Genomic DNA, 144179 nt, shown 5'->3' on the forward strand with positions numbered 1-144179 from the left:
GTTGTTTCAGCTACACTTACTATTTTATAATAAGATATTTTTGTGCATTGGCATGTATTTTAATGTGGTTACTGATGGTTGTGTACATTCTATTGCCTAATAGTTCTATTGTATCAGTTACTGTAGCTGCTGCCTAGTCCATCTACTTGTTGATACTATACTTAGCATCATATCAGAGTTTTGCTAATTGACCTGCTCAGTTGTTGCGGCTGCCTGGTTTGTTTACTTGTTGGTACTGTCCTTAGTGTTGGGCTATAATGACATGGAGGTGCACTGTTTTACCACACAGTTTTCCTTATTGCCCCTTTTTGTTGTTGCAGCTGTTTGGTTTGCTTACTTGTTGATACTATACTTATTGCGGTATTAGAACACACTTTTGTTTATTGACCTGTTTTGCTGTTGCAACTGTTTGATTTGTTTACTTGTTGGTACTATATTTATCGCTGTATTACAGCACAATTTTGTTTATTGACCTGTTTTGTTGCTGCAGCTGCTGCTGCTTGGTCTGTCTACATTGTTGTTGCTACTTGCTGTTGGGATGCATCTGCTTTTACCAGCTTATCCTTCCTAATATTATCAGTGTAGTGCTGCTTAGCCAATGGAGTGTAGCTTTATGCCCCAATACCTCTGCCCCAGTGTATGTCTGTTGTCAGTGGTATTTGTGGCCTCATTGCCATATTAGCTCTCTGTTCATGGCATCTTAGCCCTGTTTCATACTGTAGCCAATTCATTGTGTTGCTCTGGTTCAGTTGTCAAGTGTCTGTCATATCAGCATGCTAAGCATCTACCCTTTACTGCACTGCTATCTATGGCATCCTAGCCTAGTTGTTACAGAGTCCACTAGACCATTCTGCTGATTCTCTGTTTTTGCTGTTGTGTTGGCACATCTACTGTGCTTTTATAATACAGTGCGGCAATATGTATCCACTTTACTATGCTATCATTGCTCTGATCAGTCTTTAATGTTTTATTGCATCCATTAGTTCTGATGAATTGTTTTTGCATTGATACATCCCGTAAAGAACTATCTCATACTATCTATCCCATGCTTTAACACCTCTTGTCCTTGTCACTGTGGATTCTCAGTTCACTCACACCTCATATGTTACCAAGCCTGCTTACACTATGAATTCTAAGGCAGTACAATAACTGCTTCAGTTTTACTGACAACCCCTCCAATATAGAATCCACTCATGAAATATGTAAATATTTTCCTGGGCTAGAGGGTAATCTCTCACCTTCCACAGCTATCAGTAAACAGTGCACCTTGATGGCATTACAGCCCTACACTAAGCCTTCTAAATACATCTCTCCCAAGCATCCTCGGACAGTATAGCAGTAGCCCTAAGCCTCAGCCACAGAGGCAGACTTCCACACCTGTAACTAATGTAATTCAAATGAGTATGAGCTACATGGGATCATATATTTTGGGATAGGTCCTGAAGTTCATCGGTTTTGGGGTAAGGTAACCCGGGTGTATCTAATACCAGAAACATAAAGGAAACTCCTGACAATAAATTGTATTATGTCTGAGCGTCTGTACCATACCCAGTACTAGGTATAATGGTGGTATTAGCCAAAAAATCTATTACTCAACACTGTAAATCAACTCAGTCTCTACAGATTTTAAACTGTTGGAATACTGCATGTCAGATATACTAGCTGTAATTGTTAATTGCAAAGTGAGAAGGCAAAGAAGCACCCTTTTTAAATAAAAGGGTATTGTGCCTAATCTAGCTTGTGATCAATGTTCCTTTAACCTAACAAATGAAGGACAAATTTGGCTAGCCTATGGTTCTCCAGGGTATCTTATGTTTACCATATAAATTCAAATGTAGATGGTATCTCACAGTTACCTCACACACTGCCTTTCTGTTGTGTAATTGTTTATCAATTTCTCTCACAGCTGAACTCCACCCTTTATGTCAAGTTAAGTTTATGTTAAACTTTAGGCTTAAGTTACGTTTAACTTTTAGTTTAACTATAAGCTTATGTTTATGGTTAAAATTAAGCTTGAGTTTTTGTATGTAATTGGATTATTGACATTAGGAAGTCAGTAAATGCTGTCAGGTTTAGAAGGTTACTTCTCTTCCCCTATACATCTTCTATAATTCGATATTAGTGCATTGGTAAGAACTATCTGTTTTGTACCCAATATGCTTTTTGGTAGGATTGTATGGATTCCATAGTTATGACACATGAATGGCAAAAAAACTCAGTAAAAAACTTTAAGCAAAACAAAAGAAAACTTGTCGACAGTGGTATCCTGCAGGGGTCCATACTATGCCCCCTACATGTCAGTATTTACTTTTCAGATGTCAAGGATGATGTCTAAGGGCTATGGCTAACTAAGTTTGGTGGTGAAGCATGCTCAATGCTGTTATAAACTCTTCTGCAGTAGGGGCTAAACCATGCTGGCACTGTTACTTATCCTTTGTTGACCAGGTTAGTCCCACAAGGTTAATACCCTATTTTCAGGGAGACTAGTGGTGGAATTTGTACTACTAGGAGAAATTTGTTCATGTCATTGAGAAACATCCCCTATTATTTTCAATAGATGCCATGGAATCTTTTACATCCACCTGAACTACAAACAACTCATGCAGATGGGGTTCAGTTTAATGTCTCATCTGAAGGATGACATATTTAAGAGTGCAGCACATCTTTTATGTTGCACTGCAATGTCAGCAATCCATCTACCTAATATGAGAAAAGAGCCCACAGCCTATTGTACCACAGGCAGGTGTGATACCTGCTGTTCCACTGACACTACTGGTATACTGACCATCAGCTGAAGCTTAACATGAAAAAATGTAGCACTGCTGCTTTTCAGAAGCAAACCTGTCCCATTGGTTACCTTATAAATGACATCCATCTCAAGCATGATACTAATATTCAGGTCTTGGTGGAGGGGCGTGTGGCCAACAAGCTATTCTTTGACCATCGAGAATCAACCATAGTCTTGAAATCATTCTACCTTGCCTAGTTTGTTGCCAAAGGAATATTTCCCAGATCCACCTCTATTCTGCTATTAACAGGCCTATAGTAGAATATAACAGCCCTTTTGGCATGTAGCTCACATAGCTGTACCAGACATGTCACAAAGGAACCTCACTAAAACATCTTGGGTATGAACTTCTTGAGCTTTACAGATAAGTAAAAGGCCCTGTCACTCTAATGTGTCTGTTAAAATTACCTCTGCTTAGCTATCAAGGCCATGAAATGCTTTAACTTATTTGACCTCTTACATCCCTGGAACACTGTCAGTATCACTAATACTTGCTCTAAGGGTCTAAATCACCATCGCACCTAAAGAACCTGTTGGTGAGACTCATACCTGCCTTAACATATGCCTAACTATGGGAACAAACTTCTGCTACATATCAAACAATATACCTGTTATACTCTGTTTTTTTTAAACTGCCTAATGAGTAGATAGAAAGCTGTAAATTTACCCCAGGGCTATGTAGCCAGGCTCTTATTGACAGGGGATGATATACGTTAGGCTTGACTGACTAGGATCTTAATGCTTGAACAGAAAAACTGTACAGCATTTACTGATAAACACTTCAATAGGTTTTGTTTCTGTACTTAGCTTTATTGTTTTTATTCATTGTTGTGTTTTCTACTTTGATTTATGGCACTATCAAGTTAGTATGTTGTAGATGTTTTGTGACTGGGATTCATTTTTTAAGACTATTCATTTAAAAAGGGTATTTTAATCACTGTGACTATTAAAAGAAAAACTGGTGATGTTGGAACCCTATTAGTATAAAACAGTCTATGTATAAATATAATGAAACAGAATTGCTGACATATATATATATATATATATATATATATATATATATATATATATATATATATATATTGCCTCTTAAACCTGGTTGATTTCTTTGAAACAGTCACCAAGGCCATTGACAAGGGGAAGGTGGTCCACACAGCCTACCTGGACCTCGCAAAAGCCTTTGATACAATACCCCACTCGGGCATTATAGATAAGCTCACCAGCTTAAATATAAACCCCTATGTTACTAGATGGATTGCAAATTGGCTCAAGGACAGAACCCACATGGTTAGAATTGCTGGAGCCATGTCAGACTCCAAACCAGTTACAAGTGGTGTCCCACAAGGCTCAGTCCTGGGACCTCTCTTGTTCGGTATATATTTCTCGGAGGTACAGGCCAACACGGAAGGACTGTGGCTGACCAAGTTCGCAGATGACTGCAAACTGGGTGCCATAATCGACTCTCCAGCCGACACAAGCATCCTCCAAAAGGGCCTCATAGAAACAGACAACTGGTGCCAGAGCCATGGCCTCAAGCTAAATGCCAAAAGTGTATAGTCATCCCTTTGGCAAAAACAAAGTGCCCACAAATTACCACATAGGTGGTAATCCATTAAGTACAGAAGAAGTAATTAGGGACCTGGGGACCCAAGTTGATAGCAATCTCTCATTTGACAACCACGTGGCCAAAGTGGTTAGAAAAACATTTTATATAGCCCACCTAATTATGAAGGGATTCACATCTAGATCAGGGGACGTCATCGTGCCTCTTTACTCATCCCTCATCAGGCCCATAATTGAGTACAATGCCCCTTTTGGGATGTACCTTACCAGACACCTGCAGCAACTGGAAAGATCCCAAAAGTACCTCACCAAGAGGATCAAAGGGCTCCAACAGATGCCATATGCTGCCCGGTTAAAGAAACTCCAGCTCTACTCAGTGGCATACCGCCTGTTCAGAGGCGATCTGTGCCTGACGTATAAAGCCATGTCCAACCTGGAATTAATGGACATGCTGCACCTCAGAAAATCCAAATCCCATCGAGCTACGTGCTCGAGAGACTTGAACCTCAGCACTGAAATAAATAGGACATGCTGGAGGGACAGATTCATAACCCAGAGGCTCCCTTCACTCTGGAATAAAATCCCAGTCCAGGTTAGGCAGAGTCCCTCATTCAGTCTCTTCAAGAGGAATCTTGATGAGTGGATGGGAGATCGTAGGTTTACCCCGGGTATCACTTCTGTGTCACTGTTAGACAGAGGTACAGTATACTAACCTCGAAAAGGGGCATAGCAAAATTAATTTAAAATGGGTGGCGAAAGCCAAACACATTCTGGCTAGGCTTATAAATGCCCTAGGGCAGATAGCCTAGTATGGACCTATGAACCTATGATGAGGGAAGGACTCAATCATCTCTATTATGAAAGAGCAGATGCTTCTGGAACATATGTTAATATTGTTATTTAGAGCTACAGTAGGTGCACAATGATGGGTAGCATTTCTGCCTCACAGTAAGTAGTTCTGATTCAGTTCTTGGCCACGGTGCCTTCTCTGCAAAGTCTGCATGTCCTTCACATGTTTGTGTGGGTTGTCTACAAATGTTTTCAGTTTTCTCCCACATACCAAAGACATGCAGTAAGGTGAATTGGAGACCCTAAATTTCCCATAGGTGTGAGTGCGTGAATATCTGATATGGAAGAAAGGCCTGGCAACCGATTTCCATTTCCTCTCCTTTACCTTGAAAGCTCTACAGGTAACTGTGTCTGCCCACTGGGTCAGAGTGGCTGTCTGTGGGGTCACACTAAGAGTTGGATGTGACTTGTAAGAGAGTGAGTGAGATGATAACAAATAGTGGACTTCCAGAAAGTAAATGTATGGAATTAGTGACGCAGTAGCACAGCAGTTAATGTTGCTGTTGACCGCACTTAGCTATCCAGTGTATTTTCTGATTGGGTGCCCTGTCTGTGCATTCTGGATGTCTTTCCTGCACCTGTGTTGATTCTTTTTGGTTGCTTTGTCTCCCCCCACATTCCAAAATTATGTTGTATGGACATTGGCAATCCTCCAAATCATAAGTATGTGAGTGCGTATTGTGTGTGCATCCTGCAATGAGCTTGCATCTTGTCCTCAATATGTACTCAGCTTTTTCTGCTCAGTGTCAAGACTGGCTTCATCTCCCCTGAAATCTGGAATGGGATACAGTGATTATTGTAAAATGAATACGTGAATAAAATGTAATAAAATGTGTGAAACTAATAAGCAAAAAAAAAGGATTTTTAGTTGGATCTGATGCAAAACATATTAAGGGGAATCTTTCACTGAAATCTCTGTGATGAATTTTAAATAGGGTATAATTCCCAAAGTATTCTTTCTTGTAGAAATCAGGGGTTATATAGACTTAACAAATTGATTTATCCCAATCACCCCTTCTTTGTTTTGTGGCAAGTAAACGCACCGACATATGTTCTTCCTCTTTCACTATAAAAACAAAAGGACTATAAAAAAAGAGCAGGGAGTATGCACAAGTCACTGGGATGGCCTTCTGCCATCCAATATGATTTGATATTGGCTTGAGTATCTTGAGGGATATATGAAGAAAGGTATTTCCTATCAGAGAAATACTGTTAGTTCATAAAATAAAAAGGGTTTTCATTGATGGTTTAATATGGATATAGAAAGTTTAAAACACAATAGAGGAAGTGAGAAAAAAAGTTTTGTTCAAATATAAATACAATCTATACAATGGAAATTGAGAATAACAAAACATAGTAAGGATGCACTTGTTGTATATATGTCACTTAAAAAATAAAATAAGAAGATGAAGAAAAAAAATGTAAAACTCTCCTTTCCATGCTATGCAGTTTGCATCCAGTCAAGGAACAGACAGTCTTCTGGTTGGAATTCCCAAAAAACACACACTCTTAAAACACTGGATCCTTACTACATTTTGTTTTTTTCCTTTTTTCATTGAATAGTTTGTTTATATTATCATGCATATGCTAGACTGCATGTATATGATGCATGTGCCTATAGCCTATATGTATCAGTAATGGGCCCCCAGATAATGAAGGAATATTCAGGAACTACTCTAAGGCTGAATTCCTGCTATTAAGTGATAACCTGGCAATTTTTCAAGCCCCCATAAACCCTGAGAACACTGTGGTCTATGCAGAACTGTTCACAGAAACCCCATACAAGCATATTAACAGCTGCATAGAGGCAGCTGTACCTACCAGGAGAAAGTACAGAACTAACTCAAAAACAAGCCACCCTGGTGGAATCACAAAATCAATAGGCTGTATAACAGACGGAAGAAAATGATGGCAAAAATTAGGAGGTGCAGCACCCAGCAGGATAAAGGCACTCTCATTAAACTAAACAAACAACTCAGAGGACAAATAAAGTCTATCAAAGCCAAATTTGAGGTAAATTTGGCCTCCTAGGCCAAGGTCAACCACAAGGCATTCTTTAGCTATGTCCACAGCCTCAAGTGCAATACATAATTTTGTGCAGAGCTCATTGTAAAGAGAACCACCTATACTGAGATAGAAGATATAGCAAACCTGCCCGGCAAATTCAATTCCAACTTTACCCCTCTCTTCCCCTCATCCTTCCCTCAGGAAATACCATCAGATATAACTCCCCTTGCTATCACTAGGAAACGGGTCCTTAACGCTGTCTCTAAAGCCAAGAACACTGCATGAATGGACCCAGGCAATATCCTAGGATGCCTTCTAAATAGCAGAAAACATGACCCATCAGACCTTCTGGAATTGCTATTCAGCTGTAATCTCCAAACAGGCTTCATGCCTCATGAACGGAGAATAGCAACAGTCATCCCTCTGCACAAAGGAGGGCCATCTACAGACCCCAGAAACTACAGACCCATATGTTTTACTAGTCTTATATCCAAAGCAATGAAAAGAATTATCGTGGAAATGATCAATAATGATATAGTAAACCACCAGACACTGAACCCAACACAATTTGTTTCATCAAGGGCAGGTTATACCAACTCAACTTGGTGGACTTCTTTGAGAAGGTCACCAAAGCAATGAATGAGGGCAAAATGGTTCACACTGCCTATCTTCACCTAGCCAAGGCATTTGACAAAATACCCCACTCGGGCATTGTTCGCAAACTCAAGAGATTAGGTACAAACCCAGTGGATAGCCAACTGGCTCCTAGTCAGGACCCAGGAAATTACAATTGGGGAGTCCACCTCTAAAAAGAGGCCAGTCACAAGTGGAGTCCTTCAGGTATCAGCCCTTAGACCACTCCTCTTTGGCATTTACTACTCTGAAGTCAAGGTCAATGACAATAGCCTCTGGCTGACTAAATTTGCAGGAAGGGCTGATACAGAGAAACAACTAGTGTCAGAGACATGGACTAAAATTAATGCCAAGAAATGCATAATAGTATCCTTTGGGAAGTCATACACCCATGGTAACTCTCATATTGGCAACACAACCCTTAGAGCTGACCTAGAAGTCAGGGACTTAGGGACACACATAGACAGTAATCTAGCCTTTAACCATCATGCGTTTACACTAGTGAGGAAATCATTCTATGTTGCACAACTTATAAACAAAGGTATGGCATCTAGGTCCAAGGGAGTCATTGCTCCACTGTAATCGGCATTCATCAGACCTATCATTGAGTACTATGCCCCCTTTGGTATGTACCTAACCAGGCATATCCAACAATTGGAACATCAGCACAGGTTCCTCACTAAAAGAATACAGGGCATAAGTAACATGTCCTATTCAGACCTTCTCAAGGCCCTATCCCTGTATTCTGTCTTCTACAGGCTGTTAAGGGGAGATCTATGCCTGGCATACAGGGCATTGTCAGACCCCACTCTGATGGACCCTCCTGCATATCCACAAAACAGGCAGTACCAGAATTACCCATTCTAAAGACTTAAACCTTGTCTGTGATATAAATAGGACCTGCCGGAGAGACAGGCATGTATCCCAAAGACTACCCCGTCTCTGGAACAGGCTCATCATCCATGTGAAGCAAAGTTCCTCCTTAACCAAATTCAAGTATAACTTGGGCAACTGGATGAGAAACAGGAAATACATCCCTGGCTTGGCACCTATGTCTCTAATGGACATAGGCAACATGTAAATGTTTCATCTCCCAAGACCTGCTTACACTTATGAAGGGTACCTGAACTTGTCAGAGATTTAGGATGCATGGGTAGGCTTAAGAAGGCCCTTGTGGTCATTAGTCTAGTAAACACCTATGAACCTATGAACCTATGTCTCTGCACTGACACTGATGAAGTGTGTCATCCTGCTTGTAACATACACTGCAAGAGCAATACACTGACATACATAGATAGCCATCCACTACAGTATGTTCATCTGTGGGGCAAAGCATTCTTTTCTCTGTTTGGTATAACATATCTAAAAGAAATGACATTAACTACCAGTATGACATACACCACTGCCCCACCATGTCACATTTATACACACCTGTACAGGGCTTGTTGGCACCATCGTGGTGGTTTATGGGTACATGTAGTATTACACCTCATTGCGTGTGTAGGGCCAATCACATAATGAAACACATGCCTATTTTATATACAGTATTAAGTCAAGTAAGACCAGAATGCAGAATGTATAAACATTGCAGTTTTTGTCATGATTTATTCTCCTTAGAATTACATATTTGTTCACTTTTACTTTAAGAATTATAGGTCTGGGGGATAATTTGCTTTTGTGATGGTTAATTGCATAATAACATGACTGTCATATGTGTGTGGGAAGATTTTTGGTTACCTTCATTTAGACAATAGGTATTTTGCAATGATAAATAGGTACTTAATCTAGCTGTTTGGTTATGTGGCAATGCAAACCATGTGAAATGGATTATTGTGGAGTTTTATTTCCTGATTCCTTTATTTAAAAAGAAACAAGCTTAATAGGAACAGCTCAGTCAACAAAATATAACAGAGAAATGATTAAGCAATATATGACTGTTACCACCCTCAGCACACCTTCAGAGCCTGATGCCAAAGTCAGGTGAATGACTGAGTGAACATGATTTGGATACGAGCTTATTAACTGTGTCACTTGGCACAGTTCCGAAAACTGTACCCAGTGGCTATAAAAGAGCTGCATAATTTCCACATAAAACATATTAAAATAATCTCCCTTTCACCAAATGTGTTTGTTGAGTGTTGATTCACAAAATCATGACATAACAACCAGTCTGACAAACATTATGTCATCACATGCTAGTACATCTCCCATGGACAATGTGTTGAGGTTTCCTTCCTCAATAACAGCAGCAAAAACAACAGGGCTCTTATATGAATTAAAATGCACAATGTAAATAAATTAATCTTATTCAGTATAACCCTTATTTCTCCATAGCAATTTGATTGCTTTGTTGCTTAGCAGGCAGACAACATTGCTGTAATAAAAAGCTGACTGAGAAACAAGACAGCATAGTGTTGAGGGATTTTCAGTGGGGAAATAACATGGCCACATGCAGGTAACACTTTCACTGGTACTAGTCTGCACAATGAAGGTGACATCTTTTGTAGCTACCAACTGGCAAACACTTTGATATGTGGAACAGTTAGACACGTGTTGGTCTTTAGTTATACTTAATTGTCTAGAAAAGACGCAAAGAACTTTTAAAAGATGTACAATGTACAAGCACCATTTTTCAGCCTACATTCCTATAAATTTATTTTATTTTATAAGATGCACTTCAAGAGGGGTCTTTTACTCAAAAAATGTTTTGAAGTACTTTTTATGCAATAGTTCAAAGCATATTACTTCTGTTCTCTAAACCCATAGCAGATGTAAGATACTATACTGTTAATTCAAGGTTTTTAGAAAGGTATTTCAATAATATCTTATAGACATTTTAGAGAAGTTGTAAAGAGTTTAATACCCCCAGCATTCTACATCATGCAGCAAATAACCTGGTTTTCATGCGATTCTGTACAGTTAGTTCATTCATTTATTCATTCTCCAATAACCTATCTAATCAAATTCAGGGCAGGGGAACCATAGCATATATTGGGATTCAATGAGCACAACACTGACACACATCCTGGATGGGGCACCACCACATCACAGAATGTCTCAGTACAGGAGTTTTTAAATACTCTGTCAATTCACTAACATACTGTTGCAGTAAGTGTGTAGCAGCTACAAAAGCAGTGTCTATGACCACATCTTCTACGCCCCAAAATGGAATCTGCAACATTCCAACTATAATAACTTTCTTCAGTAAGGCGTCTAACAGAGAGAAAACAATATGTATGTATGAAAACTAGAGCAATACTTATATTAAAAGGATTTCCTAACTTCTATTCACTACCACTGAATGCTAACTTTGTGAACTTTAGAAAAGTATCAGACATTTAAATCTCCAGTTACTGCAGTAGGAAGGTATAGCTACTCACGCTGAATTTCCTGCTTGTAAAATACACAACACACACATATATATATATATATATATATATATATATATATATATATATATATATATATATATATACACACACACACACACACACACAATGTAGAAGTGTTATTAATAAAAATGTAATTGTAATGCTATAAATATGCATGATGTATATAAACATAGAATGTAGAAGTGCATATAATATTATACTATAACATTAGCCACTTGATATTAAAAACATTACACACAATTTATTTATTTATTTATTTGTTTGTTTGTTTGTTTGTTTATTTATTTTACATTTGTTAACTGGGATAGTCCAACTGGATATATGTCCATTTTCAGTGGAGGCCCAGGGAGAAAAGCTCCAAATAGCACAGATTTCAAATTGACTGATACTGGACAGTGGTATTTTATATAGCAAAATGTGATAGTAGCATGTATCCCTCCAGGTAAACTGAGACCATTCCTGAACTGTGGTTGCCAGTGGCACAAATAGACACCTTGTCTCTGCTGCATTAAGCAAGCTAAAACCTGTCAGTTTTGCACAGCTTATTAGATTTATTAAACTGACATAAAAGTGACAATTGCATCAGTCTCTTTTTTCACTATGTCACCTTACTTTCACCTGACTTTCTCAGTCCCTCACATCTCTTACTAGCAGAGACATCCCTTGTTTTAGTCCACTACTTCCTTTATAAGTCACTAAATGAAAAAGTGCTACCCATACGAAAAAAAAAATATACACACACACATATATATATATATATATATATATATATATATATATATATATATAGATATATATATATATATATATATAGATAGATAGATATATATATATATAGATAGATATACACACACACACACACACACACACACACACACATTTTTAGCCCTGTGATGGTCAGAATACCATATAAAAACTAAAATATATAAGAATAATTATTTTTCTGCTGCTCTCGGATTATAATATTTGAAGATGCATCCCTCGGTTTGATTTTCCATTAGTTTCTGCCTCTTCATGACACAAGATGAATGCTCCTAGTCATGACTGTAAGAGGAATGAAGTACTTGAACATGTCTTCATATACATAATCATATTGGGTGTTATATTTAGACATCTGGCATATATTAAATGTCCTGGTAATGTATTAACCCTAGAATGAAAGTATAAGGACAGGCTACCTACTCTGTGATGGCATCACAGACTGTCTCTGTAGATTTGCAACACATACAAGAACTGCATCTAATGCAAGCATCATGTATATTAGGTTTATGTACATCACCTTAGTCCTACAGCACTTTCTCAGTACCTGAAATGACTACTACAGAGGCCAAAAGGATGTAGGCTTCTCTAGGGAAGGGAGATTCAAGCTTCACCTCAGAGATTCATGCCTCCTTACATGTAGAGTACACACCTGAGCTCGTGTTTCTAAGGTCTTAATTCCCTAAGTGTTAAGAAAGGGGACTTTACTCTTGTTCATGCCTGCTGTCCATGATGGAGGAGGACTGATTCGTTATGCTGAAGATAATTTCAGCCCACTGTTCTCCATCCTGTCTAGACAGATACTTCTACAGCATGGAAAATTTGGAGGCCCATCATACCTCTCATTTCTAATCCTAACAATCTGTAAGAGCTATCTGTAAGTTAACAGCAAATAAAGTGCAAACAGCCAGAACAAACAAAGCAATATCAATATTTTAATGACTTTACCCCCTTTCTACAACTTTGGATAGATTGTTTTCTCACAGTATGTTGTTAAATAATGCTAAATAAATGTTCCAATTTCCTTGTACCAGAAAGCATGCAGTTAGACTCTGAAGTAAATTGGTTCAGTATGATACTAACTAGTTTTGGCAAACTCCATTTTTGCTGCTTTAGTTTATTGAGCACCCACAATTAAAAGTAACTTATGGAGCTGTTTCATTGTGACGACGCTTTTCACCTCAGGGTTGCTGTGAATACCAGGTACATTCATGTAGACTAGTTTTCTGAGAAACACATTATGTAGTTGGTTATTCTAACTTAAGATGGAGGGCAGAGGAGAGAGCCAAAACATAATCTGATGACTCTTTCCCTTAGTGGAGTCTCTTCTTAGATGGGACTAGTCTTGGCAGCAAACTATGATTTGTTTAATTATAGTAACTTGAGGCAGAACAAGTAAAAACGGTAGCCTAAAGGGATGTATGTTAAGTCTTAGCAACAGTAATTATAATTTACTGCAGAGCTCCAGACAGCCAGTTATCAGAATAACAAAAGATTCTGGTGAATGGTTTAGCTGTGCCTTTTCACCTGAGGAAAGAAACACCTTTTTACTTTTTTTATTCCAATAACTGCAAACACATATTAGATTTCCTGAACTTTTTGTATCTTCAAGTACCCTCATAGAAGACAGTTGCTTATTTAACATTATTTGTGTTTCTGCAGTGATAATAAATTACTGGATAGTAACTATGGAATGAACAATGGTGACTGTGTGGAATGTGATTTTTAGACACACCTTTGGTTTTATCTGGCATTCTGCCTAACTCCTGCATACGGGCAGAATATCTGTAAGAAATGCAATTGCATGCTTTCTCCTCTGTACAGTGTTAGTGAGATACCCCGGATGAATGAACAATAATACCTTGAGAATAAAAGCCAAGAGGTGCCCATATCTATTTGGCCTCCATATGACATCCAACCATATTATTGTCTTTATGTGTAATATTTTTCACCCACTCCAACCAACAGCTAGCATGATCAGCATGCTTTCTCCAATATCTTCCTGCCTTTGTCATGTCAAACCTCCCTGGACTAGAGGTCTGCCAGATTGCCCCAAGTCTGGTGAATTGGTTCAATTTTAACAGCAGGTTTGAGGAGGCAAACAGGCGATTGGGATACATCCAGGCCCAGCATCATCTTGCACTGGCAGTGGCATTTACCATTAAGCCCTATTTCCCACTGATGTACTGAGTTAAATCATGAGAAGAGACATGAAATGGCATCACACAGGAAACATCGCCCACCATCATGGTGACATCCTCCCCTATCCTTTTCTGCAGCACTGGGTTGCTGGCATGTCGACAGTATCATTACCACTGCCTGTGCTTTTACATATGTGCCACCAGCATGCCCCCACACCATCCCCACCAGAGAGGTAAGCAGGCTCTGCCCCCATCATTCCTCTTCCATCCATGCAGCTCCAGCAGGAGCTCGATACAGTAACTGAGCACGGGTCACCCATAATATAGTCATGGCTTTATTTCCCCCATGCCAATGGAGCTGGCATCTCTTTCTGGAAAATAAACATGTTAGTAGTTTGGAAGGTCTAGTAGGGCTGTAGTAAAGTGCTGCATAAGTGAAAACTTTGGAGCACTACTATAGAGTTAGCACACTATGATACTTTATCCTGTACATCAAAACTACCCCCCCCCCCCCCCATGACATTATCTATAAGTAAACATTTTTGGTAAGAGAAGTCCAACTCTTTCATTGAAAAAATGTCAGGAAAAGAGGTACATTACTAGCAGACCACATTTTGTATTTGTATAGCATATCAAGTTTTTTGGGGGGAATTGTACTGAAAAGCTGTTGACTCTTATTGCCCTTTTCATTTTATACGAAAGTTAGTATCATTTGTATGCAGTCATTTGTTATGCCTCTGTTTTTTCATCTTCTAAGGAAATAATATTGTTCAAAGACAATAGGACTGAATTACAAAAGTGAATAGTATTGCAGAGAGTCTGTTATTGTCAAGTTTCATCTGTAAAATTATATTGATTTTTTTTCTGGTTAATATTTTAGCAGTTTCACTTTTGAAAGAATCATGAATACCTTAACGAAGACATTAGGTTAAAGAACATATGATCTGATCAAGAGAGTATCTGGTCATGGTAGAAACTTAAATTGTTACATGTTATTGATGTTTATATTTTACTGGCTGTTTCCTTTATACTTGCAACAATGTTCATACTCTAACATATATTAAAGAAGCTGATATTCTTCTCTTTGTTATATACATGTGTTTATAACACTATCTAAATTTTCATGTTTGTTTCACTCACTGGATTAGCCTAACTTGCATGGGTTGTGGATGAAAAGGGTCTTTGGACAGTTCATCGTCTAGTTAATATAAGTAATTAAATAAAACTTCTCTGTTACATTAGATGGAAACCTAAAGCAATCTAGGTTAAGTACTGACAAAGGGAAGATTAGTAAAGTACAGTTGTTCAAACGATCACTGATGCAGTAGCCCAAGCTATACGAGTTGTACCCCGGTAAGGATATAACAACTGGCCAGCTTTTATAGCTTCAGGGCATCTTCTACTTGCTCAAATTGTTAGCTTGAGCTCAGCTAACTAAAAGATTTGGGCGTCAAGCCCTTTAGTGTTTTCATATCAACAGAGAGAGGGAGACTAAAGCCCTAAGAAGGACAATGCTAGGACTATGATACTAAATGTCCACACCCTTCTATAAAAACACACTGAAATAAGGGAGATGGAAGGAGGGAGGGAGTGGTTACTGCAGCAGTGATCATTCGAACATCTACTGTTATGATACGCTTACTTACACAACTGTACTATGTCCATCATTTTGATCATTACTGCAGTAGCCTTTGCTATATGGGTAGATTGCCATAGCTTGCACTGACTTGAAGGAGGAAGGATGAGGGTCCAGAAACCTGTGGAGAATGGTCCTAGCAAAGCATATCCTAGACTTGGAGAAGGAATCTAGTTTATAGTGCTTTGTAAAAGTTTGTGCAGGGGACCAAGTAGCTGTTTCTAGAATACTTCTAAAATCCAAACCTTTCCAAAAAGGCACACATGAAGCCAAGGCCCTGGTAGAATAAGCCTTGACTCTGCCTGGAATAGTTACTATGGTGGGTATAACAAAAGATATTAGCATAAAAGAACCATTTCAAACTAGTCTGCTTTAACACAGGTTGTTCTTGTTTTCTTAACTTCACAAGAAACAATTATTGATTGGAAGTTCTAAAAGATTTCATTATGTCAAGACAGTACCTGAGTTGTCTGCAGACACCCAAGATAAGGAGTATCCTTTCTCCCATATTTTTAGGTTCTGGAAGGAAAACAGGGAGATGCAAAGCTTGGCTTAAGGTAAACCCAGATACCACTTTAGGCATAAATTAAGAAATGTTTCTTAAAGAAACCCTATCTTTGTGGAAAATGAGATACAGCTGACCACCATAAGAGCTTGCAACTCACACTCTCTTCTTGCAAAGTTCAGAGCAATTCCATGTCAAAAACCTCGTCACCCTAATGAGTTAGTTCAAGTGGAGGAAGTATTAGTTATTTTAACACCAAAATAAGATCCTAAGCAGGACCCACCTGTATTCTAGAAGTATTTATGTGCAACACCCTTTTCAAAAGTATTTTCACATGAAATCGCATTAAAAGAGGGGGATACATGAACAGACATGGTGACATGACCTTAACTGACAAGCCTTATTTAGTTATTTATTTATTTATTTATTTATTTATTTATTGACATTTGTTAACCAGGTTGGCTCAGCTGGGCTTGTGGCCCATTTTCAGTGGAGACCCAAGGAGAAAAGCTCCAAAAAAAAACATATGATAGTAACTCACACAACTAAAGTAGAACGAGATAGACATTAGCCCTGAATGGGTGCCATTTCTTTTTGACACCAACTAGAAAACCTTTTTTCCAGCTATTAATAAATGATTTTCTAGAAGCAGAATTTTTTACATGCTTTAATACCTGCTTAACATCCTCATACAAAGGTGCATAAAGGTTATTAAGATTCTATCATCTATGCAGTCAGCTGAAGTTGCTTGGGGTCAGGATGTATCAGGCATCTCTGGTCTTGTGTGAGTAGATCCAGCCTATGAGGAGCTTGAGGTAACTGCCCCTGTCCACACCAAAAGAAGAGGGAACCACTGCTGCCTGGGCCAGAAGGAAGTTCCCACAAAGATCTTTGGAGAGTCCTTCTAAATCTTCAAAATAACCCTTGATAATATTAAAAAAGATAGAAAAGCATACAGGAAAATTCCTGTCCAAAGAAAAGAGAACTCCTCTGCCATCTGGACCTACAAATTGGAGCATAATTTTACCAACAGGCAGTTGAGAGTGGAGGCAAAAAGATGTATTTGAGGCTCTCCTCACAACAGGATCAATCATTAAACACATCATTAAACAAATTCCATTAGTGAGAGTCTGTCCTGGTCCAGTTCAACTTGTCTGGTGCATAATTTTGCTCTGCCTGTATGCAAGATGCTTGCTGAGTGAGATTGTGCTGAAAAGCTTTATCTCAGGCTACCATAGCTAGTCTGTATGGAAGGCAAGAACTGTTTCTCCTTGCTTGTTTATGTACTGCATCACTGTGGTGTAGTCTGTAAACACTTGTAAAGGCCCACAAATAAAAAAACACAGAGAGTTGAGAACATTTATAAGTGCCAAGATCTCTTTTATTTTATGTGACTTAGTCTGTTCTGTCTGTTCTGTCTGTGTCAAAGACCTTGCACTTTTATCCCCATATGCACTGCTCCTCATCCAAAATCTGGGGTGTCTGTAGTGGCTGACTCTACTGGAGCTGGGGCGGAGAATACAAGATCTGGATTTTGAAAAAAAAATTATGATGTCTCCAGCAAAACATCTTCCTATTCACAAACCCCAAATACTGGAAACTGAAACACCAGGGGATGTAGATGGTGGGACCATACAAATTATAGGTGCCAATGGATTATCATGTGGAGTGCAGAAAAATGTATCATGAGACTCAAATGACATCCAGAGGAATACCCTGGCTAAGACAGTTCTCTAAGTAGAAAAACCCAGGAATAGAAGTGGAAAACAATCCTGTCAGAATTAGCAACACAAAGACATCTGTATAGTCTCCTGGAATCACATCCGTCTGTGTAGGAGACCCCATACCCAAGTATAGAGTCCTGACAACTTGAAAATATTCTACAGAGATAGGCAAACCACCTAAATAAGGAAAATATGAACACCTTACAGTCTGCAGTAGGCTATTACAGGAGCCTGACACTTTAGAAATAGCTGTATAAAAGTAAAAAGATCAAATGTTAATGCTGAGAAGTTATTAATGGGATCCAGACACAGAAAATATGTTTAAACTTCTGAAATATAGATCTAGGAATGTGATTATATCCATCTTTTAAGTATAAGGTCACCACAAAACTCAAATAGAAAATATGGAATAACAAAATAAGGGATAACATTAAGAACTTGGAATGTGAAGCATTTTTTTAAATCAAACAAACAAAAATAAACAGACACAGGAAATGGAAAGGAAATTCCCTGTAGCTAACTCATGTTAGTTTTAGAAAAGTATTTGATTTAAGCACTGTTCAGAGCTGAAAACAGTCTCATTGCAGTACCTTTAAAAGATGGCAAAGAGCACAAATCAGAGATGCTCAATGGAAAAAGATAATTGGCAGTCTCCCCAAAGCTTCTAAAAAGGGGATAAATCTGAGTACTGCCATTCTAAATGAAAGGACAGAATATTCTGAGAAGAGTGATGTTCAAATAAGTCATATTCTTAAGGAAAAAAGTGCATTGTGGGAAAAATAAAACTTAAGTAAAATGCAAAATCATGTCAGTAAGGCCACCTTATGAGGAAGTGTGGAGTAAATAAAAAAGTAACAGTAATTACTAAAACCGCTCCATACAGATTATTACCATGTAGACCATCACAATTTTTTTTTTTCAGTTTTGGTCCATAGTGACCCTTTAAGTGCAAAAATATCAGATTTTGCTTCTAAAACTCCATTAAGTGTAAACATATTAGATTTTATTTGTAATCCAACCATGTTTATATGATATAAACTATTTGCTTTACATCTAGAATGATAGTATTCTTAGTCCCTAGATCTTTATTTTGTTGTAGTTCTTCTTCCTTCAGCTTTTCCCGGTTAGGGGTCACCACAGCAGATCTCCTTTCCGCTCATGATTGGCAGTGGAGTTTTACAGTGTCGAGTTGCCAGCCTGACGCCCAACCTTCCACAGAAGGCACACACATGCACACACTCACACCTAGGGCCAATTTAGAGTGCCCGATCCACCTACAGCATGACTTTGGGATGTGGGAGGAAACTGGAGCATCCGGAGGAAACCCACGTGACCACAGGGTGGACATGCAGACTCCGCACAGAAGGCACCCCAGCTGAGGATTGAACAAAAGAACCTCTTGCTGTGAGGCGGCAATGCTAACCACTGCACCACTGCGGCCACCCAGATCTTTATTTTTCAGCCCAAATAACGGACTTCTGTTAGAGAAAAATAAGTATTTACTATATTATATATTATTCCATTATCATTCTTTAAAGTAATTCAGTAACAGGTTTTCTTATTTAGTCACTATAAACTTTTTTTCATGCAAATTTCACTTGTAATTAAGAGTTACATTTCTGCATCTGCATTATTTTTAACTACAAATATCAATATGAAAAAAAGGTCACATATAGTGTATAAAACACCTACACGAAGTCCAAATATTATATAAATATATACTTAGCATAATATACAGTATTAACTCCCTAATCATGCAAACTTAGAGAAAAGACCAATACTCAATTTGGCAAATAAGCCAAATCTCGTTTCTTTTTTATTAAATGACAAAGATCACCAATGGCTCTGGTAAATACTCTTCATATCCAGGAACCCTGTGTATCACAAAAACTGAGTCACAGGGCGAGCCGGTACAAAAACCACAACACAGATGCAAGGAGATAGCTGTTCCCAGCATTAAGATGGAAGGCTGACTTCCCTTCCTTGTTATGAAAATGAAAAATAAACAGTTAAACATTACAATACTAAGCAACAGTAATAAACAGTCCAAAACTTCAGATGTTATTTCCTCTTCTATGAAGGTACTGAAGAAAAAAACTCAAACAAGCTTAGTCACTGGAATAACTCAACTTTAATTCATTATATTTAGATATTTATTATGAATTAAAGCTGAGTTATTCTGGTGACTAAGACTGTTTGGATTTGTTTCTTCAGTACCTTCATAGAACAAGAATTAACATCTGAAGTTTTGGATGTTTATTAGTTTCTTAATATTATATCCACGCATTCTTTAAAGTATTCAATTGTATTTATTACTGCTTGGTAGTAACTTGATTAATGTGTAGCTATCATTCTAAGTCTTTTGGATTAAGCACTTGGGCTTCAGACCAGTTGTTCTACATTAGGAAGGTTTGTGGCATGCACTGTGGTGGCAGGACAGGTAGCTTTCATCCTTCTAAGTTGGGAACTGCTGATTGAGAGCCCAGTGTCTTTTATTCTTAAAGTGTATTAGTTCTGGTTTAGGCACTTGGGCTTCAGGCCAGTTATTTTACATTAAGAAGGTTCGTGGTCTGCACTCTTGTGGGAGGAGAGACTGGACTCTGCCCTTCTGAGCTGGGAATTTCTGGTTAAAGGCTTATAGTGCCTGCATATTTGAACTGTTTCTTACTGAAATTGGTACACCTTGTTTGCTGTAGCATAGACTAGATCCAGGCCTGCTGAATCTAGCTTTATTTGTATGCTGCTTGTTTGTTTGCTTGTTATTTCCCTGAAACGCTAATTCCACCTAAAACGCGGCTTTTCGGCGCTTCTGTGGATCCCTAGTGATATCTGCATTGCTTACTGTACTTATTTCCTTGTTTCACTTGAAATAAAGTTACTGTTTGTCATTTCTGCATTTAAGTTACCTGAAACACATTGCATTTAAGTTACCTGGCACTTGCTCACTAAAGCAATTATATAAGTCAGCACTAAAATATTAAAAGCACTACACCCTCACAAACTCCCCTTGAGTACCTCGTTCCCCACTGGCCCTTTTTTTTCAATTATAAAGGAATTCCCAATACTATTCTAGCATGTCCAAAGGTCAATTGCCAATCGCCTCTCTGGTCCAGCTGGTGAATCTGGGAATCTTGAGGCAATGTTACAACTGCCTCATGTACACAGACAACCCTCTCCTCCTCCCAACAAATTCCAACACATGTGAGAGATGCAACCATATAGCCATACTGGAGGCTAAGCTCTCTCAACTCAGTACTGGCGAAACCAGTCAGGAGGAGAAGGAAACCACACTCACTACAATTCCAGTCTCACATAGACCTACCACGACAGCAAACCAAACACATAACAACACAAAAACATACTCAGAGGCTCTAAATAAAAATCTGCCTAAGCAGCAGAGACCTCCAAAGCAGACACCCAAGCAACCGCTACCCCAAAACAAAACACGTGCAACACATAGCTCACAAAGCCAGTGTGCCGAACAGTCACAGCCCTTAAGGCTAAACAACACACCTGATACACTTGTAATAGGTGACTCTATCATCAGGCACACTGATGTCCCGCTCACCAGGCTGAACAAAGATAAGGTCACGGTGAGCTGCCTGTCGGGCGCTAGGATCCGTCACATAACACAAGCACTCAGGTCACTCCAAGGCAAGTACAAATATGACTCAGTCATTCTCCATGCTGGTGTGAATGACCTGAGACATACCTCCCTGGACTACATGAAAAGAGACATAGAGGAGCTCTCTGAGCATGTAGCCCAGACCGGTATGACCCTGACCTTGAGTAGCATCTTACACTCACCAAGAATGATGCCACAATATGAAGACAAGATGATCAATTTCAACAATTGGCTTAAGTATTGGTGTCATTTAAAGGGGATCCAATGCCTGTCAGCCTGAGATGACATGCTCGACAAGCCACGATGCTTTGCAAGGGACGGCTTGCACCTGTCACCCTGGGCTTTCAGATATTGGCAAAGGCTCTTGCTACCCCCATAGTGCCTTTTTTAGGCAAGGCTCGAAAGACAAACCCACCTCCATAGGTATCACAAGGGATAAGAAACTAAGAGTAATGCTACTCAATGCCAGAAGTCTAAACCTCAAGATGCATACACTCGAAACTCTCCTTAGCATGGAGAAAATCGATATCTGTGCAGTAACAGAAACCTGGTTCAAGGCTCCAGAGAGCACCCCAGCACTACCAGGTTATACCTCATACCATGATTTTCGGCCCCAAAACTTGGACTGTACCACAAAAGGAGGGGGAGTATCAATATTCATCAAAGATACCCACACCTCCAGGTTGGTGGCACAGCCACGAAGTATCAGAGACTATCCATGTGCAACTAACAGTGGGTAAAACTGCCTTCCAGATTATAGCCTGCTACAGACCACCCTCCCAAACCCAGGAACCCCACTCGGCCTTCCTGAGAACACTGGAAAATATGAAGGTCTCTCCAAACACCATTATATTGGGTGACTTCAACTACCCAAACATAGACTGGGAGCATTACTCTAGCTCCAACACTCTAGCCCAAAGGTTCCTAGAATTTATAAACTCAAATGCTATGGAACAACTTGTTACCACTCCCACAAGAGGGGAAAACATACTGGACCTGATCATCACCAACATGGGGACTCTATGCTCCAGACCAGAAGTGTATCCCTCACTGGTAAGATCAGACCATAAACTAATCTCACTGGATATTCACATCCCGACTCCACCCCCTGCCCTGAAAACCACAGTGAAAAACTTCTCTAAAGCAAATTTCACACTCCTCAAAACTGAGGTGGAATCCTTCAAAGCCCCCGGGCCTGTGGAAAATACGGCCCAGACCACAGAATCCTTTATAAACGCATTCTATGAACACCTTCAGGAATGCATGAATCATGCAATCCCAAATAAAACCAAGACCCAATCCTCCAAAGGCAGACGTCCTGTCTGGTGGACGCCAGCCATAAACAAACTATACAATAGAAGGAGGAAGCTACTACATGATAGAGCAAAATCCCAAAAAGGGAAGGCATCTCTGATCAGTATTAGCAAAAAACTACGGGCACTCATAAAATCGTCTAAGGCCAGCTTCAAGAGAAAAATTGCACAGGACACTAAGGATAATCACAAGGCTTTCTTTAGTTATGTTAGGAACCTGGGTGGGAATTCCCAGATATGCTCAAAATTAGTCCAAAATGACAAAAAATACACCGAACCCACAGACATTGCCAACATCCTAGCTGACAGGTTCAACGCAAACTTCTCCCCAGCCCTCCCCACCAAAAGGGCAAATATTTATCCCAGCAGAGTGCTGCCCCCCCTGACATCTCGGATGCTCAGGTAAGAGCAGCCCTCTCCAAAGCAAAAAAACACAGCATCAATGGGACCAGACGGTGTCCCGGGCTGCGTCCTACATGAACTCCAAGAAGAGCTAAACCCAAACATAAAACTACTGTTCAATCTTAACCTTACTACAGGATATGTACCCAAAGAGTGGCGTACAGCAACAGTGGTCCCTCTCCACAAAGGTGGTGCCTCAACGGATCCTGGAAACTATCGCCCCATAAGCCTGACTAGCTTGGCCTGCAAAGCTATGGAAAGGATCATCATGGACCTCATAAATAAAGATATTGGAGACGTACAGACACTGGATCCTACCCAGTTCAGCTTTGTTAAGGGCAGATCCTGCCTCTTAAACCTGGTTGATTTCTTTGAAACAGTCACCAAGGCCATTGATGAGGGGAAGGTGGTCCACACAGCCTACCTGGACCTCGCAAAAGCCTTCGATACAATACCCCACTCGGGCATTATAGATAAGCTCACCAGCTTAAATATAAACCCCTATGTCACTAGATGGGTTGCAAACTGGCTCAAGGACAGAACCCACATGGTTAGAATTGCTGGAGCCATGTCAGACTCCAAACCAGTTACAAGTGGCATCCCACAATGCTCAGTCCTGGGACCTCTCTTGTTCGGTACATATTTCTCGGAGGTACAGGCCAACACAGAAGGACTGTGGCTGACTAAGTTCACAGATGACTGCAAACTGGGCACCATAATCGACTCTCCAGCCGACACAAGCATCCTCCAAAAGGGCCTCATAGAAACAGACAACTGGTGCCAGAGCCATGGCCTCAAGCTAAACGCCAAAAAGTGTATAGTCATCCCCTTTGGCAAAAACAAAGTGCCCACAAATTACCACATAGGTGGTAATCCATTAAGTACAGAAGAAGTAATTAGGGACCTGGGGACCCAAGTTGATAGCAATCTCTCATTTGACAACCACGCGGCCAAAGTGGTTAGAAAAACATTTTATACAGCCTAATCATGAAGGGATTCACATCTAGATCAGGGGACGTCATCATGCCTCCTTACTCATCCCTCACCAGGCCCATAATTGAGTACAATGCTCCTTTCGGGATGTACCTTACCAGACACCTGCAGCAACTGGAAAGACCCCAAAAGTACCTCTCCAAGAGGATCATAGGGCTCAAACAGATGCCATATGCTGCCCGGTTAAAGAAACTCCAGCTCTACTCAGTGGCATACCACCTGCTCAGAGGTGATCTGTGCCTGACGTATAAAGCCATGTCCAACCCGGAATTAATGGACATGCTGCACCTCAGAAAATCCAAATCACATCGAGCTACGCACTCGAGAGACGTGAACCTCAGCACTGAAATAAATAGGACATGCTGGAGGGACAGATTCATAACCCAGAGGCTCCCTTCACTCTGGAATAAAATCCCAGTCCAGGTTAGGCAGAGTCCCTCATTGACTCTCTTCAAGAGGAATCTTGATGAGTGGATGGGAGATCGTAGGTTTACCCTGGGTATCACTTCTGTGTCACTGTTAGACAGAGGCACAGTATACTAACCTCGAAAAAGGGCATAGCAAAATTAATTTAAAATGGGTGGCGAAAGCCAAACAAACTCTGGCTAGGCTTATAAATGCCCTAGGGCAGATAGCCTAGTATGAACCTATGAACCTATAATGTTTATATTTTTCATTTTTCACAAATAACAAGGAAGTGAAGTCAGTCCTCCATGTTAACACTGAGGATGGCCATCTCCTCAAATTTCTGTTGTGGTTTCTCTATTATTGTGCACACTTAGCAATGAACATTTGCTCATAGAGATGCTATCAAAAATCTGCAGTTTTGGAAATCAGTACTTCAGTGAATAAATTTTGTGTCTTTCAGCTTTTCCCGGTTAGGAGTCGCCACAGCGGAACTCCGGTCCGATAATGATTGGCAGTTGATTTTTACATACCGGCTTGCCAGGCCTGATGCACAACCTTCAACGAAGGTATGCCCAATCACACATGTCTCCACGCAGAAGACACTCTAGCTGAGAATCGAATCGGACAGCGTCTTACTGTGAGGTGACAATACCGAAGCACCACCACTGTGGGTTACTTTCTCAGAAAGCATTATAATAGCCAACTTTAGACTATATACTGTTGTGTCCCTGCCTGTCTGCACGTGTGCGTGTGTGTGTGTGTGTGTGTGTGTGTGTGTGTGTGTGTATATATGTGTGTGAATGTATGCCTATGAGTTTACATGATATCTGTTGGTATTTACTGTCAGAAGTATGAAGGAGATGCAGCTTATGATGAATGTTATTGGCAAACTCATTATTCTACTTGGAATGATGTTACAGTTGCTAAATTTCTGCTTCTGACGCTAGTGATGTGTTCAGAAATTAACCTGGATAATGGTGCCTGGCAGGAGATGAGAGCATCCCCACTACTGCTTTTTTGAGTCAATTAAAGCTCAGTGATATCTGTAGTGTAACACTGAAATGCCACTTTCTGTTCCTCAGTATAGTAATGTTCCTGTCCTCAGCTATAAGAGTGAGAATTGAGTGGTGCACCTACTTTTTATTAATAAATTCCATCTTCCATAATGGATGAAAATGTCAAGCAGTTACTCACATTTTTCTTATCTGGATAAGAGAACTGGTCTAGATTCCTCAAAGCTGTGAGTGTAAGCGTACATATTACACATAGTCTTCTTAAATAATGCTTCATTCACTACTCCCAGTCTGAAGTTAGCAGCAGTGAAATGACTATATAAAGACAAATGCAAGTTATTTTCTCAACAGAGAAATTAGATGTTCATGCTATTAGAAAATGGTAAATTGTCTCTATCAATCACCTGTCAAAATGAAGGCTTCAAACACATGACGTCCTCACAGGTAAAACAGCATATGTATTGCATTAACAAATAAGATTTTCTTTGCTGCTTATTATGTTGCCTCAGGAATAATAAAACACTGTCATTCCATGCATGTTTTCTTATGATCTGTAAAATTAAAGCTAGTAGCTTATTTAGTTATCTGCCTTTGTTAACCATGTAGGTGGGCTGGATGTGGGACAATTTTCAGCCATGACTGTCACCGTGAACAGTCACGTATTGAGGCAGATTGTAACCACAAGAATATGCACAATTGCTATTATACAGGCATAAGTTCAGCATATTTACATTACTGCTACCACCTGATACAATTATAATCAAAAATAATACAAACAGAAACAGTAGAATATTATATTTTCATATAATACAATCCACAGCTAATAAATAAAACTAAGAAAAAATCTGCAATCCATTAGGTCATTTGGGTGTTTGTCCATTCTGTTTTTTTTAAATATCTATTATATAACAGAAGATGCTGAAAAAAGTGGAGAATAATTACACACCACCAAGCACATGCAAGTATACATATATACATAACACACACACACACACACACACACACACACACACACACACACACACACACACACACACACACGCACAAACACACACACACACACACACACACACACAAACACACACACACACACACACACACACACACACACACGAAGACACACAACATAAATATTCTTACTCATTTATGTTGTTTTTTCTTGCTGAGCTTACAGGTTTATGGTGGTGACACACCTTCTTCTAGGTTTGCTTAGCTTCCGAAATATTGCTGAAGGTATTTTAAGATAATTTTGAAAGCACTGTCTTAAGTCTTACTGGGTTTACTTTGATTTTTACTAATATGGTGAAGCTATTACAAGATATTTGATTTAGCATTTTTACAACCCTTGTTACCAACTGCATGCTTGGCTTTGTGTTATTATAGCTAGCATTGCTGCAATCAACGTAAAATGTGGTCGGTTAGTGTATCTAGTATGAACTCTGCAATGTCATATTGTACCTTGGATATGCTTAAAAATGACTGAAAAGGACCAGTCTACCAGTTTTGTTAACATACTGTAAGAAATATAAATTGAAAGGACTTCAGAAACACAAAAATATAAAAGTACATTTGTCTGGATTTGAGACAGTTTATGTTTTAGTGCCCATATGTGTATAAAATACTTTGCAATATCTACACATTGTGCATTCAGTTCCACTGGCATTGCACACATTACATATGGCAACCATCTCCTATGTCTAGAATATAAAAGCGGATCAGAAGCAGTCCCATAATCAAGCCTTGTAGACATTACTTAAAGTTTTTAGGAAATACTAATGGACCTAGAAATATTAATTTTAGATAAAAAAATCAAATTTTGCAGCTTACAATATAACATATAAACACATAGGAAAAGGGTTATATGGTAAAGAGGCAGTTAATAAATACAAAGTATACCTGCAGTCTAACTATATAGATGAACAAGTAGCCAGATGTAAATCAACAGAGACAGTTGACAGTATGAGTAGAAAGAATATTGTTAAAAAAACTCAAAAGCTTACTTAACAGAATAAAAAGAGCCAAAGACACCCATATCCCATGGATATCCTTAGCAACTAAACAACTTATGGAACAAAGACACAAAGCTTGGCAGGTCTGGACAAAAAATAAAAAAGCTCTTATTTTGCTAGCATGTAGACAACTAAGAAAACTAACAAAACAATTATCACCAAAGATAAAGCCTATTACTCACCCAATCAAAACATATACTAATAATCCAAAACTGTCCTGGGCTTCCATCAATAAACTCTCAAATCTAGGACAAGATAAACAGTCAATTCCAAACACACCGAAACAAAATGAGACCACAGCCAACCAATCAATAACCACTTTATACAGACTACGCAGTCATAAACTGACTAGGTAACTAATCAGGCTACTGATGCTCCTACTCAAATAACCTCCTTCAAAAATTCTCCTTTCAACTACTTTCCCACAAATGCCAACAAAACTACCTCAAAAAATTAAACCCTACTACAGCTACCTCTGACAATCTACCCAGTGAATATCTTAAAACAGCAGCTGAGGCTATTCAGTATCTAGTTTCAGTTCTGATGATATATCTGAAAACAAAGTTCCCTTGTTATGGAAAAATATCCTTGATTATTCCCCAGCAAAACTGTGGAATCAATACAGATCTTTCCAACTATAGGCTAATAGCCATCTTATTGCCTCTATTAAAATTACCAGAAAAATGTATTCTTACACAACTTCTCAACAATCTAACAGATAACCAACTTTTGTCTTCAGCCCAGCATGACTTCTACCCTTATCAAAACACAACTACTGTTCTGCTGAATTCTGTTAATACTGTGTCAACATCGCAGAAATGCTGGAATTCTAGTCTCCACCATCTTCCTAGACTTATCAAAATCTTTTACTATTGTCTCTCACCAGAAACTCTTGCATAAACTGTCAACTGTAGAGCTCAGCAGCTTTTCACTGCAATGGTTCTAAAGCTACCTCTCAAACAGAGCACAGGTAGTGAAAAGAAAAATGATTTCTTCACCTGCTTGCCTGTAACTGTTGGTGTCCCACAAGGATCTATACAAGGCCACATATTTTCAATAAACTCATCAATGTCCTCTGTGCTGCTACAGAAATGCTACCCTAGTTCAATATATTCTTGGCCTTGGACAGTGCTGTTTTAACTTGTGCAGAAATAATACTGTGTGCCTGGCAATCCATTGGTATTGTGATTGGTCCTTTGGTGGGGGAGAGAAGGCTAAGGTTTGCAATGAATCTGTCAGTCAGTATATTGGCAATATCTGTTGGCTCAGTATAGGAGGTACTATTGTGCAGTAGCTCACAGCAAGTCTGGGTATTGCCTTGGAGATAGTATACAATAGTATAAGATTGTATTGCAAAGAGTGAGATATGGTAAAAGAAAGTAATATATGCAGTGTCTGACCTATATATCAAAAAGTAAGAGTACTTGTATTGATTATCTTGTGTTAAATATCATGTTATGGCATAGCTCTCAACCTCCCATTTCCAAAATGAGGAACACTAGCCATCATAATGTGGAACAAATGGGCAAAATGTGGGACACTTACTAATGGCTTAATGTCAACTAGGAAGGTCATATGATGGTTAAAATATGCTGGCTTTACTTACAGAAAAGATCTTAAAGATCTTTTAATTAATTAATATAATTAATTTCTATTTACTATGGCTATCAGTTAAAAATAATTCCTATCACTAAATGTATGACAGACTCTTTCAATGTGGAACTTTGAGGAACATGAACTTTTTAAGACCCCAAATGAGGTACATTCCTCATCCTAATAAACACGAGGAAAAAAAGACGAGATCCACACTGTCCTTGTATTTAGTGCTTTCGTTTTTTAATAAAAAACTTCTTCAGAATACGATTATTAAAAAACTAAAGCGCTAAATACAAGGACAGTGTGGCTCTCGTCTTTCTTTCCTCATGTTTATTAAGTTTTATTGTTGGACTTGGTTACATTCCTCATCCTCATAATGAGGTACACTTGAGAGGTATGTGTTATGGTTAGGTCACTTGTTTTACACAATTTGTAGCAATGAGGCAGGTTGTGGTCATACAACTTCCAATGCAGGGAAAACTGAAAACTGCTATAAAGAAGGAGGAGGAGGATCATCTAAATGCCATGAATACAAAAATAATTCAGTGGCAAAGCATAGACAAATGAATGCATATAACAGGGTTAGGTTTTGTAGGTTCTTTGTCTTAAAAATAGTACATTTATTTAATATTTGTTAACCAAGAATGTCCGACTTGGAACCAAGCCAATTTTCAGCAGAGGCTAAGGGAGAAACACTCCAGACATATGTCTTTGTAATGTGAGGGGAAACCGGAGCACCCCGAGGAAATCCACATGAACACAGGGAGGACATGCAGACTCCACACAGAAGGCACCCCAGCCGAGAATCGAACTGGAAAACCTTTTGCTGTGAGGTGACAACACTACTACTGCACCACTGCCCCATCCATCCACATAAACATCAAATGAGGGAAGAAATCGAATATGCATTCTAGCTTAGACATGGAGATGAAATACCACATCCCAAAAAAGTCTATATTTTAGACAGGATTGGACAAGATTAATTAAAAACATTAATGAAATGTGTAGAGGATGTTCCTTATGATTGCTCCCTAGTAGAATAATAAGACACAAAAAAACAAAATATACAGTATTAAGTATGTTTAATCGAACTCCCACATTTGTGAAATCTTCAAATGCATAAATAGAAAATGAATACTACCTCACTTCCCCTAATAAAAAATTGAATTCCACAAACCTCTAACACAACTTCAAATGCATCAGAAAAACCTTCTGTGCATATAATACATGAACAGTAAACATACAACTCAGCATATTTTCTCCTAAAAACTAACGATTTGTTACATACTACATCTACAAGATATTTAAATAAGAAATAATTGTTTTCTAAACATATGATCAAAAATACATTGATCGCCCGATATGAGGGCTCAGGGTAAAGGCGATACTTCATTACCACAAAACTACGTTTATACTGTATTTCAAAATGGTGTTACCCTGAACTATTTATATCAAATCACTCTTCACTAGTCCTTAGTAGAAACTGTGCTTCTTCACTAAAAATAAATGTTGTGTTCTTCAATTTATGCTTCTAAGATTCATAATTTAGGTCTAACTCAAAATAACAGGCACCACTTCAGAGCAAATCTTATTTATCTTCTTGGCTGCATGATGCAATATCTATGCAGACGATTTTTTTTTCATCCATAGACATATGCCATAATTAAATATATGTTTGAGTATTTAACAGATGTGTAACTGAAGTAGATTACAAAATAATTACTTCCTCCTAGAACAGTTAGTCATGCTGGTTTACCTATTGTCACTCATCTCTCTATAGCGTAGACATTGAACAGGTGAAGTAGTTTGTTTATATGCTTTATTACATAGAAACACATCAGGATGGGTAGCAGCATTACAAAATATAAACAAACTGATTAACTGATAGACTACACAGACATACATGCTTACATCTCAACAGCTTACTACAAAATGGCAGTCAGGCTTGCACGTGGTCAGTATTTATCCACTTGTGCAAGCCCCTAGAAAGCTTCTTAAAGGCATATATACATATTGACCTACATCCCCCCTCTTAATGAATTGCCCTCAATGAAATGACATTAGAATAAGACATGCAATAATATAGACATTAGAAACAAGCACAATGTTCATGTCCAAGCAGCCATGTATCTGTAACATGGTCTGGAAATGCGACCTGATCTAGTAATATAGTAATCAGAACTGGATTTAGCAACAGGAACAGTCTTCAGTGAACAACTCGTATCAGGAATTTTGAGATTCATCTCAGGAACAGGGATATTTACTGGAACATCCTCTGGAACTGGAGCGCTGGACAACTCACTCTGAGATAAAGAGTCATTCTTACAAGATAGGTGCTGTGGTACAGACTCAGACACTGGCAGAAAAAGTTTCTGATTCCACCTGAACTCTACTCCTTGTGATTCCACAATGTACAATCTCAGCTCTGGGCAAACACTTTTCAGGACTCCAGTCCGATCATAACATTTGCACGTTTGCATTCTCACTCTCTCTCCTTCACGTAATGGATTGAGCGGTTGGCTGGACTTATCGTAATACGAATTCTGGAATAAGCATTTCTTTAACAGATGGACTTTCACTAATCTGTTATTCTTAGCACTTGGAACCATTAAACTACTGCTGACTGATAATGTAGTTCTGGTTTGTCTCAACAGACGCCTGGGCATGTGAACCAAGATGTTTATCACGAGGAACATTTCTGAGATTCAAGAGATTCAAGAAAACATCGCTATTATTTAATTTCGACTTCTCTAGTGACTGTTTCACACTTTGAACTGCACATTCTGCCAAACCATTTGACTGTGGGTACTCAGGACTACTCGTAACATGGATAAAGTCCCACTCTTCGGCAAATCTTTTGAATTGCTGACTAGTAAACTGTGTGTCATTGTCAGAAATAATTTTTCTGCGGAACACCATGGACTGCAAAATGACGCTTCATCTTAATAATGACAGTATTGGATGCTAGATTAGGAAGTAGGTCAATCTTGAACCAATTGGAACAGGAGTCTACTAACGCTAAGTAATGTTGACCATTCCATTCGAAAATGTCAGTGGCTATTGTCGACCAGGGTATTTCAGGAATCTGGCTTAGCTGAAGCGGTTCCTTCTATTGATGTGGCTTTGTACTATTTCATACAGAACAAAATGAAAGTATTCTCTCAATGTCTTGTGACATAGAAGGCCAAAATACTAGTCCTCTCACCCTTCTTTTGGCAGAATCATTTCCTGGGTGGCCACAATGCAAGATAGCAATATACTCTGGTTGCAAGGACTTTGGAACAATGACTTTTGGACCTTTCATAATGATACAATTGTCGAAATCTTATCTCTGTAAGGAAAATAATGTTGCACTTCCTGAGGTAAACTAGATTGCTTTGATGGCCATCCTTGACTGATAAGGTGGTTGAGCTTCTGTAGAACACTATCTGAGGCTGTACGATTTCTAAGTTCATCAAGATGTTTGAAAGAAAAATTTCTCACTTCCATGACTTCAAAATTAAGTTGCTCATTCTCATGCTGTTCAGTGGTATTTCCAGGTGATCTGGATAAAGTATCAGCAAGATAAACAGGTTTTCCTTTTATGTAGACAAGAGTGAAATTATACTTCTGCAATCTCAACTTCATACATTTGTAATCTGGCTGTACGCATAGGCTTTTCAAAATAGTGACTAGAGGTTGGCGATCTGTTTTGATCTGTATAGGTCTACCATAGATATAATCCCAGAACTTCAAACATGCAAACATAATTGGCAAGAGCTCTTTCTCTACCTGAGCATACTGCTTTTCAGTTTGGGTTAGAGTTCTGGACGTATAGGCAACAGGTTGACTCTCCTGAAGAATGGCTACACCAAGACCAAATTTTAAAACATCATAGGAAAGAGTAACTGGTTTGTGAACATCATAGTATCTAAGAGTTGGTGGACTGGCAATTCTCTGTTTCAGGTCATCAAATGCTCTCTGGTGTTGTTCCAACCATGACCAGGATACATCTTTACGTGTCAGCTCTCTGAACGGTGCTGCCACTTGGCTCAAGTCTGGAATGAACTTGCCTAGATAGTTAACCATGCCAAGAAAGCACTGAAGAGTTTGAACATTGTCTGGAGCTGGCAATGTGTTCTTTCCAGAACTTTTTTGAGGTTTCTGTCACACTCAGCTTTACCATTACCTCCTACTAAAAGATTGTCTACTGTAATAGCACAAGGATACCCAGAAAAAAATTGCTCCATTGTATGCTGAAAGACTTCATTGGCAGAATTTGTCCCAAATGGCATTCTCAAAAATCTGTACCTGCCAAAAGGAGTACTGAACGTAGTTAGCAACGAGGATTTCTTGTCAAGCAAAATTTGCCTTAATGAACTCTTTGCATCTAAGACAGAAAAAACTGTGGCAGTTGGCATCAGTGCTGCAACTTCTTTGACTGTACACAATGGATGATGAGGTCTTTTCAGTGCTTTGTTCAAATCTCATGGATCAAGTCATATTCTGACATCATCTGAGCTTTTCTTATGAGCTACCACCATGGAGGATTTAAGCTTTAACAATTGGCTTAAATACTGGTGTCATTCAAAGGGGATCCAGTGTCTGTCTGCCTGGGATGACATGCTGGACAAGCCACGCTGCTTCGCAAGGGACGGCTTGCACCTGTCACCCCTGGGATTCCGGATATTGGCAAAGGCTCTTGCCACCCCCATAGTGCCTTTTTTAGGCAAGGCTCAAATTCTAAACCTACCACCCTAGAACACAAAAAAGGAAAAAAACTAAGGGTAATGCTGCTCAATGCCAGAAGTCTAAATCTCAAAATGCACGCACTCGTGGCCCTTCTCAGTATGGAGAACATCGATGTCTGTGCTGTGACAGAAACCTGGTTCAAGGCTCCTGAGAGCACCCCAGCGCTATCAGGTTTTACCTCATATCATGCGTTCCGGCCCCAAAATCTGGACAATACCAAGAAAGGAGGGGGGGTATCCATATTCATCAAGGACACCCCCACCTCAAGACTGGTGGGAACGCTGCATGCATCGGAGACCCACCAGGTGCCATTAACCATAGGCAAGACTGCTCTGCAAATTGTAGCATGTTTCAGGCCACCCTCACAAACTCAGGAACCTCACATGGCCTTCCTGAAAACACTAGAGGGGATAAATGTATCACCAAACACCATCATACTAGGTGACTTCAATTACCCTAATATAGACTGGGAACACTACTCAAGCCCAAACACCCTAGCCCAAAAGTTCCTGGAATTCATAAACTCAAATGCCATGGAACAACTAGTCACCATCCCCACAAGAGGAGATAACATACTTGATCTCATCATCACGAACATGGGAGCACAATGTTCAACACCGGAGGTGTACCCCTCACTGGTGAGATCAGACCACAAACTAATCTCGCTGGAGGTCCTCATCCCACCCCCACCTGAAATAAAAAAAACCACAGTAAAGAACTTCTCAAAAGCCGACTTCACACTTCTAAAGACTAGTGTGGTCTCCTTTAAGGCCCCCGAGCCGGCGGAAAACAGTACTCAAGCCGCTGAATCACTTACAAATGCCTTCTACCAGCACCTGCAGGACTGCATGGATAAGGCAATCCCAAGCAAAACAAAGACTCTTTGTACCAAAGGCAAGCGTCCAGTCTGGTGGACCCCAGCCATAAACAAACTCTACAACAAAAGGAGGAAGCTACTACAAGATAGAGCAAAATCCTTAAAAGGTAAGACACCCTTGATCACTATAAGTAAAAACTAAGAGCTCTCATAAAATCATCCAAAGCAAATTTCGAGAGAAAAATAGCTAAAGACTCAAAAGACAATCATAAGGCCTTCTTTAGCTATGTTAGAAACCTGGGAGGAAACTCCCAGATATGCTCAGAGCTAGTTCAAAATGATGTGAAGATTACTGATCCTACAGACATTGCCAACATACTGGCTGACAGGTTCAGTGCAAACTTCTCCCCTCCCCAAAAGGAGAGATATCTATACCAAACGATTGCAGCCCCCAAACATCTCCAGCGCCCAAGTGAGAACTGCTCTCTCCAAAGCAAAAACAAAGCATCCATGGGACCTGATGGTGTCCCGGCTGTGTGCTCCATGAACTCAATGAGGAATTAAACCCACAGCTAGGACAGCTGTTTAATCAAAGTCTTACCTCTGGATACGCACCCAGGAGTGGCGCACTGCAACTGTGGTACCACTTCACAAAGGCGGTGCCTCCACCGACCCTGGAAATTACCGCCATTAGCTTGACAAGCCTTATCTGCAAAGCCATGGAGAGGATCATAATGGACCTCATAAATAAAGACATAGGGAATTTGCAGACTTTGGATCCAACCCAGTTTGGCTTTGTCAAAGGCAGATCATGCCTTTTAAACTTGGTTGACTTTTTCGAAACAGTCACCAAAGCCATTGATGAGGGAAAGGCAGTCCATACAGCCTACCTCGATCTGGCTAAGGCCTTCGATACAATACCCCATTCGCGTATCATTGAAAAACTCATCAGCTTAAATGTCAACCCATACATCACAAGATGGGTTGCAAACTGGCTGAGTGACAGAACCCACAAGGTCAGAGCTGCTGGCGCCATGTCAGACTCAAAGCCTGTCACAAGTGGTGTCCCACAGGGCTCAGTCCTGGGCCCACTCTTGTTTGGCATCTACTTTTCCGAAGTACAAGCAAACACAGGAGGGTTATGGCTGACAAAGTTTGCAGATGACTGCAAACTGGGCGCCATAGTAGAAAACACATCTGACACAGATATCCTTCAGAAGGGTCTCACAGAAACGGATAACTGGTGCCAGAGCCACGGCTTAAAGTTAAATGCCAAAAAATGCATAGTCATACCCTTCGGGAAAAACAAGGTTACCCCTAGCTACCAAATAGGTGGCAATCCACTGAGCACAGAAGAAGTTATCAGGGACCTGGGGACCCAGGTTGATAGTAGTCTGTCATTCGACACCCATGTAGCTAAAGTAGTTAGGAAGACCTTCTACATTGCCCACCTTATCATGAAGGGATTCTCATCTAGATCAAGGGAGGTCATAGTCTCCCTTTACTCATCACTCATCAGACCAATGATTGAGTACAATGCCCCATTCGAATGTATCTGACCCGACACTTGCAGCAGCTGGAGAGGCCACAAAAGTTCCTCACCAAAAGGATAAAGGGTCTCAAAATCTGTCCTATGCTGCCCGACTGAAAGAACTCCAGCTCTATTCAGTCGCCACGCTTGCTCAGAGGTGACCTTTGCCTAACATACAAGGCCATGTCAAACCCAGATTTGATGAATATGCTTCACCTCAAAAATCTAGATCCATCAGAGCCACAAGGGCGGAGACTTAAACCTTGACACGGCTATTAATAGGACGTGCTGGAGGGATAGATTCATCACCCAAAGACTCCCTATGCTGTGGAACAAAATCCCGGTACATGTGAGGCAGAGCACCTCGCTGGCCTTGTTCAAGAGAAATCTTGACCAATGGATGGGAGATCGCAGATATACCCCAGGGATTACCTCAGTGTCACTGCTCGACAGAGGCACAGAAAAATAATGGGTATAGTTCCCCATACTAAAGGGGTGGCGTAAGCCACAAAACGATGGGCTAGGCTTGTAAATGCCCTCGGGCAGATAGCCTAGTATGAACCTATGAACTTATGAACCTATTCAGTAGGTTCATCAAATGGACAAATTACACCTTGCTGCTAGCTCAGCTTTGACTCTGCTCTGCATAGCTACTGGAACTTTCCAGGCTGGCCTGACAACTGGGCTAACATCTGGGTCTAACTTCATGGATTACACAACTAAAAGCTTGCCTAGTTTGTCTTTGAAAAGATCAGCATAGGTAGAAAAATTATACTGGGTGAAATAAGAGCAGTGGTCTTTCAAACTAACATGATGGACTTCCTTATTAAATGAAAACAGTCCCATTTTCAAACTGTCTCTGAGCCCTAATAATAACTGGATGTGCCTTTAGCCACATAAAATAACAAGTCATAGCTTCTCTCAGCACAGCAACATGAAAGTACTACTGAGCCTTCACTTTGAATCTCTTCACCACCATAAACAACAAGCTTCACACACTTTGCCAAATCAAGCTTCTCACTAGCACATATTCTAGCAAATGTTTCTGCAGACGTAACATTGTACTTTGAACCTGTGCCAACTTTGAGCTCTATAGGTCTTCCATTTATCTGAACAGATAAAAACATTTCATTCTTTTCCCATAAATCTACTGCATTGACTATTTCATGAAGCACAGACACACCATCAACATAGAAAGTAGGGTCACAGCTTTGTAATTGATCGACTTGCTTCTTAAATTTTCTCGTTTAATAAAAGAATGTGTCCCTTTTGATTTACAAAATCTTTTGAAATGATTCCACTTATTGCATCTGTGACATTGCTGACGAAAAGCTAAACATTTTTCCTCTTTAGACTCATGACTTCCACCACAATTAATACAGTTGGCAATGAAACTGGGCGGGGGCCCACTCTTTGAGTTTGCTGACTCACTCATGCTTCACTGAGACTATGCATCCTCTGGAATTTGCTAGAAAGCTATGGGGTTTCCCAGTGACTGTTACAGGGCCTGCAACAGTCACCATGTGCTTGGGCCTGTTTCTTTTAACCATGTGCTGCATACTATTAATATTGGCTTTACTGCAGGATCTTCCAAGGCCATACTCATTTGTAAGCATGCATTTCTCATCTGTAAGCATATTTGTGTGTTTTTCTGTAAGTTCATATATAGGACAAATCATAATAGCCTTATTTAAAGTTAAATTACTGTAACAAAGCAAAATCTTTCTCACAGCATCATCTTTAATACCACGCACAAGCCTATCTTTTATCAACTCTTCCCTTAAATCACCAAATATGCATATTTTAGCCTTGTTTCTCAAGTCAGTTATATATGCTACAAAAATGTCCCCAGGCTTTTGATCCCTTGTGTAAAATAAGTGCCTTTTCATTGTAATAGTCATTTGGGGGGTAACACATTTCTCTAAATTTATGTTTTAAGCAAATGGGGTCTTCCTTGGACACAGCCGGTACAACTATATGGCGGTGTTCCCCCTCTCCTGCAAAGACAGCAGGTGCATGCACCAATGAATGCTCCCTTTCTTTGGCTTCTGAACCAGCTAAATTAAGTAGAATAAATGCCTTTGTATGGTCATCTTTATCACAAAATGCAGCCTGTATGAAAATATCATACTCTTGATCAAACACTCTCCAGTTCTCTGCAATATTAGTGTCAAACCTAAGTGGACCTGGCTTTTGAAATCCATCTGCCATGCCTACAAATTATGCCCAAACACATTGTAATAATATGGCCCTTGTAAGTATATATGAACAAGCTGCTATATTTGTGTATAATAACATTCAACTGCACAATAAACTCTTTGAAATACTGTACTTTGCGAAATATGCTTTGAAATAGCTGTATTTTGTGAAATAACTGTACTGTAATACTGCACAAACATGCAAACACTTCATAGGTTCATAGGTTCATACTAGGCTATCTGCCCTAGGGCATTTATAAGCCTAGCCAGAATGTGTTTGGCTTTCGCCACCCATTTTAAATTTATTTTGCTATGCCCTTTTTCGAGATTAGTATACTGTGCCTCTGTCTAACAGTGACACAGAAGTGATACCCAGGGTAAACCTACGATCTCCCATCCACTCATCAAGATTCCTCTTGAAGAGAGTCAATGAGGGACTCTGCCTAACCTGGACTGGGATTTTATTCCAGAGTGAAGGGAGCCTCTGGGTTATGAATCTGTCCCTCCAGCATGTCCTATTTATTTCAGTACTGAGGTTCAAGTCTCTCGAGTGTGTAGCTCGATGGGATTTGGATTTTCTGAGGTGCAGCATGTCCATTAATGCTGGGTTGGACATGGCTTTATACGTCAGACACAGATCGCCTCTGAACAGGCGGTATGCCACTGAGTAGAGCTGGAGGTTCTTTAACCGGGCAGCATATGGCATCTGTTTGAGCCCTTTGATCCTCTTGGTGAGGTACTTTTGGGGTCTTTCCAGTTGCTGCAGGTGTCTGATAAGGTACATCCCAAAAGGGGCATTGTACTCAATTATGGGCCTGATGAGGGATGAGTAAAGAGGCACGATGACCTCCCCTGATCTAGATGTGAATCCCTTCATGATTAGGTGGGCTATATAAAATGTTTTTCTAACCACTTTGGCCATGTGGTTGTCAAATGAGAGATTGCTATCAACTTGGGTCCCCAGGTCCCTAATTACTTCTTCTGTACTTAATGGATTACCACCTATGTGGTAATTTGTGGACACTTTGTTTTTGCCAAAGGGGATGACTATACACTTTTAAAAATTTAGCTTGACGCCATGGCTCTGGCACCAGTTGTCTGTTTCTATGAGGCCCTTTTGGAGGATGCTTGTGTCGGCTGGAGAGTCGATTATGGCGCCCAGTTTGCAGTCATCTGTGAACTTGGTCAGCCACAGTCCTTCCGTGTTGGCCTGTACCTCCGAGAAATATATACCGAACAAGAGAGGTCCCAGGACTGAGCCTTGTGGGACAACACTTGTAACTGGTTTGGAGTCTGACATGGCTCCAGCAATTCTAACCATGTGGGTTCTGTCCTTGAGCCAGTTTGCAATCCATCTAGTGACATAGGGGTTTATATTTAAGCTGGTGAGCTTATCTATAATGCCCGAGTGGGGTACTGTATCGAAGGCTTTTGCGAGGTCCAGGTAGGCTGTGTGGACCACCTTCCCCTCGTCAATGTCCTTGGTGACTGTTTCAAAGAAATCAACCAGGTTTAAAAGGCAGGATCTGCCCTTAACAAAGCCGAACTGGGTAGGATCCAGTGTCTGTAGGTCCCCAATATCTTTATTTATGAGGTCCATGATGATCCTTTCCATAGCTTTGCAGACCAAGCTAGTCAGGCTTATCGGGCGATAGTTTCCAGGATCCGTTGAGGCACCACCTTTATGGAGAGGGACCACTGTTGCTGTACGCCACTCTTTGGGCACATATCCTGTAGTAAGGCTGAGATTGAACAGTAGTTTTATGTTTGGGTTTAGCTCTTCTTGGAGTTCATGTAGGATGCAGCTCGGGACACCGTCTGGTCCCATTGATGCTGTGTTTTTTGCTTTGGAGAGGGCGGCTCTTACCTGAGCATCTGAGATGTCAGGGGGGCAGCACTCTGCTGGGATAGATATTTGCCCTTTTGGTGGGGGGGGGGGGAGTTTGCGCTAAACCTGTCAGCTAGGATGTTGGCAATGTCTGTGGGTTCAGTGTATTTTTTGTCATTTTGGACTAATTCTAAGCATATCTGGTAATTACCACCCAGGTTCCTAACATAACTAAGGAAAGCCTTGTGATTATCCTTAGTGTCCTGTGCAATTTTTCTCTCGAAGCTGGCCTTAGACAATTTTATGAGTGCCCGTAGTTTTTTGCTAATACTGATCAGTGATGCCTTCCCTTTTTGGGATTTTGCTATATCATTTAGTAGCTTCCTCCTTCTATTGTATAGTTTGTTTATGGTTGGGGTCCACCAGACAGGACGTCTGCCTTTGGAGGATTGGGTCTTGGTTTTATTTGGGATCGCATGATCCATGCATTCCTGAAGGTGTTCATAGAATACGTTTATAAAGGATTCTGCGGTCTGGGCCATATTTTCCACAGGCCCGGGGGCTTTGAAGGATTCCACCTCGGTTTTGAGGAGTGTGAAATTTGCTTTAGAGAAGCTTTTCACTGTGGTTTTCTGGGCAGGGGGTGGGGTCGGGATGTGAATATCCAGTGAGATTAGTTTATGGTCTGATCTTACCAGTGAGGGATACACTTCTGGTCTGGAGCATAGAGTCCCCATGTTGGTGATGATCAGGTCCAGTATGTTTTCCCCTCTTGTGGGAGTGGTAACAAGTTGTTCCATAGCATTTGAGTTTATAAATTCTAGGAACCTTTGGGCTAGGGTGTTGGAGCTAGAGTAATGCTCCCAGTCTATGTTTGGGTAGTTGAAGTCGCCCAATATAATGGTGTTTGGAGAGACCTTCATATTTTCCAGTGTTCTCAGAAAGGCCGAGTGGGGTTCCTGGGTTTGGGAGGGTGGTCTGTAGCAGGCTATAAACTGGAAGGCAGTTTTACCCACTGTTAGTTGCACATGGATAGTCTCTGATGCTTCGTGCTTTGCCACCAACCTGGAGGTGTGGGTATCTTTGATGAATATCGATAATCCCCCTCCTTTTGTGGTTCGTTCCAAGTTTTGGGGCCAAAAAGCATGGTATGAGGTATAACCTGGTAGTGCTGGGGTGCTCTCAGGAGCCCTGAACCAGGTTTCTGTTACTGCACAGATATCGATTTTCTCCATGCTAAGGAGAGTTTCAAGTGCGTGCATCTTGAGGTTTAGACTTCTGGCGTTGAGTAGCATTACTCTTAGTTTCTTATCCCTTGTGATACCTATGGAGGTGGGTTTGTCTTTTGAGCCTTGCCTAAAAAAGGCACTATGGGGGTAGCAAGAGCCTTTGCCAATATCCGAAAGCCCAGGGGTGACAGGTGCAAGCCCTCCCTAGCGAAGCATCGTGGCTTGTCGAGCATATCATCCCAAGCTGACAGGCATTGGATCCCCTTTGAATGACACCAGTACTTAAGCCAATTGTTGAAATTGATCATCTTGTCTTCATATTGTGGCATCATTCTTGGTGAGGGTAAGATGCTACTCAAGGTCAGGGTCATACCGGCCTGGGCTACATGCTCAGAGAGCTCCTTTATGTCTCTTTCATGTAGTCCAGGGAGGTACGTCTCAGGTCATTCACACCAGCATGGACAATGACTGAGTCATATTTGTACTTGACTTGGAGTGACCTGAGTGCTTGTGTTATGTGGCGGATCCTAGCGCCCAACAGGCTGCTCACCGTGACCCTCTCCTTGTTCAGCCTGGTGAGCGAGACGTCAGTGTGCCTGATGATAGAGTCACCTATTACAAGTGTATCAGGTGTGTTGTTTAGTCTTAAGGGCTGTGACTGTTCGGCACACTGGTTTTGTGAGATATGTGTTGCACGTGTTTTGTTTTGGGGTAGCGGTTGCTTGGGTGTCTGCTTTGGAGGTCTCTGCTGCTTAGGCAGATCTTTATTTAGAGCCTCCGAGTATGTTTTTGTGTGATTATGTGTTTGGTTTGCTGTCGTGGTAGGTCTATGTGAAACTGGAATTGTAGTGAGTGTGGTTTCCTTCTCCTCCTGACTGGTTATGCCAGTACTGAGTTGAGAGAGCTTAGCCTCTAGTTTGGCTATATGGTTGCATCTCTGACATTTGTTGGAATTTGTTGGGAGGAGGAGAGGGTTTTCTGTGTACATGAGGCAGTTGTAACATTGCCTCAAGATTCCCAGATTCACCAGCTGGACCGGAGAGGAGATTGACAACTGACCTTTGGACATGCTAGAATAATATTGGGAATTCCTTAATAATTGAAAACAAGGGCCAGTGGGGAGTGAGGGTGTAGTGCTTTTAATTTTTAGTGCTGACTTATATAATTGCTTTAGCGAGCAAGTGCCAGGTAACTTAAGTGCAATGTGTTACAGGTAACTTAAATGCAAAAACGACAAACAGTAACTTCCTTTCAGACAACTCAAATAGCTTTGATTAATGTGAAAAAGTAATGCTTAGTGAAAAAATGTGGTTGTTTCCCTTATTTTATTAATTGTATGCGATTTGGACTCTATTTCAAACATTTTCCGTAGTTATTTTGAATATTTCTTTTAATATGTCACAGTTTTAGATATTTCTGTTGCTTAGAAATTCATTTAGAGTGCTCTGAATCGACATTTATGCTGTAACAGAGACCTGGTTCAAGGCAGCAGAAAGCACCCCTGCACTGCCAAGCTATAACTCATTCCACACCTTTCAGCCCCAGAACTTGGACTGAAGCTCCAAAGCCAGTGGTGTTTCCATAGTCATAAAGGATGCACATACTCCAGACTGGTAGCACAACATAATGCATCTGAGATACTTCAGGTGCAGCTAACATTGGGTAAGACAGTGATTCAAGTCATAGTCTGCTATAGGTCCCCAACCATGTCCCAAGACTCACACTCCACGTTCCTAAGCATCCTGGAGAATATTAAAGTCCAACCTAACACTCTCAACTACCCCTCCACTAACTGGGAAAACTCATGTACCAATACACTTGTCCAACGTTTCCTGGAATTCATTAATTCCAATGCCCTGGACTAGCCCATTCTTACCCCCACTAGAGGTGGCAACATCCTTGACCTAGTCATTTCTAACATGGGCGACCGTTGCTCTACACCAATAGTCAACTTCTCCCTGGTTAGATCCGGCCACAAACTAATCACCTTGGAAATCCACATCCCTTCCACCCCCCCCCCCCAAAGGTAACCACCAAGATAAACTTCTCCAAAGCTAACTTTGGGCTCCTAAACACAGAGGTGGCTAACTTCACGGTACCCATGAAAATGGGGAATAGTTGCATGACCGCTGAATCATACACCAATGCACTGTACGAACAAGTACACAAATGCGTGGATCTCGCCATACCCAACAGAACCAAGATGCTCTCCTCCAAAAAAAGGAAGCCAATCTGGTGGTTCCCTGCCATAAACAAATTCTACAACAAAAGAAGGAAACTGATGCGGAATAAGGTAAAGTCCCAAGAATGGAAAAACTCCCGTATCAGCCTCAAAAAAAGTTGAGATCCCTCATCAAATCCTCTAAAGCTAGCTATGAAAACAGAAATACAGCAGATAGTAAAGACAACCACAAGGCCTTCTATAGTTGTGTAAAGAATCTCCACTGCAATACCCAGATTTGCTCTGAGCTACTGCACAATGGTACCTCCTATACCGAGCCAACAGGTATTGCCAATATAATGGCTGAAAGATTCAGTGTCAACTTTACCCCTCTTTCCCCCCCAAAGGACCAATCACAATACCAGTAGATTGCCAGGTACCCAGTATTACTGCTACACAGGTTAAAATAGCACTGCCCAAGGCCAAGAATACAGCTTCTATGGGACCTGACAATATCCTTGGCTGTGTTCTACATGAACTACAGAGTGAACTGGCACCTCACTTTTGTGCCCTGTTCAATCACAGCCTCACCTCAGGCTTTGTCCCTACCAAATGGCGCACTGCTATAGTCAAAGGAGGAGCGACTACAAACCCTGAGAAACATCACCCTATTAGCCTGACAAATCTGATATGCAAAGCTATGGAACACATCATAATGGACCTAGTAAACAAGGATATAGAGAATCTCCAAACTCTGGCTCCCACACAGTTTGGTTTTGTGAAGGGTAGATCATGTCTGCTCAACTTAGCCGACTTCTTTGAGTCAGTCACCAGAGCTGTGGATGAAGGCAAGGTGGTTCTAACAGCCTACCTTGATCTGGCCAAGACCTTTGATACCATTCCCCACTCAGGAATCATAGAAAAACTCACTAAGCCAGGCATCAACCCGTATATCACTAGGTGGGTTGCAAACTGGCTCAGAGGTAGAACCCACAGTGTGAAAGTAGCTGACTCCAAGTCAGACTGCCGACCAGTTACGAGTGGAGTCCCACAGGGATCGGTCCTGGGTCCTGCAATTTGGGAGCCTTTATTAACTCCCCATGTGATGTTGACATCCTACAGAAATGCCTCACTGAGACCAACAACTGGTGTCAGAACCATGGCCTTAAGCTCAATGCCAAAAAAATGTGTCGTCATCCCCTTTGGGAAAAATCCATTTCCCATGAAACCACATCGATGGTAGTACATTGAACACAGAAGGCATTATAAGAGATCAGGGAACACAGGTCGATAGCAACCTCTTTTTTGACCACCACATTGCCACTGTGGTCAGAAAGTCCTTCTATGTGGCATATCTCATTACTAAGAGTTTTGTCTCCCTCTACTCTTCCTTCATTAGGCCAGTCATCAAGTACAATGCCCCATTTGCATGTACCTCACTAGACACCTGCAACAACTGGAGAGGCTGCAAAAGTACTTCACAAAAAGGATCCTAGGCCTTAAATACTTGTCCTATATGGACAGATTAAAAAACCCCAACTATTCTTTGTCTCATATCGCCTATTTAGAGGCGATCTCTGCTTGACTTGCAAAGCCATGTCTGACCCAGCTATGTTAGAAATGTTACATCTAAAGAACTCCCAATCATTCCTCACCACATGCTCCAAAGAACTCAACCTTATTACCACAATCAACAGAACGTGCTGGAGGGACAGGTTCGTAACCCAGAGATTGCCCATGCTATGGAACAGACTTCCCATGCATGTCAAATAGAGCACCTCACTGGCCCTCTTCAAGAGAAATCTTGATGAGTGGATGGGAAATACAAAATTCACCCCGGGGATCACTCCACTGGCTCAACTCAACAGAGGTACTAGGAACTAAGGTCGGGTGGCACGATGCCGGGGTAATCCTATGGGGTAGGCTTCTAAAGGCTCTAGGGCCATTAGCCTAGTACACAGCTATGAACCTATGAACCTATTAAAGGCATGCATACATATCAATCTACACCTATCATGGAGAAGTTTGCCTATGAAGGTGAAATGGAGATAAAGAAGTAGGCGTGTTTTGTATAGTAACTACTTTCTATGTTTATAAGAACAATATTTAAAATCTGTCCCTATTTTTGGGCCTTTGTCTCTCTATTATGTAAGGCTTTGTCCAGATTTCTTGAGCTAAGAGGCTGAGAGGTATGACTTTGAGTACTTTTATTTGAAAAAAAATTATTTAAAAATATAAAATGCAGGCGTATGAGTCCCAAAATCAAGGTACTACTACCTTAAGAAACAGAATGTTACAGCAGCAGCTGTCAAGGTATGTACTTATATAACTTTCTGAGGGCTATGCAAAAAACAGCGGTGCCATCCAGTACTCACCATTATCACCACCATCAGCTTTATTGTAAAGAGAGATTTAAATGCATATCTGATAATGTGACCCATTTTATTCATTGCAAGAAGTTCCCAGGATAGGAATGGTGGACTAAAATGGGATGCTCTGGTGGCCTGCTACACATACATCGTGACCACTAATACATTGAATAACCCCTTTTCTTGGACTACTCTATTACTGATATATCGGTTATATTTTAAAAAGTGGATGAGTGTATGTATATAGAGTATGTATTTTTAATGTAAACTTAGAGGTATCAACATTGTAAAAATGAAACACAGTTCTTTACACAAGTTATAAACTTTATAAAAGTTTTCACTATTTAAAATGTCATCAGCCACTAAAACTATGAGTTACTTTAGAGAATTTTATAAATGTTGATTTTCTTAGTTATGTTGTACTTTGATTAAAATGCCATTGCTCTTTAGAACTATCAAAAACGTTTTATGGCACATAGGATTTCCTTAGAGTGGTAGATTATAATGAATGTTGATTTGTTCTAGTTATCGCTAGCCTGCGCTTCTTCTCCTAATAGTACAACTGAATAGATACCAGAAACAGGAAGGACACTCCCTCTAGAAACAGCTACCCCATAATGTTTTTTACATCATGATAAATACCAGCAAAAGCAATGAAAGTGGATCTCAACACTAACCAGTCTAATTTATGTAATAGATTTATGCCTGATTATAATTGTCTGTAATTTGAATGTGTAACCAAATGTGCAGATTTCATACCTTTTCCTCACACTAAGCTTTGAAGACACTCAGCTCTTATCTTACTTTTGTGGTGTGGAGAGGTAGAGAGAGAGAAAAAGAGGCAGACAGAAATACAGATATTTTAGTACAATGTAATAGTTTAATTTTGTAGGCAAACATTTCATACGTTAAATCAGTTTTCACCATTCAAAAGTTGTTTGGCAGGACTGTGTGATGTCTGCCAGTTCCTTAGACCTCAGTACTTCATGTACTTTTGTGTATGATTCACTGATGACACATAGTACACTGGAAAAACTGAGGTGGGAAAGTCTTAGCTGTATAGCCTGTAAGTATTATCTTAGATAAACAAAGAATTATCTTTGCAGACAATAATTTATTATGCCTTATCTGTTAGGATTAACTTTAGAGCACACACAATATTCAACATTTATGGCATTCTGCTTTGATAATGTATGTTTGTTTCACTACAGCTAACTAAATAGAATTAACTAGGCTGCATTTTGTCTGTATTATGAATAATAACAGGCACTTAAACGGAGTTCTATGTCATAACACATTGTAAGATCCAGATGAGTGTCTCAGATAGTCTAATAAATGTTTCCTCTCATAGCCCCTGCCTCTTTTTATTTATTTATTTATTTATTTATTTATTTATTTATATTGGTCTAAGCAGCAGAACATCTTTTTACACATCACAAAACATCCTTTAATGTGCCTTAATACATTAATTCTACTCACTTTCAGCTTTACTGCTTACCCCTCTCCCAAGAACAGAAGGGCATCATACTAACAGTACTCTTGCATCACACTAATAGTACCTTCCCTCTCTCGTGGTGATTGCTTCCATTCTGTGGCTTCAAGCCATCTGTTAACTTAACCCCTGTGTAATAACATCCTATGAACCATCCATTAACTTACCCCGGTGTAATAACTCCCATCCATTAACTTAGCCCTCTGTAATAACTTCCAGTGATGCAGCTGTTGACTTACCTCTTTGTAAGAACTTCCTGTGAGCCAAGAGGCATCTGTTAACTTACCCCAGTGGAATAATTTCCTATGAGCCATCTGTTAACTTACCCCTGTGTAATACCTTCCTGTGAGCCATCTGTTAACTTACCCCTCTTTAATAACTTCCTAATTTTTCACTGCTTCCATACGACTTCCTTCTTGCCTGTCCCAAAGAGACCATCTCTCTAATATCTCTCACTCCTTTTCTCCTACAGTTCAGCAACATGGTCTCACCATGAGTCTCTTGTGAGTGCTCTATGTTGACATATACTTTTGCTTTGATTTCTGTCTGTACCTATTGGCGTATTACATCAGTATGTTTATTCATTCACGTCCTCATTTTCTGATTGCTTACTTAATCTAGTTCAGGCTCATGGGGAGCAAGAGCCTATATTAATGCAAGTTAGAGAAATAAGACCAGAATAGGATCATGCGCACACACACACACACACACACACACACACACACACACACACACACACACACACACACACACACACAAAACATGCAAATATACAACCAATTTGTCAGATCACAATTTCACTTATGGCATGTTTTTGGAGTATGACAGAATCCAAAGTACCTGATAAAAGTTCATACAACACAGGAAGGACATGCACAGAGAAGGCACAAAAGCCAAGAACTAAATTTGATAACCAAGAAATGTAAGTCAGCAGTGCTACCCTCTGCACCCCTGTGCCTCCTTGACTTATTAGAGTACATTAAAATGTCCCCTGTGCACCATAATATATATTTGCCTAGTTGAGGCAATGCACTTGGAATGACAATGCCCTTATTAATCCTTTACGTACTAACACACTTCTCTGAGGGGTTTCATGATGACATGGATCTTGCTGAATGTGGTCTATCCTATGGTCCAGCCAATATCGTTACATTAGTAATATTCACTGTTCTGCACGGTCCAACCATTATCGTTACATTAGTGATATCCACTCTTCTGCACGGTCCAACCATTATCGTTACATTAGTGATATCCACTCTTCTGCACGGTCCAACCATTATCGTTACATTAGTGATATCCACTGTTCTGCACGGTCCAAACATTATCGTTACATTAGTGATATCCACTCTTCTGCACGGTCCAACCATTATTGTTACATTAGTGATATCCATTGTTCTGCACGGTCCAAACATTATCGTTACATTAGTGATATCCACTCTTCTGCACGGTCCAACCATTATCGTTACATTAGTGATATCCACTGTTCTGCACGGTCCAAACATTATCGTTACATTAGTGATATCCACTCTTCTGCACGGTCCAACCATTATCGTTACATTAGTGATATCCACTGTTCTGCACGGTCCAACCATTATCGTCACATTAGTGATATCCGCTGTTCTGCACGGTCCAATCATTATCATCACATTAGTGACATCCGCTGTTCTGCCTGCACTCTTCTGCAATACTCCTGTCTACTTCTAGATCCTGTATAACTGCATATGTCTACTGCACAAACCTTGCAGTCTCTTCCCCTTTCTAACTCAGTAGTGATTCCTTGCTCTTTTTTTATGTCATCTTTCTTGATTTCTCCATCCTATAGTAACAAAGGTATGCCTTTGCTGTTTTCAGTGTTTGATCTCCTGCACCATCTCTGCCTTTCCTTACTGTACATGGGTACAGTTAGCCCTTAAACAGTCCGTGTGACTTTTGAGGTTGCATACTGCTGACAGCTGTTTTCTCAGCCTCAGCCATTTAATTTTGCTGGTATTTAAATAACTCTTGTGAAAGAAAGGCAGTACATTTCCTCTTTTTTACACCCTGGAGTGTCCCAACCCAGTGACTGGTACCAAATATACTGGGACTTTATTATGTACAGACACACTACCTGTTGTCATTAATTACCAAAATCACTCACATTCATTAGCAGTTTATTTGAATATTCTGAAAAAATGTATGGTTACAACACTGTTGCAGTAAATTTAGTTTGAATGAGAATCTAGTTTCTTGACCAGGACCCCTAATTCAGATCTACAATCTCTTATCTGATTTATTTGTATAGCTACTCGTTCATTTTATTATACTAATGACGAAAAAAGGCAAAACTGAAGTAAAAATGATGCAAGCAGGCTACAGGAACACTCCAACACACACTTTATTCCAATAAAGTAAGCACTTTTGTTAGAGAAAATACTCCAAATTCTTCAGACTAAAAATACATGAAACACTGCATTGTATTTAAATACAAACTGTTAGACCAGGCAGCCAATGTAAAGGCTTAATTAATTATGATGTCACAAATAACATCAAGTGCTTAATTAATGGATAAAAAAACCTTACAGCTAAAGTTTAAATTCTTAAAGTCACAGCTAGACATGCTTATATGTTAGTAATATAAAAGTGATCAATAACACCAAATTAAATATTTTAAAAACAAAATTGCATTGCAAAAATAAAATAAAATACATCAAACATAACTGATTCTTAAAGAGGAAGGGTGAATATTATATCTATAAACACCAAAATTTATAACATTAATTTAAAATATTTAGATGTATAAAAACTTGAGATTGATCGAAACTATGTAACCAACTACCTAGCAAGTGCTTTTATTTTCAACAAGCATTTAATAGACAAAGCCTCATTCAGCCCTGATAATATGTGGGCTGAAGTGCGGGGTTTGCCTTCCCAGCCCCTCCCACTATTCCTATTCCTAACAGCAGTGAGGATAATATGTTTCAGCAACGCCCATTGAGTGATGTCATCAGCTCAAATAATTCTGGCAGTAATAGTAATGCGAATCAAACACCTCCTGTCTGCCGCAGTGAGCGGATTAGAAATAACCAACTAAACAACACTTTTCAACAGCCAGAACAAGTAGCAGGTCAGAGTATCATTGGCTATAAAAATGCCAATCACCAGCAGGATTTTCGAGTGAGCAATGTCACCCAGCAACACCGCTCGGTTCAGCAAGGAAACAACAGGAGACAGGGGCAAAACAGAAGACGCCAGAACCGGAGGAGGAGATAGGACAGGACTCTCTTCAAACTCTAGTAAGTACTGAAGGAGACTTTTGCATTTTTAACTTTAGTTCTCTCCATGTTGACAATGATGCGGTTAATGTTTTTGCTAAAGGATTGACATTTGTGCCTGATAAAAGGGTTAATTTGGTTAAGACCATTGTTGACTTGAAACTGTACGCAAGCTAAATTTGTCTTGCATTATGGGCATTAATTCTACACTTACTGACAATTTAAGGGTCTCTAGCCTTTTTAACCCTCCTTTACACAAATCACTGTCCACTTTTGAGAAAGTATGTGAAACAGACTTCAGAGATATTTTATTTAAGAACACACTTCAAAAAAGTAAACAGAAGAACATTACTGCCAATGCACTAGCTTTCATTAATGTTTTAAATGTATGTGATGTCAGAGTCATGAAGCCTGATAAGGGCGGAGGGCTTGTTTTCATGGATCAACATGATTATGTATGTAGAATGCAGGGTTTATTAGATAGTGCTGTATATGAACAAGTAAGCATTAATGAAATTCATGGTGCTTATCGTAAGATTAACATTACTCTAAGTGATTTGTTTTTAGAAGGTAGTATCGATATGGATACCTTACAGTATTTGACCATGCCTACACCTGTGATTCCTACCTTATTTGGTGCCCCAAAAATCCACAAGGATTTGAGAAATCCACCATTTAGACCTATTGTGGATGGTAGGGGGTCTATCACATACGCATGTGCCAAGTATGTAGATTCCAAACTCAAACCCTTTATCAAATCTGAACCTCAGATATGCCATGATCCATGGCATTTTCTTGGTAATATTAATCATTTGGATTACAATGACAATTTGGTGTTCCTTACAGTAGATATCAAGGATCTGTATACTGTCATTCCCCACCATTTAGGTATAGAATGGGTTAGAGATTTTCTACACTTAAAAGGTATGGATGTCAAGGATATTTATATTATTGAAACTCTCTTGGAGATTGTTCTGTTTAATAATTTTCTGTGTTTCAATAACCAACTACTTTTACAGAAAAGCAGGATAGCCATGGGTGCTTAATATGGTAGTAGTTTTGCAAACATTGTGATGGCCTACTGGGAAAGGACATTGCTGTTCAACAACTTGAAGTTTAAGGAACATGTAGCCTGGTACACCAGGTACCAGGACGACATGTTCTTTTTATGGAAAAGTGATGTTGGTTTGATTCAGCCATTTATAGCTGAAATCACATCTTTGACTAATTTTTTGGACTTCACTTTTCAAGTAGGCTGCGAGGAAATCACTTTTCTTGACATCCATCTAAGCAAAGATAGTTTCAACCATAGATTTAAAACAACCATCTTCCGTAAGCCAAACTTATTCTAATGCCTTCTTACATTTTACAAGCTGTCACCCCCATCACCAAAAAGAAGCAGTAGTCAAAGGGCAAGCTGTTAGGGCAGCCAGAATGGTGTCTGACTACGAAGACTTTCTGGTTGAATGTAACCTACTTAAATCTATGTTTTCAAAGAGACGCTACCCTTCAGCATTTGTTGAGCAAATTTTTGAAGAGGTCATTAATAAAAGAATAGTTGGTCATTTCCGCCCCTTGCTACATAAAGGATACCATTCAGTTTTTGCACCACAACATGACGATTTACCTTCTGATGTAATAAAGGACCAGAGTTCTAATCACTCCGTTAGATTCCTGACAACTTTTTCTTTGGACTCACAGCTCATTAGAGATATTATTACTAAGAATTGTGCCTTTATCTCAGGTGATAGTAGTCTTAGGAAGATTTTAGGACAGGCCCCCCCAGATTACCTTTAGAAGAGGCTCCAACCTGAAATGCCTTGTTGAGAGGACCAAAAAGGCAGTCAAAGGGCGTCCGGGCATGTTCAAGTGTGGTAAATGCCCTCAATTTAAACACATTAAAGTAACTAACAAGATAAAAATTAGGGACAGAATACATTACATTGATAGCAAGTTTAATTGTGATTCCCAGGGAGTAGTTTATGGGGCCTTATGTGACAATTGCAAGGCGTACTATATTGGTAAAACCGAGAGGAAGATCAAACAAAGAATTTATGAACACCAATATAGTATTAACAAAAATGTAATTACTAGTGCTTTAGCAAAACACATTTTGGAATATGCTAGCCATAGATTTTCATTTGTAGTCTTACAGCAAGTAGAGCACAATATAAGAGGAGGCCCTTGGGAGCTGAGACTGGAAGAGTCCGAATTGGAATAGCAAATCCACACTTCAGCCCACATATTACCAGGGCTGAATGAGGTTTTGTCTATTAAATGCTTGTTGAAAATAAAAGCACTTGCTAGGTAGTTGGTTACATAGTTTCGATCAGTCTCAAGTTTTTATACATCTAAATATTCTAAAATGCTGTACGTCTACATATGAAGCCTTCGCTCTTCTGGCTGAGGCACTTTTCTTGCAAAGCTTTAAGATATCCATGCCCTTGCTGTATCTTTGTATCACTTTTAATGTATTGTACTGCACTTAGTAGTGTTGTGGCAGCACAAATCTATATCCTGTATCATTTCTACTTCATATTATTTTCTAAATGTTGTACTGTGCTTTCTAGTTATGTGGCATTGAGCCTATAACCTGCTTTGTTTCTGTCTCACGGTATCACTTTTAAATTGCTGTACTACACTCTCTACATCCATGCCCATTGCACATACCGGTATTTTGCAAAACTTCTGAATTACCATATGCTATTTGCTAGTGTTGTAGCACCAGAGTTGAATTGTGATTAAATGAGGCCCCAGGCAGGGTAATAGACCAGCACCCCCCCCCCCCCGCCATACCAATATACCATCACCTGGCTGTTTCTCCAGAACTACTATAAAACACTATTCAAAACCTATCAGTGTGCATAGAATTTTCTTCTTATGATCATAGAAATTAAATTTAATTTAAAACTTTTAATTTAAATTTTACAGCAAAGACACTGACAGCATTTTGCTAAACAGATCAAAACACTCTCAAATTGAAAACATGATGTGGCATGAGCAACAGTAAACTATTCTTCCCTCAAAACTCACATTTATTGAAAAAGCATCTGTCGACCCATTAAATTACAAGAGACATGCTGGGATTCATAGATAAACAGTATACAGTGAAACACTAATTAGCAGCTATGTGAATGATGCAGAAATTCCATAGGCAATGTCTTTATACAGTCTATTTGGGTAATATGGGAGGGTATGGAGTTCCACTGTTTATCAATGCTATGGGAGAACAAGCATAGTCCAGCTCTTTTATTGGGCTTGGTTACAATTAGTAGCAATTTTTTGGAGGATCTTAGGGTACGTGTAGGAACATAAGTTTGTAGCATTGATGAGAGTGCTGGGCAGGTATTTGGTTTATAAATTAGTTTACATACATACCATACCTCTCAACTGTACAGATTTTCACAGAATACCCAGATTTTTGCCTCATATTTTTGGTCCATTTTTCATAAAATTGTGGTTTTCTGTCAAATTACTGGCAAATCATTAAAGACTGAAGTTAGAAAATAATGACAGACATTTCAGTTTCAGACTTCATACCCTTCAGAAAATTCATGCTAATGCAAAATCTGTTATTTTATCAACTTTCTAAGTTTATAAGGCAATATTTAAAAACTGTCCCTATTTTTGGGCCTTTGTCCCACTTTTGTCCATAGCTTTATCTAGATTTCTTGTTCTAAGAGGTTGAGAGGTATGATGCAAGCACACACACACACACACACACACACACACACACACACACACACACACACACACACACACACACACACACACACACACACACACACACACACACATGCAAACATTCACACACATGAGTTTATCAGTTAAAGCAACTTTACTGTGTTCACTTCAGATGTCTCATTATTGGCAAATGAAAAAACAGATAAGTAATGCCTGATTAGATGAACAAGTACATAAACAATGGCCTCGGTGATATCTATCTGTTTTCTGCAATCAAGCACATACACTGATTACAATCAGGGGCAGAATGCAAACATTGCTCATATATTTACAAAGTTGGTAGAATAACAGGTTTTAAATTAATATGCATTCTCTGAAGGATATGAAATCTGCAATTTAAATGTCTGCCATTATTTAGTGAATGTAATTCTTAGCAATTTGCCACATCACACAAATGCATACGCGCACACACACACACACACACACACACACACACACACACACACACACACACACACACACATGCACACACACACACACACACACACACACACACACACACACACTGCCTTGTCATCCTGTAACATAGTGATAATAAAATAAATAAGTAACCTTAACTTCAGTGTAGACTGCCCTGCTTTTCCATTAGTCACTTGAACCTGCACTAGTAGCCTAGGGTACAGCCAAAAAAGCTACTAATTTGTCTCACTAGCATCAATGCTGTCAGCTCCTTTTCCCACTTGAGTTCACCAGAGATCATGTCCAAATTCCATCCTGTTTTTTTTATAGCCAGTCTTACCTCAATCACTGGTTCCCTATCAGCCAAATGTTGTATATTGAGCCCAGACAACTCCAAACCAAATAATTTGGAAAAAAAGATATCAAAAACTGTAAACCACTGTACCACAGCAAATAAAATCAAGTTGCCAATAGCTATTTTGCAAAGTCATAAATCTGGAAACTAAATCATTAATGCAAAATCTCCGTCAGAATTAGTGATGCTTGGATACATCTTCAGCTGATTAATTGATAGTACAGTGATATTACATATCTTTGCAATTCACGGGGAAGCAGACAAAACTGAAGTCAGGAAGTGGACAATGAAGTCAGCAAGGTTTTACTTTGTGAAATTGGCAAATAATTAATTGTCTTATTTAAACATTTATAACATATCAAGTAAAGAATGAATTAGAAAACACTGCTTATATGGAAATCTTGGCAGATCAATGCAGCATCAGCTGCTGTCAGTAACAGCGGGTCAACTAGATGAAGGAAGCAGTTCGCTAATGCAATTTTGTTAAATATCTTTACAAAATCCAGTGGGGACCATGGTATTTTTATGCGGTTATTGATCCATAATCGTGGAATTTAACAACCATAATTATGTATCAGCAGCTTGTACTGAGACTGCAGAATACTTTATGCATTATTGGAACATGATGGTGTTTGTTAAATTGGCACTGCAGGTGCTCTTCCATCAGCGTATAAACAGTATTATAGGTGTGAATGAATGCTTTATTCTTTTCAAAGTCTGGGGTACTCAATGCACTGGGACACAGAGTTCCACAGACTCAGCATTGCCACTAAGTGCCACAGTGCAGTGCCACACATGGCTGTACTACAATTACTGTTTCTAAATAAAGTGTGTTCATATTGTTTTGTAACATTGCATGTGGGTTTGCCATTGAGAAAATGTTTTTTTCCCTTGCTCACTTGCTTCTAATTACCCAAGCTTGCATGTCTGTGGTGAGAATAACTCGGCAAGAAGGACTGCAGCCTGGGATCAGAATTCTTCTCTACTGACTTGCTTCCTTACCTTTCAACTGTCCAGATTTTTACAGAATATCCAGATTTTTGTCTCATATTTTTGGTCTGTTTCTCATAAAATTTGTGGTTTTCTTGCAAATTATTGAGAACTGAAGTCAATAAATGAAGCTAAACACGGGAGTTTCAGACTTCATATCCTCCAGAAAAATGCATGCTAATACAGAACCTGTTATGCTATCAATTTTCTACATTTATATCAGCACTGGTTACAAATTGTCCTTTTTTGAAACTTTGTCCCCCAATTATTTTTGGTTTTGGCCAGGATTCTTTTTTTTTAACAAGAAACATCTTTATAAACAAAGTCTCCTCTTCAATTTTTCCCTTGGAACTAGACAAACTTTCAACTTAAGCACTCAAGCCACTCTTTTCTCAGCCTCGCACTTACTCAAAACTTATAGCAAGCACTTATAAACCCTAGCACAAGACCCTCCTGTACTGTACAGAATGACAAGGCTCTCTATTCAACCTTACCAGCCATCCAGTAAAACAGTTCACTGTACCTATCCAGGCATGTCCAAAGGGCAGTTTCAGGTGTACTCTCTAGTCCAACTGGTGAATCCGGGCATTTTGAGGCAATGTTACAACTGCTTCATGTACACAGAAAACCCCCTCCCCCTACCACCAAACACTAATACATGCGAGAGATGCAATTATACAGCCAAACTGGAGGCTAACCTCTCTCAACCCAAGACTGGATCAGACAGTCAAGAGGAGAAGGGAAATACTTGCATCACACCACCAGTCTCACATAAACCCATTAAAGCTACACTGGAAAAAAACACACATAAATACATGAAAACATACTCGGAGGCTCTAAATAAAAATCTGCAAAACCAAAAACAAACATCCAAGCAACCTCCACCCCCCCCCCCAACACAAACCATGAAACACATACTTCACAAAACCAGTGTACCATGCAATCACAGCCCTTAAGGCAAAATAACATACCCAACATACTAGTAATAGGTGACTCTATAGTCAGGCACACTGACATCCCACTCACTAGGCTGAATAAGGAGAAGGTTACTGTTAGCTGCCTGTCAAGCGCCAGGATCCGCCACATAACACAAGCACTCAGGTCACTACAGAACAAGTACAAATATGACTCTGTCATTGTCCATGTTGGTGTGAATGACCTGAGCTGTACCTCTCTGGGCTACATGTAAAGAGACATGGAAGAGCTCTCTGATCACGTAGCCCAGGCCGATATGACCCTGACCCTGAGCAGCATCCTGCCTTCACCAAGAATGATACCACGGTATAAAGAAAAAATTCTCAATTTCAACAACTGGCTAAGTTTCTGGTGTCATTCAAAGGGGATCCAGTGTCTGTCCACCTGGGATGGCATGCTCGACAAGCCACGCTGCTTCGCTAGAGACGGCTTGCACCTGTCATCCTTAGGCTTTTGAATACTGGCCAAGGCTCTTGCCACCCCCATAGTGCCTTTTTTAGACAAGGCTCAAAAGACAAACCTACCACTATAAATAGCACAAGTAACAAAAAACTGAGGGCAGTGCTACTCAATGCCAGAAGTCTGAACCTCTAAATGCATGCACTCGAGGCACTCCTCAGTATGGAGAAAATTGATACATGTGCAGTAACAGAAACCAGATTTAAGGCTGCAGAGAGCACCCCAGCACTACCAGGCTACAACTCATACCATACATTTCAGCCACAGAACCCAAACCGAAATACAAAAGGCGGGGGCGTATCCATATTCAGCAAGGATACCCACACCTCCAGGTTAGTGGCACAGCACGATGCTTCAGAGATCATCCACGTGCAACTAACAATGGGCAAAACTGCAATTCAAATTGTAGCTTGCTACAGATCACCCACCATGTCCCAGGACCCCCATTCCACGTTCCTGGAAACACTGGGAAACATAAAGGTCCTACCAAATACCCTAATATTGGGTGAGTTCAATTATCCAAACATTAACTGGGAGAACTACTCAAGTACTAACTCCCTTGCCCAACATTTCCTAGAATTTATAAACTCAAATGCCCTGGTTCAACTGGTCAACACTCCCACCAAAGGTGACAACATATTGGACCTGGTCATCACCAACATGGGAGACCGGTGTTCCACACCGGAGGTCAACCCCTCACTGGTTAGATCTGACCATAAACAAATCACTTTGGATATCCACATTCCGCCCCCACCCCCGGACAAGAAAACCACAGTGAAAAACTTTTCAAAAGCAAACTTCACGTTACTTAAGACCAAGGTGGAAAGTTTCAAATCCCACATGCTGAAGGATAACGCTATCCAAGCTGCAAAATTCTTTACTAATGCATTTAGTGGGCACCTACAAGAATGTATGGATCATGCTATCCCAAGCAAAACCAAGACTCACTCCTCCAAGAAAAGGAAACCAGCCTGGTAGACTCCTGCCATAAATAAGCTATACAATAGAAGGAAGAAACTAGTACAGAAAAGAGTAAAATCCCAAGAAGGGAAGACATCCCTGATCAGTATCAGCACAAAACTATGATCCCTCATAAAATCATCCAAGGTGAGCTTTGAAAGAAAAATTGCCAAGGACTCCAAAGATAACCACAAGGCATTCTTTAGCTATGTCAAGAATCTAAGTGGCAATGCTCAGATCTGCTCAGAGTTAGTGCAGAATGGCACAAAATACACTGAACTGACTGATATCGCCAACATCCTGGCAGACAGGTTCTGCGCAAACTTCACCCCCCCCCCTCACCCCCAAGAGGGCCCATAACCATACCAGAAGAATGTAGAGTCCCTGAAATCACAGACACTCAGGTTAAAACAGCCCTCTCCAAAGCCAAAAACACAGCTTCAATGGTACCAGACGGTGTCCCAGGCTGTGTCCTACACGAGCTCAAAGATGAACTAACCCCTCACCTAAACACACCATTCAAACTCAGCCTCTCCACTGGCTACGTACCCATAGAATGGCGCACAGCAGCAGTTATTCTGCTCCACAAAGGTAGAGCCAAAACAGACCCCAGGAACTATCACCCTATAAACCTGACTAGCTTGGTCTGCAAGGCTATGGAGCGCATCATCATGGAACTCATTAACAGAGACATTGGGAACCTCCAAACACCGGACCCTACCCAGTTCAGCTTTGTTAAGGGCAGATCTTGCCTCCTAAACCTGGTGGACTTCTTTGAGACAGTTACCAAGACTATAGATGAGGGAAAGGTGGTACACACAGCCTACCTAGACCACGCAAAGGCCTTCGACACCATTCCCCATTCTGGCATTATAGACAAGCTCACCAGCCTGAACATAAACTCCTACGTCACAAGATGAGTTGCCAGCTGGCTTACAGACAGAACCCACATGGTGAGAGTTGCGGGAGCTAGGTCCGACTCTAAATCGGTTACAAGCGGAGTTCCCCAGGGCTCAGTCCTAGGACCCCTCCTGTTCAGCATATACTTCTCAGAGGTACAGGCAAGCACAGGAGGACTATGGCTGACCAAGTTCGCAGACGACTGCAAACTAGGGGCTATAACTGACTCTCTGACTGACACAGATATCCTCCAAAAGGTTCTCACTGAGATGGATACCTGGTGTCAAAATCATGGCCTCAAGCTAAATGCCAAAAAGTGCATAGTCATCCCCTTTGGAAAAAACAAAGTACCCACAAACTACCACATAGGTGGTAGTCCCCTAAATATGGAAGACATAATAAGGGATCTGGAGACCCAAGTAGAAAGTAATCTCACCTTTGATAATCACATTGCCAAAGTGGTTAGAAAATCCTTCTTTGTGGCCCACCTAATCACAAAAGGGTTCACATCCAGATCAAAAGAGGTCATTGTGCCCCTCTACTCATCACTCATCAGACCCATCATAGAGTACAACGCCCCATTTGGGATGTACCTTACAAGACACCTGCAACAGCTGGAAAGACCACAGAAGTACCTCACCAAGAGGATCACTGGCCTCAAACAGATGCCCTATGCAGCTCGACTGAAGAAATTACAGCTGTACTCGGTTGCATACCGCCTACTCAGAGGTGATCTCTGCTTGACATACAAGGCTATTTCCAACCCAGAATTGATGAACATGCTCCACCTAAAGAAAACCTTATCCCCACGAGCCACACGCTCTCGGGATCTAAACCTCACCACAACAATAAACAGGACGTGCTGGAGGGATAGATTCCTGTCCCAGAGACTTCCCATGCTTTGGAACCAGCTCCCAATCTACATTAGGCAGAGCTCCTCTCTAACACTTTTCAAAAGAAATCTTTATGAGTGGATGGGAAACAGAAAGTTTACCTCAGGGATCACTTCAATGACTCTGTTGGACAGAGGCACAGGGAGTTAATCTATGGGGGTGGTGAAAGCCAACACATTCTGGCTAGGCTTATAAATGCCTTTGGGCAGATAGCCTAGTACCTACCTATGAACCTATAAAATTATCACATATGACATAGGCAATCATACATTTTTATAAATGAAAAACAAACATATTGACAAAATTTTAGATGCAAGCATTATACATCACAAATCATATTGACATAATTGTAGTTGCAAACATTATATATCACTTATCTATCCAGTCATTGTCAAACATTATATAGCTCATTTATATCCTGCCTTCTTTTAAATCTCATTCCTCCTATGCATGTATTGTTCTTACAATTCCCATTTTTCCTATGTAATTTGCTCCTACTCATTTCTAAAGATCCCAATTCCAGTTGTTTTATCTCTGTTACTATTTCCGCTACTTCTAGTAAAGTTGGTTTAGACTTTGATTCTATTTTCTAGTAAATGATTTTTTGGCAGCCACCATAATTAGACTCAGCAAGACCTTACTATGTCTAGGCAATTCAGATTCTGTATCATAGCTCAAAAAATAATTTTCTTAGTTACGCCAGTTTGCTCATCCAGTATCTCTGACAGAGCAGTCTGCAGGAAATCTTTAAAGTCTGCCAACTGATTACACACACAGAAAATATGTTCCCAGTTACCTTTTTCTTCCCCATCACACCTCCAACATTTGCTGTCTACCTAGGAAAAATACTTTGGGGTTTACTTGGGGTATAAAAATCCCTATATAAACACTTCCAAGCAAACTCCTAAATCTTGTAGACTTTGTTGCATATTTGGGAGACATGCATACCTCTCCCCATTATTTTTTGTGAATTGTTTATCCAATCTCTCTTCCCAATCCTTTTTAACCTCCTCTGATTGATTCTTATAGTTATCATATAATATTTTGTATGCTCTACTAATTATTCCCTTTATAACTGTAACTTCTGTCCTAGTTTCTGCTAACAACTCTACTAGTGCTGGTCTTTTCCTTAGTATCTCCCTATTTCTTTCTCTTTGCCTGTAGTCTGATACCAGTCTTTGATAGGGCAGGCAATCTGTATTCTGCACTCCAGATAAATTCTTGGCATCTTCCCATTCTATTACCGTTCCGTCTTTAATTATTTACTCCCAATACCTTTGTTCTTTTACCAGTTTTCTCCAATAAATTCCAACCCCCCTCTTGTCTATTGTCTGTATCCCTAATTGTAGTCATCCCTATCAGCAGAATCTCCTTTCTTCATTCATTTGTTGGCTTAGTTTATAAATATAATATTATGCATGGTAATTGTTATTTTCCTTAAGGATCTGCATCCAAAATCCCAATCTCTCCTTGTTTCTTGAGGTCCCCCCCCCCGTTTCATCATCATCCCTTTTCACTTTGAATTATAACTTTCTGCTTGTGCTATGTATAGGAGCCTTAATTGATACCCCTTCAAATCGGGTAATCCCAACCCGCCTTGTTCAATTGGAAGAATCATCTTATCCCACTTAACTCTTGCCATCTTCCCCGCTCAGATAAAATCCTTCAGCTCTTTATTAATTGCTATCCACAGCTTCTCCTCTGGTTGATAAAAATATGCCTGACGGGACTAAAAACAGTTTAACTGCTTGTATCTTGCTATCCATATCCATATAACAGAGCTTCCAATTTTGCAGTTTTGTATTATCTTTTGTTTAGTCTCTTTCTGCATATACTTAGCTGCCACACCAGAATCCTTTTTAGTCTGTACTGCTAAGTACTTCATTTTATCACATCCCAATAAATATGGATATTGCTGAACTAATTTGTGCATGGGTACATAATTTACAGGTATTGTCTTTTTTTTAGCTTCATAAATTTTGTATCCTGAAAAAAATTGAAACTGCCTCAAAATGTTCCACAACACTGAAATGTCCTTTTCTGGTTTTACCAGGTATAAAATAATATCATCTACAAATACAGCCAGCTTTTCTAGACTACCATACAAATTATATCCTTGAATTTCTGAGTCCCTTATTTTCTTTGCCAGTGGTTCTAAATATAGTGCAAATAACAAAGGGGAAAGAGGATATCCCTGCCTGGTTTCTCTGCTCAAACAGAAATTATCACAGAGGACTCCACCCACTTTAATTTTCACCTCTGATCACTTATATATCCTAAAATGCTTTCTCTGCATCAAGACCCATTAACAACAGTGGTGTTTTCTTACATTCAGCTTCACACTGGATAATCAATGTTCTGTTAATGTTGTCAAATGTTTGCCTCCCCTCCACAAAAGGCTGGTGGCACACTGTCCTTGAAAAGAGAGGTCATTAGTAGCATCTCAAAAGGTTCTCTTTTGGGGTCACTCCTCTTCAGCATATATTTCACTGATGTCTAAGCTCAAAGGTCTCTGGCTGACTAAGCTTGCAGATGAATGCAAACATGGAGCTATCAACACTTCATCAGATGACATACGTATTCCCCTAAAGAGCCTAACCCACACAAACTCCTGGTGCCAGAAGAATGGTCTTAAACTCAATACAAAGAAATGCATTTTTGTTTGGTAAGTAAAAACACACCTGCATCTACCTCCTACCTCCTAAATGATACTCCAGCTCAAATCTGATGCTGTCCTTTAGAGACATAGGTACGTTGATAGCCAGTGAATCTTGTTTGACCCCTCTGTATCAGCTATCATTAGGAAATCCTTCTACCTGCCCAATTTATTATGAAAACCATATCCTTCCAAGGAAGTTATTACTCCTCTCTATCCCTTGACTATCATAATATAATATAACATAATATAATATAATATAATATAATATAATATAATATAATATAATATAATATAATATAATATAATACTCCCCTAAGGCATGACACCTATAATATAATATAATATTCCCTTTGGCATGTACTTATCCAAGCATATTACCCAACAAGAAAAAAAAGTTTCCTCACCAAGAAAATACTGCTTATGAGCTGCTTAAGTTATGTAAGAGCATCTAAAACCCTATCACTTGACTCTGTCTATAACATGCTTCTGTATAGTGACCTCTGTTTAGTTTACAAGACTTTAAATGTTCATAATATGTTCATACAAAGAGGTATCATCCACGATTACCATTCTAGGGATGGAAATTTACGTCATAATATTTACAGAACTTGTTGGTGGGATAGATACCTCTTTCAAAGAATCCCTTAACTAAGGAACAAACTCCTCACTATATCAAACCAAATAATTCCCTGACTCTAAATAGGGGTCCGTAAGAAGGAGCAAGCAGTGAGAATTGCAGTGGGTAGGCTCCAGATGGTCTACCCTACTGATGGCCTTGTATATATCTATGAAGATATACACCTTTAAGAAGATGCACAAAACAACTGTATCTCAGCCTGAGGACAGAACTTCTACATGTGGGCATGTCTTGGGCTCTGTAGGCAGCTAATTGGAAAGCTCTGTTCTCAATGAAGCCTTGTATCAGACGTCTGCCAAAGTGGTTACTCACAGTGAGTGAAGTAACAGATTTAGAAGCTAGATGGAACTTTAAATAAACCTATAATTGCCTTTGATGTTTTTTTTCCCTTTTTTGAATTTGTTGTGCAAGATTCTAAAGCACACAGGTCGTATGGCAAATAGTGCATGGGAGTATGCAGTAGTCAGTTTTAGGCAGGTAAATGTGATTTTGTGAGCAAGCATGTATTGCACTTATTAGGAAACACTAAGTAAGCTAGAGGTGCATAACAATCACAGGGCTAATTAGGAGTAGATAGGGGCATGGAAATGGAGGGCTTCTTAAGAAAAAAAGCAGAGGCTTGCAACATGCAGCAGCTAGACGTGTTTTAGGAACACATAGCTAAACAAAAAGAAGAAAGCCAGCATCAGGGAAGATTAAGGCAAGAACAGACAGACAAAAGCAGATGAGAAGGGAAGGAAAGGAGGGGTCAGGAGCAGTGGGTGAGACATTGCACTACAGCTGAGGACTTTTGGGGCAGTGGGCATAGGGCATTTAAATGGTCAGTGGCTCTGGAGAGGCAGAACATGATACTGAAATCCTACACAAGGTGTAAACTGGCAGGAAAGGAATGAGAGGAGTTAGTATACGACATGGACAGGTGAGAAGGGGAAAGAAGGAGAAGGAGAAGGGATGAAGAGCTTGGTAGGGGCAGCAGGAAGGACAGGAGGAAGGGCAGTGGAAATCTAGAAAAGCTGCAGCTGAGACACAAGGGGATGTAGCAGAAGATGATCTGTCAGGAGGATTTGGGTAAGAAGCAGAGACCACAAGTAAGAAAGCTAGAGGTGACAGATGGAGAGCTGAGAGGGAGAAGGAGGGGAAGGGGAGCAAACCAGTGAGACGTGATAGGAATGTAGGAAGGGAACAAGGAAGGAGAAGAGAACAGCAGTAACCAGGAAGGAGGCTTCCAAGGGGCTAACGTGCAGGAGGAGAGCCACCAGCAATGTAGGAAGCACTAAACTACGAACAGGAATAGGAAGAGAGTGCTACAAACAGCTGCAGCATTAAGCAAGATAGATGCAGTAGGAATAATTAGGGCAGGCTTTTGTTCGAAGACAAACTGTACAAAAATGTGCATTACCATACAGGTTCAATGCTGTGGTCTAGAGGATGTACACGTTATATTCATCATGTTCTTACTGTATTTGGCATTCTGCCCTTACCTCATGTCTCACAACCTTAAATATGGCAATTAAAACATGTGATGACATGGGTGAAGCCCTCTCCATGGGACTTGGAGAGGGAAACTCGTTCACCAAAAACATAAAATGCAAAAATTAATTGACAATAGCAATGAATGGGCTTTAATGAGATGATAGGAAGCAGGAGAAGGAAGAACCCAGAGTGGTTGTTAATATAATTATTTGTACATATTCTCCAAAAAAACAGAGTTAAGGGTACATACAAGCCAGCTGTCATAGAGCTAAATACTAGAGAAAAACAAATACTATGATAGACATTTAATAGACTGGTATCTGTATTGAAGTGTGGCCAACAACCTGAGATAGATGGGACATGTAAACTGTAATAAATGACACAGTAACAGTGATTAAAATCAAACAGTAATCAGATCTTGTGCCAAATTCCAAAGAAATAGTGTGAGTGGGTGGGTTTACTAATATATATTTGCTTCTTTACCATACAATATACTTACATTATACATTATCCATTCTACTGACTAATGTTCGCTCTCTGGAAAACAAAATGGACTACATAAGGCTAGAAGTAAATAACCAGAGCAATGTGAGAAACTCTTGTGTATTTATCTTCACTGAGACTTGGCTGAGCTCTAGCATAAATGACAGTGCAGTTCATGTGGAGGGACTATCATTATTTTATGCAGATAGAATACAGTCTCTCAGTGGAAAGCAAAGGGGGGTGGTGTCTGCATCTACATCAATAACAATTGGTGCACCAGCTGTGAGGTGGTTAAAAACACACTGTTCTGATGACCTAGAGTTTATGTCACTGAAATGCATATCTTTCTACCTACCAAGGGAATTTAACAGTGTCAGCATCACAACAGTATACATACCTTCAAGTGCCAACACAAACAAAGCACTAGCTAAACTATATCAGTCGATAAATGACCTGCAAAATCAAAATTCTGATGGAGTACACATAACCAGGTGACATCAATCAGGCAAACCTGAAAACAGTCCTACCTCAATACTTCTAGTATGTAGACTTTGCAACCTGAGGGGACAACACACTGGACAAGGTCTATACAAATATTAAGCTAGCATTTAAGACAGTACCTCACCCCTACTTGGGTACTCAGATTACCTTGCCATTATGCTGCTACCATCGTACAGACCACTGCTGACCAGGGGAAACCATCAGTGAAGCAATTGAGAGTATGGCTGGAGGGAGCAGTCTCAGCAGTACAAGACTGTGTTGAGAGTACGGACTGGAACATCTTCAAGGAGGTGGCCACAGTAAACCAACACAACAGCCTGGGGGAGTACACTGAATCAATGATGGGTTATATCTCAAAATGTGCTGACGATGTGACATTCACCAAAAGCATCATCTCAAGAGCCAACCAGAAACCCTGGCTAACAAGTGAAGTGTACAAGCTCCTGAAAGCAAGGAATGTGGCATTCAAGTCTGGTGGTAAAGAGGCTCTCAGATTGGCCAGATCTCAATTAAACAAAGGGGTGAGGGAGGCCAAATGCAAATATGGTCAAAGGATTATGAGTCAGTTTTCCAAACAAAAGGACCCCAGGTGCCTGTGGCAGGGTATCTGGTCTATAAACAGATTACAGGTCCCCATCTTCACAGTGTAATGATGATATGGAATTCCTAAACAAGGATTACAGGTCCCCGTCTTCACAGTGTGATGATGATATGGAATTCCTAAACAAGCTCAACATCTACTTCAGTAGGTTTGAGGAAGGGAACAAGACAGCAGCAGAGAAAAATCAACAACAACCAGAGCGAGGAAGAGCTCAACCTCAACCCTGCTGATCTCAGAAGGACCCTATGAAGAGTTAACTAGAGGAAAGCAGCTGAACCTGATAACATTCTTAGAGGAGTACTCAGAGACTGTGCAAACCAACTAACAAATGTACTCACAGACATCTTCAACAATTCACTGAGTCAAGCAATTGTGCCCAAATGTTTCAAGTATGCAGGCATTATACCACTGCCAAGGAAGTCACCACCTGCCAGCCTAAATGACTATCATCCCATAGCTCTCACCTCCACTGTGATGAAATGCTTTGAGAGACTGGTTACAGATGTGATAACGTCCAAACACCTGCAGACTTACACCCACTCCACTTTGCATACAGACCCATTCACTCCACAGGAGATGCTATTTCTTTGGCACACCACTTCTTGCTGGACCACCTGGAGAACAAGAATAGTTATGTGAGGCTACTTTTCATTGACTTCAGTTCAGCTTTCAATACAGTCATCCCTCAAAATCTGATCAGAAAGCTGGTTCAACTAGGCATCAGCACTCCACTATGCAACTGGATTCTGGACTTTCTTATAGATAGACCCCAGAAAGTGTGTGTAGGCAAGAATACATGAGACAGCATCACCCTGAACACTAGAGTCCCACTAGGATGTGTCCTAAGCCCCCTACTTTTCACCATATTAACCCACGACTTTACTGCCAAGCACAGCTCAAACCATATCATCAAATCTGCAGATGATACAACAGTTGTGGACCTCATCAGGAATGATGACAAGACAGGCTACAGAGAGGAGGTGAATCATCTCATAAGTTGGTGTTATAGCAATAATCTTGCACTAAATGTCAACAAGACAAGAGAAATAATTGTGGACTACAGGACGAGCAACAGAGAGCAGTCTCCACTCATAATCAATGAAGAAACAGTTGAGAGAGTAAAAAGCACAAACTTTCCAGGGATGCACTTTGCAGAAGACTTGCCGTGGTCAGTCAACACAAATGCCATCCTTAAGAAAGCAGACCAGTGGCTTCAGTTCTTGGGAAGGTTGAGGACAGCAAACCTATCATCAACGGCTATCACAACCTTATACAGGGGAACCATCGAAAGTATACTGACAAACAGCTTTATAGTATGGTATGGAAGCTGCTCTGCTTCCGAACACCAGTCCCTCCAGAGGATAGTGATGAAAGTGGCTGAGAGGATTATCAGGAACTCCCTCCCATCCATACAACACCTGAACATGTCCAGATGTCTCAGCAGAGCAAGGAAAATAACCAGGGATAGCACTCATGCTGCTCTCACATTTAACATCAGGAAGGTGCTTTTGATGCATACGCTGTAAAACCACAAGATTCAGAAACAGATTATTTCCACTAACCATCAGGTTGTTGAACTCTAGGAACAGTACCCTTCACACTGGGCATTAAGGCAGTAATCCAGCAATAATGAAAAGTCTCTGTGGTGCAATATGTAACAAGGTCTTACCTGCACCCAAACAGCAAAGCCAGCAGTAATCAAACTGAACTGTCCTACAGTGCAATATAAATGTAGGCCTTAAAGCAATCATTTAAGTGCAATTTTCCAGTGAAAATAAGCTAATAACCTAGCAATGAGCGACAATCTGTTAAACCAGTGCAATAATGCAAGTATTTATTATTGCTGTGTTTGTCTTCTGTGTCTATATCACTAACCTTCATATTGAATGCATAGTCTGCAGAACACCTGAGCACGTCTGTACATGCACTGCTTGTGGGAATGCTTGAATATTTGCATTTACATTCACTTTTTCCAGATGCCACACAGAGGCACAATCAGGAGTTAGTTGTGCAGCACACTATATTATTGCACCATTGTTAACCATATATTCTGCTCCTCACAGGTCTAGAAATGTCATGTTATGTATCTGTGTATGTGTTTCACACATTTAGTATAAATCACTGTGTTTCTAAAGGTATGCATGTAACAATTTTATCCTCTCATTCTCATGGTGAGGTCCCCTTAGAATGATAGTGGATTTTGCAGAGCTATCAGCTGCTTTCTGACAGACTTTGCCCATAGCACCTCTACTGGAAATCCAGGTTGACCTAGGATGGTGAGGAATTCATTGCAAATGCCCTGAAGGACATGCCTACACTAATATAGCAGAAAGACACAGGAGACTTGTAAACTGCAATATGTGTTGGATAGGTTGGACAGGAAAACAAGAAGGGTGCTTCATGCTCATCAAATGATTTATACCAAGATTATATATTCCCCATTCTGAAGGGGGTATGGTCCGCCTCAAAATTGACTGTATGTATAGATATGCGATAGTGGGACTGCATTCATATCTGCTGACCCCACAAGATCCAAACATAGTGAAAGTTTTGAAACATGAGGAGAATAAGTCTAAGATGACTTCCCTGCTTAGTTTAGCAAAAGCATATTGGCATCAAGCAGGATTGGAAATCAAACCAGAAGTAGATAAAAATCAGGCCGCAACTGAATGTGCCAAGAAAACAAAATTAAAAATATAAGGTGAAGGATCAGATGAGAATGCGAGAAATGTGAAAAATCCATAATTATAGTAGCAAGTATGGAAACCTCTTGAAACAGCCTAATGTTGATCAGGATCAAATGCAGGAATGGTTAAGGAGATATGGATTTAAACCAAAAGACGAAAGGTTAATATTGGCGGCCCAAGACAGTGGACAGCATACACTTTGGTTTATAAAGTCTACTGAACATATGGGAGAAACAGACAGATTTAGGTTTTGTAAAACAGAATTGGAAACAGTTGCACATCTTGTTGCTGGTTGTGATGTACTAATGGCAGAAGGACTGTACACTGAAAGTCATAATAATGTGGCAATTACTGTTGCATTGGGGATTATGCAAACATTATAATGCTGAGGTAGCTGAAAAACACTAGAAACATGAATCACAAAGCATCAGAGAAAATTAGGAAGTTTATATCACATGGGATCACCCATTGCCAACAGCTCAAAAAAATAGATGTGAGAAAACCAGATATAGTAGTCCATGAAAAGAAGACAAAAGTAGCATTGATCATTGAAATCACTACACCTAGTGACTACAGTGCCTTATGTACAGAGAGACACAAAGTCATACAATACCAGGATTTGCAGGCAGAAACAAGGGCAATGTGGAAGGATACAGAGACAGTTCCAGTTGTAGAAAGAGCAGCAGGTCTTATAAAAAAGAATCTGCAATCATATTTAGAAATGTTACCAATACATGTAACTCCATACAAATTGCAGAAGGAGTCATTACTGGGCACATTGCGGGTGCTAGGAAGTGCACTTCTGGCTTATTTTAAAAATTTGAAACAATACTAATTTCATGAACTTTAATCATACTTTGACTTAGGAATGGGGTCCATTCCCATCATGGTATTAGAAACCCAAAAGACTTGGAGAAATTAAAAAAAAAAACAGAAAGATCACTATGTGGCAGGATCACACCCCATTAAATGATGTTCCACAGGCCCTTTGATACCATCACAGTGCTGAGACTGTCTTGCAATGTATATTGTGCAAGCAGTCATAGTTGTTGAGGCATGAAATAGACATGATAGCGGTACCATTGGAACTGTTTGTGCAAGGTACACAGAGGGCACAAGGAATGGCAGAGGCAAAAGCCTAATCCCTGCCACACTGCTCTGATGACCAGACCTTCCATATGATCAGCAGGCATTTTAAGTATGTCATGTTTTTTTTTTTTTTGTTTTGTTTTTTCACTTTGTTAACCAGGTAAATGGGCTTGCCCTAAGACTTTTTCATCAAAAACCTGGGCACAGTGGAAATTCATACAGTGAGTATATATACAAGAAAATATTCAAAGAACATAATACAAAGCAAAAATCCTTATGTAACACTGAGATGGTAACAAATAACAAAAGGAGATTAAAGAAAACGGTTCCTGAATTTTGGTAGACATAGTTTTCAGAATAAAGTTCATTGTATATGAAGATACCTTAGCACACTGAACTCACAGACCTTCTCTAAAATTCATTGTTTCAAATCAACCTCTCTTATATACCTACCACAATGTCAACATTCAGAACATTGACAATAAATATCTAAAACATAAAATATTGACAAGATTGCTAATATAGCAAGGAATGGAATTTGCCCTTTCCCCACTATTGTGTGACCTCAGAGTTGGCATATGTTAGTAACAGGGGGTGAGTGGGTACAGGGTGCTTGCCCCCTGCAAAACCTTTTGTTTTGGATTTGTATGCTGTCTTAGAGCATATTCATTTTCTGTCAATATTTTTTGTTTTTGATGTTTTGTGGTCAATGCTTTGAATGTCAACATTGTGTTAGTTCAATTTTGATAGACCTCATACACACTCATATACACACACACACACACACACACACACACACACACACACACACACACATACACACACACACACACACACACAAACACATGTATGTAACTATTTTATGAAAGGCTGAAAATATAAAATAGAAAACCTCAAATGAGAGGGAAAAAAAAGAGGTAATGTGAAAAATATTGAAATACTACTGAGAGGTCTACTGAGGCAGTGTAGCAACTGCCTCATGTACACTGACAACCCCCTACTTCTAAATCATTCCTGTACCATTTGCAAGAGATGCACCTACATTATGAATGTGGAATCACAGCTCTCTCGTGCAAGAGATAGCAATACAGAGAGGGTTGTCAGCCCACCTACCACAACTTATACTCATGACACACAGCATACATATATACAACATATGCTGGGATACTCGCAAAAAATCTACCTAAACACCAGAAACCTCCAAAACACATACATACTAAACCAACCATAACACCCATAACAGACACCAGATACCTCCAAAACACATACATACTAAACCAACCATAACACCCAAAACAGACAGTACACATAATGACACAAGCAGAAGTATCACACCATCAAACCCCATAAGGCAGCGCACAACCACTCCTAATATCTTAGGCATAGGTGACTCTGAAGTGAAACACACAGACGTCCCCCTCACCAGGCTGAACAAGAAGAAAGTCTTGGTCAGCTGTCTTTCTGGTACCAGGAATCATCAGATCATGCAGGCACTCACGTCTCTCAACAAGAAGTATCATTATGATTCGGTCATAGTACATGTTGGTGTGACTTGAGATGTACCTCCCTGGACTACATGAAGAGAGACATGATTGAGCTCTCTGATTATGTGCCACAGCAGGTATGTCCCTAGCCTTGCCTAGGATGATACCACAATATAAACAGAAAATCACTGACTTCAATAATTGACTTAGTTTCTGGTGTCATTCTAAGGGGATCCAGCTTATGTCATCCTTGGATGACATGATCGATAGACCTTGATGTTTTGCCAGAGATGGTCTTCATCTGTCACCCCTGGGATTTCAGCTACTGGCAAAGGCTCTTGCCATCCCCATAGTGCCTTTTTAGGCAATGTTACAAGGACAAAATTCCTGATGTAAAAACTTCATAAAAAAAAAAAAAAAACGACCTCATGGTTATGCTGATAAATGCTAGAAGTCTTAGCATGAAACTGCACTCATGGAAAGTAATCCTCACCTTGGAAGATGCTGACATTTTTGCAGTCATGGAGGCCTGGTTCAAGTCAGTGGAGAGCGCCTCAGCCTTACCATGTTACACCGCCAACCACACATTTAGACTACGAATGGAAGGTGTGAAAATTAAAGCAGGTGGTGTATCAATATTCATTAAAGAAAAATACACCTCCAGACTGGTTAAATGGCACGATTCCCTGGAGACAGAGCAGGTGCAACTAATTGTTGGTAGGACGCCTATTCAAGTCATTGCCAGCTACAGGAACCCCTCCATGAATCACGGCAACCACTCTGCCTACTTGGATCTACTGGAATCCATCAAGATACATCCAAACACCATGGTTTCTTGGTGATTTTAATTATCCAGCCATTGACTGGGTAAATTACTCGTGCTCAAACTCAGTTTTCCAAAGGTTCTTCGAGTTCATTAACTCCAATGTCCTAGACCAACTGGTGGACTCCCCAACTAGGGGTGCCAACATCTTGTATCTGGTGCTTACCAGTATGGGGGACCACTGTAGCACCCTCACTGTGAGGTCTTTCCTTGCCAGATCTGACCAAATATTGGTTTCATTCAAAGTAACTATCACACCAGAACCCCCCCACCCAACAGCAACTAAATCAAAACATTTTTCCAGAGCAGATTATATCCTTCTAAGGTAGACGTGTCCAACCTGCGGCCCGCGGGCCACATGTGGCCCTCAGAGCTCTTCCATGTGGCCCTCAACATCTAACTGAAACATCAATGTATGCATGCCCCAAAACACTTTTTTTGTTTTGTGTTTTTCGCTCCCGTGACTTGTAATGCTAATGTCAGTGTGCACATGCACCAAAGCACCCTTCTAGTTTTGTTTTTGAGCCAAAAAAGGGCCAGTGTGTTTACGCCATTATTTTGCGACGAACAATCAGTGTGTGTGTGTGTGTGTGTGTGTGTGTGTGTGTGTGTGTGTGTGTGTGTGTGTGTGTGTGTGTTTTCTCGCTGAAGAGGGACTCGTATGGATTTGCTGCTGTTGCCTTTGAAAGGGACAGCAATTACCTGTGTTAACAGGTAAGTATGGAGTGAGTGAGTGCATGCATGAAAGCAGAATTGTGTGCGTGAAAGTAGAAGAAGAGTGTGTGCGTGTGTGTATGTGTGTATATGTGTGCATGTCTGAGAGAGACGCATGCACAAAGTGGCTAACAATGATCAGTCTACCTACTGAACACAAACAAGTATATCATACATTGAGTACACTTTCATTAAATTGCAGCTTTTCTGACAGGGAGAGTGTTGTACTGAACATGAACTCATACCTCTTAACTGTATGGATTTTCAAAGAATGTCTGGATTTTTGCCTCATCTTCCAATTTGTGTCTTTTGCTTAGGAAATAAAAGTAGTCATCCAAGGTAATGCACTTCCAGGGAGTAAAAATGAGACAGCAGCCTAGGGTTAATGGGTCAGTAGTGGACTGACTATGTGGGACTGTAGCATATAAAGTTGTATTGTTTTTTCAGACAAACAAAAAAGCACCTAGTACTGTTTTTTCATTGGTGGGTTCTAAGCAGTGGTAGATTGGACAACAGTAAGCATAGCTTTGGCGGATCATTAATACTGGCAAATCAAGTGGGCACAATGTCATTTTTTAAATGTTGGGGATTTTAGTGTGTATGTAAGTGCTTATGTGTTGGGAGTGCTGCAACAGTAGATGATTATTAAGGACAGAGACTTACAGACTGTGGAGAATATGTTTCTTTGTTTCAAAACCTAATACTTGGGTGCGCATGCCAGAAGTAGATTTTTTAAGACATAGCTTCTTGTCATTTACAGTGGATGGATATTTACATTTAATGGGCAATGTATTAGCGTGGGCCTGTGGGGTTCTGAATGATGCCAAGACTACCACTGCCAATGTCTTGTAAAGTGACCTGGAAATGGATATCGGGATGTTACTGAAAAAAATATAGTAAGTGGGCTTAGAAATATAGTTTAATTAAACAAAGTGTACTTTCAATTTACAGGCCATAATTTAATTTATTTCATGTAGTCCAGATACTGGTAGATTGTATGCCATTAGACTTAATTAGAAAGAGCTGTCATTCTGGGGAAACAAGCAGCCCTAGTTTCAGTGAAAGCTCTGTGGTTGCTTGCAGGTAGGAAGTTGCAGGATGTTGATGCAATGTGTTTTATTTATTATTTTTAATGCATTTGTCATTTCAAAGCATGGTTTTCTTTGATGCAAAATAAGGCAGGACTGAATGAGCCATATAATGTTTAACTGACAATAATGGGATAGAAAGATTATAAGTGATGTATAATGTTTGCAGCTACAGTTGTTTCAATGGTGTCTGTGATGCATAACTATTTTTGGGCCTGTGTCCCACTTTCATTTTTCGCTTTGCCCAGATTTCCTGCTCTAAGGTTGAGAGGTATGGTTCCATACTAAATCAGAAGTTGTATTTACCTTGGAAGACTTTTCGGCATAATTATGAAAAACAGAGCTTTTTTAATATCTCTGCTTATTTCCAATATAAACTGCCATGTAACCTTGCAAATAACCTTCTTATTAAGCTACTTTACTTCTTTTGGAATTGACAGGTATGAGTCATCTGTTCGGACATAAGCATAGAGTGCTAATGTGACTTTGATTTCTTGCATAATCACAATAACTTTTCTGTGTTTCTGGGTGTGTAATCAATTTAACAGTTTTAAAGATGTTTTCCAAAAATGAATAAATATATAATAAATAAATAATCCTCTCTATACTTTGAGCTATTGACAAAGTCTGGGAATTTGTTTTTTTCAAAAGCGAAGGTCAGCATTACAGCTCAGTAAACTGTCAATCTGTGAGTAATTTCTGCACAAATTAAAATGCCTGAATGTCAAATGGCTTTAGATTGGAGGGAAGTTTATTTTTATTTATTTTATTTTATCTTACATTTGTTTACCGGGAAAGTCCGACTGGACACAAGTCCATTTTCAGCGGAGGCCCGGGGAGAAAAGATCCAAAAGTAACACAAAACAATATAATACAATACATGAGAGAGAGAGAGAGACAGCAAATTATGGATGTAGTACTCATACAATATGACAGAGATTACATCTCGCAACAGTGAGAATCACTGAGGTACAGAATAAACTAAAAACATTTTTTTTACAGTTATAATTACAGCAAGGCAAATATCAATGAGTAAAGTTTTTAGGAGAAAGCTGTTTGTACATAGCTGAAGCTCTGAAACAATCTTTTGGTATGGATTAACCTGGGGGTTGACACAAGTTATATGTTTACACCAGTATGTAGCATTATAGTTTATGGTCTTCTTATTGATTAACTTTTTGTAGAGCAGTTGTTTGTTGATTTATTGATGGTCCTTTTGGTGGTGGGAAATTACATGGATGAATCCATCTCTATTATGATTTTTTTTTCAGATATTTTGACTTCCAGACAATTTCATTCAGTGAGTGGGTGTCATGTGATTACTGAGGTTGCCTATTTTACAAGTAGGGGCTTTTTGTGTGTGTGTGTGTGTGTGTGTGTGTGTGTGTGTGTGTGTGTGTGTGTGTGTGTGTGTGTGTGTGTGTGTGTGTGTGTGTGTGTGTGTGTGTGTGTGTGTGTGTGTGTGTAAGAGAGAGAGATTTAATATGTATAGTGAATATAACTTTGCAAATGGAATTCTTAGTTAAACATGCCCCTCTTCTTGGACAACTAGATTTGAGTAACCAATATTAGATCTTAGCCATCCGGCTGGGAAAGGTTAGTATGTGGATTTTCCATCTGGTTTGATGAAGGCTATGTTACTCACCCAAGGACTACATTTATGGCTATCCATCCAGCCATCGTGTTGCTGAATTACATTGTTTGATAATGAGAGGAGCTTTTTACAGAAGTTGAAGGTTTTTGTGTCAAGAACCTGTCCATAAAAAGTGGCTTGTTTATGTTGCAGTGAAAGCTGTGGTCTTTGTAGTGAGCGTTTTAAGTATAACCAGTATTTCTGAGGTAGAGGAAGTCTCTTAAGGCAGGATCTTTCTTAGCCTGGAAAGCAAGCCATGAGAGACAGAGGAAAGCAAGAAGCTTTTTAGTCTGTTTGGATAACTAAGTGAACTTAGTCCTTTGACCTTTTTTGTCAGAAATGGTTGTAGTCTTTCTTTTGGCAGGGTGTTTTGCTGAAGCACATGCCAAAAGGGGCATTGCACTCAATAATGGCTCTTGTAAAGGAAGAATACAGGGATGTTATGACCTCCTTACAACGGAGACAATGTGGTGGTCAAAAGTCATGCTTCTATCAACCTGGGTGCCCAAGTACCATATGACTTATTGCGTGCTTACAACATTGTTATTAATGTGATAATTTGTGGGGACATCACTCTCCTCAAAGGGGATGATGATGCATTTTTTGGCATTTAGCTTGAGGCCATATTTCTGGCACCAGTTATTTGTTTGGGTGAGACCCTCTTGTAGCTTATTCAGAATTGTTTTATTAAGTCAGTAATGTGAATTCTTTACTTTATTGCAAATTTGTTGGGTTGTTTTTGTGGATTATAGTATTGTAGGACTGTTGATGTTGACATTTTATGTAGTTGGACTGCTGGAATGGTTTTCCAAGTGAGAAATGCTAGTGCTGAAGTGAATATCTGTTTATTTGTAAAAAAAAAAAAAATATATATATATATATATATATATATATATATATATATATAGATAGATATATTAACTAAGATGTTAGAGTTAACTGCTAGATTAGAGAATTAGAATTAGAATTAGAATGAGAATTAGAATTTTAAGGCAAATATTAGGCATTTATTACATTTATTGATTGTTCAAATGCACCTAAAGTACAGCCAGGAGGTCAACTGTAGTCTTCCGGAGCAACGAAAGAGTTAACTATATGATATATTTTATATGCAGCCCCAAGACCATTTCTGTTCACTCAATGCGGCCCCAGCAAGCCAAAAGGTTGGACACCCCTGGATAGTGTTTGTGCTAACAGTATGATTGATCTCACCACATTTTCTTTGTAGACATTTTGTACTACATATCCCAAGGATTTCTGTACCAAACTGGTTACTCCCTTTTTACTGTATGAGCACAAAGCATACAATGGTCCTGGTCATTTTGATATCTTGCAACAGTATAAAATAACACTTATCACTTACAATACTGTCAAAAATAGCTTTAATGTGTCATGGTATTGACATACCTTCTACAGTCTGTCTTGTAACATTAATTCCCATATCCCCTTGGTCCAGAAGTTTTAGCATAGCTAGTCTTCAAATGTTTTGGTCAAACAAACCATTACTTATTATAGTAACAGGTACACAATTAGATTCGCTGCACCCTCCAGGGCAAGGTACTGATGCAGTGTAAATACAAAGAAAAACAGAATATAACAACACACTAGCACAAGGTTCCAGCCATGGACAAAGCATCATTCCATATTAATCGTGAGTTACCATTCATACTCATGTTAACATATTTCAGTTGTGCTAAATAATAAATGCAAATTAACTGTACTTGCTAGTTATATACTAGTAGCATACATATTGTACACCACAGTTATATACTCGTGACATACATATTGTATACCACAGTTATATACTAGTGACATACACATTGTGTACCACAGTTATATACTAAAGGAAAAAAGGGACCAACACTCAAAACAGCTTATGGGTAATGTTTAATAAATTAGCCCATAAATCAGTACTACAAAGGTACATAAGCATACCAGTTTCGGCAACATGTCTTCATCAGTGCATATTTTAATACACAAAAATGCTTCCCACTCTCCTTTTTATACCAAATGTCAATCTTAATTAATACATAATAAACAATCAGAGCTATTCATTAAGACCAGGTGAAAAAAGAGCACCCAACTTAATAATCCATTTATGTTTTTTATAATCCAGTAAGGAATGAAAACTTTCTTTACAGATATTACTAACCTTTAACGTATCAGTAATGGTAAATGTAAATCTGGCAGGCTGATGCTTAATGGTAGTCATCCTGGCACATTTAATATCACTTAAGTGTTGTGTAATTCTGAGTTTGAAAGGACGTGTTGTTTGTCATATATAAAATGCAGAACAAGAACATTGCATTAAGTATATCACCCAGTCAGTACTACATGTACCATGAACCAAGATGTTAAAAACCTGTGAACAGTTAAAAGAAGAGAAACTCTTGGTTTTAGAGATAAATTTACAAAAACTACAGTTGCCACAAGGAAAACAAACAACTACTGGGGAGCCAAAGTATCTTTTTTTTTTTTATCATGATAACATAATCATTAAAACATTGCAGTATCCACCTACATTTCTCCTGCAGAATGGAAATTGCCAATATGAAAGCAGAAAATACAGGATATTTAGTATGGACATGCCAACAAAATGTACACTGCAGTTATTAGATGGTACATCATAGTACAATGGGTTTGACATAAAGTAAGAAATAATGTAACTGGAAATAATACATCAAACCTGACCTCTAGCAGTTCAGGCACAGGAGTGCCCAGTAAACAGTAGTGCACTAGACACACCTGTACACTATTCAAGAAAATGAGGTGCCTTCTGCACACTTACACCGAATACCCTAATACAGACATACTATGCAAGATGCATGTTTGCTTCTGTGTAGTATGTCCACTAATAGCCAAACGCCTTCCCACATTTTCATCATCTACCAGTGTACATTGATTAATGCCAGATCTTACTCCTTACAAAACCTTCCTTGTCCTTTTTTTTGCTAACATGTCCTACATATTGGTTGTCACACTTTACTTTTTTTTCTAAAACCATTCTACATATTAGTGTCACACTGGACTTTTTTTTTTTTTTTTGAAAAACCATTTTTAGATATTAAATATTGCACTGGAAGGACTTGGCAGGGGAGTAGGGGAGCATGAGAGATGGCAGAAGCTGCCTAGCCTCACTGCTGTACCACTGCAAGCAGCATGCCATTTGGTCTGGAGGTTATGAATGTGCACAAACATGCTTGCATGCACCTTCAAGCAGCATACCACTTGGTCTGGAGGTTGGAATGTGCAGACATGTGCATGCATGCACCTGCAAGCAATGCACCACTTGGTCTAGAGGTTGTGAATGTGCAGAAATGCACATGTGTGCAACTACAAGCAGCATACCACTTGGTCTGGAGGTTGTGAATGTGCAGACATATGCATGCATGCACCTGTAAGCAGTGCACCACTTGGCCTGGAGGTCGTGAATGTGCAGACATCTGCATGCATGCACCTGCAAGCAGTGCACCACTTGGTCTGGAGGTTGTGAATGTGCAGAATCTTGCATGCATGGAGCTGGCAAGGATGCTATGGGACAGTGGATGTTAGGGCATACAACCTGATAAGAGTATGACACTGGACCAGCATCCTCTGTCACCTCATTAACCCTGAATGTGGGTCTGATTGAGCACAAGGGGAAGCTAAAGTGGGTCCTCCAGGCCTGATGAAAAAAGGAGAGGGAATGGAGGCAGCTGATGGCTACTTGCATGGAGGTAAGGGATGAAAACACTTGTAAATATTGCACGAGCTGTTGCACCTAAAAATAACTATATATGTATTATTTTCAGCTGAATGTTCATTAATTTATTGATTTACTCTTCTTTCTTGTTAGGTCAGCAGGTCTTTCTTAGCCATAACCAATGTAGTGTGCAGCATTTAAAAAGATTATTGAACAGTCTGATAAGGCTTATTAGCATTCATAATTTTATCTCTATCCAACACAGTTAACCTTTTTATTAAGTGTCTAATATCCATATTTTAGTAAACATTATTAAAATGTGTAGCTTATTCATAAGCTTCACAGTTACAACTTTGTACAACAAATAGAATATACATAATTAATATATTTTGTGGAATACACATAGTGGCAGGATTTAGAAATACCTTGTGGACTGTGTGAGATCTGACATCTCTATTTATAGAATCCACAAGGCGCTTGTAATACAAAAAGGAGAATCACTAATCAAAGAATTGCAACAGTATCTGCACAGAGAATAAAAGTCAGCTTCCCTGTGATATGCAACCAGTGGCATGGCTGCCCTGATGTTAACTGGCTGTAGTCATGTAGGTACATACTAGTACATGTTGTCATGCTCCAAATTATCTTAAGGCATAAGCTTCAATGTTCTGCACTGAGTTGATTAGTTTATACAGAAAGCTTTATACAGTTTTCATCATGGAAAGTTTTGCAGAGAATCCCACTTCCAATAAGTTGTGCTTCACTGCCTGGGAGAACAAAACTGCACCATAGTGATTCAAGGAAATATGCCACTTAATTTCAAACTGCACAGTCTGGCCTTTGAGTGCAGTGCACCTGCATAGTTTTGGCCCTACGTTTGAATCCTGCACATCATTTGATGAATATAATAGACATGTCCAACCTGTGGCCCGCGGGCCACATGCGGCCCTCAGAGCTCTTCCATGTGGCCCTCAACATCCAACTGAAACATCAATGTATGCATGCCCCAAAACACTTTTTTTGTTTTGTGTTTTTCGCTCCCATGACTTGTAATGCTAATGTCGGTGTGCACATGTGCCAAAGCACCCTTCTAGTTTTGTTTTTGAGCCAAAAAGGGCCAGTGTGTTTACGCCATTATTTTGCGCCGAACAATCAGTGTGTGTGTGTGTGTGTGTGTGTGTGTGTGTGTGTGTGTGTGTTCTCGCTGAAGAGGGACTCATGTATGGATTTGCTGCTGTTGCCTTTGAAAGGGAAAGCAATTACCTGTGTTAATAGGTAAGTATGGAGTGAGTGAGTGCATGCATGAAAGCAGAATTGTGTGCGTGAAAGTAGAAGAAGAGTGTGTGCGTGTGTGTATGTGTGTATATGTGTGCATGTCTGAGAGAGACGCATGCACAAAGTGGCTAACAATGATCAGTCTACCTACTGAACACAAACAAGTTAGCTCACAAATATATCATACATTGAGTACACTTTCATTAAATTGCAGCTTTTCTGACAGGGAGAGTGTTGTATTGAACATGAACTCATACCTCTTAACTGTATGGATTTTCAAAGAATGTCTGGATTTTTGCCTCATCTTCCAATTTGTGTCTTTTGCTTAGGAAATAAAAGTAGTCATCCAAGGTAATGCAGTTCCAGGGAGTAAAAATGAGACAGCAGCCTAGGGTTAATGGATCAGTAGTGGACTGACTATGTGGGACTGTAGCATATAAAGTTGTATTGTTTTTTCAGACAAACAAAAAAGCACCTAGTACTGTTTTTTCATTGGTGGGTTCTAAGCAGTGGTAGATTGGACAACAGTAAGCATAGCTTTGGCGGATCATCAATACTGACAAATCAAGTGGGCACAATGTCATTTTTTAAATGTTGGGGATTTTAGTGTGTATGTAAGTGCTTATGTGTTGGGAGTGCTGCAACAGTAGATGATTATTAAGGACAGAGACTTACAGACTGTGGAGAATATGTTTCTTTGTTTCAAAACCTAATACTTGGATGCGCATGCCAGAAGTAGATTTTTTAAGACATAGCTTCTTGTCATTTACAGTGGATGGATATTTACATTTAATGGGCAATGTATTAGCGTGGGCCTGTGGGGTTCTGAATGATGCCATGTCTACCACTGCCAATGTCTTGTAAAGTGACCTGGAAATGGATATCGGGATGTTACTGAAAAAATATAGTAAGTGGGCTTAGAAATATAGTTTAATTAAACAAAGTTTACTTTCAATTTACAGGCCATAATTTAATTTATTTCATGTAGTGCAGATACTGGTAGATTGTATACCATTAGACTTAATTAGGGAGAGCTGTCATTCTGGGGAAACAAGCAGCCCTAGTTTCAGTGAAAGCTCTGTGGTTGCTTGCAGGTAGGAAGTTGCAGGATGTTGATGCAATGTGTTTTATTTATTATTTTAATGCATTTGTCATTTCAAAGCATGGTTTTCTTTGATGCAAAATAAGGCAGGACTGAATGAGCCATATAATGTTTAACCGACAATAATGGGATAGAAAGATTATAAGTGATGTATAATGTTTGCAGCTACAGTTGTTTCAACGGTGTCTGTGATGCATAACTATTTTTGGGCCTGTGTCCCACTTTCATTTTTCCTTTGCCCAGATTTCCTGCTCTAAGGTTGAGAGGTATGGTTCCATACTAAATCAGAAGTTGTATTTACCTTGGAAGACTTTTCGGCATAATTATGAAAAACAGAGCTTTTTTAATATCTCTGCTTATTTCCAATATAAACTGCCATGTAACCTTGCAAATAACCTTCTTATTAAGCTACTTTACTTCTTTTGAAATTGACAGGTATGATTCATCTGTTCGGACATAAGCATAGAGTGCTAATGTGACTTTGATTTCTTGCAGCAGTCTGTGGTTTACATAATCACAATAACTTTTCTCTGTTTCTGGGTGTGTAATCAATTTAACAGTTTTAAAGATGTTTTCCAAAAATAAATAAATATATAATAAATAAATAATCCTCTCTACACTTTGAGCTATTGACAAAGTCTGGGAATTTGTTTTTTTCAAAAACGAAGGTCAGCATTACAGCTCAGTAAACTGTCAATCTGTGAGTAACTTCTGCACAAATTAAAATGCCTGAATGTCAAATGGCTCTAGATTGGAGGGAAGTTTATTTTTATTTATTTTATTTTATCTTACATTTGTTTACCGGGAAAGTCCGACTGGACACAAGTCCATTTTCAGCGGAGGCCCGGGGAGAAAAGATCCAAAAGTAACACAAAACAATATAATACAATACATGAGAGAGAGAGAGACAGCAAATTATGGATGTAGTACTCGTACAATATGGCAGAGATTACATCTCGCAACAGTGAGAATCACTGAGGTACAGAATAAACTAAAAACATTTTCTTTTACAGTTATAATTACAGCAAGGCAAATATCAATGAGTAAAGTTTTTAGGAGAAAGCTGTTTGTACATAGCTGAAGCTCTGAAACAATCTTTTGGTATGGATTAACCTGGGGATTGACACAAGTTATATGTTTACACCAGTATGTAGCATTATAGTTTATGGTCTTCTTATTGATTAACTTTTTGTCGAGCAGTTGTTTGTTGATTTATTGATGGTCCTTTTGGTGGTGGGAAATTACATGGATGAATCCATCTCTATTATGATTTTTTTTTCAGATATTTTGACTTCCAGACAATTTCATTCAGTGAGTGGGTGTCATGTGATTACTGAGGTTGCCTATTTTACAAATAGGGGCTTTTTGTGTGTGTGTGTGTGTGTGTGTGTGTGTGTGTGTGTGTGTGTGTGTGTGTGTGTGTGTGAGTGTGTGTGTAAGAGAGAGAGAGATTTAATATGTATAGTGAATATAACTTTGCAAATGGAATTCTTAGTTAAACATGCCCCTCTTCTTGGGCAACTAGACTTGAGTAACCAGTATTAGATCTTAGCCATCCAGCTGGGAAAGGTTAATATGTGGATTTTCCATCTGGTTTGATGAAGGCTATGTTACTTACCCAAGGACTACATTTATGGCTATCCATCCAGCCATCGTGTTGCTGAATTACATTGTTTGATAATGAGAGGAGCTTTTTACAGAAGTTGAAGGTTTTTGTGTCAAGAACCTGTCCATAAAAAGTGGCTTGTTTATGTTGCAGTGAAGGCTGTGGTCTTTGTAGTGAGCGTTTTAAGTATAACCAGTATTTCTGAGGTAGAGGAAGTCTCTTAAGGCAGGATCTTTCTTAGCCTGGAAAGCAAGCCATGAGAGACAGAGGAAAGCAAGAAGCTTTTTAGTCTGTTTGGATAACTAAGTGAACTTAGTCCTTTGACCTTTTTTGTCAGAAATGGTTGTAGTCTTTCTTTTGGCAGGGTGTTTTGCTGAAGCACATGCCAAAAGGGGCATTGCACTCAATAATGGCTCTTGTAAAGGAAGAATACAGGGATGTTATGACCTCCTTGTCCCTGGATGAGATACCCTTACTAATGAAGTGGGCCATGTAAAAAGCTTTCCTTACAACGGAGACAATGTGGTGGTCAAAAGTCATGCTTCTATCAACCTGGGTGCCCAAGTACCATACAACTTATTGCGTGCTTACAACATTGTTATTAATGTGATAATTTGTGGGGACATCACTCTCCTCAAAGGGGATGATGATGCATTTTTTGGCATTTAGCTTGAGGCCATATTTCTGGCACCAGTTATTTGTTTGGGTGAGACCCTCTTGTAGCTTATTCAGAATTGTTTTATTAAGTCAGTAATGTGAATTCTTTACTTTATTGCAAATTTGTTGGGTTATTTTTGTGGATTATAGTATTGTAGGACTGCTGATGTTGACATTTTATGTAGTTGGACTGCTGGAATGGTTTTCCCAGTGAGAAATGCTAGTGCTGTAGTGAATATCTGTTTATTTGCAAAAAAAAAATATATATATAGATATATATATATATATAGATATATAGATATATATATATATATAGATATATAGATATATTAACTAAGATGTTAGAGTTAACTGCTAGATTAGAGAATTAGAATTAGAATTAGAATGAGAATTAGAATTTTAAGGCAAATATTAGGCATTTATTACATTTATTCATTGTTCAAATGCACCTAAAGTACAGCCAGGAGGTCAACTGTAGTCTTCCGGAGCAACGAAAGAGTTGACTATATGATATATTTTATATGCGGCCCCAAGACCATTTCTGTTCACTCAATGCGGCCCCAGCAAGCCAAAAGGTTGGACACCCAAGGGATGGTATAAATAGCTTCACTGCACCTCCTCCTCAAATGGAACTGGCAACTATGCCGAGTCCTACACCAATGCTTTTTACAAACACCTGTATAACTGCATTGTTGCAGCCATACCTGATAGGACCAAAACAAGCTCTTGAAGGAATAGCAAACCTGCCTGGTGGACAGCTGCCATTAACAGGCTTTACAATGTCTTTGTGTCTTTTGGCTTTTCCCGGTTAGGGGTCGCCACAGCGGAACTCCAGTCCACTAATGATTGGCAGTAGATTTTTATGTACTGGCTTGCCAGGCCTAACGCACAACCTTCAACAAAGGAACACCCGTTCACACATGTCACTACACAGAAGACGCTCTAACTGAGAATCGAATGGGCAACATCTAACTGTGAGGCGACAATGCTACCGCAGCACCACCACCACAGTCATTAACAGGCTTTACAATAAAAGGAAGAAATTGTTGTCCAAAAGTAAGAAAGAGCATGCCCTAAATTGGTAACGCTCCCTCTTTAAGCAAGCAAATAAGACTTCTGTGAAGTCCTCCAAAGCAAACTACGAATCCAAATTAGTGTCCTCAACTAAGGACAACCATAAGGTGTTCTTTAGAAGCATCCATAGCCTAAAAGGTAAGACCCAGATTTGCACTGAGCTTGTAGTTAATGATACCACATACACTGAGCCTGTGGACATAGCAAATCTGTTAGCCAACAGGTTCTGTGTAAACTTCACTCCCCTGTCCCCACCACACATACCTCATGACATTACTTCCACCTTTCGCCCACCTTGTATCTCTACACAGCAGGTCATAAATGCCCTCTAGCCAAAAACACAGCATCTATGGGACTTGATAACATTCCAGGCTGTGTCCTACATGGGCTCCAATAAAAATTAGCAACACCATTGGGTACTCTTTTCAATCATAGTCTGAGCACTAGTTTCATCCTGACTGAATGGAAAATGGCCACCGTTAACCCCTTGCACAAGGGTGGTGCTTCCACTGAGCATGGCAACTATAGACCTATTAGCCTGACTAGCCTTATCTGCAAGGCCATGGAGTGAATCATTATGGAACTTATCAACAAAAATATAGGTAAGCTCCAAAAACTTGACTCTACTCAGTTTGGATTTGTGAAGGGAAGATCATGCCTGTTAAACCTGGCGGACTTCTTTGAGAAAGTCACCAGAGCCCTGGACGAGGGGAAAGCTGTGCATACAACCTACCTGGACTTGGCCAAGGCTTTTGACACTATCCCCCATTCAGGCATTATTGACAAACTCACCCAGCTAGGTATCAACCCTTATATTATTAGGTGGGTTGCTAACTGACTCACCAATAGAACCCATACAGTCAAAATAGGGGTATCCACCTCCAACAGCAGACCCGTAACCAGTGGTGTTCCACAGGGATCAGTCTTGGGACCTCTGCTGTTTGGAATCTACTTCTCCAAAGTACAAGCAAAAACTAAAGGTCGGTGGTTGACAAAGTTTGCTGATGACTGCAAACTGGGAGTGGTCATAGAATCCCCAAACAATGTCAACATTCTACAAGAGGGTCTTACACAAACAAATGATTGTTGCCAAAGTCATGGCCATAAACTCAATGCAAAAATGTATTATCACCCTTTTGGTAAGAACAATGTTCCTGCTAATTACCACATAAGTAGAAATACCCTATGCACTCAGTGGTGAGAGACCTGGGCACACAGGTTGACAGCACACTTACCGTTGATCACCATGTCTCCACAGGGGTAAGAAGGACATTCTATATTACTCATCTCATAAGTAAGGTCATTGCCTCCAGAAAGAAAAGAAGTTATAACCTCCCTGTAATCTTCCCTCATCAGGCCAATAATTGAGTACAACACCCCGTTTGGTATGTACCTTTCTAGGCACCTGCAGCAATTGGACAGACCACAAATGTTCCTCACAAGGAGAATTCAAGGTATTCAGCATCTGTCCTATGTGGATCAGCTGAAATCACTGTCACTACTCCATTTCACAGAGACTACTCAGAGGCATTCTCTGCCTTGCATATAAGGCAATCTCTGACTCTGCTTTATTGGAAATGCTGTGTACCCATAAGTCCAATGGCTCATGGGTTACTTGCTCTAAAGACCTTAACCTGGTATGTGACATTAATAGAACCTGCTGGAGGGACAGATTTATCTCCCAGAGGTTGCCGTACCTTTCAAACAGACTCCAAATTCATGGCAAGCAGAGCACCTCTCTGGCCCACTTCAAGCACAATCTGGATGATTGGATGGATAACCCTAAATTCACCCTGGGGGTTCCACCTGTGTCTCTCTGGGACAGGAGCAATAGGTGCTGATCTTGGAAACAAGGGCAGAACTTGGCTAAGCTTGTAAGGGCCCTAGGGCCATTACCCTAATAACTTCCTATGATCCTATGACAGCAAATCACAAAGCATTGATTACATACTTCTCCCCTTTAAAAAAAGCCCTGTATCAGTAAACTCAAGATCACGCATCATCTAAACAGTGGTATTATTAAAGAAACAGATTTTACTAACATATTGTGCAGGGTTGTGGTTACAGGCAGGGGTAGAGTTAGGGTTAGCACACATGAGAAAGGACCACCTATTCATGTATGCCAACTCTAACTCTAACCTTAACCCTACCCCTTACCCCAACAGTACACATTATGTTACTAAAAAACTTTCCCTAACAGTGCCACTACACAAAACAAAAGGACAGAAAACACACATAACACCAAAAGATACAACACTAAATACATCCATTTACCTAGCCATTATTTTAATCTTAACTAGGAAAATACTTGCTCATACTCACTAACCATGATAATGCAATCTTGCACGTCTTTATAATCACCACCTTTTCAGTTAAGCATTCATTCCCTGCATACTCCTACTTATGAATACTATATTAATTCAAACATATTAGATTCACATAAATAAGCCTTCCCACACTTAAGTAGTCCACCAAATGATGTCCCCTCACAGTAAGACGTTGTTCTGTTTGATTCTCAGCTAGAGCGTCTTCTGTGTGGAGACATGCGTGAATGGGCGTACCTTCGTTGAAGGTTGTGCATCAGGACCGGCATCTCGGCACGTAAAAATCTACTGCCAATCATTATCGGACCAGAAATCTACTGCCAATCATTATCGGACCAGAGTTCCACTGTGGCAACCCCTAACCGGGAAAAGCCGAAAGACACAACAACCTTTTGAACTTCAACAGAGCGTGTGTGTGTGTGTGTGTGTGTGTGTGTGCAAATATACATATACATATTTATAGTCATTTCTGAAACTAATAAATTCTCTCTTTCGTAACACAATTTATTAAAAAGGCGGCATGTAATGATTCAGAAATTTGTAAAGTTATATCATCAGAAGTGGTATTATGAGTAATTAAACAACCAAGTGCAATGCAGCATTATAGGAGTTTGCTAATTAGAAGTTTGTTGAGTTTAACTGTAATCAAAGAAGCTTTTATACTTTTAAGTTTTCTTGAGGACAGGGAGCTGCTGACTTGCACAGTTTACTGCATTACTGTTTGAGGTCCTACACTATTTCACTGACTATAGCATTAGATAAATGTTCTTCTCCTTCTTGTTACCTCTGGCTTCCTGTCTCATAACCTCTCCATACTTTACTTATTTCCCCATTTTACGTAGAGGTGTTCACAGGAAGTTACTAAGCATGCAGTTCAAGAAAGCATTGAAAAAACAAGCTCAAGTTACCAAGTGCCCCTTACCATTGTCTGGTTAAGTAACTTGCTCAAGGTCACACAATAGGCAAATGAAGACTGAGGGAATTAAACCCTGTACCACAGGAAGCAGCTTGTTAATAGTTCATAGCCTTAATTCTTTGTGCTAACTGCCAGGTCCATTGCAGGTTTATTTTTCTATATACTGGTGTCACAACAGTGAAGCTAGAGGGCAACGTTTTAGATTAAGTAACCGTCACTATATGTCTGTGCATTCCTGTGTCATGCTTGTTTGTTCCACAGCTGCACTTTACATTCCACTGTCTTCTCATCAGCTGTTTACTGTGTTATACAGTGATGAACTGCATTGATTATTAAAATGCCACACAGTAAGATTAGAAACAGAGGATCTGTATTTACAATAGCAAAAAACAGAACATGTCAAACAGAAATATATTTAATAGAAACTTTACACAGGCATTGGAATAAGCTACTTACTGAGATTAGGAAATCAGTACGCATGGATACCTTTAAAGTTAAAATGGATAAGCATATGGAAAACAGGAATTATATCCATGGTATACAGGAGTCCGGACTTTTATAGCTTAATTGGCCTATGCAACAAAAATAAAGTCAAAAGTCAGAGTCAAAGTAACTTTATTGTCATTGAATCTATACCACAGTGTAGCTGAATGAAATTGCTTTGCTTCGTTCTCAGTGCAAGGACATACATACAGAAAATATTTTAGTAAAAAAAAGTAATTTGACATCACAAAAACATAACATAACATAGAAATAGAAATAGATAGAACAACATATAGATATTGCCCAATGTATATTGCACTCTCTTGAATTTCTCATATAACGGTACCATTATAACTGCACATTCAAATATGGACATTGACTATCTATATTGAACTCATATAAACTGTGTAAAATTAGTAAAATTTGTAGAACGTGATAAGCCTGTAATGTGTACTATTCCTGATCAGAGTATATACATACCTCAGTGACTGGGGGAGGGGTGAAGGAGCTGACTTCTGGTTCACCTGTTGATAGAGTTCAACAGCCTGGAAGTCTTGCAGTGCATGCTTCTGTATCTTCTACCCAAGGAGAGGTGGGAGATCATGCCATTTGCAGGATGGATAAGGTCATTGGTTATCTTTCTGGCTCTTCCTATGTAGCGAGTCTCGTCCAAGTCTTCCAAAGGTATAAGTGAAGAACCAATGATTTTCTCCACTGCCCTTACAACTCACCTGACAGCCCTACGGTTGGACGCATTACAATTCCCATACCAGACAATGATGTTGTTGGTTAGGACTCTCTCGATGGTGCCCCTATAGAATGCATAGAGGATGGACTGCAACAAGTTTGCTTTTCTCAGTTTCCTTAAGAAGTGCAACCGTTGCTGTGTTCTTTTTGACAGTGTCATTGGTGTGCTCTGACCAGGACAAGTCTTCTGAGATGTGTATTCCCAGAAATTTCATGCTCTTGGCCATCTCCACTGACACCCCTTTTATCTCTAGAGGTTTATGTACTTTCTGATACCTTCTGAAGTCCACAATCAGTTATTTAGTTTTGCTGACATTCAACTCTAAGTTGTTGCTATTGCACCATCCTATCAGTTGCTCCACCTTGCTTCTGTAGCCTGTTTTCTCTCCATTCCTGACTAGACCTATGATCATAGTGCCATCTGCAAATTTGATGATTTTATTGGACTCCTGTCTGGCCACGCAGTCATGTGTTAGCAAGATGAATAACAAAGGACTCAAGACACATCCCTGTTCAGAGTTATGCTTCCAGAACTGTTGTCACCCACACAAACCTTTTGAGTCATTTCCATGAGGAAACTTAGGATCCAATTGCATAATGGGGTGTTGATGCCCAGCTGTACTAGTTTGTTTACTAGATTCTGACGGACGACAGTGATGAAGGCAGAACTGAAGTCAATGAATAGCATTCTGGCATATCAGTTCTTACCTTCTCAGTGGCTCAACGTTTCATGAAGTGCTAGAGAGATGGCATCTGCTGTGCAGCGGTTCAGTCTATATGCAAAGTGCAGTGTGTCAAAAGTTGCTGGTGTGTTTGAGGTTATGTGTTTTTTAATCAGTCTTTCGAAACACTTCATCAGCCAAAGTCAGAGCAACTGGTCAGTAGTCCTTTAGACTTGTTATCTATGATTTCTTGTGTAACAGAACGATGATTATCATCTTAAAGCACTTTGGTACAGTAGTCCATGAGCACTGATGTCAGTTCTGATGCACAGTCTTTTAGTACCATGCCCATGATGTTATCAGGGCCAAATGCTTTTCTTGGGTTGACACAACTTAAGGTTCTTAGGACATCTATTGTGTTTAGGCACAGCTCTACGTCATCCTTACTGACACGGAGTTTGTTTGCCACCATTTTGTTATCCACATCAAACCTGCTGAAGAAGTTATTCAGCTCATTCAAGAATACAATGCTGAAAATCACAAGAGGCATAATAATTATGAAACCATACATTATCAGATCTTTGTGAAATCTGGGCCTTAATACAGAAGACATTACTGTAAGCAACATCTGACTCTTTAGAAAGTCAGACGGTGCAGAGGGAGCTGACAAGCTAATTGTGGGGAGGCAGGTGGTTATCTGGCTACCATGACTTCCCTAGCAAGTCTAAATCTTCTAATGCTTTAGTCATAAAAGGAAAGATGCAGCATCTGTTTAACACTGCTTGTTCCTTGGAGAGGATGATGTGGATAGTTTCATTTGAGTGCTAACTCAAGCTAGGGGCTGGCACACTATATTGAACATGCTTAAGTACTGCGGGCAGTGTGTAGTCGTTTAAATGTCATAACTGTGAATGCATGCGGGAGAAAAAAGTGGGTGGCTACACAGAGAGTGGGGAGTGCCTTCAGAGCTTAACCCCTGCAACGCAGTCACACACACATATGTAGTGTGTTCAGTTTCTGCAGGGCAACTACAGCAAGAAACAAATGCAAAGGTGCATGACTCCTTGCTGCATTCCACCTGGGAGGTATCATCTAAACGCTGAGTGTTCATGAGCCAAAGGACAATGGACAGAGAGTAATAACACTGTATAAGACTGAGACAGCTAAGACCAAAAATACAATCATAAAAAAATCTGTCTGTTTAACATTTTGTTATAAATGTCACAGTGCTAACCCAGTGTAGGTATGTCTTTCAAAAGTTTAGCAACCCATAGGTTAGATAGGTATGTATCCCACAGACTACCACGTCTATGGAATAGGCTCCCCAGCCATGTGAAGCAGAGTTCCTCCCTAACCCAATTCAAGTGCAACTTGGACAACTGGATGGGAAACTGGAAATTCAGCCCTGGTTTGGCATCTATGTCTTTAATGGACACAGGTAACCTGTAAATGGTACATCTCCTAAACCCCTGCTTACACTTATCAAGGGTATCAGAACTTGTCAGAGATTTAGGATGCATTGTTAGGCTTCAAAAGGCCCTTGTAGTCTTTAGCCTAGTAAACACCGATGAACCTATGAACCAACATATTCTAAGCATGCTCACTAGAGATAAAGGTGTTATCCTTCTAGAAATACTGCTATACACAATCAAGATGGACACTCCACTCACAAAATCATACATAAAAGTAATTTTGTAACTAAACCACCTGCAACAAAACAGAATGCAGGGTGAAATGATAACCAATTTATTTTGTCTTGAAGTAGGCACAACAAAAAATAATTTTAACCTCTTCACAGTTTAAAACCAGTTATCAGTATTTAACAGTTTATGTTCTTTGTTATTCATGTAAAAAAAAATAAGAATTTAGAAACAGAAAATCTGAAACTATTAAGAAGATGAGGAAAACGCATTATAGTTCAAATTCAGAATGATTATTCATTATAAGCACTAAAGAGACTAAAAAAAATGTGTATCAAAACACATTAAACAAGATGGCTTCCTACAGCTTTATATTATTTAATAATGCTGTAATGCAAAATAAAGTGGAGCAGATTTCTTGCTAAGTCTGCAGAGTACATTATAAAAATAGGTTTCTAGAATTCCAGAAGGAGAACCTTGTTAAAGATTTAGATTTTAGCTGTTTATGTAAACCACAAAAGCTTTTTCCATTAGATTGCAATAACACTTCTGGGATTATATAATAGTTCTCTTGTTACATTGAAATGCTTCTCAGAAAACTACCATACTTAAAAAGAAACTCTGTAAAGCAAATTAGATAAAATAAAGTAACACTGTGCAGATCACGCCAGTAGAAGGCTGCGTGTTTGTTGTGTGTCATAACACTTTGTGTTAACATCTCAGTGAATGATTTTCATCATGAAACAGGATTAAACCTTACAGAAAATGTGAAACATGAAAATACACACACACAGGTATGCACACACACACACACACACACACACACACACACACACACACACACACACACACACACACACAAAATTATATTTTACAATATTACACCATAAGTGCCAAACCTAAAAACTGATACTATATTAAAATATGCTTTATTTAGTGTAAAACTATAAACAAGTTGTTATAGATCACAAATAATAATGGGGTCTGAACACCTACTAGGTTACAGGTGAATGGTTTGCTCTTGTTATACACCAGTGAGCAGTATCTCATTGCAGAGCTGTACTCTCTATGGATGTGATATAAATAACCAGATCTGGGAGAGGCACAGCAGTGTAAGCAGAGAAAGAATGATGCAGTACAAGCTGAATCATGGAGGAGTTGAGGGCATGTAAATCAGAGGCAACTCCTTTTATCAGGTTACCTGCATATAAGTAGTCACATCTGTGTAATCCACATGTCAAAAAAGGCAATGACTTCCTGAAAACTGGCTTCCTTACTCTATACCTTTAAAGCTTCACATAATTGTTTGGAAAGAAGTAGAAGGCAGTGTGGATCACTTCCGTTTAATAATAACTCATTTCCACAATGCTGCAGACTGATCTTACATCTTCTCTAGGGTTTTAGAAGCACTTAAGAGGACTACAAGTATACAGGAAATAAATGTACGATAGGGTGGCCAATGTCCACTTAAGTTTGGGAAAAATATAATGACGCACAGAAGAGAAGTTTAACATAGTTAAAGCATTTTCATAAAATGCCTGTGACATCTATCTCCTCTTGCTTGCAGAGCCAGCATTTATGATAAAATATTATATATTTATTCCATATTTATGATTTGTTAAAAGATATGCTGTGAAATACATATATTTACATTCATCCTGTTTATAGGTATACACATCCACACAGTCTGCATGAGTCCCCTTTTCAAAAGTGTCCAAGTTCACCTTAACTTTATGTGGTTTTGTCATAAGGCATTCATTACTGCCATGTAATTCTCTGATATTGGTGTCCCTGATGGTGTCAATACCTGCCCTTTCTATGTGTGACTATCTTTATTAGAAGAACCTGTTCCCTTATGTATTACATTTGAAACTATGGGGAATGTTTCTACATGATCCAAATGCAATTGTTATATTTACTTGGTTGTTTTCTGACTGTTTCTTTTATTAATGTCTTTTCATTTCCAGGAAGAAATGACAAGCAGTGTTAAGAGTTATAGATTACAGTGCCAAATATAAGCTTTTATTATATATAAACCACTATTTATTCTGGACTTTTAAACAATGCATTGTAGTCAAGCAAAAATATGTGCATAAATTCATATGTGCCTGCATTCGGTGGTCATAAATGAAATATCATCACATAAAATATGTTTGGGCATAGACTGAAGAATTCAGTAAGAAATGTCAGCAACTCAGCACATTAAAAGTCAGACTTTGCTTCACAGTCTCCTTTTCTTATTTTATTCCCTTCCTAAATGGGTAAACTCACTAGGTGTAAGTGTGCCATTTCAGCGGCAGACTGGAATCACTGGCTGACTGCTCACAATATAATCTGTTAAATAATTGTGTACACAGAATCTTCCTGTATTCAGCTCCATATTAGTCCTAAAGTTATTACATAAAGTATTGATAAGGAAGTAATTGCTTCCTCAGCAAATGAGGCCAGCAGAGTACCATTAGCGGTTTAGAGTAAAACATTCACCAGTCAGAGAAACTGCATCAGGAAGCAGCATTCCACATGGTAGGCACTAATCTGCATTACTTTCAAATAGGTACCAAGGAAATGAGGCATGACAAAAGGTTATAGAACATCTTAAGTGGTCATCCTAAATCAAAAATGCAAGCTTGTTATACAAAGGAAAAAATCGTCTTTATGCTCTATTAGATTTAAAAAGAGAAAAAACAGAAGTTTCATTTTCTGGCAAAATATTGTGCTTACTTAAGCCAAATCAGTTATTTAAAATGTGTCTCCAAGTTTTTTTTTTTTTTTTTTTTTTGGAAATATGTCTGCTTTATCTCAAAATACATTTTTTACCCATGAAGCTTGCTGAAGTTTGTTCTGGCGGACCATTCCCTTCTTAAACAGCTGAAGCAGTAGTCTTTTGTCGCAAATTCGTCATACTCATTTTGCAGCAATTGGGCTTGATAGATCACAGGATCATAGGAAGTTACTAGGCTATTGGCCCTGAGGCCCTTACAAGCCTAACCAAGAATAGCCCATGTTCCAACAAGTCAGCACCCTATGCCACTGTTCAGCAGGGACACAGGTGGAATCCAGGGGTGTATTTTCTGTTCCCCATCCAGTTATCCAGGATGCACTTAAAAAGGTTAAATGAGGTATTCTGCTTTATGTGGAGAGGGAGTCTATTCCACTAAAGGGGGAGTCCTTGAGACACAAATCTGATTTATGTATTTTGATGTTCCACATTTTTTTTTTGGGGGGGGGGTTGTACTGATATATGGATTCAGTAATTCAGCAGATTAAAACTCAAACTTTGCTTCACTGTCTCTTTTTCATATTTTATTCTTTGTTAAATGGGTAAACCCACTAGGCATAAACCCACCATTTTTCTTGAGGTGATAATGTCACGATTCAGTCATTCCGGAAAGAGCATGTTATCAAGGAATGGTACTTGTTCCAAGGCAAAAGAAAATACATGATAATTCACTAAAACTCTTCTGCTCCTCAGTGACTGGAAACTACAGTTCTGATGAAAATATTTCACTCAGCTAAGGAGCCCGCAGTTCTGTTCATTCACGTTAAATATCATTGAATCTTGTTTGACCTTTATTAGTATCACACAAACTGGATGGTCACTACAGTACTAACCTAATTAAAGGAATCCTTCAGACCAAGCAGACTACTAACACATGATGCTAGGTTGCCACTGGGAGAACTGTCCTACGTGCTTCCAAAGATTATAATCTTCCTTTCAGTGTAGGCATCTCACCGATACATTAAAATTGTTTATGCTTGTACTTGTAAAATACATAAGATCAGAGCTTTCACCTGTCCTAAAGAGCACCTCTGTGTCTCATTAAATAAAGCTAATTTGATGCTTATTAATTAGATCACCTGCCTCCTTGCGATCTTTAATTCAAAAACTATCTTTTGAATGGATTATATCTTCCCTTTCTAAAGCTCCTTACTGTTAACTCTTCATCATTCTAATTAAGTCACAAAATGAGGAGTCATTTAATTGCAGTGACTGTTTTTTGTCAACTTGGCAGGTGATAAGGACTTTTATAAATTTTGCTCGCTGGTATAGAACTTCCCAAATCAGAATAAAGAACTTTTCGAAACAGAAAACCCTTTATAAACAAGTTACCTACTAACTGACAGATGCTACCTTCAGTTGTATTAAAGATACTGGGTAGCCCTTCACTTTCTGGTAGATTTATTGAGGATGAGTAAGTCAAAGTTATTCCACTGATGATCTTAACTACAGAACACTTTCTGTAATTCTGCATTGCCATCTTATCTAATTTTTACACAAACAGGCCTAGCTTTGCATAGCTGGTATGTAACATTCTGTTTCTGTGAAAGTGTTATTCTTTTTGTGCTACCTTTGGCTCAGGTCAAATCTAAACATGGAGTCCTAGGACTACTTTCATTTAACAGCTTATCAAACAAATAAATACATTTTGCAAGGCAAAGGTCATATTATTTTCAGATCCATTTTGTCAAGGCCCAAGCACACCATATGCTAGAATATGAAGTACTGTTTACAAATGATGCCTCTTGCTGCTGAGATTCTGCTCAATAGGTCATAAGTAACATGCCTATGCAGACCACCACTAGGCCCTATCCCTGCATTCTGTCTCCTACAGGCTGTTGAATGGAGATCTATGCCTGGCATACAAGCATTGTCAGACCCCACTCTGATGGACCTCCTGCATATCCGCAAAACAAGTAGAACCAGAATTATCCATTCTAAGGACTTAAACCTTGCCTGTGATATAAATAGGACCTGCTGGAGACACAGATATATACCACAGAGACTACCCCTTCTCTGGAACAGGCTCTCTATCCATGTGAAGCAGAGTTCCTTCCTAACCCAATTCAAGTGCATCTTGGGCAATTGGATGAGGAACAGGAAATTCATCCCTGGTATGGCACCTTCATCTCTAATGGACACAGACAGCCTGTAAATGGTTAATCTCCCAGATGCCTACTTCTAAATATTTCATCTTTCAAGTCCCTGATTGCACTTATCAAGGGTACAAGAACTTGTCAGAGATCTGGGATGCATGGCTAGGCTTAAAAAGACTCTTGTGATCATTAGCCTAGTAAACACCCATAGATCTATAAACCCTCAGCTCTGGGGTTACAGAATGGTAACAAAAGTTTTACTGACCTCTGACCTCAGAGTTGCAGCCAGGGATGTGGTAGCATATAGAGACAAAGATGATGTCAGTCCCAAATGGAGGTAGGGAGGTAGTTATGGAGTTTCTCACAGAATCAGATTCTGACAATGGAGAAAAAACATATGTCTCACTTATCCACTACTTACTGAATACGCTGAAGATCTAATTTAACCAGAAGCCTATTTTTTCTCAGTCCCCTTATAAAAGCTTCATTATACCTATGTCAGTTTTGAATGTAGTTACTCTTTTTAATCCTACAGCATCATCAAGAAACCTGTTACTGTTTGTTCTTAGTTACCACTGATTTCATGCTCCCTAACCAGTTCCAATATTCATTTCTATTCTGTTCCTCACACATGATGACATCCCTAGATATAATCCTTTGCTGGGATGGATCTCCTTCTGAAGGAAGCCCATAGGCTTAACACCAGCTTGCAATTGCCATGCATTGGGATGGTGAATGGGACACATACTATGGCCCTGCAAGCTTTTTCTTTATAGACCTAATCTTCCTTTTGGCACACTGAGATGGCATGTACAGGATGGGTGTTTGTGGGTAGTACAGCACTCCCTGCTCAACAGTGCAGTCTGTGACACCATCCTGCCTTGCAGCTTGTCACAATCTTTGCCAACAACCTCCGGTTTCTACAGAGAGGCATGACATTTGCCATGCCCATCATGCTCCCATACACTTCCACCAAAGAAAGGTAAGCAGGTTACTCCACCCCCAAATCCTCATCATTTCTTACAGCCACCCAGGCCACTAGCTGAATCAAGATCATACAGGCGGTCATCATTAGGGTATGTTCTGTGGCCAACATATCATGCTGACCCACTCAGATCAAAGTTTATGACTGAATTATACCGGAACTTTAAAGAAACAAAATGGAAACGTTCTGGCAAAGTTTTTGATTCATTCCCATATATTCAAGCTAACTCCTAAATGAACGAAAAAGAAACATGGCGTCTATCAGCATGCCATCTGATTTCCGTTCATATTCATATCCCATACTAACATAACAAATTAGTATGGGAGGTAAGCAATCACATTGGTTGTTTAGATGCAAAGAGTCAGTGTTTGCTCATCAGTTTCTCATTATTTGTTTTTGGGAAACCATTACTGATTTTAGGTATAGTTTCTTCATGAAGTTTCCACTGAAAATAAATAAATATTGTCAAGTTATCAGATAAAACTGTAGGTAATGCTGTCAGAGCAGATTGCTCACTGTAGTGACCAATGTACCTATTTTAATCACAATCAGGGATAAAGTAAGAATGCAAAGCAGCAAATGCCCCATCTAGCAGGAGACCAGATAATGTAACCACTGTCAAACAAAAGTGGTTATTTTGGGGGTAGGATGTCAGAACGCTGGCTATGTGGGATGCAACTAAGATTTTTAAAGACTTGATCAAATTTAAATTATAAACAATTTGGCTTGTCAGAAAGTGTGTGTGTGTGTGTGTGTGTGTGTGTGTGTGTGTGTGTGTGTGTGTGTGTGTGTGTGTGTGTGTGTGTGTGTGTCTGCATGTGAATGTGCAAAGCAAGCTGAAATAATATTACTGTGACTTGAATTTCTTTCACTTGATCACAGTCAATCATCAATGGTTTACCCAGATAGGAAGTAGTTATTCTGGAGGTATGAAGGGATGATGTGTGAAAAAGCATTTAATACTTAACAATCCTGTCATCTCACTTAAATGATTGCTAATCTAGTTTATTAGGATAGAGGGTGAGTGAGTAAATTGTAGCATTCAGTAAGTTACATTATGCGGGGTATGTCAGTGAATGGTAGCAAACAGCAAGCTACGTTATGTGGGGGTGGGGGTGGGAAGGCAGTCTGTGTGAAGAAAAAATGACTGTTGATCTGGCTTGTTGGATAAAGTACATCTATGCATGTGTATATATATATATATATATATATATATATAGAGAGAGAGAGAGAGAGGGGGTGGGGGGCGTAGTTCAAAATGTAGACACTCACAAGTGATTTACTTGGATTTCACAAAGGCATTTGATTATGTGCCCCTTGGGCACATTCTTTACATCTTATCTAGTTTGACTGTTAATCAGTTTAAGCGGATTACTGAATGACTGCATGGGAGAACATTCAAAGTTAAAACTGAAGATACTTATTCAAAACAAAGGCAAGCATCAATTGGGATACCTCAAGGCTTTGTACTAAGGCCTCTGTTATTTAATATATTTATGTCTGATTTTCCAACTAATTGCAAGATTCTACTTAGTAAATTTGCAGATAATTCAAAAATTGGGACAATTACTAATTCTGTTAAAGATCAAAACAAGTTGCAAGGTTATCAAGGCAAATTGTTTGAATGTGCTAGAGGAAAAATATGAAATTTAATGCCACCAAAACTGAAGTATTGCACTTTAGTTGTCAGAACCCATGCTTTTCTTGTGCGTTGGACAATGTTTTACTAGCAGACGAAAATAAAATTAGGGACTTGTGAATAATTATGGATACCCTGAGTTATGAGACTAACCTTTCATTGGTCATCGAGAATTGCTACACAGTTATTAGGGATGCTATGCATACCGTCCTGATTAGACAGTATTGGTACCTATTTAAAAAAAATGGTAGTTAGGCCTAACATTGAATATTTTGGTGTCGCTTGTGTTTATTGATTTACAGATAACCAAGATGGAGAGAATACAGATGTTTCATGAAAAAAATTGTTAGTTTGAATCATGTAAAAATAAAGATAAATTGATGACGCTGTCTCTATACTCTATCAATTATTCATTGTTACATGGTTATCATGTAATTATTATTGTAATTTTTTATATAATCCCAGCTTTTGTCAGCTACCCTAGGTATAGAAATAGTTCACCATACAAGGAGTAACACTTTTTTGTGGAAAATCTAGCTTACAGTTCAACTTCGGGGAGACATTATTTGTATTTTAAAGCTGGCAAATTATGGAATGACTTACCAGTGGCTATTAGAAAGGCATCTAGCCTTAATAGTTTCAAAAGATGTTTGGACAAATGGTATGTGATTAGGGTTAATGAGGCTAGTTAATTTACGGCAAACTTGTGTAAGGTTACTTTGTGGTCTAGGTAGTAAAACTTGTTTAAATGATTTCTTTCACAATGAATATACAACAAACCACTCAGAATGCTTAAAATGAATTTTTAATTAAACAAAATGTCTGAAACTGTGACATATTGATAAAAATATTTGAAATAATTACGAAAATGTTTGAAACAATATCCGAATCACATAAAATGCATAAAAAATGGAACACTAGTGTATTTTTTCACTATGTACTACTTTTCCACATTAACTAAATCTATTCAAAATATCCGAAGTATGCAAAGTGTTGGCAACTGTGTGAAGTATTACAGTGCAGTTATTTCACAAAGTACAGTTATTTCAAAGAATATTTCGCAAAGTACAGTCTTTTGAAGAGATTGTTGTGCATTTGAATATTACTACAGGTACCTGGTATGTGTGCATGTTTGTACATAGTTACAAGGGTCACGATTGCATTGTGTTTTACTATAATTTGTGGGCATGTCTGAAGAAATTTGCAGACCCACACCACTTGTGTTTGATAACAATATTGCAGAAAATTGGAGAGTGTTTGAGCAAGAATATGATATTTTCATACAGGCTGCTTTTTTTGACAAACACACACGTCAAGGCATTTATTCTGCTTAATTTAGCTGGTTCAGAAGCCATTGAAAGAGAGTGTTCATTTGTGTATGCACCTGCTGTGTTTGCAGGAGAGAGGGAGAACAATCATATTGTGATACCGGCTAAAACACGGGAAGACCCTGAATGCTTAAAATCTAAATTTAAAGAAATGTGCAACCCCCAAACAAATGTTACAATGGAAATGCACTTATTTTTACACAAGAAATCAATAACCTGGTTAAACTTTTGCAGCATATATAACTGACTTGAGAAATAAGGCTAAAATGTACAGATCTGGTGATTTAATATATGAGCTGATAAAAGACAGGCTTATGTGTGGTATTAGTAATGACACAGTGAGAAAGATTTTGCTTTGAAACAGTGATTTAACTTTGAGTAATGCCATTAAGATTTGTCAGATATACGAGCTTACAGAAAGGCACACAAGTATGCTTACAAATGAGAGAGCAAACTTTCCACTACCTTCTGGAGCTAATGTAGATAGTATGCAGCACAAGGTTAAAAGATACAGGCCTAAGGGCATGGCAGCTTCATCAAAACCCAGAGCAATTTGAGTAAGGCCTAGAGCACATGCAGCAAAGCACAGGGGTGACTCAGCAAACCTGTGGCAAGCCTCATAGACAACTGTCATAATTGTGGTGGAAACCACAAACCAAAACAAGAGAAGTGCTTAGCTTTTGGTCAGCAGTGCCAGTCTTGCAATAAGTGGAATCATTTCAAAAGGTTTTGTAAATCAAACAAGGCACATTCTTTTATTAAAAGGCAAGTTGATCAGTTTATAAAGCTGCAACCCAACTTTTTATGTTAATGGTGTGTCTGTGCTTGGTGAAACAGTCAATGCAGTAGATTTATGGGTAAAGAATGAAATCTTTTGTACTGTTCGGATTAATGGGAGTCCCATAGAGTTCAAAGTAAAGACTGGTTCAAAGTCCAATGTTATATCAGCAGAAACGTTTGTTAGAGTAAAAGCTGCAGAACAACTTGATTTGACAAAGTGTGCGAAGCTTGTTGCTTATGGTGGTGAAGAGATTTCATCTGAAGGCTCAGTAGTTCTTTCAAGTTACTCTGCTAAGAACAGCTATGACTTGCATTTTTGTGTAGTCAAGAGACACATGCAGTCATTTTTAGGTCTCAGAGACAGTTTGAAAATGGGATTGCTTTCATTTAATAAAGAAGTCCACCACGTAAGCTTGAATGATAGCTCAAATTTCACCTGAACTATTTTTTCTGAGTATGCTGATATTTTCTGCAGACATACTCGGCAAACTCACAGTTGTATACTCCATGAAGTTAGACCCAGAGGTCAGCCCAGTTATCAGACCAGCATAAAAAGTTCCAGTAGCTATGCAGAACAGGGTCAAAGCTTTCCAAGACAGAATGGTGCAGCTATGAGTAATTTGTCCAGAAGAAAAATAAACTGAATGGGGATCCTCCATGGTAGTTTCTCATAAGAAAAGCTCAGATTATAAAAGAATATGTTTTTGATCCAAGAGACTTGAACAAAGCATTAAAAAAAAACTCATCATCCTTTGCACACAGCTGAGGAATTTGCTGTCCTCATGCCAAATGTCACAGTTTTTTTCTGTCTTAGATGCAAAGAGTTCATTTTGGCAAATTTTGTTTGACCGAAAATCTTCATTGCTAACTACATTCGGTATTCAATTTGGGAGGTACAGATTTCTGAGAATGCCATTTGGAATAAATTCTGCCAGTGAAGCCTTTCAGAGTGCCATGGAACAAATTTTTTCTAGCTATCTATGTGCTATTATAGTAGATGATATTCTTGTAGGAGGCAATGGTGAAGTCAGACATGATAGAAACCTCAAGAAAAGTTCTGGAAAGAGCTTGTGAAGTGAATCTTAAGTTAAATCCTCAGAAGTGTAAATTCAGGCTACAAGAAGTTACTTATGTTGGGCATCTATTTACCAGTTCAGGCTTATGACCAGATCCTGCCAAGCAAACAGCAATTCTTGAGATGCCAGCTCCAGCCAATGTCCAAGACCTACAACATTTTCTTGCCATGGTCAACTATATAGGCAAGTTCATTCCAGATTTAAGCCAACTTTCAGCACTAAAAGAACTGACATGCAAAGATGTAGCCTGGTCCTGGTCAGAACAACACCAACATGTATTTGATGTCTTAAACAGAGAATCACCATTCCCCAACTCTACGATACATGATGTTCACAAATCAGTTACTCTTTCCTGTGATGCTTCTAAGTTTGGTCTTGGGGCAGTCATTCTTCAAGTGGGTAGACCAGTAGCCTATGCACTGAGAACTCTTACTCAAACCAAGATGCAGTATGCCCAGGTTGAGAAAGAACTCTCGGCAATTGTATTTGCATGCTCGAAGTTTCATGATTATATTAATGGCCAACTTTCCATTCCACTTTAAGATATCTGTGGCTACTGTGTTTCTAATGCTTAAACAGTCCACTTCTGCTGTGCTGATGATGCCATAACAAGGCTGAAACATGCATGTCTACAGCTAGTGGGATTTGGCTTAATTGGCCTGAATTTGTCCGTTAAATGACTTAAGAAATACGTCATGGACATTCAGAATCACCATATAGCTGAAACACCTGATGTACTTAAGGGTCATTTGCATATATCTATTTTGCCTCTAATACAAGAGGTTTGAGGAATCACACAGTGGAAATTTTAGCTTGGCTAGAATTTTCTTTTAGTTTTACTGATTGGTCTTTCTGAGTGACCTCTTTACTCATTGTTTTAAACTTGCTAAATCTCATAAACTTTCCCCGCAATGATCATCTTGGTTCACCTGCCCAGAGACATGTCAGGACAAACCAGAGCCTCATTACCAACCAGTAGCAATTTATTGGTTTCATGTGCTGAAAACAACAAAGCAGTGAAAGCCCAACTGTTAAAAAAGCTTTTCCCCAGAAGTCCTACTATGGTTAAGTCCAGCAAACTGCTCCATTCATTGAAAGAAGGGGAGATAGTAAGGATGCAGACAACAAAGATTTTGATCACATTGGATTTGTGAAAAGATTATGTCAAGAGCTGAAATCGTGCATCATGGAATCACAAGGAATGGAATTTAGGTGGAATCAGAAGCATTTATTACCAGTGTATGAGCCAGTATTACAGCATCTTGCCTGGAATAAAGACTCTAATTCTCAGACTAACTTGTTGAATGTTCCTGTTCCAAAGGACATTCTGTCAGCAATCGCTGTTCCAGAGAATATCCTCAAGAGTACTGAAGCAGAACATTCCCCAGTGACAGTCCCTGTTGCTAAACCCAGTCCTAATTATTACATTACCAGATCAGGTCGCATTTCCAGACCTAGTTCAGAAACGCGGCAACCTGGACATGGATGTTGTTTTGTTTATTATTGTCTGTATAATTGCATGCCTATTCACATGACATTATCAATATGGGACAGCTCAGTAAAGAGGGAGGATGTAGATCAGAGTGTGTGATATGCCTTTAAGAAGCATTCCAGTCAGTGGCATGGGCATATATCTACTGACCACGTGCAAGCAAGAGTGCCATTTTGAGTGAGCAGCCAGAGTGATAGCATGCCTGTGTGTAGTACTCAGCTAGTTTAAGTTTAATGTTCCTGCCTTCCTATCCATCCTGAATTGTTGTATGTAATAAACTACTTAAATGAACACCCATGCCTCATCTTCTAATTGAGATGTACAAGACAAGTGACAATGTTGACACATCAGAATGCAGACACTCAAAATACAGACAAAACCAACATTTAAATTTTAGCAAAAAAACAGGCAAGTACTCTACTTTTTTGATCAATTTACACTAAAATACACTTAAATGAAACAAGAAAACAAAACCCTAAACCATACCAATACCACAGAACATGGCTTGTCTGAATAGTGATAGAGTTAAAGAAAACTTTTTCTATGGTAAGGTGTTTGGTTCGGGTTAGGGTTAGTTTTAGGGTTAGTATTAGTAAGGTAGTGAAGGGGGAGAGTTCCCCTGCATCACCTGAGTAATACAGGCTAACACTAACTCTAACCATGCCCCTGCTTTTAACCCTAACCCTGTACTTTACCTTAGAAAAACCCTTTCTGTAACACTACCACTTCACAAGACAGGCTCAGGCACAGAAACATGCATCAACAAACATGCACAATACTAAAGCTATCTCTGTAGCTAAACCTTACCCTAATCCTAACCTACCAACACTTGCACAAACACATTCCCAGCCCTAATACCAACCCGCTTACCTGTTTCTACATTCTGAACTGTCAACATTCTCCTCTGTTAACATCCTGACAGCGTCCTTCTAAATGTCAACATCCTGAACAGTGCATGTATGTATATGCATGTGTGTTCATGTGTTATGTGATACATATTAAGGCAACATGATTCTTCTAGAATTTCTTTCACCTGAATGCACTCAAACAACAGTAGTATGCATAGTCAGAAAGTGATTATTTTGAGAGGGTGGTGAAGTAGTCCAGAATGCAAAATGATCCTTACAATCACTTGCTTACACAGCATCATTCTGGTTTGTCAAGGAAAGATTGTGTGTATCTATGAAATGCATTAACATGGTGTGACACCGCAACACTGGCTCAGTAATTAAGGTGTCTCAATCCTCACCACTAGCACCAGTGGGGGACGTACAGTGGGCGGATGACAAGTACACATACAGTATTTCCAGATACAGCTCTCTGCATCAAGTGCAATTTCCCTTAAGAGCACATAGAGACTACAGTTAGTCCGGGGCTGGATTTCTCCCTCTTTCTCCATGTCCCCAGTAAGACTCTCCACTGGTACAGCTATAAAGTTGAGATCTCAGCTGAGTGGCCAGGCCAAGACCTCCAGCACCCTCTCTGGCTATCCAGTGCTTGGTGTTCCTGCCCAAGTAGCTGACACACACACTCCTTGAAGTTGGGTTTACACACACACACACACACACACACACACACACACACACACACACACACACACATATACACACACACCTGGGAAAGGCTGGAACAGGTTTACTAGCTATGCCCCCGTCTGCCCAGACTATAAAGTAGTTATCACTGCCACCAGCCATGTCCTTATCAGCTACTTTAAGGCCCTTAACAAAGGGTGTCCAATCTTAATGTGCAATGTTACTATTAATACAAATGGTGATTTGCCCAAGAGCAATGCTATTAGGAGTGGCCTACACAGTGTCACCAAATAAATATGCAAGTACTCTCAGAACTTAAAATGTCTCACAAATATCAGACACAATGATAGGTTTAAATATATTTAATAACAAATAATAAAAGAACAAGAAAATATTCAGTAAATAACCACAGTTACACCAGAGTTCAAAATCACAAGAAATATTTAAAACAACATTGCAGGCCAGTCTGAAATAAATAAAAACATATAAGCTATACTTCACTATATTCCTGACTGAATCGAAGAGAAATTACTGTACCCTAGTTAACTTACTTACAGAGCAAGCAGGCAGATGTGGTGAGTGGAAATTCTTGTCAGATCAAAGACAAAATACAAAATGCTCAGTCTCTCTCTCTGAGAGTTCTTAAATTAATAGTTCAAATATTACTGCTGATGTAGCTTGCAGCATGACATCACTTCTTGTCATCTGACTATCCAAAGTGAAACTCCCCACTGACACAGTTGTTAGCATTTAGCATCTACTTGTGAAAATATATAAACAAGGACTTCTCTTAGATCTAAAGCAGATTCTGGAAGTCATAAAACAATAAACACTTCCAGGACAATACAAAAAACTTTTAGTTCTAGGCATTGTGTCTGTCACTGCACTGAAACTGAGAGATAACGTCTTTTGTTTATGGCCCAGCCATAAAGTAACTTAATTTCAACTATTCTTCTGAAGTTTTGCAAGATAATCTCCTGTGTTCCAGTTCCCCTGTTGAAATGTACACATCTAAACAGTTACAATAGTATATATACATTTCTGTTCAGTACTTTACAAAATATCTCTTCAGCACATCTGTACAATATAACATACATTTCTAATACATCTGTAACACAGGCATATGAATCATGTTGATATTCACAAATGACACATAACCATTTACAAAATTCCAGACAGCTGTGCTGGCAGTATCTCCTTTTGTTACACATGACCAAGATTTTTTTTCACTTGACCATGTTCAAACATCAGTGATGAATCCATCAGAAGAGGTTGATTTTTGGGAGTGAGGAAGCATTCCATCTTTATCTGAAATTAACTAATTGCTGATCTTGCTTCTCAGAGATTGTGTGTGCGTGCATGTGTGTGTTTGCATGTGGATGTGTTTGTATAGGTTTGCATGTGTGCACATGTGCTTATTTGAAACAAGCTAAAATACATGTCTTACTATGTTTAGAACTTCTTTCACTTTATCACAGTCAAACATCAGAGATGTACCCAGTCAGATAATAATTATTTTGGGGTTGTATGGAGATAGTGTGTGTGTTAAAGTAACTGATCACCAATCTGGCTAGCTACAGAAAGTGTGTGTGTGTGTGTGTGTGTGTGTGTGTGTGTGTGTGTGTGTGTGTGTGTGTGTGTGTGTGTGTGTGTGTGTGTGTGTGTGTGTGTGTGTGTGTGCGCGTGCGCGCATGTGTCCGTGTATGTGTGTTTGTGTGTGTATTTGTGAAAAGATAAAATCCATTACTCTGGCCAGAATACATTTCACTTTATCTCTTTCAAACATCAGAGATGTAGCCAGTCAAAAGGGTGACATTTTGGGAAAAGTTTTGTGCAACAGAAACTAATCAACACAATAAATTGATTACAGTTAAATGATCTATGTCCTGGGTTGTTAGTAGAAGTCTATTGGAGAGGGGGGGTTCTGTGTTTCAAAAATAAAATCATCCCATAAAGAAGGCATAGTCCTCTGGGAGAGTTTGAGTGAAAATGGAGCTGAAATTATTATTTACTTGTATTTCATGAAGTCCATACAGACAGAATAGCACACTAAAAAACTGTTACTGATATTCATCATAGAAATAGTTTCAGTCTGTTTCTTAATGTTATAGGTACTAAAAACTGTTGCTCAGATTGTCAGTAACAGCTAAACCATTAATTCTTGGAGATTTTAGATATTTTACTGATGTGTTTGAGTCTGGAACCACTAAAACCTACAGAATATTTCAGGTTTCATACAAGTAAATGATACAAGAATCGAACCATTTTGCAACATAATGGCAAACCTGGAAAAATAAACTAGGTGAACACCACCAAGTTAGTCAGCAACTAGAAAGTAGTTTTAGAAATGGATGTATATGTGGCCAATAGTGAGAGAACAGACAAAAGACAGTTGTTAATAAGATCTGATTAAACAGTAAGCAGTAAACATACTGCTATCTGTGGAAATAGCTGCTACAGCTATATGTGAACTATGGCAAGATGTAGTCAAATATACAGTTAACAGAATGTCCTGTAGGTCTCCAGTGATATAAGCATACCTTTACTAAGGTAAGATGATGTACAGACTATATTTCACTGGTTCATACAAAAGAACTGCAAGGATTTCAGCAATGTGCATTCTACTAGAACCATGGGTATAGATAACAAGACTTCTGTTCTTTTCAGGTTCCCGTGTCTCAGTTTCAAATTTAACACAGCTGCCACAAGTACCCCAGTGGGTTGTAGATATTGTTAAAGACACTTTCCAGGGCTTCAACATATTCACAGATTTGTTTGGCATGTCTTTTTTCTATCTGTTTAATTTTGTAATTTACATAACTTATGTTATATATAATCTCAAAGAGTTCCTGCAACTTTGCTAAAAATTTGATTTTGCAGAGGGAACTAAAACCACTACTTGGTCCCTGACCCAGAACTCAAAAGTCCTATCTTTCTGGTTGTATAGCCCCTGTTGGGTGGCCGCTGCCCTTTCCATATGCACTTGAATTATGGACATCATTACCTTTTTTGACTCATATACTACTATAATGGTCCAGTATGCTTTTCTAATGAGACCTTTCCTCTTACTATGTCTCTTTAACAATATCTAACAACCTACTGGGGTACATGTGATAACTATAGTACTTCTCAGATGGCAAATAGGAAGTAAGGCAGAAGATTATCTCAACTCTTCCTGTCCTCCTCGATTACCTTTCGTACCATGAATTTTAGAATGCTGTTGAAGTGGGGATATGCTGAGATCCTGAGCTGTTGTATGTTAAAACATTAAAATAGGTTATGTATAATTTTACACCTAAACAGGGTTTACTGATCAATAAATAAGTATTTCCTCCTTAGTGAATACTACTACTAGCTATCTTGTTATATAGCTTCGTCACTGATTTTTGCATTGACATTGCTTCTGCATATTTGGCAGCATAGTCTAGGATTACCAATTTATATTGGAATCCATTACAGGAACTAAACAATGGTCCAAAGATATCATGGCAATCGGCTCAAAAGTTAACTCTACTGTTGGAATGGGAAAAAAAGTGGATTTTTTTTAAGCCATGTGTGTGGAGCTGTTTTCTAGTACTCAAGGCACCTGTACAAAAAAAAAAAAAAAAAAAAACAGCATATCTTAGCCTGGCCAGTTCAACCTGGTTAAAACTATATCCTTTGTTTTGTCCATATCGATGTGGCCTCCAAGTACATGGCTAATGGGTCGGTCTAGTCACAAAGATCCTGAAGGGTCTGGCTACCAAACAGCTGAATAAACATTGTCTCTTTTTATTTACTGTATAAATTAAGTAATTTTGTAATTCTAAATATGGATAGGAAGTTTGGATATCTGTGGTAGGTTCATCTACCATAATCTATTACTCAAAGTTTTATCTTCTCATTGGGCCTTTTTTAAATGAAGCCATCTCCCCTGAAGATTAGATAAGCAGGGTTTCTTCCTCAGTCGTTTATTATGTGGTAGAAGGGTCTGACTCTACCCTGGCTAGCACAGGCACTGGGATTTCAGTATCATACCCATGTCCAGGAAAGATAGTTCAAAAATACTCACTGCACTCAGCTGTTCCCATGCTTTTAGACTTATCACATCTTTTTATGAGTGAGATTTAATATCCAACTTCTCTTTCTTTCTTAATAGTTTTCATACTGTTTGTTCAGAGTTTGCTACCTCTTTCCTGCTTTTCTTTTCTCCTGGAAGTCTATGTAAATAGCTGCTGTAGATGTTTGTGAACTATGGCAAGCGGTACTCAAGTATATAGTTAACAGTTAACTTTATTTTACCTGAGCTCTCTCATAGCGTGAAGAGATTCCAGTAATGTTTGTTTTTCCATAGCCTTGTTTTTCATTTCTGCCTTTATATCATGGTTCTCTAACCTCAGTCTAGTATCACTCCTGTCTGTAAACATTTCTTAGTTTCTGAGGGGCTGGAGGGTCTTTTCCCATTTTTCTACCCATTTCCTTGTTTCCCTTAAGGCTCTGTAATATTGTTCATTGGCTTTTGCTGTACCAAGGTATGTTAATGCTCACAACTTTTGGAAGTTCTCTTTGCCCTGTCTCAGAAGATTGCAAAGGTAAGGGTATGGACACTTTATCCTAAGTGCCATTCCCTCAAGTCGTACGTGTGGTTAATTAAAAGGACAACTTCCTTCCTAGTATTTCCACAGTTCTTAAAGGTGAGGAAGGGCTTCCTAATTATCACATCATAAGTTAAACATGAGACTACTGCAAAATACCTTCCCAAACTCAATTTGCATCTCCACATGGGCAATAAGGTATTGTGTCTTGTCTTCATGGATGCATACTACTTCCATAGCCTTTTTTGCAGTCTTCACTTACCAGTATGCTGTTCCTTTAGAAAGATAACCATACTACCAGAATCTAACAGTCTCTGCACTTCTTTCCTATTAGCTAGTACAGCACAATTAATTAATTTGGTAGTTGCACAGTAGCAGATTATAGTTCTAGCTATTCTAATAGAGGTTGTATCACATTTCATAGGTTTTATATCATTTACATGTATCTTGGTAGGTCTGACATTCACAACAAAATTAATTTAACTATAATATAGAATTTATCAATGTGCCCCATTTTCCCACAATTAAAACAAAGTATGTTTGCAACTGCCCCTTTGGATAAGTGCTTTCTCTGTCACTCTAGGTTACTGACTTGTAAAAACTTTCATCACGTGCCATTCCCTCAACAAAAGTGACAAAACATTTAGAATCTTTTGGATTTGATTGGCACACCCACTTTTTAATTATGTCAGGTAATGACTGAAACTGTCAATCACTAATATCTTTATCAGTGTTTCTTTACTATTATGACTATATGGGTCTAACCAAAAATGTTCTATGTGCTTTAATTCATACGACTGAAACCATACCATTCTGTTTTTGGAAAACGTCCACTCGTGAAATGCTGGAGCTTGGGTATCTGCTATGAACCCCTCTTGCAAGCATTTATTTACTTTCTTAGAGTCCTTATAGTTTACTCTTTTCATATCTTTGAACACTCAGATAGGATATTCCAACAGCTGTGCAGAAAGTATCCAAGCCCATTTGCCTTAATCAATACCTCATGGCTGGCAATCTCCTCAAAACTGACTATGGAAGTCTCCAAATATTCCTCCTGAATCAGTGACATCAGTGGTGGCATGGCTCTTGACATCACAATAGGTTTTACAACAGCTACCATTCTCTCTTCAGTGGCAGTGATTGCGTGGAGGAGTTGCAACACAATAGTCAACTTGTCAGCAATGCAGAAGTAGTTGGTTTCTCACATAAATAAGACAGAGATTTCCAAAGCATGTACACTGTCTCAAGGACACAGTATAAACCTACATAGCAGGTATACAATCTCACTCACTGTTCAAGGCTCTGCAGCAGGCACTCTCTTTCATAAATTTAGCACAAAGATTGAAAGCAAGTACGCACTCTGGAAACACAGTGCATGCTTCTGAATATATTGCACCACATGGATTAGAATCTATTATACTCTCTCAGTAATGCAGCACAAACTTGCAACACAACAAATGAAAACATCTGTACTTAATTTTAACTGACTGTGGTGAGTTTCAGTAACGCAGTTAACACAAAAGGTTTTTCAGCACCACAGACACAGGAAATATGTCTCTACAAGACAATTCTGTTTACTTGTCAGCAACAGGTTAAAATGAATTTCAGAAAAAAAGTGTTAACTTTATTCCCACATTCTCCACCATTGTGGAAAACTAATGTAGCTGTCATTATAGTCTCTTATAAAAGTTTTATTTGTAGAACCTAAATGAAAAGTTGGTTTTACTAGTATAAAAATTAACATATGTGGTCATAAAAAAAGCAAAGTACACTACCTTGCATTGAATTCAGGTATTGAATCCAATTAAAAACACAAAGTCTCTGGTTCTTATCTTCCCATGCAAGTGGGTTTGAGGTCTCTTTCTCTGCCAAACAGTCCTTGAAAATATTCTTTCTCTAGATCCATTGTTCTAGGCCTCGAGTACACCTTCACCAAGGACAATAACTCTATTTTAACACAGTCAGACTCCTCTGACTCTTCTCCAGCTTCTGACTTGAGCTACATAGTTTCTTCTTTTATTTGCCCTTGCTGACACCTGTTTCAATTGTCAGCTATACCTCAGGTTCCCCTTAAAGAGATATCTTTTATACACTTAGTCATCACAAGCAACATTAGCATAAAGTTTATGGAAACATACATTCAGAAACGTTACTGGTGTAAACCACCCTCTCTTTCTCTTTCCCCTGTCCCTCTAGCTATATGCATAATACATACATAATGTTCAATGTGGTCAACCAACCAGCATGTTTCTGTAAAGAAACCAGCATATCAGGAGAAACTCCATGCAGACACAGGTGAAAGCATGCAAATTCTGCACTTACAGTTTAGTATGGTCAATAAGAAGCTTGCTTAGAATTTCTGAAAATAAACTGGTACACTAGGAGAAATTTCATGCACACACAAGGAAAGCATGAATATTCTGCACATACAGTAATCAGAAATCAAGCCTAAATCCGAGACCCTAGAACTGAGAGTGAAATATCTTACTAATTAGACAGAAAAAATGGATGATGAAACTTATGATATGTGTGTAGAGCTACAAGGTATGTTTGATAATTGCAGGCAAATTATTTCAGGCAGATTTTCCCCCAGAAATAGCCATAAGTGGAGTTAAATGGAGGGACTTAATTATCCATGATATTGTGTAAGAGCATACAAAGCTGTTTTCTCAAATATAATTACAAAAGACAGAGGTGTTAATATAGACTTACAAGATAGAGACAGTAGCTCTTGAAGGCAAAATTCATTTTCCTGTGGATGTGAAGGGAGGGCACATTGCAAATGATTAGCGTGTGTGATATGAGGGCAACACCAATTTAACTGGGAGTCGACACGAAAAGCTGAGTTAGAATAGAATGCTAATTAAGAGGCTGTAACAACCAAATAAGACACTACCAAACTGCTACAAGAGAGAAACACTGTTGAAACTGTTAAGGGATTCTAACCAAGTTTTTACCTTAGAAATGGACACAGTGAAGGGCATGAAGCCTAAAGCTGAAATGAAGAGTAATTTTAGCTCAGATTTTCATACTGTTGGAGGGTGGTGCCCCACACTTTTAGGCTTAAGGGGGAGTTGAAATTACAAACGCTGTAAAATGTTGGTAAGCTGTGTTTTATAAGTTAGACTATAATAAGTAAATAAGTAGTAGTAATACTACTAATAATAATGTATTTGTTAACTACACAAGCCCACTGGACACACAACCCCTTTTCAGGAATGACCAGTGAACAATGTCTAGTAAATTGACTTGCTCAAGGTCACACAGTAGGCAGATGAAGGTTTAAATAATCAAACCCTGTACCACAGGAAGTATAGCTCACAACCTTAGCCCTCTATGCCAACTGCTAGACAAACTAGACCTATTGTTCCTGGTTTAAAAAAAGGTAAAGTCTGTTTTGCCTATATATGCTTCAATAAATTATTTTTATTTGTATACACCTTATGCCTTTGAGTGCTGGCTTGTGTGTTTTTTTGTGGACTTAGTAATTTGGGGCAGTGCACCTGCCGTACTTGCAGGAGCCTTTTATTGTGTATCAACTGAAAAAAAAGGTTGAGCTGTAAAAGTGGCGGAGTTTGAGTTGGAAGTTGTGCTATCTTTCTACGAGTCAAATTTGCACTACCATGCCCAGCTCTGTGGCAAAGTCTGACTTCCATTTCCATTTCACTTTGAAGTCGCACTACCATGCTGTTAACAAGAGAAATGTTAGTTTTCTACAAGGATGAAATGGTACATTAGACAGGTAAACTATTGCCATAAATTTGTAATAAACCTCTCTGCAGTTTTGTGTCCCTTTAATTCACTACTGCAGAATGAACCACTTTGGAAATAATTGAGGGAATGTGAAGAGGCTTTCAAGGCATCAAAGAAAACGATCACATCAGTCAAAGTATTTACCATTTTATTCCTGCTTTGCCTACGGAACTGAATATAACAATTCACATAATGAAAACAGTGCAATTTTATTATGCAAGATCTAGTGAAGACACAGTGCATTCTTTTCATGATAATTGCTGAAAACCCAAAGAAACTACACAGAGAAAGACAGAGAAGACCTTAATCTGGTATGGAGTGTGAAAAAATGTAATCAGTACCTATATGGAAAGATATTTACAATAGACATCTATCCCCCTTCACTGGTATCCATTTTTAAACCCAGAAAATGTTTATCTATCATGAAAACAACTTGGTTACAGAGTTGACCTCATTGTTAGGGCACTGGTCTGCTGTCAGAGCTCATTAATATTATCCTGAACACAAAGAAACTAAGCAACATTGAATACAAAATAACTAAACAACATACAAGGGCAGGGCTGACAGTTTTGTCTGCCTAATGAGAAACAAAATGTATAATGGACTCTATACATTAGAACTGCTTATAAACAGTTACCATTGGTAAATTCCATTATCAGGCGAGAAACTGAGAATGGCTGAAAGATAACGCAAGAATACAAGTAAATAGTAAAAGGATAGCCTGGGGGTATAATGTCTTGCTAATTTCAGTGTCTCCTTGCTGATTACTAAAATGTGCACTAGAATTATGTCCTACTGCTAATTACCAATATGAACTAATACATGTATATATCCAATAAAAGAAATGCTTACACTAAATCTATGTGTAGCACATTAACTCTTACACTGTAGCTAGCACTAAGTCAGCAAAACTACGTTCTATGTGTATTTCCATGAAAGTGCTACAAGGATGTCAGTTACAAATAATTTACCCACATATTTCCTTACTCAAAACTAAGTCCTAACCATTTTGTGAAAATCAGTATTGTAAGGAAGCACACTGTATGTATACTTTATACTATATCCTTGCCCTGTCAGTCACGTGTACATTGTGGATTAAACACATGCATTCTACTTACTTTTTACTTTGTTTCTGGCAATACTTAAGCCCTGGGCTGTGGCTGAAATGGGTTATCTGTAGTCAGTCCACTAACCCAGTAAATTAACAAATAATAAAGAAATAAACAGAAGTACCCTGCTTCTGCAGCAAGGAAGGAACAATTACCTGTGTCTAAAGCACGTTACTGTCTGGATCCAGAGTAATGGTTTGGATGCTCTCCATGAGGGACAGTTTTGCTTGGTAAAATGAAGTCCTTTAATTGCAATTTAGTATGACTTGAGATAATCAAATCAATGACTTACCTAAAAACTGCATACGATACCAAATGGTCCATAATGCACCTTCACAAGTGCTACTGTAACCCTAGGAGTGGCTTCCAATATCATGTCAATGCATCTATGTTACCTTTATAGGGTGTTTCATGGACATAATTACTTCTAAATGCAGTGGCTGTGTATTATAAGTGGCTACAAGTTGTCTGAATGGCCTCAATCATCTGCAAAAAAAAATAACAAAAAAAAATGACAGTTTCATTATTAAGGGCTATGTTTTCTATAGACTGGTTTCTTGAGCAAACTGTGAATTATAAAGGGCTGTAGGTTACATCAGAAGGGTTTAAAACTGTAGTCAAGCAAGATGGAATCAAACTTACATCAATGTCTCACTATTCAGACGTGAGCTAGCAGAATGGTTTTCACACATTTTTATGAAGCCTATAAAAGCAAAGTACTCTGACAACAAATTATTTGTTCCACAGGACTGGAAGTTTTGTTTTTGTATAGAGAAATGTAGCTCAAGCAGTCTTGAAAGCTACAACTGCTATGCTGTTCCTGAACATCGGTTTAAAGTCAGGACTAGACATGCTGAAATATGCAAGAAAATTAGTACATGTACAACAATTACAACACACGAACAGGATGCACTTAAACATTTTCCCCAGGCCACTGTGTTTCAGTAAGAGAGTAAGGAAATGACAAATAAGTGTCAGACCTTTGTCTGTCATACCTTTGATGTTGGACATGAGATATGAAGGCAGTAGCATATGGACCATATATAGTAAATGCCCACCAACCTGCTAGTCCACAACTTGTATGCAGATGCTTTAGCTTTAGAGACATCAAGTGATCAAGATGCTAGAACAGTAGTGAGAACTACTCATCTCCCTCCCAACTCTTAGTGGGATAAACAACATGTACCCCTCTCCAACAGTATTTGATGACTGTTGGCATAACTCAAGATTGGTGAAACATGGTAAACTACAACCTTGGCAAGAAAATGATGAACGACAATGGTTATTCCTTAAGGAAAATGAGTGATCAGGTCTTTAGCCAGAGAAGGCTAGATGAGTAAGTTTATTGTTCAATGCTGACCAACAATAATGTGAGTAGTTATACTCCAGTCAAGAAATACCCCAGAGGATCTACCTAGGTCACTTTCTATTCCAGCATTCAAGGCTGGTATGTCCCAGTTAATCTTTGGAAAGTTTATGTCCTATACAATCATCTGCCTTCATTTTGCTGTTTACATGATTATTTATCATAAATTTAACACATAATTAGATTCCACATCCAGCGACTAGCAGCCAGAAATCTCCTTTAACCTCTCCTGTCTTCATCTCAGTACTAGTGTGGTAGCCCTTCTTGTAGTCCCATATTTTCTTCCTCAACCCCTTGTTTAGTGGCTTAATCCCTTCCCTTCTGTGACATACAGTGTTCTTCTCTCACACTTTGCTTCTCCTGTACACACTGTATCATGTGACTTTCATGTCCTAGTCTTGATATTCATTTGCCAATGCCTTCACCCAAAAACACACACTCCATCCACTTTTCCCTTTAACATCAGTATATGCACTTTGCACATTGGTACCCAAGCTCCTTGCATTTTGTATCAACTTCCATCATTCTCTTCTATCTCTCCTACTCCTCTTCTCCCCTTCTTCTCGCTTATCTTCCTCCCATCCCTCTATTATCATCCCACCTCTCTGTTCTCCTGCGTGTTTCTTGTACTGCACACTTCTTCCACTCTTCCATCTTCATTTAAAGGCAGTTTTGGCTTAATAGTGTTCTCACTACTGTTGTTCGATATTCCTTTTATGCTGGACTATAGTCACTCTGATTAAACTTGCCTATCAAGTCTAAGACTCAATAAGGCAAGTTTAATCAGAGCAAGGATACCCATATGTAAAGATATCTACATGTTTAGGGAAAGAAAAAAATAATCGCATGCGAGTGGATTTCCAGGTATCTGTATGAGTCAAACTGTGTTATGTATGTCCCTGGTGGTCTGCAATTTATAACAGAGACATTAAAGATTGTTTATTGGCAGTGGCAAAGATCAACTGAGCATGCTTTGGGTGTACTAAACAATAATTCTGAGTCAGAAGTGTTTGATAGGTGCAGAGCTCAAAGTCATAGGGAAGGTTATTAATAAAAAAGGAAGATGGACAGGACCGAGTACTGAGCCCTGTGGAACACTGGACTGTAGAGCAGATAGAGGACTGTGCAGCTCTAAAGTGATAAGTTACTATGACAGACAGTTTTTAAACCAAGCTAAACATTCAGAGTAGAAGTCAGTGATGACAGTTTGTAGGAATGCAAGACTATGGTCAGCTGTATCAACAATTCATTTCAGGTCTACAAATATGGCATTTGTGTGAAGATTGTCCATATATGAGAAGTTGAAATTAGTAATCTGAAAACTGCAGAGATGATGAAATTGGGATGAAAACCATGTTGAGAGTTACAAGAGTTTGTGCAAATGTATCTAGAAATTTTAGCTATAGTTGAGAGGTTGGTTATGGGTCAGTGGTCTTCCAGTAGTGTTGATTCAGAAGTGTCTGATAGGTGCAGGATAATCATCGTCCCCTATTCCTTAAGTATTATACATCATTGTCCCCCATTCCTTAAGTATTATACATCATTGTCCCCTATTCCTTAAGTATTATACATCATAGTCCCCTATTCCTTAAGTATTATACATCATTGTCCCCTATTCCTTAAGTATTATACTATGAGAGTATGAAAAAGCTTTCAGATGCAACTCACTGGACTGATTATGACAGAAGATGAGCAGATTTTTTTCTTGGGGGAGGTGATTTAATGCACAGGCTGCAGGACTTAGTAGGTGATCTAGGTATAATTTTAGAAAGAAGACTAAACAGCTGTTCTAGATATGGGAAGAAACTGAAACATATGGATAAAGTTGTCTTTTATGGTTGGGAGTCTCATATTAAAAAAAGATAAGTAAGCAATAATGCTCAACAGGGTGAGTGATATTGTAGAAATAATGCCCACCCAGGAGAGTTCTGAGGCCCTTTGCTGCAGGTGGATGGCCTCTACACCCCAGGAAGGGCGTTATTTTCATAATTACACACACCCTGGAGGGCATTATTGCAACTAGAGAATGGACTGTCTGTAAAATTGTTATGTTTGACTTATTTATATTTTTTAATTACTATATTATTGTTTTTATATATTTTAACATAAAATAGTTCCTCTGCTTATGGTTCAAATTTGCTTTAGTTTCTGATGTATTAGAAATGAAAGCACTAAATCCTTTTAGCTTGTATATTTTATTGGATATTAAAGTGTTGAATTTAATTGACTGGGATTCCTTTATTGGTAGTAGAGCAGCAATTTTGGACATTTTATTTATTTATTTATTTATTTTACATTTGTTTACCGGGATAGTCTGACTGGATACATGTCCATTTTCAGTGGAGGCACGGGGAGAAAAGCTCCAAATACACAAACTTACATAGATTACGTAAGAAGTTCAATAACATTAGAAAATATAAAAAACAAAGTGATTATGTACAATGGCTTAATAGTGTTCCCTAGTAGGGACTCACAATTCTCATGGACAGACACAATTAAAAGTACGTAGTTTTCTCTAGTAGGGACTCACAATTCACATGGACAGACACAATTAAAAGCAAAAGACGTCAGATTAGATGCAGAGCTTGGTGACGTAGTTACATGTTATGATATTTACAGATTATGTTTTCAGTTTATAACTTAATCAGGGTTGGTACATGGGCAAAGCCAGCTCACTTTGAGATACTGTTTGAGGTTTTTTGTGAAGACACTTTTGGAGGATTGTAGGGTGATATACTTTGGCAACGAATTCCAGGTTTTGCCAACAAAGTTGGCAAACAGGGATTCACTAGCAGAGTTATTAGCTTTGTGGGTTTGTACTAGTAGTTTGTTGGCTGACCGTAGGGATCTCAGATTTCTATATGGTTTAATAATATTTACAAGTGAGGGGGTATTGTCAGGATGGTGCAGAATTTTGTGTTCTATTAAGAGTTGATTGAATTGAATTGAATTAAGCTGGGCAGTTCTAGCCACCCCAGTTGTTTCAGGTTCTGGCAGTGGTGGGTTCTATAGGTGGAGCCAGTGGCGAATCTGGCAATATGGTTGTAGCTATGGGACAACTTACCTAGTTCAGATTTGTTGAGGTTTGAGATTACAGGTGAGACATATAAAAGTGTGGAGAGGAGGTGTGACCGGGTGATTGCAGTCCTAGCCAGTGGGGTTAAAAAATGTATTGTTCCTATACAGTGAACCAAGTTTCTTACTGATGGTCTGTATGGTTTTGTTGACCTGTAGAGCAAATCTGAGACTATTGTCTAGGATAACCCCTAGAAGTTTGGTGTGTTGATCAGGGGAGATAGTGGTAACATTGATGGATGTGACAGAGTATGAAAGTGTAGTAGATCTACTAGTGGGGGTGAAGAGTAGAGGTTTAGTTTTATTGGGGTTCAGCAGTAGGCATTGGTTGGTGAGCCAGTTCTCAATGGTGTTAAATGTAGTTTGGGTTAGGATTTGCAGTTCGGATGGGGAGGTGGCTGAGCAGATCAGAGTGGAAACATCTGCATATTGAATACAGGTAGCTTTAGGGATAGCAGTGTGAAGCCTGTTGATAAAAATAGAGAAGAGTAGTGGGCCTAGTATGGAGCCTTGAGGGACACTAAGTGTGAGAGGTAGCTGGCTAGAGAGTTTGCCCTGCCATAGCACCGCCTGTTTTCTACCAGTCAGGTATAATTGGAACAACTGGATTGCATTCTTATTGAGAGAAATAGATTTTAGAGAAAGAATGAGAAGTTCATGGTTGACCATGTCGAAAGCTTTAGATCAGTCAAGAAAGAGGGCGGAGGATAGCCTATTGTCATTCCTGTTTTTGTTTATGTCATTAGTGAAGGAAAGGAGGGCTGAGGTGGTGCTGTGGTTTGGCCTAAAACCATGCTGGGAGTTGGATAGTAAGTTATTCTGTGTAAGGTATTGCATTAGTTGCTTGTGTACACATTTCTCCATTATTTTGGCTAGTGGGAAAATAATTACAATGGGTATAGTTGGATATGTCTGTAGAACTACCACCTTTATAGAGTGAGATGATGTGGGATATTTTCCAGAGGGAGGGGATAGCGCTTTCAGATAAGGTTCTGTTGATAAGGATAAATATGGGATATGCAATGGCATCTGCAACTATTTGTCAGTACTCTGCAGGGAGGAGGTCAGCAGCGAGGGTGGTAGGTTTTAGTTTTTTTATGAGTGTTTTGATAAAACTAGTGGATATTGGTTGGAAGCTAAACTGGGGGCGATTAGTCGGTAGATTAGGGGTGTGGTTTAAGTTTGTGGGGGTTAGTTGATTTGCTAGGGATTGGATAGTTTCAGTAAAAAAAGTTATTATAAGCACCAGCTATGGTCTCTGGGGAACTATGGGTGTGGTTAGCTGGGGTTGGGGTGGTAGAATGACCTGGATGAAGTAGCTGATTTAAGCCTGCTCAGAACTTTTGAGGGTTGTTTTAGTGTTTTTGTAGGAGATTCTGGTAGAAGCTTTTTTTAATCTAGTAAAATAGATTTTTTTTAGTATCATTCCTGAGTTGACGATATTTTAGATGGTCAAGTGGGGCTTTAGTTGTTCTCCAGCTGGCACAGGCTCTGTTTCTATTTTTGATTTTAGATTTGGTGTCTTTTGTGAGCCATGGTGCTGTGTTTGATCTAAATTTTATTTGTACGCGCCGGAGCATCGGAATCAAGGATACTTAGGAATTAAGTGTTAATAGATGCTTTAGTTTTGATCAGTCAACTGCTTTTAGTTTGTTTAGGAATATAGCATTGACAAAGTTTTTCCTGTTTTTAGGTGTTTTATATTTGGTCTGGTGAGGGTTTCCTGCCTTATGTTTTATGGTATAGGTTAGTAAATGGTCGCTAAGGTCTTTGGGGAGAGTGCCAGCTGTGTACAGTTGGAGCTGGTTATTAACTAGGATCCAGTCTATGATACTTTCCCTGTTGGTTGGTTTGTTTATCCTAGTGGGAGCGGTTATGGATTGTTTAAACTCAGAAAAGTTTATAGGGGTAGGGGGGTTCAGAGGAGCAGGGGTACCAGTTGGTATTGAAGTCACCAAGAACTATGGTTTCTTGGGGATAGGTAGTGGATAACCAATAGAGGATATCCTCTAGAGTACTTATGTTGTTACCTGGTGGAATGTATGCACAGAAGATGTTCATAGGTTCATAGGTTTATACTAGGCTATCTGCCCAAGGGCATTTATAAGCCTAGCCCATAGATATGTGGCTTTCGCCACCCCTTTATTTTGAATAAAACTATGCCTATTATTTTGCTGTGCCTCTGTCAAGCAGTGACACTGAAGTAATCCCTGGGGTATATCTGCGATCTCCCATCCATTGGTCAAGATTCCTCTTGAACAAGGCCAGCGAGGTGCTCTGCCTCACATTTACCGGGATTTTGTTCCACAGCATAGGGAGTCTCTGGGTGATGAATCTGTCCCTCCAGCACGTCCTATTAATAACCGTGTCAAGGTTTAAGTCTCCCGCCCTTGTGGTTTTGAGGGATCTAGATTTTTTGAGGTGAAGCATATTCATCAAATCTGGGTTTGACATGGCCTTATATGTCAGGCACAGGTCACCTCTGAGCAAGTGGTATGAGACTGAATAGAGCTGGAATTCTTTCAGTCGGGCAGCATAACACATATTTTTGAGACCCTTTATCCTCTTGGTGAGGAACTTTTGGGGCCTTTCCAGCTGCTGCAGGTGTCGGGTCAGATACATTCCGAATGGGGCATTGTACTCAATCATAGGTCTAATGAGTGATGAGTACAGGGGGATGATGACCTCCCTTGATCTAGATGTGAATCCCTTCATGATCAGGTGGGCAATGTGGAAGGTTTTCCTGACCACTTTAGCAACATGAGTGTCAAACGAAAGGCTAGTGTCAACCTGGGTCCCCAGGTCCCTGATGACTTCTTCCGTGCTCAGTGGATTGCCACCTATATGGTAGCTAGGGGTAACCTTGTTTTTCCCGAAGGGTATGACTATGAATTTCTTGGCGTTTAACTTTAGGCCATGGCTCTGGCACCAGTTATCCGTTTCTGTGAGGCCCTTCTGAAGGATATCTGTGTCAGAAGTGTTTTCGACTATGGCGCCCAGTTTGCAGTCATCTGCAAACTTTGTCAGCCATAACCCTCCTGTGTTTGCTTGTACTTCAGAAAAGTAGATGCCGAACAGGAGTGGACCCAGGACTGAGCCCTGTGGGACACCACTTGTGACAGGCTTTGAGTCTGACATGGCTCCAACAACTCTGACCCTGTGGATTCTGTCACTTAGCCAGTTTGCAACCCATCTTGTAATGTATGGGTTTACATTCAAGCTGATGAGTTTTTCGATGATACCTGAGTGGGGTATTGTGTCAAAGGCCTTTGCCAGGTCAAGGTAGGCTGTATGGACTGCCTTTCCCTCATCAATGGCCTTGGTGACTGTTTCGAAAAAGTCAACCAGGTTTAAAAGGCATGATCTGCCTTTGACAAAGCCAAACTGGGTTGGATCCAAAGTCTGCAAGTTCCCTATGTCTTTATTTATGAGTTCCATTATGATCCTCTCCATGGCTTTGCAGATAAGGCTTGTCAAGCTAATGGGATGGTAATTTCCAGGGTCGGTGGAGGCACCGCCCTTGTGAAGTGGGACCACAGTCGCAGTGCGCCACTCCTTGGGTACGTATCCTGAGGTGATGCTAAGATTAAACAGCTGTCCTAACTGCGGTTTTAATTCCTCATTGAGTTCGTGGAGCACACAGCCGGGGACAACATCCGGTCCCATGGATGCTGTGTTTTTTGCCTTGGAGAGAGCAGATCTCACCTGGGCATTGGAGATGTTTGGGGGGCTACAATCCTCTGGTATAGATATCTCTCCTTTTGGGGGGGGGAGAAGTTTGCACTGAACCTGTCAGCCAGTATGTTGGCAATGTGTGTAGGTTCAGTAATCTTCACATCATTTTGGACTAATTCTGAGCATATCTGGGAGTTTCCTCCTAGGTTTCTAACATAGCTAAAGAAGGCCTTATGATTGTCTTTTGTGTCCTTGGCGATTTTTCTCTCAAAGTTAGCCTTGGATGATTTTATGAGAGCTCTTAGTTTTTACTTATAATGATCAAAGGTGTCTTACCTTTCAAGGATTTTGCTCTATCTTGTAGTAGCTTCCTCCTTTTGTTGTAGAGCTTGTTTATGGCTGGGGTCCACCAGACTGGACGCTTGCCTTTGGTACAAAGAGTCTTAGTTTTGTTTGGGATTGCCTGATCCATGCAGTCCTGTAGGTGCTGGTAGAAGGCATTTGTAAGTGATTCAGCAGTTTGAGTAATGTTTACCACTGGCTCAGGGGCCTTAAAGGAGACCACACTAGTTTTTAGAAGTGTGAAGTCGGCTTTTGAGAAGTTTTTCAATGTGGTCTCTTTTATTTCAGGTGGGGGCGGGATGAGGACCTCCAGCGAGATTAGTTTATGATCTGATCTCACCAGTGAGGGGTATACATCCGGTGTTGAACATTGTGATCCCATGTTTGTGATGATGAGATCAAGTATGTTTTCTCCTCTTGTGGGGATGGTGACTAGTTGTTCCATGGCATTTGAGTTTATGAACTCCAGGAACCTTTGGGCTAGAGAGTTTGGGCTTGAGTAGTGTTCCCAGTCTATAATAGGGTAGTTGAAGTCACCTAATATGATGGTGTTTGGAGATACATTTATCCCCTCCAGTGTTTTCAGGAAGGCCATGTGAGGTTCCTGGGTTTGAGAGGGTGGCCTGTAACATGCTACAAATTGCAGAGCAGTCTTGCCTATGGTTAATTGCACCTGGATGGTCTCCGATGCATCGTGCGTTGCCACCAACCTTGAGGTGTGGGTGTCCTTTATGAATATGGACACCCCCCTCCTTTTTTGGTGTTGTCCGGATTTTGGGGCCAGAACGCATGATATGAGGTGAAACCTGATAGTGCTGGGGTGCTCTCAGGAGCCTTGAACCAGGTTTCTGTCACAGCACAGACATCGATGTTCTTAATACTGAGAAGGGCCTCGAGTGCGTGCATCTTGAGATTGAGACTTCTGGCATTGAGCAGCATTACCCTTAGTTTTTTTCCTTTTTTGTGTTCCTTTTTTGTGTTCTGTTCAAGCATTTGTTATGTTTAATCTGTTTTTGTGTTCTGTTCAAGCATTTGTTATGGTTAATCTGTAGTTTGGTTATGAGGAGTTCTGCATTATTGAATTGGGGTGGTTGTATTGTTTCTCTATTAACAGAGTATTTTTGTAAAAGACTGCTATCCCACCTCCTTTCCTGGTAGTGCGGTCTAACCAGTGAATATTATATCCTGGCGGTAGTATCTCATTATCAGTAGTACTAGGTTAGTACGGTCTAACCAGTGAATATTATATCCTGGAGGTAGTATCTCATTATCAGTAGTACTAGGTTAGTACAGTCTAACGGTGAATATTATATCCTGGCGGTAGTATCTCATTATCAGTAGTACTAGGTTAGTATGGTCTAACCGGTGAATATTATATCCTGGCGGTAGTATCTCATTATCAGTAGTACTAGGTTAGTACGGTCTAACCGGTGAATATTATATCCTGGAGGTAGTATCTCATTATCAGTAGTACTAGGTTAGTGCGGTCTAACCAGTGAATATTATATCCTGGAGGTAGTATCTCATTATCAGTAGTACTAGGTTAGTACGGTCTAACCGGTGAATATTATATCCTGGCGGTAGTATCTCATTGTCAGTAGTACTAGGTTAGTACGGTCTAACCAGTGAATATTATATCCTGGCGGTAGTATCTCATTATCAGTAGTACTAGGTTAGTACGGTCTAACCGGTGAATATTATATCCTGGCGGTAGTATCTCATTATCAGTAGTACTAGGTTAGTACGGTCTAACCGGTAAATATTATATCCTGGAGGTAGTATCTCATTATCAGTAGTACTAGGTTAGTACGGTCTAACCAGTGAATATTATATCCTGGAGGTAGTATCTCATTATCAGTAGTACTAGGTTAGTACGGTCTAACCGGTGAATATTATATCCTGGCGGTAGTATCTCATTGTCAGTAGTACTAGGTTAGTACGGTCTAACCAGTGAATATTATATCCTGGCGGTAGTATCTCATTATCAGTAGTACTAGGTTAGTACGGTCTAACCGGTGAATATTATATCCTGGCGGTAGTATCTCATTATCAGTAGTACTAGGTTAGTACGGTCTAACCGGTGAATATTATATCCTGGCAGTAGTATCTCATTATCAGTACAGTATTAGGTTTTAGCCAGGTTTACATAAGACACATAATGTCTGGGGAGTAGGTTGCTAGGAGGGCGTGTAGGTTGGGAATCTTATTGTTAATACTTCTAATAATTAGGTGAAATGCTAGGAGGGAACTAGTGGGAGTGGAAAGGGGTAGCTTGACTGTGGGGGTTGTGGTAGGTGAGTGAAGGTTATTGTGTGTGTGTGGGCCAGGGTTGGGATGAATGTCCCCATGTGTTATAAGGTTATAAGGTTATAGTGACATGATACTCTAAGCTTTACGTGTTTATTTATAAGTTTTATATAGTCTTTGTCTTTAGGATTATGTTTTGTGGCTTTACAGGGGTGATATTTTATTGAGGGTGGTAGTTTTGGTGTACTGGGGGTGGTATAGTGTTTGGTATTATGTGTGGAGTTGTGGGTGGCTGTTTGACCATTTGGGTAGTGGATACCATGGGCAAGTTTTTGTTCATAAGCAGTAAGGTGGTAAAATAGAAATAGTAAAGGCATTAGGGTAATTAGTAATTTTTTACTTGTTTGCATTTTGTTAGGGGGCAGGCCAAGTTTGATGGTTGTGCTAACAGGGTGTGGAAGAATGGAAGAGAAGGAAATGGGCTAGGGGGGAGGGCTGTTCAGTGATGTGTGAGGCGCTGAGTGGTTCTTAGCAAGAGGGGAGTGGCTAAATTTAGTTTAAATGTAGCATACTTTTTTTTTTTAAATATCCAGTTATTTATTTGATTTTATTAATATTTTTTGGTTCCTTACTTCTAACACAAATTCTGTCATTTAAGGTACTTTGTAATTTTATAATTAAAACCTGTTTCTATTTTTGAGCCTTTGTTCCCCCATTATTTTAGGCTTTACCCAGATTTCTTCAGCTGAGGTCAAAATGTATGCAAATCTCTGCTGCCAGTGGTTGATCTCACTCACTCACACTTGCTCTTCTTCAGAAAATGAATGCTAACACAAATCCTATTATTCACGAAAATGTGATTTTACAACAGCACTATTTAAAATCTCTTTCTATTTTGAGCCTTTGTTCACCCTTTATTTTAGGCTTTAGCCAGGTATTGTGAACTAAGATGTCAAGAGGTACTGTATGCAAACCTGCTGCTGTTGTTGTGTCTTTCGGCTTATCCCGGTTACGGGTCGCCATAGTGGAACTCCGGTCCGCTAATGTTTGGTAGTGGATTTTTACGTGCCGAGTTACCAGCCCTGACGCACAACTTTCAACAAAGGCACGCCCATTCACGCATGCCTCCACACAGAAGATGCTCTAGCTGAGAATCGAACATGACAACATCTTGCTGTGAGGTGACAACGCTACCACAGCACCACTACCGCGGGTTCCAAACCTGCTGCTGTTGCCATAACTAAATTGCTTTCACTGTTCAGACTCTCTCTCTCTGTCTCTCTCTCTCTCTGTCTCACACACACACACACACACACACACACACACACACACACACATCCGTCTTCATGCTTGCAAACACACATTCACTCACACAGGGGCAGACAGAAACAAACACACAAACACACTCTTCCACCTTCATGCACACATTCATTCACAGTTTTTTGTTTCATTTATTTTTTACGCTCGCTAAACAGCAAAATTGCTACTTAGTGTAAAATAGTTTGATCGATCTCTCTCACTCTCATGCACAGACATAAACACATACATTTTTTTTATTGTAAATGTAATTTTGTTTCTTTTTTTTTTTTAATTTTACACTCACTAAACAGCAAAAGTGATGCTTAGTGAGTGTAAAATAATAGCAATCTTTAGGTAACTTTCAATCTGAGCTCCACAGCAGCTTGATATGCTGCCATGATGTGGAACACTCCTTTTTTAGTGGGTGTTATCTGCAGATTAACACCCTTCTGGAGAACAGTCATTCTCCAATCAGCATATGATCTACAGGCTTCACATTCTTTTATATTTATTAATGCCTTTCTCACTTTTACACTGTTATTCATTGGAACTAGAAGTTCTCAGGTTATCATCAAACCATTCTCACAACAGCCACCCTAAAGGAAGCCTGATCCACAAATTCAGCACCACATAGATTCTGACTGGGCTTATGCATCATCGAGTCACCTGCCATGACATCTGCTTTGTTAGCAAAAGCAGTGAGCGGTATATTAAAACATGAATAATAACTGTTGGGTACAAAAATTTTCCGTTATCGGGGCAACACGTGATGCGCCTACATTTTAGCTATGAACGCGGCTATGAATGCAGCTACTACTTAGAAAGTGTTGCCGTGACTATGAAAATTACCCCTTTTCCAATTTGTAAAAATTAACAGAATATCTTTTTGTATCTGAAATACATAAAGGAGTATAAGTAAATCAAGTCCTATAAGGATAAGCTTTTATTTTGCCAAAAACATTCAGACCTTTGAGATAGGTGCGGGTATGGTTTGTCCTGCAAAATCTCTCATTCATACAAAAAATGTCCCACTTTGCGCATTTGAAAAGGTAGCAATCTTAGTTACCTTGCATTTATTTTAATACGTGTACATATTGTCATAGCTCTCAAATGTACCTCATTAGCAATATTGACATTACTCACTTGGGGTCTTAAAAAGTACATGTTCCTCAAACTTCCACATTGAAAGGGGCAACACTCTCTCGGACCATGACTCCTCATGCTGACACTGTTTTGCTCTGTCCAATTATCTGCTAAAGGATGTAGCTCTCCGTTTCTTACTTCTACAGCTGAGACAGACTCGGATCCCCTTCAAAAAAGAAAAATAAATACATAAATAATAGGAATAACGTTTTCAAACCACAGACGTGTTGTATATTTCGGTAATGATGACTTTTAAAACACTATAAGATTACAGGAGTTTAATTAACTTGGAGTTTCTGAAGTTAAAGTGACTAAAGCTGAGACTAGGCACTGTTTGTTGACTGTAAACAGAGGGCACTGTTTGTTGACTGTAAATCGCTACCCCGTCTTGAAAAAAAAATAGGCGAAAGAGCTTAAGCCTTTTGACCTAGAAACGAGGTGCTTGAAAATTGGGGCTAGTTATAATACTCACATTTCGGGATTATAGCTGTTACTACCCAGAGAGTCATTGTTTCCATGACAACACTGTCCCAATGAATGGAATGGAAAGCACTCATTAAAAGTGTTGCCCCGATAACAGAAAAGTACCGACTATTGAGACTGGTGAAGACACATACAGGTGTCTAGTTCACATAAGCATTAGCATCTAACTAAGATGTGCAGGTTCGTGCTATTTTCACCAAAAAACAGGGTGTCAGTGTATTATCCCACAAATTCTAAGTAAGACAGGGCCAATGAGACTGAGTGGTTAAGCTCTTGGCCTTCCAGCACCAAGGTACTGAGATCAATCCTGATCTCCCAACAGAGTTTGCATGTTCTTTCTATGCCCGTGTGGCTTTTCTCCCTAAAACATGCTGTCTGATTGACTTTTCTAACTTGTATATATCTCATTTCACTTACCAGGTTAATAAATACATAGACTCAATTAATGAATTAAATCTTCTGAGTTTCTTCTCAGTATTCAATTATCAAGTAAACTGATTTCCAATTTCCTCAGAAAATACCATAAATTCCAGAATATCTTACTGTATCATTGTATTTACTACTTGATATGTTTGTAATACTTGTGTGCAGCTTTTCTCCCCGGGCTTCCTCTGAAAAAGGGCCTTGGCTCAATCGGACTAACCTGGTCAACAAATGTCAAATAAATAAAATAAATAATTTGAAGTGAACAAAAAAATAAATCTGCATAATAACTTACATTTGTTCTTGTATTTTCTACTTATAAACTGTCAGTTTGCTTTTATCAATGTTATATACTCAGATTTTGTTTTAATTTTGCTTATTTACAGTACGTTAAAACCTATAATGGAACCACTATAATAATATGATATTTCAGTTAACAATCATGGGTATAATTCATAGAATGTCATCTCATGTAAACGGAATTTCATTTTTTAATAATTATAAATTAGTGTCCCTGCCTATTATATAAATTGCAGTTCATCAGCTGTCACCACTGCTATTGACTAATCATCATATCAAGGATGAGCACTATAGCCTCTGTTCCTCACAACAAGGGATAGCTAACTATACTTTACCACGGCCAAGTAGACAATAGTAGACAGAGCATTGTCTGCTCTCGTCCCACCCCCTTTGCCCCACCCTACTTCTCCATTCCATAAGATCAGCCACTAAACTTAATTTCAGATCTTTTTTTATTCTTTTTTTTTTTTTCCAGCTGAGAAGCCTTCCTGCAAATGTAATCTTCCTTGAATAATGCAACTTTAAATAGCTATAGTAGTGATTAATCCTGCTTTGCCTATTGACTTTTTTTTTTTGTTTCTTCTCACCTTGACCATCCTGCAGCCACCTTTCTCCCTAGTGACCCCTCGGTTCCTGTCATTCAATTGACAGTACTTTCATCAAGTGTTGAATTATCAACAAAAAAAGAGTGACAGTAGTTTCATCGACAGTGGAGGCTTCTTTTTTCTCCACTGTTGTGCGACCTCAGAGTAAGTATATTTAAGTCTGGGGGTCCCCTTTAGATGAGATGGGAAGACAGGGGGCTAGCCCCATAAAAAAAAAAAAAAACTTACTTACGTGATTCAGCTTAACTTGTTTTGCCCTTTTTCCATCAATCGCTAAGCATTGATGAAAGTAGTGTCGGTCGATCAACGTGTAACTATGACCCCTTATTTCCCCTGTCTGGACTGTGTGCAACCATTGCTGATGGTGGCAGGACTGAAGGAGTGCTGAGCCATCATTTAAGACAGCACAGATATTGTTGTGTTCCCTGCTCCTTTACATTCTGTTGGCCAGCATACACTGCACAATGCCTGCTATACCATGGTTATATGTGGCCATTTATACATACTCTGTGCTCCACCCTGACTGAAACATTGCATGTTATTTGGTAGGATTACTCCTCAGTACAGTGGGTTGGTGCACCCAGTCACCGACTACTCTTAGCCTTTGCTGCTTGTTAACCCGGCAACCCTTCTGCCAGGAATGCTGACCTCACCTCTGGTCATTCACTCCCTTCCTCCATCCAGCCAAAATGTCTGACTCATGAGTCTGTTAAGCAATGCATCAGAGCTTCAGTCAGGGCTTATGATTTCTTAACTGACATTTTTATCTCTAGAACCACCCAAGGAGCAAATAGTTGGCTTAGATGGATATTTATCTCTGAGGACTGTAATTTTGATCATAAAAGGACAATCACAGGGATTTTCTGTTTTGATTCTGGTCTTTGTTTACATTTTCAATGTGCCTTTCTGAGCATGCTCAGCTTTATTTGTGGTAGTTGGAGGAGGGTACCTCCAGGACGTTTCAGAGGTGTTAACCAGATTCCATCTCAAATTGCAGTTGTACTCACAACAGCTCTCACTTAAGCCATTTATTAGTTTAGTCTGTGCATTTTATCCTCAGAGAAAAGTAGCCTTTCATGCATTGTATGAACTGACTACTACTCTCCCTATTTTATACTGATTCTGAATGTTATCAAACTGCAATGATGTGATGACTTGACTGCTGCTAGTTCTGCAGAAAGCATAAGAGTGAGACAGATTTCAAAAAGCAGTGGAAACAATGTTTCTCTTTAATTTATTCTGTAGGAAATAAGTTTTATTGTGTTCTGATTTCGGAATACCAGTCATGTGTAAAGACTTTCTGACTTGCCTAGTAATTCTGCAGAAAGCATGTGTGATGCAAGGCTGAAGCATTGCTGCACACACAGTCTTCCATTCCTTTCAAGGCTGAAGCATTGCTGCACACACAGTCTTCCATTCCTTTCAAGGCTGAAGCATTGCTGCACACACAGTCTTCCATTCCTTTCAAGGCTGAAGCATTGCTGAACACACAGTCTTCCATTCCTTTCAAGGCTGAAGCTTTGCTGCACACACAGTCTTCCATTCCTTTCAAGGCTGAAGCATTGCTGCACACACAGTCTTCCATTCCTTTCAAGGCTGAAGCATTGCTGCACACACAGTCTTCCATTCCTTTCAAGGCTGAAGCATTGCTGCACACACAGTCTTCCATTCCTTTCAAGGCTGAAGCATTGCTGCACACACAGTCTTCCATTCCTTTCAAGGCTGAAGCATTGCTGCACACACAGTCTTCCATTCCTTTTATTTTCTAACTTAATATGTACTGATTTCTGAATGCCACAAACCAAGTGCATATGTTATGACCTCACTGCTTGCACCTCTGTAGAAGCATGACTGATGTGAAATTCAAACATTAGGAAACACACTCATCTGTGTTCCTTTTATTTCATATTTTATGTTGTACCAACGTCTCAACAGAAGCACAGTGCATTTCTTAGTATACATGCTGCGTCTTAGTGTAGTTACTGCATTGTATACATTCTTTAGCATTTTCTTTCTGTTTCTGCCTTATAACTGTATGCACCTGGGTCTAATACAACTGTTATTATTTATAAACAAATCACTGAAATGATGCCGTGTTACTATTAGTGTTCCACAGGGCTAGGTACTGGGACCTCTCCTATTTGGAATATACTTCTCTGAAGTCAAGGCAAATGTATATGGCCTTTACCTGACCAAATTTGCTGATGACAGCAAGCCAGCTTTAGTTACTGAATCCAGAGATGTAGATATCCTCCAGGAAGGTCTGATACAGACAAATAACTAGTGCCAGAACCATGGCCTAAAACGCAATGCAAAAAACTGCATAATCATACCCTTTGGGAAGATGACAACCCATGCAAATTACAGCACTGATAACATTCCCCGAAGAGTAGACCCAGTGGTAAGGGACTTGGAAACTCATGTTTAGCAATAACCTGAAATTTGATCACCATGTGTAAATGGTAGTGAGAGAATCCTTCTATGTGGCACAACTTATAAGTAAGGACATGGCATCCAGATCTAAGTTGATCATAGTCCCACTATTCTCGGCCCTCATTAGATTAATAATCAGGTACAATGTACCCTTTGCAATGTACCTGATGGGGAATTTGCAACAGCTTAAGTGGTCTCAGAGGGTCCTCACTAAACAAATACAGGGTGTAAATAATATATCCTATGCAGACCACATCAAAGCCCTGTCTCTGCACTAGGCCTCCTATAGCCTACTGAAGGGTGATCTACATCTAACCTACAAAGCATTCTCCACACCAGCATGATGGATCTGCTGCATATTAATAAGCAGCACAACAGTTACCCAGTCTAAGGATCTAAACCTCATCTATGACATAAAAAAAAACATGTTGGAAGGACAGGTATGTGTCTCAAAGATTACCCCTTCTCTGCAGCAACATGTTGCCCATTCGTATGAAACACAGCTCTTCACTAAGTCTATTCAAATGCAGTTTGGACCAGTGGATGGGAAATCACAAATTTTCCCCTGGCTTGTCACCTGTGGCCCTTATGGATGGGGGAGTTTGTAGATGACCTAAGGCACAGGCATATATCAAAGCCATTGTAGCTTGCAGGCATTGATAATTGGGAAAACTGGGGCATAAACAGTTAGGCTTAAAAAGGACCTAGGGCTGTTAGCCTCGTAACCTCCTATGATACTAAGTCATTGGATGTGACACATACTTCCCTGGGCTATATGAAGAGACAGACATTATGGGCCCCTTAGATTATGTGTACCCGGCTGGTATGGGCCTAGAATTGAGAAGCATTCTACCTTCACCAAGGATGATGCCATAACATGAACAGAAGATGATTAACTTTAATGATTGACTTAGCTTCTGGTGTAATTCCAAGAAGGTGCAGTATTTACCAGAATAAGAAGATATGGTTGACAGACCACATTGCTTTGCCAAGGATGGTCTGCACCTGTCTTCTCTGGGCTTTCATATTTTGGCTAAAACACTGTCCTCCCCATAGTATCTTTTTTTAGGCAATGACAAAGTGACAAATGCCCTGACATAGCAAAACCAACCCAAGGGAATCTAAAAGTGTTACTGCTCAATGCCAGGAGTCTAAACAAGACACTCCACTCCCTCTAAACTCTCCTCACCCTTGAGAAGGCAAACATCTGTGCAGTTACTAAGACACGGTTTAAAGCCATGAAAACCTCCCCACGCAGTGCAAGGCTACAATACCTTCCACACATTTAGGCCAGCTACTGCAAAGGCAAGGACTAAAGGGTGGAAGTGTCTCAATTTACACCAACAACAAGGTCACCTCAAGGCTGCTCAAACAGTATGGTGGATTGTGCACATCCATGTCCAAATTACCACAGGCAAAGTCCCATGCTATATCCTTGCTAGCTACAGGTCCCCCTCTATGTCCCAGTTAACCCATAACTAACTCATACTTAAACTTACTGGAGACACTCACCATTGAGCCCAATACCATATATACTGGCAACTTTAACTAACACACTATAAACTGGGAATCCTGCACAGCCCCAAAACTGGGAGGCTCAGAGATTCTGGGACATTGTAAACAAACATCCTGGAACAGATAGTCCCCATGCCCACTAGGAGAGCAAAGATAATGGAACTGGTCCTCACAAACATGGGAACATGCTGCAACCCCTCTCCCCGCAGTATAATGTCTTCTCTGGAAAGGTCAGACCATAAAGCTATCCCTTTGAAATAAAAATAAAACCTGTGACCCTAGGTAACCTAATACAATTTAGGAACTATTCTAAGGCAGACGTCTTACTATTAAGTGATAACCTGACAACATTTTAAGCCCCCCCCAAACACTGAGAACACAGTTGCCTATGCAGAATTCTTCACAGTTACTGTATACAATCATTGTTAATAAATGCATACAGACAGCTGTGCCTATCAGAAATAAGCTCAGAACAAATTAAAAAAACAAACCACCATGGTGGAATCCAAACATCAACAGGCTGTACAGCATAAGGAAGATAGTCATAGCAAAAGTCATGAAATACAATGTGCAGCAGACTAAGAACTCTCATATTAATCTAAACAAATGACTCAGAGGGCAAATCAAGCTTACCAAAGAAAACTAAGACGTAACAATAACCTCCCTAGCCAAAGACAACCACAAGGCATTCCTTTCTGGGGATGAACCCATATGTCATTAAAGGGGTATCCAATTGGCTCACCAACACAATGCATACAGTCAAAGTTGGAGATTCCACCTCTCCCAGCAGACCTCTTATCAGTTGTGTTCCACAAGTATATGTGCTAGGCCCCCAAATGTTTAGAATGTATTTCTCAGCAGTCCAGGCGAAAATAGATGGCCTGTGGCTTACCAAGTTTGCTGATGACTACAAAATGGGTGCAATCATTGAATCCCCCAAAAACATCAGCATACTACAAAATGGGCTTACGCACACAAGTGATTGGTGCCAAAGTCATGGACTTAAACTTAATGCAAAAAAATGCAGTACCATCCTCTTCAGCAATGGAAAAGTCCCTGCTACTTGCAATATTAATAATACCCCACTAAATTCAAACCCAGTGGTGAGAGATTTGGGAAAGCAAGCCGCTAGCAGCTTTAACTTTGATCTTCATGTGTCCACAGTGGTCAGGAAGGCATACCCTGTACTCGTCTCTCATCAGACCAATAACAGAGTACAATGCTCCCTTCTGTATGTACTTTACCAGACACCTGCATCCACTAAAGAGACCTCAGAGGTTTCTCCCCAAGAAAATTCAGGATCTTCTTTACATGACCTACCTGGACAGACTAAAGGCCCTGTCACTGTACTCTGTATCTTATAGGCTTCTGAGAGGTGACTTCTGCCTGTTCTACAGAGCAGACTCGGACCCTGCGTTAATGGAAATGCTACACATCCGTAACTCAAATGGGACAAGATTCACTCACTCTAGGAACCTTAACTTAGCTGCGACATTAATAGGACTTCCTGGAGAGACAGATATGTCTCTCAGAGGTTGCCACTCCTCTGGAACAGACTCCCAATTGAAGTAAAACAGAGCTCCTCAATAACACTAGGATAGCCTGTCCTCCACTGTGGTGCGGTAGGCACGGACCTTAGGGTTAGGGTGTGGGTCATGGTAAGGGGATAGCCCTACTAGCTATCCCCTTACCATGACCCGCGGCCTAACCCTAAGGTTCGTAACTACTGCACTAAGATCAGTAGTAGCCCGTTCGCTGAAGTGGGTTTCGTGAAAGTGCACTTTCAATTAAGTGCACTTTCGCATAACCCAGGGTCTACTGTGTGAGTTCGAAGAAGTGTATTTTCAAACTTATACAGTAGACCCATATATATATATATATATATATATATATATATATATATATATATATACAAACACACACACACACACACACATATATGTAAATATATATATATATATATATATATATATATATATATATATATATATTTTTTATAGGCATTGTTTTACAACAGTACCCCCTCATGCACAGTAGCAAGGCCCACCCAAACCCCACCCAACAGGCTGTCTACATGAATAAACATGAAGGTGGTGAGGAAGTCCACATGAATATTCATTTGTTATTTCCAGCTTGCAGTAAACATTCAACTTTTTGTTACAGCAATATTTACAATCTCTCCTTATTTGTGCATCCTTTAACTCCTATTATTTTGTCTATGTTGGTGGTGCTGCGGTAGCATTGTCGCCTCACAGTTAGATGTTGCCCGTTCGATTCTCAGTTAGAGCGTCTTCTGTGTGGCGACATGCATGAATGGCCGTTCATTGAAGGTTGTGCGTTAGGCCCGGCAAGCCAGCACGTAAAAACCTACTGCCAATCATTAGCGGACAGGAGTTCCGTTGTGGCGACCCCTAACCGGGAAAAGCCAAAAAACACAAACAAACAAACAAACAAATTTTGTCTACATTTATCGTGCAGAAAATGTTGAGAGGCATACCCTCAAACGACTGCTGTTTAAGTTAAAATTGAGCGTTACCCCTCTTAGAACTGTTGACTATTACAGAGAAGGTGACGAATGTCACTTAATAAATGAGGAGAGTAATTAAAAATCTTTAAATGCGAATGTAAACTTCATAAAATATACAGTAAGCTATAGTAATTCACATCTCGTCTGCAGCTGTGTACTTGTGAAACAGAAAATAATGTCATTATGCTTGTCAATTTAGTATTGCCTACTACTCTCTTTATTATGTTTTGTTATGGTATTGAACAGACAACAAGTATGATGCAAAAACCTAAAACATTCATTGAGAAATTGTACTACAAAAGTGTGAAAATCACCACATAGGATCAGAAGCAGCAGCACTTTAATGATCACAGCAAACGATCACGGCGTACTAAGCACAGTACAATCAGCATACAGTCAGGATAGTGGGTTAGGGCATGGTAAGGCACATACTTCATAACAAAAGCAAAGCTACATAGCAAACATAACAGGGACAGATCTTAAACCATGCACACACATCTATACGCCTATATGCATGCATATGTACACACACATGCAGTTACACACACACACACACACACACACACACACACATGAATATATATATATATATATATATATATATATATATATATATATATATATGTATACACACACACACACACACACATATATAAATATATGCATACATAGACACACACATACATATATTAAAAGGTATATATATATATATATATATATATATATATATCTGTCTACACACACACACACACACACACACACACACACACACACACACACACACACACACACACACACACACACACACACACACATCCCACACACACATACATATACACACACACACACACATACACTTTTTAATGTTTCTTTTACTTTTACACTAGTTAAACAGCAAAAGCACTGCTTAGTGTGTGTAAAATAAAGTCTTCATTTTTCACTGAAAAGTAATGTACATTTGCAAAGCAAATGGTCCGAATGAATGGCCTAAATTATATTTGATCATAGAAGAAACAGGATATCTAAATATGCAAAGGGGTCCTAGACAAGCTCAACTATTTCTGTATCCAAGTTCACCTACATTATCTCTAAAGAATCAGAGCCTGAGGAAAAAAACTGTTACATTCTCAAAATGGAAGTGCTTCTGTGGGTGATAACTCAGTTCAGCATAAAACTATTTGGCAGTAATTGCTCTCATTCACGCAGGCACTCATACACTCACACGCACATTCAGAAACAAACACACATAAACCAATGCACACATGCACACACTTTTTTAATGTTTCTTTTACTTTTACACTTGCTAAACAGCAAAAGTGCTGCTTAGTGAGTGTACAATAATGGCTCGATTAGTCTTACTCTCAGTCTCATGCACACATACACACACACAGTTCTATCTGTTCTAATTTTTTTTAATTTTCTTCTTTTTTTGTTATTTTATACTTGCTAAACAGCACTGCAAATGTAAAATAATGTCAGCCGTTAGCTTTCATTCAGTTCAAGCTTCATGGCTCTACTGCAATGTAATCTCCATCATTTTTTACAGGAGTGTTGCTATGGCAACAGAAAATAAGACAAGTGTTACTGGTGATAGGAACAGAAATTGAGGGTTTCATTTTCAAAGGGAACCAAAACGAGACTGGGTAAAGGGATGTACAAAATAATTTAAATAAAACTACACTGTGGACAGGAATTATGTGATGTTATTAAGGGGGGTGTTACTTTGGTTATCCTGAATTCAAACTCAAATTTAAAACGCTGGGATTGTCCCTTTAACACAGAGCAATACATTTTTGTATTAGCTAGAGAAGACTAGTTAATGAATAATTGTTCTATTAAAGTAGTGTATTAAATGAAGGCTGTGGTCCTGTTGTAGAAGTTGGTTTCTCGATGCAGTGGGAGTTTGTGCCTGGAATAGCGGTTTGTAGGATTGTGCTATGACAAAGCAGGAGACATTCCACGATACTCTGAAGAAGCTCTGACACCTTCTATTAAGAATTCAAAAAAGAATAAAGATGGTTAAAAGCACCTTTACACTGTTTGAAAACTGATATGAGAGACTATTTTTTTGAGACTAACAGAAAAGGTCCTTTATATAGTTCTACTGCTTCAATATAAACAAGAAAAGACTTCAACAGTATTTTTCATATGTTCACTAAAGATTCATTAGTTTATGGACCAGTGTACTTTTGCAGTATTTTATTCCTGTGTGTGTGTGTGTGTGTGTGTGTGTGTGTGTGTGTGTGTGTGTGTGTGTGTGTCTGTGTGTGTAGTAACCTGCTAATCTTCACATCTGTGAAATTGTTCTAACTTGAAGTCCACATGTCAAAAGAGCTACCCGACACCACAGTTAAAATAAGAAACTTGTAATGTAAAGCATAAAAGCAGTACTATAATGCATTATATTCCTTACTCAAACATTGAAACAAACTTACACTAAATACACAATGACACCAGTTTCATTCTCAGTATGTACACACAGTAAAGCAGCTGAAGTCAGTGATAAATTCACTTGGACAATCTCTCAAAAAACAAATCTAAATGTCCCTGTAATATCAGCAGCTATAAGGAACTCATCTGTTTCACCCAGTCTTTGGTAGCAACTGATTCTACAAAAATGATTTAGGACCTTCTCAGAAGCCTGTCCAGAAAGCATGTAAAAAAATGTGGTCATTATCACTAGCACATAGCTCAAAAAGCCCATAAAATCCATACAGTCCACTTGAACAAAAAGTAATAATATAAAGGAACTGCACTAAACTCCGTCTTTCACTCCATGGGTTCTCAACTAAGCCAAAAATCCTGTGAGAAGTTCAAATAAGCCTCACCTGCTACAAAGTTATACCCTACATACCAACAATGACTTCTGCAGCTCTTCTTATTCAGATATGCATAATGAACTTCTTGTCTCCATTGTCTCTTCAAAGAGAGTAGAGACATTTTACCTCTTCTGACAGCATCAGTGAGGTGAAAGAAGACATTGTCATCTTAATTCCCTTCCACTATGGCATTCTTTTCAGCAATGAAAAGCTTGTTTTAACTCACGATTCACATGATTGGTTAACTCTAACATATAACCAGAATGATGACACCAAGCTCACAGTAAGTCACATAAAGACTGACATACTGTGGTTTTCCTTACCTTGTAAGTATAACATTTTGTACAGCAAAGCTACCATTATTATCAGATAAACTGATAGAAATTACAATATCAATACCACGCCCCTTAAATGGACTCATAGGTGAGAGATCTAGGTACACAGACAGATACCAGCTTGAACTTTCACAGCCATATGTCCACAGTGGTGAGGAAATCCTTTTACTTGGCACAACTTATAAATAAAGGTATGGCATCCAGATCCAAGGAAATTATAGTCTAGCTGTGCTCACTCCTCATTAGTCATAATCAAGTGCAGTGCACCATTTGTCATGTACTTGAGTAAACATTTACAGCACCTGAAGTGACCTCAGAGGTTCCTCATAAAGAAAATATAGGATGTAAACAACATGAATTATGCAGATAGACTAAAATCCCTATCCCTTTACTCCATGTCCTACAGACCATTAAGGGGCTACCTATGCCTGACCTATAAGGCAACCACAAATCCAGCCCTGATGGAGCTGCTACACATCCAGCTGTCAAACAGTACAAGGATAACCCGATCGAGGGATCTAAACTTAGCGACGCAAACAAAACATGCAGGAGAAACAGATAATGTTCTCAGAGATTGTCCCTTCTTTGGAAAATGCTTCCTATTCACATCAAGCAGAGCCCCTTCCTAGCCCTCTTCAAACACAGTTTGGATCAAAAGACTGGGAATCACAAACTCACACCTGGGGCAATGCCTATGTCCATTATGGACAGGGGCAATCTCTAAGATACTACGTGCACAAGCACAAATCCATGCTATCCTCTTGCCCTTTGGGGCCATATATTGGGGAAAATAAGGTTACGTTGGCTAGGCTTGTAAGGGCCCTTCTGCTGTTAACCTAGCAATCTCCTATGAACCTAGGAAACTATGATTTGGTGCATATCAGCAAGTGAGATGGCATCAGAAATACTCAGTAAAGGGATCTAAACCAATTTTGTAACATCAGCCGAATGGTATGGAGGGACACATTTATCTCACATAGAACACTGCTGTTCAGCAACAGACTCCCCATCTTCATAAAACAAAGCTCATCCCTGTCCAAATTCAAGCACAGCTTGGACCTACAGATGTACTCCATTACGTCCACATGAACTACTAATGGATAAAGTATATATATATATGTATATATATATATATATATATATATATATATATATATATATATATATATATATATGGATCCAGGTCAGTACATCAACAAGTCAGAAGATCGACATCCACTTCTCTGACACGAAAACACCGACAGATGAAATAATTGAAACTGCAAATCATGGACATTTAACAGGTAACAGGCTTAAATTTCGCTAATTATGCCTACCATGTTTTAATAAGTGTGGCAGTGTTATGCATGTGTTACGATCATTGTATTACTTAGTCCTTATGGTAGGCATGATTAGCGAAATTTAAACCTGTTACCTGTTAAATGTCCGTGATTTGCAGTTTCGATTATTTCATCTGTCGGTGTTTTCGTGTCGGAGAAGTGGATGTCGATCTTCTGACTTGTCGATGTACTGACCTGGATCCATATATATATATATATATATATATATATATATATATATATATATATATATATATATATACAATGGTTTTTATTACAGTGGACTAGTCAGTGAGGCTAACGGCGTCTTTTGTGGAGGTCGCTAAAGTGCTTGAAACCAGTAATAACGCGCCTTGGTGTGTTTGGGCGCTTTATGTGAGTGGGCTGATTTGAAATAGCTTTTAAACTCAAGTGGTAATGTGAACTTCAAAACATCCAGTTTCGTGAAGTTTGTTAAAGTGTTTTGAAACTAGTAATAACGCGCCTGAGAGAGGTTGGGCGTTCTTGTGTTAATGAGCTGACTTGAAAGAGCTTTCAGCCCAAGCGTTAACGTAAGTTCCATAACACTTTGTTTTCACTCTCAGCCTTCCAGGGATCGTTGTTTATATATATATATATATATATATATATATATATATATATATATATATAGATATATATATATATAAAACTCCTAAGTTTTATCCCATGCTTGAGTCCCTTTCAGTTATCTGTGGTATAATCCCAGTTATAATCACTAGGGCTAATATATAATTATTGACCATGGGATGGGTAAGGGATATCTAATACCAAAAGGAATGGGTTAATTCAAGCCCCTAGAGGGAAACTGGCCAGGCTTAAAATGTCAGTCAAAGGTAGCTAGCCTAGAAATTACCTCTCTACAAATCTCTCTTTCTCCCTGTCTTTCTATATAAATGTATACACACACACATATACACATGCACACACACATATATATATATATATATATATATATATATATATATATATATAGGTTCATAGGTTGATACTAGGCTATCTGCCCTAGGGCATTTATAAGCCTAGCCAGAGTGTGTTTGGCTTTCGCCACCCTTTTAGATTAGTTGACTGTGCCTCTGTATAGTAGGTCACAGAAGATAGCCCTTTTAAGGTTAGTTTACTGTGCCTCTGTCTAGTAGGGACACAGAAGAGATCCCAGGGGTAAACCTACGATCTTCCATCCACTCGTCAAGATTTGTCTTGAAGAGGGTCATTGAGGGGCTCTGCCTAACATGGATTGGGATTTTGTTCCAGAGTGAGGGGAGCCTCTGGGATATGAATCTGTCCCTCCAGCATGTCCTATTTATTTCTGTGCTGAGGTTTAAGTCCCTGGAGCATGTAGCTCTAAGGGATTTGGATTTCCTGAGGTGGAGCATGTCCATTAATTCTGAGTTGGACATGGCTTTATACGTCAGGCACAGATCACCTCTGAGTAGGCGGTAAGCAAATGAGTAGAGCTGGAGTTTCTTTAGCCTAACTATGTAGGGCATCTGCTTGAGTCCCTTGATCCTCTTGGTGAGGTACATTTGGGGTCCTTCCAGTTGCTGCAGGTGCCGAGTAAGGTACATCCCAAATGGGGTATTGTATTCAATTATGGACCTGTTGAGTGATGAGTAGAGGGGCACAATGACCTCTCTTGATCTAGATGTGAACCTTTTCGTGATAAGGTGGGCTATATAAAAGGTCTTTCTAACCACTTTGGCAATGTGATTGTCAAAGGAGAGATTGCTATCTACTTGGGTCCCCAAATCCCTAATTACTTCTTCCATACTTAATGGATTACCACCTATGTGGTAAATTGTGGGCACTTTGTTTTTCCCAAAGGAGATGACTATGCACTTTTTGGCATTTAGCTTTAGGCCATGGCTCTGGCACCAGTTATCCATCTCTGTGAGACCCTTTTGGAGGATTCTTGTGTCAGTCAGCGAGTCGATTATGGCACCCAGTTTGCAGTCATCTGCGAACTTGGTCAGCCATAGTCCTCCCGTGTTAGCCTGTACCTCAGAGAAATATATACCGAACAAGAGAGGTCCCAGGACTGAGCCTTGTGGGACGCCACTTGTAACTGGTTTAGAGTCTGACATGGCACCTGCAATTCTGACCATGTGGGTTCTATCTCTGAGCCAGTTTGCAACCCATCTTGTGACATAGGTTTTGATATTTAAGCTGGTGAGATTATTTATGATGCCCGAGTGGGGTATTGTGTCGAAGGTTTTTGCGAGGTCCAGGTAGGCTGTGTGGACTACCTTCCCTTCATCTATGGCCTTGGTGACTGTTTCAAAGAAGTCGACCAGGTTCAAGAGGCAAGATCTACCTTTAACAAAGCCGAATTGGGTAGGATCCAGTGTTTTGAGGTTCCCAATGTCTTTGTTTATGAGTTCCATGATGATACGCTCCATAGCTTTGCAGACCAGGCTAGTCAGGCTTATAGGCG

The sequence above is a fragment of the Protopterus annectens genome, chromosome 9.part0, assembly GCF_019279795.1.
Source record: "Protopterus annectens isolate FY-2018-M chromosome 9.part0, PAN1.0, whole genome shotgun sequence".
Lineage (NCBI taxonomy): Eukaryota > Metazoa > Chordata > Ceratodontiformes > Protopteridae > Protopterus > Protopterus annectens.